Source organism: Patella vulgata, chromosome 8 (assembly GCF_932274485.2).
Source record: "Patella vulgata chromosome 8, xgPatVulg1.2, whole genome shotgun sequence".
In the NCBI taxonomy this organism is placed as follows: Eukaryota; Metazoa; Mollusca; class Gastropoda; family Patellidae; genus Patella; species Patella vulgata.
The window spans coordinates 45,983,462-46,098,501 of NC_065886.2; the positions used below are offsets into that span (position 1 = coordinate 45,983,462).

General features: G+C 34.4%; 9 protein-coding genes and 1 long non-coding RNA gene across 12 annotated transcripts; 6 read left to right on the forward strand and 4 right to left on the reverse strand.

Moving 5' to 3' along the window:
- Positions 1 to 200: 200 nt before the first annotated feature.
- On the forward strand, positions 201 to 18,915 carry LOC126829537 (bestrophin-4). The gene is made up of 12 exons (XM_050559482.1): positions 201 to 437; positions 2,423 to 2,557; positions 3,553 to 3,719; positions 5,191 to 5,345; positions 5,973 to 6,050; positions 6,451 to 6,603; positions 7,184 to 7,264; positions 7,955 to 8,109; positions 8,456 to 8,599; positions 9,060 to 9,392; positions 15,961 to 16,191; positions 17,512 to 18,915. The coding sequence occupies exons 1-12, from the start codon at positions 259 to 261 to the stop codon at positions 17,603 to 17,605; spliced, it is 1,905 nt and encodes a 634-aa protein (XP_050415439.1). The 5' UTR covers positions 201 to 258; the 3' UTR covers positions 17,606 to 18,915.
- Positions 18,916 to 18,919: 4 nt separating this feature from the next.
- Positions 18,920 to 37,115, reverse strand: LOC126829535 (activating signal cointegrator 1 complex subunit 2). The gene is made up of 17 exons (XM_050559476.1): positions 36,966 to 37,115; positions 35,721 to 35,882; positions 35,432 to 35,490; positions 34,620 to 34,731; positions 33,429 to 33,626; positions 32,473 to 32,699; positions 31,933 to 32,007; positions 31,325 to 31,432; positions 30,601 to 30,672; positions 29,444 to 29,518; positions 28,367 to 28,625; positions 26,870 to 26,974; positions 24,646 to 24,749; positions 23,157 to 23,279; positions 22,368 to 22,562; positions 19,820 to 19,901; positions 18,920 to 19,246 (listed from the first exon to the last, which is right to left on the reverse strand). The coding sequence occupies exons 1-17, from the start codon at positions 37,035 to 37,037 to the stop codon at positions 18,977 to 18,979; spliced, it is 2,298 nt and encodes a 765-aa protein (XP_050415433.1). The 5' UTR covers positions 37,038 to 37,115; the 3' UTR covers positions 18,920 to 18,976.
- Positions 37,116 to 37,310: 195 nt separating this feature from the next.
- On the forward strand, positions 37,311 to 46,243 carry LOC126829544 (BUD13 homolog). The gene is made up of 6 exons (XM_050559493.2): positions 37,311 to 37,438; positions 38,319 to 38,509; positions 41,765 to 42,372; positions 44,081 to 44,232; positions 44,549 to 44,730; positions 46,003 to 46,243. Exons 1-6 carry the CDS (start codon positions 37,314 to 37,316, stop codon positions 46,176 to 46,178), a joined length of 1,434 nt encoding a protein of 477 aa, XP_050415450.1. The 5' UTR covers positions 37,311 to 37,313; the 3' UTR covers positions 46,179 to 46,243.
- A 70-nt stretch (positions 46,244 to 46,313) lies between these two features.
- Positions 46,314 to 51,006, reverse strand: LOC126829538 (zinc finger protein 836). Its single transcript, XM_050559483.2, has 2 exons — positions 50,901 to 51,006; positions 46,314 to 49,750 (listed from the first exon to the last, which is right to left on the reverse strand). Exon 2 carries the CDS (start codon positions 49,740 to 49,742, stop codon positions 47,976 to 47,978), a length of 1,767 nt encoding a protein of 588 aa, XP_050415440.1. The 5' UTR covers positions 49,743 to 49,750; positions 50,901 to 51,006; the 3' UTR covers positions 46,314 to 47,975.
- Positions 51,007 to 53,625: 2,619 nt separating this feature from the next.
- Positions 53,626 to 58,481, forward strand: LOC126829549 (radial spoke head 1 homolog). The gene is made up of 7 exons (XM_050559498.2): positions 53,626 to 53,829; positions 54,436 to 54,560; positions 54,904 to 54,998; positions 55,154 to 55,380; positions 55,901 to 55,972; positions 56,351 to 56,552; positions 57,944 to 58,481. Exons 1-7 carry the CDS (start codon positions 53,773 to 53,775, stop codon positions 58,207 to 58,209), a joined length of 1,044 nt encoding a protein of 347 aa, XP_050415455.1. The 5' UTR covers positions 53,626 to 53,772; the 3' UTR covers positions 58,210 to 58,481.
- A 1,585-nt stretch (positions 58,482 to 60,066) lies between these two features.
- Positions 60,067 to 66,497, reverse strand: LOC126829556 (uncharacterized protein NKAPD1). The gene is made up of 5 exons (XM_050559505.2): positions 66,359 to 66,497; positions 64,549 to 64,644; positions 63,084 to 63,316; positions 60,995 to 61,111; positions 60,067 to 60,523 (listed from the first exon to the last, which is right to left on the reverse strand). Exons 2-5 carry the CDS (start codon positions 64,612 to 64,614, stop codon positions 60,199 to 60,201), a joined length of 741 nt encoding a protein of 246 aa, XP_050415462.1. The 5' UTR covers positions 64,615 to 64,644; positions 66,359 to 66,497; the 3' UTR covers positions 60,067 to 60,198.
- Positions 66,498 to 66,701: 204 nt separating this feature from the next.
- On the forward strand, positions 66,702 to 72,082 carry LOC126829550 (PIH1 domain-containing protein 2). The gene is made up of 5 exons (XM_050559499.2): positions 66,702 to 66,801; positions 67,733 to 67,934; positions 68,488 to 68,611; positions 69,870 to 70,453; positions 71,291 to 72,082. Exons 2-5 carry the CDS (start codon positions 67,749 to 67,751, stop codon positions 71,429 to 71,431), a joined length of 1,035 nt encoding a protein of 344 aa, XP_050415456.1. The 5' UTR covers positions 66,702 to 66,801; positions 67,733 to 67,748; the 3' UTR covers positions 71,432 to 72,082.
- Positions 72,083 to 72,148: 66 nt separating this feature from the next.
- Positions 72,149 to 76,543, reverse strand: LOC126829557 (ATP synthase-coupling factor 6, mitochondrial). Its single transcript, XM_050559506.2, has 4 exons — positions 76,415 to 76,543; positions 75,246 to 75,412; positions 74,685 to 74,818; positions 72,149 to 72,338 (listed from the first exon to the last, which is right to left on the reverse strand). Exons 2-4 carry the CDS (start codon positions 75,410 to 75,412, stop codon positions 72,301 to 72,303), a joined length of 339 nt encoding a protein of 112 aa, XP_050415463.1. The 5' UTR covers positions 76,415 to 76,543; the 3' UTR covers positions 72,149 to 72,300.
- LOC126829543 (GA-binding protein alpha chain) lies at positions 76,489 to 85,142 on the forward strand. 3 transcript variants are annotated; one of them, XM_050559490.1, is made up of 11 exons: positions 76,489 to 76,624; positions 77,505 to 77,637; positions 78,338 to 78,509; positions 79,245 to 79,329; positions 80,001 to 80,081; positions 80,222 to 80,389; positions 80,768 to 80,980; positions 81,352 to 81,417; positions 81,878 to 81,970; positions 82,385 to 82,608; positions 83,082 to 85,142. In XM_050559490.1, exons 2-11 carry the CDS (start codon positions 77,507 to 77,509, stop codon positions 83,289 to 83,291), a joined length of 1,443 nt encoding a protein of 480 aa, XP_050415447.1. In that variant the 5' UTR covers positions 76,489 to 76,624; positions 77,505 to 77,506; the 3' UTR covers positions 83,292 to 85,142. The 3 variants fall into 3 exon arrangements, with proteins under 3 accessions (XP_050415447.1, XP_050415449.1, XP_050415448.1); XM_050559492.1 differs by having other exon boundaries at positions 81,878 to 81,964; XM_050559491.2 differs by lacking the exon at positions 76,489 to 76,624 and adding an exon at positions 76,732 to 77,014.
- Positions 85,143 to 101,615: 16,473 nt separating this feature from the next.
- Positions 101,616 to 114,145, forward strand: LOC126829564 (uncharacterized). The gene is made up of 3 exons (XR_007683455.2): positions 101,616 to 101,747; positions 102,019 to 102,109; positions 113,933 to 114,145. It is a non-coding gene; the product is annotated as an uncharacterized LOC126829564 (long non-coding RNA).
- The last annotated feature ends 895 nt before the right edge of the window (positions 114,146 to 115,040 follow it).

Sequence of the window (115,040 nt, forward strand, 5' to 3'; positions counted from 1 at the left end):
CTACAAGATGTTCCTTGTCATACCCTGTTATACGCAATCATGTATACAAACTATGACATCCGGTGTTTTTTTTTATAGTTTTTTTTATAAACGATATCTATATGTATGCTGTGGTTTAGCTGGAGGGAGCAGTGGATACCAAAACATTCCAAGATGTAATCATACGAAACATTAATTTATTTTGTATATATTTCAGACATCCACAGCTACCTCCTTCATTACATTCCAATACAGAAACAGACGTGAAAAACAGACGACATGACCATTATCTATCAATACAAAGTGGCTACCACATCACTCGGAGGCTTTGCCAAACTATTGGCAGCCTGGAAGGGCAGTGTTTATAAACTTATGTTCAAAGAGATGTTAATTTTCGCGGGAGCGTACTTCCTGATCAGCATCACTTATAGATTAGCTTTAACACCGGATCAAAAACTGTAAGTTATCCCAAAACGCTTTCACATTCTATTTATAAGCACACCCATCCTATAATTTATAAAATAAAAATAGAATACGTTTTAAAATAGCTTACCAATACGTCCCTACCGCACAGACTCTTCTCACTATTGGCCGTATAAATATGTACCCGTTCATATATATACTGCAGATGGGATACCATTGGGTAATGTTGGAGAGTAATATCTTGATAGAAGGGGTCATTCGTTTACACCTGATAAATCTGTCCCCGAAACATGTTCTCGTAGACGTACAACGTGTTTTTGAGCATTTAAATTGCGAAAAAAATTCGTCTTTTATATCTTTAATTTGTAGTTTAACTACAACGTTTAATCTCCTTGCACCGATCACTGATGTGATTTGCTTATGGAAGATTATATTTGGATCATCTATCAGTTAGAGAAAAAAAAGTCAACAGGATGATACCCATATTATGGTCACAACGGGGACACGTTTTAAGGGGATTTATTTTGTTTAAATGTTACAGAAAACCGGTACCTACACCGGCTTTTGTCTATGAAGTAAAACTTTCAGCGGAGAGATATTGTCATAACACAAATCAAATCAACACATAAAACACGGTGTAATCGACATTATTTTTAGGAAACTAGTGTACCCTTGGGCGACTCTGATTACATTCCCGTTTTGTCAATTCATAAAATTGTCTTAAGAACACCTGTCTTAAAGATACAAGGATACATTTTTATATACTTAATATAAATAATGACAAGCGATACCGATAAAAAAAAATCCTCCAACCAAACCCCAATATGCCATATCATTCGGTGTGGAATTGGATGTAAAATCCCAGAAGAACACTAGTAGTAGAATATTGGAAGTGTTGCTTAAAAATGATAACAAAAATATTTTTTTAATATTCTTAAGTTCATAATATTTTGATTCTTGGTTATCTTCGCATCGGTGACAGATCTTAATGGAAATTATCATAGAAGTAGCATTATCTCTATGAAATAACAGCCCAGCATGCCGTTTATATAAACATAATATGACACCAAGATCTAAATCAAAATGAATCATGTTATTGCCTTCATACCTTGTTGTACTTACGTATCTTACATTCCTTCAGCTAATATACTCTTGTCTCTTGTAGCATTAATTGTTGTTTTCTTGCCCTGTAATGTCAAATATGGTTGTTTTTGGCATTATTTTTGTATTTTAATTGTTGCTTTATGTGCTCTTCATTAGAAATTGTTTGTTTTTGTTGCAATGCTTGTTGAAATAAATGCGATACCACGTTCTAAGAACGTCAACCAAGGACATCATTTAATTATTAGGATATAGATGCGAATTATAATTGAACTAATTGCCTTTTGATGATCGGGTCAAAAATGAAAAGTGGGGTAGGCCTACGACACTCTGTTTATTAACTGTTTGCGCTGAAATCTGCTTTAAGTAGCTAAGCCTCTAACTCAATACCATCCAACGTCTTCGACATTGAGAACACGAATTATTTGTCAATTTAAATCAACATTGATGTTATGATCTTACCGGGAAACGATGGGCTTCTGATATCCAATATTTAAGAAAAAATAAACATTTTACCATTGGTACACGAATCGTGCACCATAATGCGTTTCAGTGCAATTTGTAACAAAGGACGTGAAGAACATGAAAAAATAGCGGCACACCTGGCTAAATATATATGAAAAATATTTGAATTTTGCAAAATAAAAACATAGCAAGTCACAGACGGCATACAACCGTAGACACATAGAATGACTCAAACTAAATAAAGAAAAACACAGCTATGAACTTACTTTATTGCAGTGTTTCGAATTTACAGCGTTTCTGTAAAAATATTACATTATTATATGCGGTGAGACCCATTTGTGTCAATTTCTAGGTCCCAAAGGTGTGTCAAAAAAATTTTTTTTTGAGAACCACCCAGTTAGCGACCTACCTCAGTTAAACTGAGCTTAAATCATTTTGAACTTTTACCTTTCAGCCTTTTCGAAAAAATCGTAACTCATTGCAACACTTTCACAAGTTTAATACCAGTTTCTTTTGTGCTGGGTTTCTATGTATCTTTTGTTGTAAAAAGATGGTGGGAACAATTTATGAATGTTCCTTGGCCAGACAGGTAAACTCCTTTTTTTTATAAGTAACAGATGATATGTTACGAATGAATATTACTTATGGGGGGTCTGCTATAAATCATTATTATAAAGATAAACGTAAGACCCAGCGTCACGCTTGCAGACGACCAAAAAGTGAAGAAATCGGTACTAACCGTTACGTAAGAAACAAATGCCACAAAACAGAATTATCCAAGTGAATTATGTATAGGGGCAAAAGTCCTACCTGTAAATGTGTTTCGGAAAGGTTATAGAGTATACCCTGCCTAATGCAAGAAACCCAATTTGGATTCCAATTTAAAATCCAGTCATTAAAATAACCGTGAAACATTGTGATTAATTTAAATGTCCTCTACCGCTTGAGTCAAATGATATTAAAATAATCTGGGGGGAGTGGTGGGGGCAGCTTTTAGTTATTTTTGAATGTTAGGACCTGGGGTGGTTGAATGGTTTAATGTGTGAGCGTTATATATATGACCAGGTCTATCATTGAGGCAAGTGGCGTGGTTTCGAATTCAATGCCCTGCATGTACGTGACAAGGAGTAGGGTCGCCTGTCCAGCCTCGTGAGTTTTCTCCGGGTCTTCCGGTTTCCTCCCACAGCTAAAGACCCCTACGTGCAAGCGACTTATTGAAATAAAATTGAACCATATGCTAGTCCCGAAATAACACAGTTAAAGTGGACGGGCAATTCAGTGTTCCCAACACCCAGGTTCAGGTGCGTCTGCTCCCACAGAATTTATTTCTTGAAATTGCTCTTATCTATCAAAATATCACATTGCTTTTGTGGGAAACACGAGTCTTTGGTAGCTCCGCCATCCTAAAAGCTAAACAAAAAACTAGAAGCAGATGACTATTTAATTAATATGGAGACGGACAGGGCATAGGTGAAGTATACTACTAAAATAAGATTTGTGGGTTGGCAGTGAATCTCAGTCATAATATCAGATTTGAGATGACATTTAGACAGTTTAATGGCATCTTTGTTTTTTATTTTGCAGAACATTGTTTATAATGAATACCTATTTACACAGCGATGATGACAGAGCTAGAATAATGAGGAGAACAATAGCTAGATATATGTTACTTGGTCTTATTATAATATGTCGTTCTGTTAGTGTAGCTGTCATGAAAAGATTTCCTACTATGGACCATCTGATCGAGGCAGGTAAACACTAAATATGTACTGAGTCTTTAGATTTACTTTTAAAGCAGACGAATCAACCCTTTTTTATTCTAACAATATACATATAACAATGCAATATTTTCTTAGCTTCTTCTGGACACTAACGTTCAAATGTCGCACTAAATTAAACACTGCGTTCCTGACAAAGCTGGTGGAACCAGGACAAGCAATTGTCCTTTGGAAATGATGGAAACACCGCTAACCGTTAATTTCCTATTAACACATTTGACGTAGATCGCTGTATTTTAAGTCTGGGGACGACGTATTGAAAGATCATGATTGTAGTGTTTATGCTGAAGACACGTGTTTGTAGCTATCGACAACGATAGTGCCCTCCGGACCCAGATAGTGTCGAAGTCATCATCCATTTAATTCGAGATATATGGGAATCACGGTGGCTAAGTGGTAAGGCGCTGGCTCGCTAGCCTGGAGGTCGGGTGTTTGATCCTTGCATTGGACTAGAAAGTTCATCCAGATTTTCCGGCGTGGTTCCCCATTGTCAGTGATGCAGGACGGAGGGTCTGACAAGGACAGCTTTCTAGTCATTCGGACGTGCAATTAAAAGATCCCTTGACAGTTGGAATTTGATATAAGAGTAGGCCGTTGTGCCGCTGTCTGGGCAAAATTTCCCTCATAGCACATTGTATGGCGTATGCCCGTCTTCATTATCCCAGTTCGGAGCAGAACAGTAGAACGTTAAACCCCATTTCATTTCATTTCAATTCGAGATATGCGAACACATAACCACCGTCTGAATCATTATGTTGGCTTCTTAACAGTAAGCACTGGACAGTCGGGCCAGTAAGGGTCGAACGTGCGAGTCACAAAACTGTCCCAAATATTATAGTAAAGCTATAGTGCGAGACTGTTTTGCTAAGTTGTAGTATATATACTTGCCTTTAAAGTAGCTAAGTCTCTAACTCAATATCCTCCAAAGTCATACACGTTGAAAATACGAATTATTTGTCAATTCAAATCAACATTGATGTTGTGATTCTTACCTGGAAAAGATGGGCTTCTGATATCCAATATTTAAGACAGAATAAACATTTTACCATTGGTACACGAATCGTGTACCATAGTGCGTTTTAGCGTCATTTGCAACAAGTGACCAGAAAGAACGAGGCTAGACATATTCAACTGGAGAACCTGCTCAATAGACTGGATTAACCAGACGCTAGAAATTGCTATAGGGTTGAGACACAGGCCGCATTTCGCTGGACATAACTGATTTGAAATTAGAGTCAAAACGGAAACAATTGAATGTAAATCAGTTTATATACAATCAGATTACATTATTAAATGCGTTGCAGTCCATTTTGGTCAATTCCTAGGTCCCAAATATTAGCGATTTAGCTCCTTTAAGTTTATTCTCATGACTTACCTTTGACTATTTCTCTAAAAATAGTGTTTAAAAATAGAGAAGATTACTGAATGAGCTTTATATTTGTAGGTTTTGCAACCAAAGAAGAAATTGAGATGTTTGAAAATACTAAATGTAAATACAACAAATTTTGGGTACCCTTGATGTGGGCTAACAATATTTTAATTCAAGCCAGAAGGGAGAGAAAAATCGACAACGATTTTGGTCTTCGAATGATTATTGAGGTGGGTAATAACCATAAACTCTTAAAAGGTTTGAATTATTTCTCAGATCAAAGAACAAGAAAGATTAAGTATCACAATTTATATTCTGACAGGTGCTTTATTTGTAGCTTAGTCTAATCAGTCTAAATTTCATTGGGCCACTGTTCACTTTCATAAACTCTGGCCATCTCGGCCAATCGGATTTCAGATGGCCTATCTAACGTTTTTTGGCTTTTATGCAGCCTGGAAGAAGACCTACTCAATTACGACCTGGACTGCAGGGATATTACCATAGCATGGATCGAATTTTAATCTCATTTTACATGTCTTGGTCGCGGCCCTGTGCTGTGTACAGGATGTATTACCTGCCCTCGAAATAGATTGGAATCTCTTACCTTAATCATGTGAGGTCATTCTTAGGACACGGAATTCGTCGACCCGCTGAATTCGTGTTGGGCTCGATAACCAATACCATTCCCCATCCCATATAATTTTCATGTATGAATTGATAAAACAAAAGCCTATAATCGTAGCACCTTATCAATATGAAAAATTCAAGTATTAATAGGTATTCTGTTTTCGATAACGAGCTAAGATAAAAGAAACCTTAAAATCTGCATACATTTTACAGCTGTACCTTTGTTTCAGCAACTGGCGGCATTTAGAGATAGATGTTCTTTATGTTTTGTATATGATTGGATAACAATACCTTTAGTATATACACAAGTGAGTATATGATTAGATACACATTAAAAAATAAATCACCTAAACCTTTATCAATTTGAACCGTTTATCAATTCGGTGCATTAATGGTATTGTTAGATTGGATTTATTTTATTGTACAATGAAATTAACCATCCATAGCCTAAATAAAATCCGATGTTAAAAGGATGTCAGTCTCTTTATAATTATAAAGTTGGAATTATTGTATCTTCTAGAAACGGATGTCCTGTCTTGAAAATTGGCGGGAGTGGGTGGGGCCTGTGGGGATATTATGCTGAAGGGTCCATTTCTAGTTTGGTGGGTGTTAATAATAACCAGTTCTAACGTATTTTTTAAAAAAATAATTCTAATTGTATGAACTGTTAATAGATTTCTTTAATGAATATCAGATGGTCTGTTTCAGGTTGCTACTCTGTCTGTTTATATGTTTTTCGCTACCTGTTTATTAGGACGACAGTATCTAGATACTAGTAAAAAATATCCTGGTTATGATATTGATTTCTACTTTCCATTATTTACCTTATTACAGTTCTTCTTTTACATGGGTTGGTTAAAGGTACGTACCAGTTATTATAGGCACGTAACTGCAAACCAGTTGTTCTGAGACGGGACTTACAGAATCATTGTTGTTCTATAAATGGAACTGGATTTTTTAGCAAAGTTACCTAGGAAATGCCGCCTATAAGGTGTACACAATAATGGCACCGTAAATCCAACTATGGTGGCACCATAAATTTACTCCAATTTGTCTATTGTTGCAATTATCCATGATAGATAAAGAGCCTTGCTTAGCTCTAGTAGTCGAGTCCATTCACCTATATTTAGTTGACTGTGATCGGCGCCAGTTGTGTGAATAGTAATTGGCTGTTCCGATAATGACTTAAGGAAAATGGTATCTGTATCCACCAGTTAACAAATGGTTCTGTAGACATACGTGTCCTTCGATCACAAAATGAAAGCCATTTTTTCTCAACTAAGATTCGCTGCACGGGATAATTTCAGCTAGGACGACCGATATAGACTTAGTTTTAAAACTGCTCAATCTCTGTTAAATTTTGCATATTATATCGGCATTGAATCAAAATAAATATTGGTAGTTTCTCATTCTTTGACAATAGAACTTGATTATCTTCCAGGTTGCTGAACAACTAATCAACCCTTTTGGTGAAGACGATGATGATTTTGATATCAACTGGCTAATAGATAGGCACACGGAGGTATATTTGACTTTTTAATAATGGTTGGCCTACGATCATCTCTTATTTTGAATTCCAGCTGTCAAGAGTTCTTTAACGTGCACACCAGTGTTTATTTGGGACTTCGTTTTTTCGTCCCATCCGAACGACTGAACTATGTCCTTGCAAGGCTCTTCACTCTGCAACACTGCTAAGGGTAATAACGCTGGAAAATTACAGGGAAACTTTCTCGGCCAACCCCGGGATCGAACCCCCTACCCCCTAGATCTGAGCCGCCGGGGCTTAGGATTAGCCCTATGAAATACAAGTCGAAAATCTTACGATCTCGGCGAATGTTAAAATGACATGTTTACTTTTATCATAATAATAGTGGTTTGTCTTAGCTATGTAATAGTTAGTGCAGTAGGATCGCCCAACACACAAACCCCCTAAAAAGACAAATTCGCAGAGAAGACACACATACATTACGTCATGGAATAAACAAGGTATCAAATCAAATGACTGGGTCCTGGGGATCATCCATTACCGTCTACTGTACTACCCTCTATACAGTCCCGGGACTGTTGTGATACAGGTTTCGCTCAGAAAGAAATCAAAATAACAATGACGGAGATAATCCACGAAATGATCTTTCTTACATATAGGTTAATTAGAATTTGATATGGGAGTGTATACACATTTTATCAATATAATCCATTGTCATGTTTGTAGGTGGCGTTTTCTCTAGTAGATCAATGTTATGGTAAATATCCTAAGTTAGTTCAAGATAAATTCTGGAATGATGAAGTCGTGCCAGATTTACCATATACAGAGGCTTCCAAGAATTCCAAGAAACCAAATTACCTAGGATCTACATATAATTTATCGTAAGAATAACTTTTAAAAAGAATTTTTTTAATAAAGTTAGTGCCGCCAAACTCCTCAGCTCACAGATCCACACAATTTACATCCAAATTTAGTTGCATCTCCTCATCTGGTGAAAATGATTACTAAAAACGAAAGAAAATTTTTGTTCGTTAAGAGGTTGTAACCTAGTATTGATGATACAATAGTAGAAAGGGTGTTTAATTTCTTGAATTTAACATATAAATCAATATATCGTTTGTGAATTTCATAAAACAACTTTATTAATATATCATTGGAAAATGTCTCCCCAAAAGCTTATGGAGTCTATATATTCGAGTCTTATAGTTAATTAATTTTTTTTTACAGTAAACCCTCCCCGGACGATCAGCGTTTATTTGTTCCTCATCCCAATGTAAACGGCTTTGGTGTGAGAAACAGGAATAAGGACTCCCTTACCAGTAATATAGGAGATTCAGTCATAAGTTTATTTACTGGAAGAGGAAATGTCCCGTATGTATATTTAGTATTTACAAACGCCTTAGCATTATTAAGTATTTTCATTGTCTTAAATACACACCTTACTTGTAAATCCATCAAATAATAGTCGCAAAAAGCGTTTACGAAACGGTCGTATGCGCGGGTTTAATGATTTATTGAACTATATATATATATTTGGCACATATCTCAGATCTATTGTTATATTTTACGACGTGTTTATAAACCTTTAACAGTAAATCTTATCGTTGGGGTATAAAATGAAATGAAATGAAATGGGGTTTAACGTCCAACTGGTCTGCTCCGAACTGGGCTAATGAAGACGGACATACGCCATACAGTATTTCTTTTTGGGGGCTTAATTTCTTCAGTCTTTCTTTTCCCAGCATAACCACAGTCTCGTGCTTTATCTTACACTTAATACATAAATCTCTTGTTATTCTTTACTGTAAAATACCTTTGAATCTGATTTTAGGAAACAATACTATGATTCCAGAGAAACTCTATGTTCTGTTGCTGGTAGCGAGAAAATGTTTAATAATTTACATTCTAATGGCGGTCCTGGTTATACACAGCTACCGTCCATTGTCATCAGCGAGCCACGACTGCGTAGAGCGTCTGCAGATCTTCCTATAAACACAGAGGAACTAAATGAGTTAAGGCGAGAAAGGGCTAGTACAGATTGTGACGAAAGAGGTATGTTGAAGTCAGAAAGAGAAAGAAAGTTCAGTACACCATTTAACTTCCCTTTCTTTAGTCGTGAAGAAAAGAAAACTGAAGACACACTTCTGCCAAAACCACCTTCAAGGTATGCTTATCTTTGCCACTGGCCTATCTTCCTTCAACACCTCCAACATTTGAAATTTGCCGATGTACTTTGCATACCTCACATTTTATGCATTGTTGACGCCACTATGTGTCCGTACGTCTATATGTGCATCCACAGTCGTAGTTTTTGAGACAAAAAAAATATTGACCCAGTAACCGAAACCTTGGTAGCCTAAGCGACCTACGTAAAACTACCACTACCAGATCACAATAATTGTCATTGTGGAAGGGGTGGATTTAATAATGATTGCCATTTGGAGAAAAAAAAAGGTTGGGTTTATTAAAACTTGCTCAGTTGAATTTCTGTGTATAAGAAGTCCCACAACGAATCTATAGACTAGCCTGCATAGTTTTGTTCCTTGCTTGTTTTCGGAAAATGGGTGGCGGTGGGGTTATCCACCGTGTTATCAACTCGAAATACGTAAACTGAACAAAAATTGTCCAAAATAGTTATTTTTTAAAACAATGGACACAGTCGTTTTATAAAGATACCCAGATTCCGTTTCCATTTTAGCCTTTTATATAAATCTGGAAACACTAAAAAATGGCAGGGTCTAATAATAATTGTTGTAATGAAGGGATAGATGGAGAAAACATTATCTCATGCAAGTCTCACTATCCCGCATTTGTGTCAACTTCAAGGAAAGACAACCCCGTTTGACAGAATGAGAGAAAAATGACTAATAACGACGTCATAATGGAATCTGTGACGTCAGGCCATAACAACGTCACGGCCTAGCTACAAAATCCTAGGAGATATATGAAGTCAAGGAGATTTTAGCCATATTGGTGAACCTTTTTGATATTGTCTAAGAATTTCAACAAGTTAAAGATGATTGTGTCATCTGCGGTTCAAGCGTTTGATCACAATGTTAGTAGACCTGATGATAGCAACAGCATCGTCAACATCGTTCATGATCATCTGAATCATCGATCTGATTCCCAGAATGAGACTGAGACTAGTGAAAGTCAGACGAATAATTTTGCAACTGGAAGTAGGCCTAGGCCTAGTGGAAGACGATCATCATTCTTTTACAAAGTTTTTTCATCTGCTCTTGAGGTAAGTTCATCACTTCATACACCCAAAAATTTGTAGCCTACTGCTGTTAGCAATTTTTATAACAATAACACCGTGTAAAGTTGACTATGCGTATGACACTGAAGTGAATCTAGCTGGTCAACATAAAATCTTAGCCCTGCCCCTAGCAGTGCCACTGCTACTGTACTGACTGTAGCACTTTTGTTATTCCCTGTAAGATCGAGGCTACGGCCGTAGATTTTTGGTAAAGACCCGATTACGAAAAATAAAATAAAAGTGCGGCGTAGCCGTATTTCTTTTATGGTAATGTAATAGACCTACTAATAATAATATTAATAATAATAATGTTTTTTATTTATTTATTGCAGCTTTGTAAGCAGGAATTGCGGCTATTGTCATTGAACACTCAAAGAGTTTCACTGAAAATAGTTGGTCGTGATTTGCAAAGGTAAAATAGTAGTTTCTAAAATTGAAATTAACAACTCACAAGCCGTGACAAGGTCAAGGATAAATAAGATATCTTGTACAGGGATACTAATACCTTAATTAAGAGAGAGAAAGAGGGGGGGGGGGATTTTGTACAGATAATAATCAAGGGGGAGTTTTATGTTTTTATGTTCTTTAGTCATGGTATAATTATTTTAAATTTAATCCGGTAGAAATTCGGTCATCATTTTAGATGTAACATTGGATGTAGGCCCTATCAATAAAGCAAGATTTAAAATTGATAATAACTATTTAACGTATAGTTCAAATCAGAAGTTCACGAAAGAACTAGTAACTCAAACTGGTTTTTTTATCTTCCAGAAGTATCGTTGGTGGGTATGCTTTCACTGAAGAAGAATCATGGAAACAAGGGAATGGCGAAACTAATACCTTTAAACCTGTTTGGTTAAAAGGATGTGATCCCCAGCAAAAATTTTGCCTAATTCCTTTGAAAACTCACAAACCTACCAGTACCACAACATCCACACAGACCAGTGCTCAAGCTACTATCAATGATCTGGAAATACTGCTCTCAAAACTCGTCAATAACGACGACATTAAAATAGAAGTTCTGGTTACAAAGAAAAATGGAGATAAGTCAAAGATTAATATCAAGACGCTACTTGGAAATATTGGCGAGCACAAAGAAATCATTTATGGTTTGTCTCCACCATCCATGTCAACTCAAACTGTTGATCCAGTTAAACATCGAGATATTAGCTGTCAAACTGTTGATCTTGATCTAGTTAAACATCAAGATATTAGCAGTCAGACTGTTGATCTAGTTAAACATCAAGATATTAGCAGTCAGACTGTTGATCTAGTTAAACATCGGGGTATTAGCTGTCAAACTGAAAGTCGAAAAACTACTGCGGGGTGCCAAACTGCTACACCAGACAGCACAGATGCGTCAGCACAAGCCGCACCACTATCTAACAGTGTATCTGTTCAAGCTGTATCGGTATGCATCGAAGCCGTTGTTCAATCTGTACCGACGATTATTGCCCCTGCGACAGAGCATGCAGTCGTGTCTAAAACATCTCAAGTTCAAACAACACAGGTTCCAGATCCGACTGTTACCAACGATTTGTACATCCAAGGCGAACCTGGTCTTAAAGAAACTTATGCTAAAACATCAAAAGGTTCTGCTGCATCGACCATCAGCAACGTAGATACAGTGCAATGCAGCCATTTAAACTTACAAATATTACCAGATAGGGGGGCTTCTTCCGCAAACACGGCTGTAAGAGGTCGAACAAAACGGATCACCAATGCGGCTGCTGGTGAAGCACCGTCATTTTCTGGGGTCATGGATTTCAAAAGTGTCGTTAGGCGCAATTTATTGCAGTTTGAAAATCATTCGGCTAAGCTTATACTTCCTGGAAAAGCTCACGGCATACCAAAGAGGATACAATACAGCTGCCCAGTACCGATGATGGGTGTAGCTTTTCTAAACAAAACACGTAAACCAAGATTAGAGTTTATACTGGGAGATGAACCAACAGTTCAGCTAACTAGTTCAGCTGCTTTGCTGGATCCAACGTATTTTATTAAGAATGCAGAAAGTTGCCACCAAGAGGAAGATGGCGTCGTACAAGAAAGTCTTTTGAACGGCAGCGTGAAAGAAATGTTTGACATCGCCAGTCTGGTATACATTGACACCATAGGCGATTTCTGCATGAACCACAGTGTTATGATGGACATGTTCGGATATGATCCCAGAGATTCGCCCTTCTTACCATCAGGATATGAAGCTTCAAATGATCTACCCAAAGACCTGGAATCCGTTTCTGTGCCCTCCATTCGATCAAGGGACATTGTGTTTTTCAAGAACGAGGACGAATCGTTTAAAGAAATCGGACGAGGTAGCTATGGTGTGGTATATCTTGGACGCTTGCTCAAAACATCAAAGAAGGTAGTGGTAAAAGATTTCTTTAATGAAACATTATGTTGGGAATTTGTTGAACATGAAGCCCAGATTGTAGCCCTGCTGCAAGGACAAGACATAACCCCAACATTCCATGGACTCCTAACATCTACAATTAACGAGAATGACTATTCGCTGGTGCAGGACTTTTTCGGATCGGGCAGCATCGAAGCCATCTTGAAACACCATGGTGATTTGTCAGCTGCATCATGGATAACAATTTGCATAAATACCAGCAAAACGCTATTGAAAATCCACAGATGCCATGTTCTCCATAACGATGTAAAAGCTGACAACATCCTGGTGGATCTCGATGGTTTCGATGTTCGTTTCATTGATTTCGGGATGTCCACATTTAGGAAAGGCTTAGAGTTTACTGCCAGCCCCGACTACATGTCTCGGTACCAATTCTTGGCTCCCGAAGTCCGTGAAAACTGCCACTCGACTCCTCAGGCGGACGTCTTCAGCTTGGGTTTTTTATTTGGTCAAATTATGACCCAGGCTAAAGTCGTCCAATTAAGGCCCCTCTGGAAAGCCTGCACCCGCGTCCGAGCTCTGTCCAGACCAAGATTACCAGACATCATAGCTACTTTGGAAGAACTATCTATCAAATTTGCAGCCTAAATTATATTTAAGATATTTAAGTTAAAATATTTGTAAATTTATGTGTTTTAACATTGTCACTAAACCTTTAAATGCAGAAATGAAAATCCAAATTTTGGAGTAAAACAAACCAGTTCTACTAAGGGTTGAAATTGTCCTGATCGTTACTATACGTAAAGAAAAGTATTATTTCTATCTTTCTAAACTGCTGATGTGAAACATATATTATAAACTTGTGCTTTGTATTTATAAATATGTATATTGTATTAGCTGTGGATTAACCAAATAGTATGGTCTATACATTTTGTTTTGGATAATGGCTATCAGGTTGATGGTAATTAGAACAAACACTACTGTATTGTATACTTGTATCGAAAGTTAGGTCAGGAACTATAAACCATTTTAATCTATACTTACATGAATCTAGATAGTTTTTATCCGGTATTGTTAACTAAGCTTATATAATTTTCTATCATTTAAGTAATGTTAGCAGATATAGATATATACTAAGTCAGCTGCGGTAAAAAAAAAATGTTTCTTCACTTTGTCATGTCAAACACCGATGCACACATGGTAGATAATACCAACAGGACCGGCTTTGAGCCAAAAAGATCAACTGCTTGCAGGGCTTTTAAAATAGTTTTGTCAAATAAAACTACCCTCGAACGTATAATAAAGTCACCATTTTTGGTCATTTGTGATAAATCGTTTTACTAAAACAGACCATGGCTGTTTTTCTCCGCAGTCCCATAGGCCAACATCTTCATAAATGATCCCGCAATATATTTCGCCAGTATGAATAAATTATCGGAGTAATTTTGGCTGTGTAGTATTTGACCATTTTGAACAATTCAAGCAAGATTATAAGTCATTTTTGTTTTACTCAACCTTTAAAGATACCTTATGGGAGATTAGATAAAGAGCTGTCAGTTCTTACTATAATAGTTAGAATCTAGATAATGTAAAGGGAATTTGCTGAAAATTTCAGTCAAATTGGTCCACTCTGAACCGAGATTTTAGCGATTGAATTTTCGACCTAGCCTCGATCATCATTACTAAAGTCAGTATGATAAAAAAACATAGTTTCGATTATCCATTTCATGATTAAATTATGAATGGAAGTCGAACAGCAAATCAGAACCTAATCCAATAAACATTGCAGGCTAGCGATGCCATCGAGAGTTGATTATGGTCTGGATAAGTTAATTAATGTCTAATTAATAATTTAGATGACATTTCAGACCTAAAGAAAGACCTACAAATAGGCAGATTTAGCTCTTGCATAATGTATGTTTAAATATGTCAGTAGTGACACTGTTAGAAAAATCAACATTTGACTGATATATTAAAAATTTTATTAAATTGACACCCATGCATGTTGGTAAAAATGAATATCAATCTATGGTAACTATAAAATTATATTAAATTGTTACCCATACTTGTTGGTGAAAATCTATCATGTGGTAACTATAAAATTAGATCAAATTGTTACCCATACTTGTTGGTAAAAATGAATATGTATTCTATTGTACCTAGAAAATTATATTAAATATGACCCATACGTGTTGATAAAAATGAATATGTATTCTATGGTAACTATAAAAAAATACATTAAATATCTCTCATACCTGTTGGAAATATGTTTTCATAGGAACTAGAAAATTAAGATTAATATTCACTAGAACTAGAAACTTATAAACATTGTATTTATATGTATATACTTGTACGTTATATAATATTGTCTTTCTGTAAGAATATTTTGTTTTAAAACATGATATAAAGAAAGCATAAAAAAGGTTGTTTTATATAATTTTATTTATATATAGTATGAGAGCTAAATGTGATAGTACTGTGTATAGTTCGTCTTTTTACAAGACTTTTATTTCTATTTTGATATCACTTAGTATATACATTGTATTATAAAAATACTAGTATTTATTATTCACAGAATAATTTTGATTATATACATTATTGGTTTCTAGTATCACTAAATACAATATTGATTAATTAAAATAATCAACAATGAAAATGGTGGCTTCTTTTGTTTATTTGGAACTGGGAACATATTGGGAAAAGGTCTGACCATCTCTCTGCGAATCGTCTCTGTTCTGTGTAGGAAAAGACCTAACATAAACATAAACCCGACGAACGAAAGGGGTGTACGCCTCCACCATATACAGAGCCAAAAAATAACACCACCGGGTCCGATAAAACAGGAACCCTGAGAAAAGCAGAAGACAACGAATAAGTCCCTATCTAAAATTGACGGGATAGGTTAATATTCACAGAAAAAATCCCGATAAAAGTTTATCCATTTGCAACTGAATTATTCATACAAACACAATGTCTTCTTAGACCCCAATGTGGACAATGAATGACAAGTAACCCAAATCCTCTAATACATACAATGGATTATTTGGTCAAATGATGTAGAACTTATAATCAATATGTTTGGCCCGGCTTGCCTACAGTTTTAGAGGTGTTTCTTTTCAGATTTTCTGTTGAACCTGTTGTGAATGATCCAGAACAAGATTTCATAGCTCCTCGTACAAGACGTACAGGACAAATAATGTGCCAGCTAGATAAACATATGAAGCATAATAATGTTTCACGACCACCAGTATTATCAGCAATAGAAGAGGGTGGAACAGTGAACAGTATAAGGCAGTTATTACACAGATCAGATAGCGATACATCTGACCCCTTTAACGATTCCTCACCAAGGTAAGGTTTTTTTTCTCGCTTCCCATTAAGCCCGTAGCCACGGGGTGGTTAAGCCCCCCCCCCCCCAAAAAAAAATCAAATGAGCCCCCCTCCCCACCCCAAATATTTCGCCGGCAATAATGATTTTTTAGGAGTGTTCAAATTGGTAGGCGACCCATTGGCTCGTAGCATGGTCCACCGAGTTCTGCCAGTCATCATCACCTCCTGATCCCCTTGTCTTGATACCATACGTGCGTTGTACATAACTACTGTGAGACGTGTTGGTCTACTGTCACTGAACGCGTGTACTCGCTCATAACACTCTTGATAGTACCAGAGGCTGCATAATTTATCGCCATTTTCCTGGGACCTGCCCTTTTATACCCGGGTTACGGGTTTAAAAAAGGCCCTGGTTTATTTGTTCGCCTACAAGGCGCCGGTTCAAATGTTTGCATTTGCCTACACCCGATGTAGGGTGCCTACGGGCGCCTAAAGATGATATCGGTGGAATGAGTCGAAGAACGAAATTTCAGAAAATTCAGCCATAAAACCCTGCCTGAGGCACTTCAATTTGAGGCCCAGGAATGCACTCAGATGCAAGGAGAGAGCACCAAATTTTCAAAATTTCGCCACCTCCTCAGCCCCTTCAAAAAATTCCATAGCCCCACCAAATTTTACGAGCCGGCTACGGGTCCGCTTCCCATATCGATGATTAGTGGAGGACCTTAGACGTTCATGTATATGAAGTAGAGGGTAGTGGGCCCTGTCTTAATATGCGGCATTGGTTTGTCATGTTAGCATGATGTCTTCCTCATGCAGGGTCGTCAAATAAGCGTTAGCTATTCATGTGAGGAGCCAGCGTATGGCTAAGAAAGCGCTGACTCACTAGCCTTGAGACCTGGGTTCGATACCGGTGTTGGCTGAGGAAGTTCCTCGGGATTTTTGGGCATGGTTTCTCCTTTTGAGAGTGTTGCGTGACGGAGTGCCTGGCAAGGAAAGGCGTCATGTCGTTCTGATGGGATGAAAACCCGAGGTCCCATGTACACACTGACATACACATAAGGCAACCACTTACGTGGAATTCAATATAAACGTAGGCCACGTCACCGCTGTCCGGGAAAATGTTTGCTTGATAGCACACTGGCACTACATTATCACTCATTCGGGCGGATTTGCTCGTCTAATACCGATTTTCAGTTTGAAACACGTGTTTAGCGTTCATAACTCTTACCGTGTCAATTGATCGAGATTTATTTAATAACTATGTTATTGTCAAACTGTAAGTGAAAGAATGTCTATTCCTGTCCCAGTTTCTAATTATCCGTTTATTATTTCTTACAGATCTTCCAGCACACATTCTCTAGAGGTGAACAGCGAATCTGAAGAACATCCACATAATCAACTTATTCCTGAAATTATTATAGAGGAATACTGATCACAGAGTATACATAATGCTACAATACCTATTTATAAGTGACCGGGTCACTTAGAATATATGCTAGTGATTAATTTCAAAGAGAGGAACCATGTTTATCATATGTGGACATTAGATAATCGCGTACGATAATAATAAAGGAACATTGAAGCTTGATCTCTCTATGGACTATTTATGTGTGATTTTACTGTGGTGTTTATAATAAACTGGTATTGGTGTTTATAATAAACTGGTATTGGTGTTTCTTTGTATAAAATGTGTATAGTATAAAGTGTTCATGAAATTGTATATAAAGACAATATAGGGGATTGTATGTACTGGTAACCCCCAACATGAAATTGAATACACTTACATAATATAGTCTGTTACCTGTTCAAGCTACCATTGTACAAATCGTTGTTGTTTTAATGCGGATACCATAGTTTTAGTGAAGATTTTGGAACACATATTTTGTAGCTATGATTTTTTAAAGAGTGCAATAATAAGTGAATAGTAAATACAGTTATTTTCTGGGAGAACTAAGTACAAGCCTTCAAATTAAAACAATACCTATTTGATACTCAAGGAAAACCGCAACCAATTTCTTTTTTGTATTTTGCCTTATGCTTATAGATACATTATGTAAGATTTAGATAAAGAGCTAGCCATTTATATAATAATTCGAAAATAGATAGTGCAAAATTACTCTATTGTGAACGAAGATATTAGCCTTTGAAAGTTTGACAAGATGTATTTATTAATTGCAACCACCCTACTAATTTTTCGAAGTTATGCCTCGGTCTCTATTTTTAAATTAAATCAAAACATGGCTGAATCGTTCGAGAGTTGATTATGGTCTTGGCATGTTAATAAATGTCTAATTAATAGTTTATATAACATTTCAGGCATAAAGAAAGACCTGCAATAGGCAGATTTAGCTCTTGCATAATGTATGTTTAACATAATAGTTTGGTCAATAGCTTTACAGTCAGTATTCAATGCTAGGGTGGATAATTTTGCATGGAGAAATGGGTTTCCACAGTCTACAATTCATCAAATTCCGACTGTCAAGGTTTCTTTTCGTTGCAAAATGTAAACATGGGTGTTTTTCTTGTCCCAACGAAATTCATTGTATAGGTAACTTCTATTCCTCGAATTACGGCTGCCAAGGTTTCTTTTAATTGCAAAATGTGTACATGGGCCTCTATCCGCAGGCTTTCTGTTAGCCAAAAATTCTATAGAAATGTAAGGTGTGACATCTACATGTGTTATATATGTTCAGTTTATCCATAGTTCTCGGCCAGGATAATTTGAGTTATGGACAAACTAAAAAACTGATGAACTTTATAATTTATATTCAATATTTTGTATCAACAATAAATATAATTTGTTTTAAAATTTTCTTTTTCTATCGGACATATCCCGTCTGTTGTGGTTGGCACGTGAAGATTTGTGTTTGTCTTTATAAGTTCTATTACGATTTACATCATCAGATTGACCTTGACCTTTAGCCTGACCCTCCACATTATATTTACGTTGTGGCTGACCACCTCCTCGTTTTGCAAGTTTAGCAGCACGTCTTTGAGCAGCTGCCTCTCTAAGCTTAGCTGGGTCAGCAACAAACTGGTCTCTTTTTCTAGGTTCAGATTCATCTGATGGTTTCTAACAAAAAAAATAAAAGTTAACAAGACCTAAAGTAGAAATAGACTGAAAATGAATAGGGTTCATCCTCCCATGATCAGAATGCTTCATACCAAATTTGAAAAATATTCTTTACAAGGTGTTCAGCAAAGCTGGGGCAACTCCAGAACGGAAAGTCACAGAACGCTGATACTGATAGGGTTCATCCTCTCATGGAACAAATGGTTACTCCCAAAATTTAAACTATAGCCCCTATCATTTCACAGTATTTTTGGCAAGGGGTGTAAATTCAGAATGAAGGGTCGCAGAATGATGATTATCAATAGGATTTATCCTCTCATGACGTCAATGCTTCCCACTAATTTTGAAAAAGATCTTTTAAACACTATTGTGTTCACAAGGGGTTAACTCGTGCATGAACAATCACATAAAGCTGAATATCTATAGGGTTTGTCTTCGTCCTCTGAAGACAACAATGCTTCATATCGCGTTTACAAGCCAATTGTTGATGCTCTGATGGACGGACATGATTGATGGCATAAAACGCAGACACTGAAATGTGGGCTTATAAAAAATCCAATCTGATGTACTCACACTATCTGAATCTGATTCACTACTCTCTGATTCCTCGTTTCCATCATCTTTACCACGAAATACACAAGGTGTTGTAAATTGTCTGCAATATTTAAAATAAACACTCTATGCTTTCGTTGCAAACTAAAATATTGTGAAATTTGAATCTCAAAATGGTATATCAGTCCGAAAATGGTTGAATGAATTCTGTTCAATATATCTACAAAGTTATATTTCCACATTGGCAACCTTTGCAGCATATCAACAAGCCAGCATCACTTATAAGTGTAAAGTAAAATGTTTTGATGCGCTTCATCTTAATCTGATTGAATCTAAGCCATGAGATTATCTACTGTTTATATTTTGGTTTGGTTTCTTTAATTAATTTAATCTTAATACATTTTACTGTGAATTAAGATATTGTTCAAACAAGCCAACAGTGAGGCTGATGTCCCCCGCCGAAATAGGAAAATAATTAGAGGACACATATAAATTTATCACAAATTATCTTTTACAAAGTATTGAACAATCAAACAGTATATCTTAACTTATAGTCTAACAATCAAAGTAGGAGAGTTATTGTTTTCCAAAGTCTCGACCAATCAAATTGCGTATCGCTCTGCTTACCCTGAGCAGAAAATGCTCATTATCAAACTTAGTCAAGGTATTACTGTAATGAAACTATACACCAAGTTTCATCAATCTCACTTAATTAGAACTAAAGTTATCGTGTCCCAAAGCATCAACCAATCAAATTGCTTATCTCTGCTTACCCTAAGCGGAAAATGCTCATCTTCGAACTCCATCAAGGCATTGACCTAATCAACACATACACCAAGTTTGAACATTCTAGCTCAATTAGGAAGAGAGTTATCGTGCCCCAAAGTATCAACCAATCAAATTGCTTATCTCTGCTTACCCTAAGCGGAAAATGCTCATCTTCGAACTCCATCAAGGCATTGACCTAATAAACACATACACCAAGTTTGAACATTCTAGCTCAATTAAAAGTTATCGTGTCCCAAAGCATCAACCAATCAAATTGCTTATCTCTGCTTACCCTAAGCGGAAAATGCTCATCTTTGAACTCCATCAAGGCATTGACCTAATCAACACATACACCAAGTTTGAACATTCTAGCCCAATTAGGAAGAGAGTTATCGTGTCCCAAAGCATCAACCAATCAAATTGCTTATCTCTGCTTACCCTAAGCGGAAAATGCTCATCTTCGAACTCCATCAAGGCATTGACCTAATAAACACATACACCAAGTTTGAACATTCTAGCTCAATTAGGAAGAGAGTTATTGTGTCCCAAAAAGTGTGACGGACAGACAGACGGACGGACAGACGGACAGACAGACAGACGGACGAACCCATTTTAATAGTCCCCTGCTTTCTTCGAAAGGCGGGGGACAATAAAATCATTTCAGAAAAACAATTTATTATTTTGACATCAATTATAAAGAGGTTTAGTTCCTTTATGTCTTCTGTGAGGCACGGTGGCTAAATGAGCAAAATGCTGGCTCGCTGGCCTGGGCCCGATTCCTAGAAAATTCTTAAGCACGTTCTTGTGCTTAGATTTAAGTAGACTTTGCATTTAAGTAAACTTACCTTATTTTGTGTTCCCAGAAAATTCTTAAGAACGTTCTTATGCTTAGATTTTAAGTAGACTTCATCGTAACCACAAGAACGTTATTATGCGTTCCAAGAAAAAACTTAAGCACAACTTCGTTCTTGAACATGGTCAATCTAAGCACAAGTCCCAAGCACAAGTACCAACCTTAAGTCTGTTTCTGCTTCAAAAAGATGGCTGACCGTAGAGTTATTCGACGGCATTTCCGACACCTTTTGATACCAAAGAGACAATTACAAGACAGAGAAAATCCTTCTCGAGAAGAAATTTCAAATTGAGAATGTTATAGAAAATTTCACTTCTAGGCCTACCCTGAAACCATTTTATTTATTTGCCAATTAGTAAACAATAGGCTACAAACACACAGGCTACTTTAAGATCAGGCACTCTCACAATTATTCAGTTAGTTTGTATGTGTCTGCGTTTTTTATCTCGTGGCACATTTTATATGTGTATAGGGGACATGTCAAATGCATCTAAATCAACCATATATATATATGATGTCAATGAAGCAGACGACAAATTTATGACGTAATTCGCATACCAAAGTTGTTTTTATGACGTTAAAGAGCATCAAAGTCTCAGTTTATGGTAAACTTTACCAGTCACAATGTGCTTAGACTTATACTTGACTTGTGCTTACGTAATAATGGTCTTGAGAATTTTCTAGGGACGATATTTTTATAAGTTTCTTACGTAAGAAAAAGTGAAGCATGACTTTGTGTTTACTTTAAGAATTTTCTAGGAACCGGGCCCAGGAGGTTGTGGGTTCACTCACAGTGTTGGCTTAAGTATCTTTTCAAAGTTGAAATTATAACCTTTGATGACACATCATATCCAAATTACAGGAAAAATGGAGACATTATGGCAAATAAGTTATTTAGATGTTTGAAAGGACGTGAATAATAAATTATAATACAGATGTTTTACATACCGTCTACTTGTTAGTTCATCTGCAGAATCTGCATCATCAGCACCAACATTATTGATATCATATGTATCATCATATTCATCATCATATAATATTTTATCATACATACTATTCTCTACATCAGCTGAACCATATGCATCATATGTAGCTTTAAATTCTTTTATAAACTCTTTATCAGTTAATGCTACTTTCTCCTCCCTGATTTAGAAAAAAAAATAGAAGTTGCAAAAAATTTAAAAAATAAACATCACTTTGATTCATATAATATTATAAATTTAGGTGATACTCAAGTGGAATGTTTGGAATTTAACTGATGGGTTTAATGTCCTACTTTTCGGCTTCATCTGAGCTAATGAAAACGCACATACACCATGCAGTGTGCTTTGATTGAAATTTTGCCTGGACAACAGCGCTATATTGTATACTTATTCTGAATTCCAACTGTTAAGTGTTCTGTCAATGTTTAGGCTAAACAGGACCTCAGTTTTTCCAATTATCTAGATGGTGTTCCTTTGCAGGCTCTCTGTCCTGCACCACTAACAAGGGTAAACAATAATGGGTTCAAACATGGGATCACCAGGCTTCCGAGCCAGCATCTTACTCACTAAGCCACTGTGGCTCACAGTTACAATCAAGTAAATAGTAAAATATCTGGTGACAAAGCATGCTCCATCTCAATAAGTTCATATAATATATCCACCCGTTCTTGGGAGTGACTCACTGGAATTCTGTCAAGAACTAATCAAATATTCCCATAGATATTTTGTTAGTTATAATAATAACAATACTTACTTTTTGCCTTTATGAATACGTGACATATCAATATCATCTCTTCTAAAAACATCAAACTCATCTCCATCATATATATTACGTCTGGTTTCTACTAGTAGTTCAGGTTTAGATGGTGGTGGCTGTCTATGAAAAAAAAAATCCTAAAATTATGAGAGAAATTTTTGACAATCTGACTTCCATTGATCCTGTTCAGATTCTCCTTCAACAACATACAACAACCTGAAAACAAATCCAACAGATACAAAATTTTATCACTTTGATTGACATTGAAACAGGTACTGGGCTGTGGGCCACTTTCACCAAGCATAGATAAGACATACAACTGAACTGACTATTTTATTATATAACTCTCCTTAATTTCCATACACTCAAAATTACGTTAACATTTATCTCAGATGAAACACAATATTTTTTGAAAGAATATGATGATTTTCAGCACAACTTGATTTTTAAAACTACTTTCTGTTCGTGTATTCACACAAATCTAAGGTTATATTGTTTGAAACACCTAATTTAACGAGATGGCAGTTCTTGCTATAATAGTTAAAAACTAGATAGTGTAAAGGTAATTTGCTGAAAATTTCAGTCAAATTGATCCACTATGAGCTGAGAAAGAAGCGGGTGAAATTTTGGCATAGTCTCGGTCATCATTACTAAAATCATTAATATAAAAAGCTTAGTCTCGATTATCCACTTTTATTGATTTAATTAGGAATCTAATCCAGCCAACATCGAAGGCTAGCCTTGACATCGAGAGTTTATTATGGTCTGGATAAGTTAATTAATGTCTAATTGATAATTTAGATAACATTTCAGGCCTAAAGAAAGACTTGTAATAAGCAGATTTTGCTCTTGCATAATGCATGTTTAATGGTAGGCTATGGAAATTAACTGACAGCTAAATTCTTGAAAATGTTTTTAGTCTAAATATAACATCAAATCACCCAGTTTGTACATGGGAAGGCATCATTAACAAAAGAAGAGATAGGTTTAATATAAGCTATGCCTGTTCCATAATCCCTATTCAGATACAGAGAGAGAGAGAGAGTTTAATGTTCACTCACACAAACTAGGTCATTTCGGTACTAACACATGGTTCAAATTTATTTCAATAATTTGCTTGTGCATAGGGGTCTTGAGCAGTGGGAGGAAACTGGAGGACACAGAGAAACCCCACAAGGTTGGACAGGCGGCCCTACTCCTTGTCATGTACAACTGGGGAATCGAAACCACACTAGCTGACTCAATGACAGACCTTATGATACAGTGTCATGTCCTAACCATTCGGCCATCCAACAAAATAAAGACTTTGTTTGAACTTGCCTTTGAAATTCATTAGAAACTGAATATAAATCTAAAATGAAATTATTATTTACCTTTCATGTTTAAATTCATCATATAAAATATGAAGGTATGGCTGTCAAATTAAAATCGCTAATAGATAGACAAATCTTCTATTTCAAGATTTAAACAGTTGGCTAATACCTACCTTGGTAAAGTTGTATCTAGATCTTGTAAAGATGGCGGTACTTTATCTTCTAAAATACAGTTAATTACTCTTTCTACACTATAATTCAATTCTTCTAATGCTAACTATAATAATAACAATATAACAAAAATAACAAATGAAAAAAAAATAAAAATAAATAAATGAAAAATAATTAATATAATAAATGACAATAATATTATGTATTATATGTATGAAAATTTAAAAAGTCTTTTCATTTTAACTTAGTACACAATTTGCCGCTGACCATTTGTTTAATTCTTGCTATGTCTATGTTTTCTGTCTTGTCTGCATGTTCATCTTGTAGATTTTGTTTTGTGTGTAGTGCTGTCCTCCTGCACTTACTATTGAGTATACAATACATCTAGTTAAACATTTGCTATCAATTAAGTTCTAATATATTAAAGATTAATAAGAAAAAATATACAGGGAAACAACATATATATCTCAAAAATCAGAACACAAGATGGTATACCTTATAAATATTCTCATATATCAATCCATGTTTGAAAAAGAGCAAAGAAAACATAAATGGCGATGTAAAATATTATTTGGAGACAAATTATATTGTGACTTATGAATTTAAAGAGTGTCTGAACTCCAGTAAAGATTACTGCTAAGCGATGCTATTACATTTTATAAAATAAAAGATTCACAAATAAATTACAATAAAAAGTTTTTAACTAAATTAAAGATAGGTTGCCAGGAAACGAAATATGCGTTCATAGTGCGGACTGTCGTGTGGACAGTCAACAAGGGTTGTCACATATTGTTCTCTAGTCGGTAATGAAAGATTTACAAATACACTAAAATCTGATTAAGAGTAACAACTCATTAAGTAATTCTCAGAAACCAGTAGAATTTGTTTGGCATCTAGTTCTGCCCCGTGCTAACGTTTATTATACATAACATTTAATATCATAGATTTAGCTGTTTAAATTATCAAAAATCATTGAAAATCAATACGATTCTTCTTCTTTTCATAACCTTAAATACCATGTATAAAATCAAAGTCAATCGAATGATACCTTTGGCCTGTAGAGCATCCACATGATTTTTAGAGATAATCAAGGGCCATAACTCTGGCAGTAATTATCAGAAATCTTTGAAAAAAAACAGGCTTCTTTGTCGCAGGACCTTAACCCTTGTCAGTGCACATGGGGTCTCCGTGGACCCCATGCACATGTTTTATAGTGTTTTGTAATAACTACTGGGCACTGCTTTCTGAAATTTAGTGACTTTATCTCCTATACATTTTTAAACGTAGCGAAAGGTTCGGTATTCATCTGCTTCCCACATGCAGAGTTCTGTTACATGCAAATCAGGCCCAACGCTTGAAGGGAATTGGACCCCTAACTTATAACTCACAGTAGGGATTTTGCTAATGTGTTTGCTGCCTGATACCATATTGCGTACGCCAGAGTATTCTCTCTTTTAACACCTGCATGTTACAAATACCAAAAATTAAATGATGAATTCCAAATATTGAATGGTTTTTGTATCACGCGTGAATAGCCATTTAACTTCTTTATCACATAGTACAAAAAGTAGCAATTTTTGTGAGAATTATTAAATCTTTTCCAAATGTCACTAAAATGTTTTTGTATAATAATTTAGTTGTTTTTCAGTTGTCAAATATGAATGCAAATAAAAACTAAACTGCTGCCTTTTAATTCAGATATATCTGTACGTAAAATTTTTGAATTATAACTGGGGTCCATATGGACCCCTTGATACCTGATATGTGATTCTCACAACGTGAACCGACAAGGGTTAAACATCATGTATCAATTTAAAGTCAATCGGATATTAACTTTAGTCACTAGAGCGTCCACAAGCAATTGTGGACACCAAACCGACGAACTGGGGCGGCAACAATATGATATGCAACCACATTTCAATGTTGGCGTATAAAAACAATAAAATAATATGCTGTATACAAACATTTTTTAAACATGCTATTTAAGTCTTTTTATATTTTTATTGTTTTATATACCAGTATTTACAAAATAATTATTTAAAAAACATCTTACTAGTAGAGTTTTGCTATAAATAACATACTGAGAATATATCATTCAGTGAAAGACAAGATAAATATTTTAAAGCATAATGTAAAACCAGCAGGTCTCTGAAACCTAATGGGACAGAATAGTAGTTTAAATTAGTGTTAGCCTTAGACAGATAAGAACATATTTAAGCTGCATACCTCTATAAAGCCTTCACCTAAATCAGGTAATAAATCTTTTACAGCTGATATCATTGACTCAAATTCCACAGGGGATACATTTGGTGCACCAGGTACTTGTTCATCCTGTTGAAGAAAGCCAACAGTGAGGCTGATGTCCCCCGCTGATATCCCAAAATAAATAGATGACACGTAGTCATCAATTGCACATTTATCTTTCTGATAAGTATTGAGCAATCAAACTGATTATCTAATCTTAGTATAAGTTCACAATTGAACTCAGTCAAGGTTTTGAAGTACCCAGTATTGAAACTATACACTAAGTTTCATCACTCTCCATCAGTTAGAATCAAAGTTATCTTGTCCCAAAGCATCAACCAATGATATGGCTTAGCTCTGCTTAGCTTTAGAAGAAAATGTTAATCACTGAACTCAGTCAAGACATTCACTCAATGAACATCTACACCAAGGTTACAAATTATACTGCAATTAAAAGCAGATTTATAAACTATAAACATACTTATGGAAAACAGCTACTGATTTATTTAGGTGACGTTTCGAAGAGTATTCTCTCAACGTTTTCTATACTTGAATCTATACTTTGAGTTTCATCATGTTTAAACATTCTACCTCTATTAGAAGGAGAGTCATTGGGTTTCAAATTCTCGATCTATCAAATTGTTTATCTCTCTGATTACCCTGAGTAGAAAATGCTCATTCTCGAACTTAGTCAAGGTATTGATATAATAAAACTATACACCAAGTTTCATCACTCTCACTTAATTAAAACTAAAGTTATCGTGTACCAAAGCATCAACCAATCAAATTGCTTATTTCTGCTTACCCAAAGCAGAAAATGCTCACCTTTAAACTCCATCAAGGCTTTGACCTAATAAACACCTACACCAAGTGTGAACATTCTAGCACAATTAGAAGGAGAGTTATTGTGTTCCAAAATGTGTGAGGGACAGACAGACAGATGGACAGACAGATTTTAATAGTCCTGTGCTTTCTTCGAAAGGCAGAGGACAATAAATTAGCCAGTGAAATGTTTCGTTCAAAAGTAATAAAGAATAAGAACGTACAAAGTCATTTTTCAGCTATGAACCCCTAATGTATAAGAAGTGGTACCATGTGTTCCAGATTACAGAAGCATGCCCTACTTTGTTCATGACACATCAATAAAAAAAAAGTTACCTAAAGAACACCAGCAAGATAGTGCTGTGTAACCAAAATGGTGAAGGCTTTTAATAGTTTTCAGTATAAGTGATTATTATAATATGTCGTTAAAAATCAGTATTTCTACCGATTAAAAGTTTTAAAAATATGCTAAAAACTAAATACTACTGTTGTGAAGTTCCCCTTCTCAAAAAAATAATATCCATCTTCATTAGCCCAGTCGGAGCAGAACAGTAGGACGTTAAACCCCATTTCATTTCATTTAATTCCTCAAATAATAATACATAATTTAAACATTTCAAATAAGAGAAAATTGTCATAATATGTCTTCAAACTTACATAATCTTCAACTTGAAAAGCTTCATTGGTGTAATTAGCTGTTTCTGATTCTTCCCCAACTCCTGCACCACCCCAGCTAGCAGAAGCACCACCACCACAAGCTCCTCCTACAGCTCCTTGGTCATCAGGAGGTCCGGGTGATCCATCAGGACTAGTTCGACCACCAGTAGTTGTTGCACCAGATGGTTTCTTTCTCTTTCCATACGTAGCAAAAGCTGTATTAACAGCATTTCTAATATACTGCAGCTGTTCGTCATCTCTATTTTAACTAGGCTAAGGACTAATAATTCAGTCATCAATATTCAATTAATTTATAAAAAGATTAATATTCATTTCTTTTTTGGGGGTGGGGGGATAAATTAAAGTGCAGTTACAACTCTTATGGGTATAGATTGGGGTTTCTGTTTCAAAATTTTTGTGGGTGTAACAGAGGCCAGAACTGGGTCACTATAAGTGGTCAGCTTCAGGAATTAAGGTCAAAAGATTTCTTGACATAAATTTGTTATGTTGCATTTTGTATTCTGAATAATATTATTAACACAATAAAGCCCCAAAGTACACTGGCTCAATATTTTCCATATTTAATTCATGTACCAGTTTCAAGACCATATAAACAATATTCATTGAATACCATAATTACATGTCTAAACATTGTTTATCTTCTTTATAAAAGGGTATTTCAAAATTACAGTTACAGCTTAATCACTCAGCAAAAGGCATCAGGGACTCCACATATTATCAGGTGTTTTTGTTATTCATGTCCATGAAGCCTGTGCAATATTCACTCCAAATTTAACCCTAGTAATTACTACACCATGCAATACCTTATATGGCATGGAACCGTATAAAGCATTGTTGACTGCCACATATTATCAGGTCTAGTTGTTTATTGACTAAAGTTGTTCCTTATGGACTGCTTTTTATTAATAGATAATAACTAGGGAGCTCATTCGTATCAATATATTTTTCGTATGCATAGCATATTTTGTCACAAAGTGACATGAAAAAAAAATGATTAAAATATTGAGCGATAATGAATACCCTGAGTATTTTGTTTTCCTGTTTAAAAAAGGATACACAGTACATTCTGATTGACTAAATATATCCATTATATCTTGAAAACTATAATTACTTTCATAGTCAGCTAAAAACCTGAAATAACAGATAAAAACATCAGCCATTAATCATCAGAGACAAACTTAATAAACATGCATTATAATTTACATTATTGTTCCCTCACTCGAATAATAGCCACAAATTGCCTAATAAGTCCACAATAAATTAAACAAGTTGGTTATTACAGAATGTCAACCATTGCGGCAGAAGTTTTAGCACCCACTATATCATATTATACAGTTACATCACCTGAACATCCCTGGAAAATTCAGCTGTAGTTTTTAACTTGTGCTATTTTGATCAAATAAAAATTTATAGATTTTTTTCCCAAAAAGGGATAAATATTATCGAATACATAAGAAAGGTAGGTATTAATGTGGGTACAAAATGACACATTTACAGAATTCATATCACAAATTTTCTTTCCAATAGTGAGTTTCAGCTGTGGCCATATTTACCGATGTGAGTATCAATGTTAGCTTCAGAGAAAATTATTTACTTGATATCAGAACTAATGAACACTGTGATTTTATTAAGAGGTCACTCCTATTAAGAGGCGACGTGGTTTCCCCTTGTCAGTGGTGCAGAACGGAGGGACTGACAAGGACAGCTGTCTAGTCCTTCGGATGATACGGAAAACCAAGGTCCCGTGTGTATATTGGAATGCACGTAAAAGATCCCCTAGTCCTTCGGATGATACGAAAAACCGAGGTCCCGTGTATATATTGGAATGCACGTAAAAGATCCCCTGGCAGTTGGAATTCGATATAAGAGTAGGCGATAGTGCCGCTGCCCGGGCAAAATTTCACTCATAGCACACTGTATGGTGTATGCCCGTCTTCATTAGCCCAGTATAGGATCAGAACAGTAGGACGTTAAACCCCATTTTATTTCATTTCACTTCCTATTTAGAGGTTGAGTCATGAAAATTGCCTTAATGGCTGCTGAATGATTCTATTGTAGTGCTAATTGAAGATATAATGTTTTTGGTATAAAATCTTTTTTTCCTATTTGTTTTCTAATCAATAGTTATGTATTCAGGATTGTGATTGCCACTTATTATTAAGTCCCATTTGAGTGCATTGCATCATGTTTAATATAAGTGACAAACATTATACCTTCTTTCTCCAAGAATAGCTGACATTGTATGTAGAAAATCTTCAACACAAGATTCCATTTCATCTTCACTTCTAGAATAAAGCAATTAATTCATGAATAAAAATCTGAAAATCCATGACTTTAGAAGCATGTCAAAAGTGAGGCTGATGTCCCCCACTGAAATTCCAAAATAAAAAGATGACACATTAATTAATTGAACATTTGTCTTTATATTAAACTGCTTATCTATACCTATTTAAGCAGAAAATGTTCACAACCTAACTCAGTCAAGGTTTTAAAGTACCTGGTAGTAAACTTGTTTATCGTTCTGATTACCCTAAGTAGGAAATGCTCATTATCGAACTTAGTTAATGTATTGATGTAATGAAACTATACACCAAGTTTTACCATTCTCACTTAATTAGAACCAAAGATATCGTGTCTCAAAGCATCAAATAATCAAATTGCTTATCTGTGCTTAGACTAGGCAGAAAATGCTCATCTAAGAACTCACGCCAAGTTTGAACATTAGAGCTTATTATAGGAGAGTTATCATGTCCCAAAGGGTGTGACAGACAGACAGACCCATTTTAATAGTCTCTGCTTTCCTCGAGAAGTGGGGAACAATAAACATATAATGTCAGTTTATAGAAATCAGGATGTTCTGGGATGACAATCAATCACTGTCTAGTTGTTGTGGTAAAGAGAAATAACTCATATAAACGTTAATGCTTGTCTGTTTACCTGTTTTCTAATATAGGTTGTATACAGGTATGAGATATAATATTATTAAATATCTTCTGTAAAGAAATCTTTCCTTGATGTAACTTCTGCTTCATCAGATGTAGATGACTGAAAAAAAAAATACAATATTTACTGCCTATTTATATATTACTGCCTTTCGTGTAATTTTAAACCTTGTTGAAATTAATTTATAGATGCAGTTTTTATAATTCTCATTTCAATCGAGCCAACTGTGAAATTTATGTCTCTCTACCTTAATCACATAATACCTTAATTACTTGCACATTTATCTTTTAATAAATCATTAAATTACTTATCACTCTGCTTAACTCAAGCAGAAAATGCTCACTATCGAAAGTAGTCAAGGGATGTGAATCAGAGTCATCCAAATCATTAACAAATTGGTGATCTCTCCTTAGCCCAAACATGACCATCATTAACCTCTGTCAAGACAGTCACCAGATGAACATCTACACTCAGTTTGAACATTCTACCTCAATTAAAAGTGGCATTGTGTTCCAAAGGTACAAAACCATTCTAATGATCCCCTTTGTTTTCAGAAAGGTGGGGGAACAACTAGTTAAACAATATGAAAGTTTGTTGAATACCTGATACTGTCAAAGGTTCTTAACTTTACAGTCTGAACTAATTCTGGAATAACCAATTCATAGAATGTTGCCAATCTGAAAAATAGCATAAAAATCATTAAAACATTTCTATTGTTTCTTTTCTATATTCAGTACTAGGTTTTTCTCTGTTTTATAGAAATAAGGTCATATGCTCTACTTTGTATTTAATACACTTACATGTAATAAATAATTTAGATAACATTTCAGGCCTAAAGAAAGACCTGCAATAGGCATGACTAGTAATAGAATATGTTTGAGAAATATTGGTCTTTTTTGTATCTTTTTTGTTCTCATTTGGAGGGAAGTCTGTATGATTACAAGCCCAGGACTGTAGAGCGCAGTGGACGCCTTTGGCTTACGTTTGTTCATTATTGCTTGCATTGTCTGTGTATATTGTGAGTCTTATCAACCAAGCCTGCTTGTCTTTATCAGTTTTCTTTATTTGTGCAGTCCACTTAATATTTTGTGTCAAAAAATGATTGACATGTATTTCATGTATTAGCCATATAAAATAATTACCTTTGTTCAAAATGAAATTCATGCAGTATCTGACATCCTTTAGGGTAAATTTCTAAAAAACTTGACAATGTAATTCCTATATCAGCAATATAAAATAATACATCCTGAAAATCACTTGTAGAAATAGTTAAAAGAGTTTCACTAGAATGTACATTTCCTAGTTTCTTTGGTTCTGTGGCACTGTAATCTGTTTCCAGTTGACACTTGGCAACAACATTATCAAAAACCTACAACAAGCAAGGTAAGTATAGATTGTAAAGACAAATACTGTTAAAGCATGAATCTCTAGTAAATAACAAACTAACACATCCAAAAAGCATAAAAAAAAATCAACACAGACTGTTTAGATTACAGGCTAATGATGAATAAATAAACCAGGGTTTAACATCCTACTTTTTTGCACCAACCGGGCTACTGAAGACAGGCATATGACATACAGTGTACCATAAAGAGAAATTTGCCGGACAGCAATTGAATTTCAATGGTACATAGGATCTTGGTTTTTCATCCTATCTGAATAACTAGACACAGTTCCTTGCCAGGCCCCCTGTAATGCACCCCTGAAAATTAGAAGCCACGTTTGAAAATACAAGTGAACTTTCTTGACCAGCACCAGGAATGAACCAGAGACCCCCTTGTTAGTAATATGATAGTGACATAGAATGATAACTGGTTGTTACAACAGTTCAAGATAATTTCAATATGCACCTCATTACACACCTTTAATGCTGCATTCATTTATTGTAGTTAATTGCTTGGTCAGAAACTTAAGGCAACACAGCGTGGGTATTCCACATTATCTGAATATGATATTTGCATAGAAATATATAAATAGACATGCTTATGAAGATAAAACAATATGTTTCTTGAATACCGCACCCATTTACGTCAAAATATTCGTTAAATACTAGTAATATAAGATTAAGAACCTGTTCAGAATGATAGTGTATACCTACATGAAGAATAGTTGGTATAGTAGCTCGTAGATCTTCTTCATATTTAGGTTGCTGTGTAAATATATTCGACACCATCTTGGATAATAGTTGAGAATTTCCTTTTCCATACAAAACACACAGATCAAAGATTTTAGGAATATCAAACAAAAAATTCTCATATAAAATTTCGCCAAAAACCTTTGGTGTTATAAATTTATCCTGAAAATAAAAAAAAAAAATTACACGATTTTGAAATTTCATTACGAAAATTAGTTTTGACCGCTCCAGTGCAAATTGTGTCTGCTTTGTACATGGTAACTTGCTGTACAAGTGTTTGTATATACAGGTCACACAATGATTAATAGGAAATATTGTCTCAATCAACCAGTGAACAATGCATTCCACAATCTTGCAATGTAAGGTAGAGGTTACTATTTTTGAACTAACATACGATACAGCTATATTGAAATTTTTCATTTTATCTTATTAGCATTGAGAGAAAACCCTGTGAGAGCCCATGAGGTAGACAGGAGACCCTATTCGTGGTCACATACATCTACGGAATCGAAATAACAACTACTTGACTTAGATAACTTGGCTACTCCCACAACCTATTTCGAATCTAATTTGAGCAAGTGACTGACAGAGCGAGAGAGAGAAATGGGGATTAACGTCCACTCGACACAGAATAGGTCATTTCGGGACGAACATATGGTTTAATCTTATTTCAATAATTCACTTGTGCGTTGCGGTCTTTAGCAGTGGGAGGAAACCGGAGGACCTGGAGAAAACCCATGAGGTTGGACAGGCAACCCTACTCCTTGTCACATACAACCGGGGATTCAAAACCACGCCAGTTGACTCAATGACAGGCCTTATGATACAGCGCGCATGTGCTAACCATTCGGCCATCCAACCCCCTAGTGACCGACAGGATAGTTCAACCTTTGAACTTCAAAAGTCATGTGGATAGACCTTATGATCTAAATCACATGCATTAGAACACTCCACCAATCCAACCCATAGGAAATGGAAAAGAGTTTGACAACATTTCTGGTAAATGAAGTTGATTCTGTACTTTATAATTTTCAACGTTCGTCATTTGTTATGTGATCAGAAATAGCACAGGACTCAACTTCCATAGCTGAATTAAAAAAAAATAAAATCGGTGTTATTTATTACAGGTTTCCTCGAGGATTGAGTTTAATTTACCTTAGATTCTTTATGAGTTGCCATTCGTAATGATGTCATAAATACCAAACGATGTACCTCCTTCTGTTTCTCTCTACCTGCTTCTGGTAAATCATAAATAACATCATATGATCTGAAAAATAATAACGAAATACTTCAATATAATGAATATTAGATAAATAAAAAAACAAAAATATGAATGGTGCATTGACAAGATTCTATGATACAGTAATAAAGTGTTAATGGAAATAGTTTAACTCCAAGAGGCCTCTTTGTGTTACTAATCAAAACAATGCATACAACTAGGATGATTGCTTTTGCCATTATAGTGTGCACAAGATTTTACAAAGTGATCAACAGCAATTATAAAACTATATTCACTATTCTTGAATATGTCATCAAAATAGAATCTTTTTTCTTACATTTTCGCAGAAAGAACATATTTAAGTTTTTGTATTTTTTTCATGTTATTTTCCGAGAATACTACTTTAGGTTTCAGTTCAATTAACCAATCACAAAAATACATTTTGAAAGCAAAACTGGTTGAATAAATATTACTCAAGTTAGTCCTATTTTAAATCAATTAATATCATGGGTCATTTTTTTTTTCAACCATTGGGACAGTAATAGCATGGGCCTTATAATATGTAATAGACAGTGATTACACTTCTGGCACTCTTTACAAGATTGCCATTGAGTTTAATATCACTGCTCCAACTTAATTATTGATGGAAGTCTGAAAAATCGTAAAATACTACGAACGATTCAACTCATATAACATATACCCCAAATCAACTTACTATACCCGATAAAAATATGGTACATTAATTTACCTTGGTGCAAATCTCAAATATGAATCTAGAAGAGCATGAAGTTTCTCATCAAAGACAACCTGCAAAATAGTTAATAAAATAAAGTGATCCATTTCAAACTTTAGAGACTAAGGCCACAGGATACTTGATTGAACATTCTGGAACTCAATTATCTTCATCCCGAACTAGTCACAATTGAGTGAAAAGTGGGGATTTCGGGCTACAACAGAGCATTCCATAGAAACATAACAACAGTTTTTACTGTCACCAATAAATTTACTAGATATAAATTCTCCACCATATACCCTACCTGACACCAAAATTTATCATGAGGTTGTTGAAGTAGCCAATGAAGATCTTCTGCTATAAATTGTAATCGTTCAATCCATTCTTCAAATTCAGCCTTGTCCTGAGTATCTACAGGTGGAGCTTTGTAGGGGACAAAATACTTCTTCTCCATTCTGTTTGGGTGCTGAAAAAAAAATATGTTGTAATGTAATGTACTTGAAAACTTTTTTTTAGAGTAAATTGTTAAAGCTGTTATTTGGATAATTTAATTTAGAATAGCACATATTGCCTCTAGTGAGGTAAGCAAGGGCTAATTTTCTCAATGAAATGTTCATTTACATTGTACAGGGCACAGCCGGTCACAGGGACTGACACACAACCATTTAGCCGTATAACAAACTCCCAAGTAAAATGTCTCTGAAGGTACAGGTTGAGTGTGTAACTTTGTAAGGACAGAACAGATTGATAGTCGACAGGCTGCCACAGGACTGCCTACAATATTAGGTTGTGAATACCGCACAGAAGCTATGGTCTACCTTATTACCAGTTCCTTTAGGAACGGTCTCTGATCGAACATGTTCGCTGGGTGTTCCTATCCATCCCTTATACATGTAGCTGCAATATGAAAATACCTCTCTTCCCCACCTCTATTCTAAACCTTATGGCTATTTTGGAATCCCCACCTTCTATTTTTCACTGCCACACTTAACATAAATTTATAATATAGAGCAAAGCTCTAAAGCATTGCACGATGTGCAGTGCTCAAGCAAAGCTCTTTTCCGGTAACATAGGAGCGTAACTAAAACTGTCACCCACAGACTGTTGATATTCAGACCAGAACCGGATAGGCCTACACTGGGCATGCCAACTTAAAAATCTCGCCCGGTCTCATAGAAACATTTCTATGATGTGTCTAATCAATGATATCACATATTTTGGATGTCAATGAAAATAATTCTCACACTCTTTTGTTCTTTTTTTTTTTTAATTTTTTTTAAAACAAAATTAACCATACAATTTAGATCTAAATTAAAATCAATTCGGAAAAACGAAATCATTTAACATTATATGTATCACTTGAGAAACTTAATGTCTATTAAGAAGGTTTATAACAATCACATCAGCTTCACTCTACTCGGGCAATGCCTGATACATATTATTTCAACACTACTTTCAAGTAGAATTTTGCCTTTTTCTTGGGACGGATAAGAGCGGTCAGCGGACAGCGTCCGATCAGAGACCGTTCCTAAGGAAACTAAATTATTACCAGTGCAGGATTGGAACATTCTTTTCCCTTTTCATTGTCTGTGATTTGTTGCTGATCAAGTGGCACCGACATCAGTCAAGAAAATACGTAAAAGATATTTACAAAACTTATTTCTATCTAGCCTTTAGTAATATGGCCTTCACCTTTAACTTCAAGGGACCAATCATTATGTTATCAATTTCATAATCAGAATTTTACTGTAGGATCCAACCAAGCTCTAATATATAACATTTCATTTACCTTTATTTTGAAGAAATATGTTATCTGAATCCATATAAAGATGTATTTATCCATGTAGCAGAACAATTTATGTAAAGAAAATATATAATATTTAATTCTCCCTGAAAAATGGCAGCCCACATGAGTAAAGAAGAGTATCTAAAGCGTTATTTATCCGGAGACGATGCATCCAGTACTAAAATTAAGAAAAAAAGGAAGAAGAAAAAGCCAGAAAATGAGAAGATAGTTCCAAGGTATTCTCCCAATCCATAACACTGAAAATTAAAAATGATACAAAGTTTTAAAAAAAATGATACAAACAGCAGCACTACGTTAGTACGTAGTACGTTAGTACTAACGTAATACGTACGTGACTGCCACCGCCGAATAATAATGATAACTTTATTTGTCACAACGTTAACACAGAGAAGACTAGCTGCAATTTTGTAATTGTCTTGTCCGCTGCTACAATCATGGACCTTATAATAGTTAATACAATCGGTAAATGTACACTCTTGGCATTCTTGGCCTTGCGCAAGTAAAAGTAGCATCAAAATCAAATTCAAAATTCTCAACACATGCATGTATCATCACACAGTTTGCAAGGAAATAAGTAATACGGTTACAAGACTAATAATAGAGAGTGTAACTCTGAAATAGTTAGGACCGCACAGTTTCCCTACATTTTCAAAGTGACATTTAATCACGTGCGTGTTCTAATTCTGGTCTGGTGGCTATTTTAAAAACAACAGAAATATCATGCAGCCAATGGATTTCATCAAATCATATAATTATGCGGTATGATTTCACCTTTATTTTAATGGTAATATGTTTTATTGTTTATTTATTATATGTTAAGCAATGTGCAGCACAGTCTGGGGTCAGTTTAATTGGAAATTATAGTTATATAGGCCAGTAACTTTCTTGTCATCAAATGACGACAAAATTTGCTCAAAGGAAGTCCTTATACTTATAGAATGATTTTCACTACTAGCAAGACGGAAAACATCAGTAGTGGAACCAATTCTAAGAGTAGCCTACACATGTAACACAGTTATAAGGAATACAAGTTACTATATGGCTTACACTGTTGCATACTGGTAAATGTTATTTCTTGTATTTTCCTACTTTTAGGTCGAGAATTGTGGATGATGATGTTGATTTTCACTCATTACTACCAGAAAATATTGAAAATACTTTAGAAGAGGATGTAGGAGATAATGATCCGACTGTAGCCGAGTTTATTGATGAAAGACCTGAACATGTCAAGAGACTTGAAGATTATCGAAAGGATGACAGATGGAAAATCATGGGAGATTCTGATGGTTTGTAAAAATAATAAAATAGTAAATGCATCAAACCCTTGATCATGATGTTTTTTTTATATGCCCTCATTGGAATGTGGTTGTGTATTGTTGTCGCCCCCATACGTCAGTTTGTCTGTCATGTCCGACGCCAACAAGCACAATCTGATTAAAATACAGATCTATATTTCGTTTCGTTTTTTATACTTTCGATGGCCTACACTACATGAAGATCTGACAAGTTATAGCGATAGGTCACGTCAGGGGTCAAAAGACCAACTTATGATCCTATGACGTCAGACATTTGATTTATCAATCAGCATTGATGTTACTAGTGGATTACCCACAGTTCTGTGAAAAACATGCCTAAAGCTCGCCGTAACAGACCGTTTTATTGGCTTATCCCTGACACCATTCAGAACACGAGTTAAATGACAACTCTTCCAGATCCAAGTGTAGTAAAGACAAGTAAAACGAAATTTTGAACTATAAAAACGAAACAAAATAGGATCTGTGTTTTAATCAGATTGCCAACAAGCAAGGCTAAAGTTAATATTCCTCTTTATAACAAAAGTTGTCCGTTGTCCTTTTGTATTTGATGTTTGAAATTCTTAGAATGTAACTGTCGCCCTATGATGTCAACTGCTAAAAAATAATACTATTAGTAGCACTCGTAGTGGTACGGCAAAGTCATCGGACCTTGTTCTGACTTTTTCTATTGTTAATCCAATCCCATCCAAACGATGGGAAACAGAGTATTGTCTTGTAGATATTGAATTAAAAAATGGTTCACATGAACCAAGTTAACCAGGTAATCAAATAACTATTGCCTTAGATACAGTAGAATCTGTATGAGCAGCCACTCCTATTCAACAACATCCCCTTGTAAGCGGTCACGATAAATTCCCCCCGTAAAAATTCTGTTGTTTCATCTCTTTATTCAACGGTCACTCCTCTAATGTGGCCAGCGGTCACTATTTTACTAATAAATTCAACAAAACATCGCCTATTCAACGGCCATTGTTGAATGATACCATCTTGTTGTTCTTTGTAACACCCCCGCTAATCCTTTGAGTAGTAGTTAATTAACTGGACCCCCACTGAAATGTAAAAATAACAATCAACCCGAGATTATCTGTTAATTAATCTTTTGTTTTATTAAAAGACTAACCTGATCATTGTTTTGAAGCGTAACGACCCATTATTTGATACTGATTGAATAAAATAAAAGTACAGAGTTTTGTCACGATCATCTAGTATCTCTTTTCCATTGCCACTTTGTTGTTAAACAGATGTTTTAGTGCCTCCTATAATATTACATACAGTGTTACACCCCCTGTAAATAGGTGATAAAATCAGCGATGGTTTTTTGTTCATGTGCTTTTTTGATAAAATAAAATTAATTCATCAATTTTCTACACAAAAATGGATAAATATTATCGAATGCATCAGAATGGTAGACAGTAGTATCGAAGGTTGTTACAAAATGAAAAGTTTACAGAAGTTATGTCCGAGATTTGAGTAAAGAATTTTCGTTTGGCGCAAGATTCAGCAACGGTCAAATTTACCGATGCAAGTATTGATGTTCGCTTCCAATGCATCAAAGCGTAATATTTAATTTATGTCGGCACAAAAAGCACCAAGATTTTATTAAGAGGCCACTCCTGTTAAGCGGTCAGTTGTGAAAATTCCCTTGGGTGGCTGCTTAATGCAGATTCTACTGTAGTTTAAATTTTCATTAAAGAAATTGTACATTTCTATGAAAGGTTTCTTTTGTGCGAGTAAGGCCTTTTAAGACAAATATAGCTTGCACAAGAGTAATGACTCATACCTCCTGACAAGGTCTGTTTTATGTTGAAAATTGATACCAAATTGTTAGACAGTTACTAACCGGTTAATAGCTAGGGTTATTTGAATAACAAAAAGTCCTAACCGTAGGAGCACTAACTGCCAGAGTTATGGTCCATGATCACTTTGAAAAATCTTGTAGACTCTAGAGACTAAAGTTAATATCCAAACGACTTTAAATTTATGCACTGTGTTTAAGGTCATGAGACAATGAAGCCTATTGATTTTCAAAGAATTCTGATAGTTACTGCCAGAGTTATGGCCCTTGATCCCTTTGGAAAATCTTGTGTGCGCTCTAGGGACTTAAGTTAATATATTTTTGACTTTTGATTTTCAAGGATTTCCTATAATTGGTGCCAGAGTTATGGCCTTTGATAACTTCAAAAAATCTGGTAAATGTTCTACAGGCCAAGGTTATTATTCGATTGATTTTAAAAGTCATGTATATTGATTTTCAATAATTTGTGATAACTTGAACAGCTAAATCCATGATATTAAATGTTTTGTATATTAAACATTAGCATGAGGCAGAACTAGAAGCCAAACAAATTATACTAATTTTCTGGTAATTACTTAATGAGTTGTTACTCGGAATTAGATTTTAGAGTATTGTAAATATTTCATTACCAACAAAAGAAAAAATATGCGAGAACCTATGTTGACTGCTTAGACAACTTAGCTGCTGTGGACATATATTTCATTGCCTGGCAACCTATCTTTAATAAAGTTTGACATATTCTACAACCCATGTCAAATGGCGACGCCATAACTTATCTGGAGAGCATGCGCAAAAGTCTCGGAATAACCAGACGCTAGAAATTTCTATTCGGTTTAGACTCATGCCGTATTTCGCTGGATATAACTGATTTGAAATTAGAGTAAAAACGGAAGCAATTGAATGTAAATCAGTTCATATACAATCAGATTACATTATTATATACGGTGCAACCCATTTGGGTCAATTTCTAGGTCCCAAATATTAGCGATTTAGCTCCTTTAAGTACACATACATGTGTAGGTATTGAATACTATTAATAAATGTATGTCTTCATGGAGCAGTTCTAACATGATTCATGAGTTTAAGGGCACAACAAGCCAAATCATTCACATATAGCTCATCATAAGTCAAAAACATGTACCATTATAATGTAAAAAATGTTGAACACTGTTGTAATAAAACACATCCATCTATTGAAAAAAAACTGTATAAAAATGGAATGGCTTTTCCAAAAAAAGATAACAGAATTAAAAGTAGTTTATTTGCCTAAAGCACATACAGGTAATGGTTTGAAATCAATAAAACCAACTTTGATTAATTTTTTTTTTATTGTAAGTACTTTTGATTGTGTATATTCTTAACGTCAATATTTCACCTTTATTGTGGGATGTTGGGGCCGTAAGAAAATAAAAAATCTACATGTTTTTCAGATGATGATTTTGGAGTTATAAAGCAGAGTAATCAATATGATTCTAAACAAAGAGGACAGAGGAATGGTTCCGATTCTGATCAATCACCAATTAGAAGAATGGTAGATTGTGACTCACTTCCACGGAAAAACAAGAATGATTCCGATTCTGATCAATCCCTTCCCAGAAAAAATAGGAAAGATTCCGATTCTGATCAATCACCTCCAAGGAGAAAAAGGAAGGGTTCAGATTCTGACCAATCACCTCCAAGGAGAAAAAGGAATGGTTCAGATTCAGACCAATCACCTCCAAGGAGAAAAAGGAAGGGTTCAGATTCTGACCAATCACCTCCAAGGAGAAAAAGAAAACATTCAAACTCTGATAAATCACCCCAAAAGAAAAATTTAACAGATTTGTCAAATACATTAAAAAGAAAAAGTAGTGACAAAAATACAAACTCTGGTAATTCTGATCCAGATGTGTCCCGAAAGAAATCAAAAAGTGATAATAAAAGTGAAGCTAAACCTACAAAGACTTTAGGTGGTGCAAAAGCTGGATTATCAAGTGCTAAAGAAATGCGTGAAGAAGCTGAAAGAATGAAGAAAAAAGAAAACGAGGCATTTAAAAAGGTATGTTTACTTGAAACTGAGTTTGATATCATCCTTATTGGGCTCGTTTGCAGTTAATTATGTAGAACTAGAAGGTTTGAATTTTTGCCAGACTTCTGTGTGCTCTAAATAGTTTCATGCTTTCAGTACATTTATCAATAGCCAACAAGAATCCCTATACATGAATCACCCATTCCAAAAAAATGGCGTCTTGCTGTTGCATTGTGGGAGATCCGTGAGCAAACTCACGAGGAGGCCGCCATTGCTTTGCATGGGATTTCTCTGACCAAATTTCGAAAAACGCTGATTTTACGTTAATTTCATTGATGGGGGATATTTCATATGATGTGATAGAGACACAGATGGTTGATGCACGTAAAGAATACCTCAGAAAGCACATTCTGAAGTATACAGATTGCTAAAAGGTAAAATGAAAACTTCAAAACAAACAGCTGTCAAAACTTAACCTTCGTATCAATCAGCTGATCACTGTCACTTTTAGCAGGTCAATACTCAAACTGTGAGTGTACAGTGTTGCATAGAAATAAATAACACAGGGTACATTAAGAATGCTTAATAAAAAACATGTTTATTACGTTCAGTATTATTCATTTATATATTTTAAAATTAATTAACTATTATTAGTCTTGTTGTATGATCTATTCTATGCCTACCTGCATTTGTTTTGCTGAGTAGACCAGTGCTACCAACTCCTTTTTGCAGCTTGTACACTTAAGATTTCGCTTTCTCAGGTATTCTTTAAGTGCATCAACCTTCCAGGTCTCTATCACATCGTATGAAATATCCTCCATCCTTAAAATAACAGTAAAATCGGTGTTTTTCGCAATTTGGTCAGAGAAATCCCATGCAAAGCAATGGCGGCCTCCTCGTGAGTTTGCTCACAGATCTCCCACAATTTCCCACAGTGATTCATGTATTATGTAAAAGATATAGTTAATGAAAAGACATTACTTTTATAAATAGAACCTTGTAAATCTGGTTTGGGCAATGCACTTTAGTTTTGCAATTCGGAATGTACCAACATCCGATCATGATGATAACATGGACGCAAGCTAATGTTATCATTCGATTCTATGTTATCATTCGATTGACTCGAAATTTGTACATAGTGCTTAAGCCTATTGATTGTCATTGATTTCCTATGATGAATGTCAGATTAATGCCCTTTGATCAATGTGAAGTAATTTGGATTCTTTTGAAGCTGAAATTATTGTCTGATTGACTTGAAATTTATTCAGTGTTTATGTTCACGAGATGAGAACCCTATTGATTTTTAACGATTTCCGATAACTCAAACAGCTCAAGTTATCATCTGATTACCGGGTATAGGTTTTAATGATTATCCGATAACTCAAACAGCTTAAGTTATTATTTGATAACTGATATAGGTTTGATATAATAATATACACTTGGAAGAACTTAAAGCCAATAAAATTTTAATCATTTCTTGTAAATGCTCCCCATTTTTACCTAAAATGGATTTGACAACCTTTGATGATTGCTCGGATGACTTACTTTTGTAGCTGTTGTAGACTTGTATTTTGTTGCCTGACAACCTATTATTGCATGTTTTATACTTATGATAACTGCTTGGTATGTTGTTTCGTAATTCTGCTGATTCACTTTGTTAAGAATTTATATTATACATTAGTCTTTCTTTATATGTATATAATATATGTAGTTAATACAATTATTTTGCATTTTATAGATTGGTGATTCACGGCTAGGTAAAGATGCAAAAACTGTTTTCCGTGATAAATCGGGCAAACGCAGAAATTTACAAGAAGAACATGAAAAACAAGGCGAGGAAGATTCTAAAAAGGCTGAAGAAATAGAAAAATATAAAAAATGGGGACAGGGGTAAGAACTACATGTACTGTAAATGTATGTTTTTTAAATTTTTAAATTCTAAAATTTTCTGTTTTTTGTTGCTGTTATTTCTGGCTAAATATCTTGAACATTTCCTACGATAACTGCATATGTTACATAACAACTTAAAGATCTTTGAACACAGAATTTAAACTGATGCATTGTTTTGTTTTGATTATTTAGCCAGAGCTAGTCACAATCGAGAAACCCGACCGTCGTGATCACAAAATAAAAAGGTCTACCACAAAAGCTAAAGTGACATTAGAATGAAAGACAGTAATCATATCAATTATTGGTTTTTTTTTAGCTTAAAACAACGTCAAGAGCAAGAGAAATCTTTAACAGAAGCTGTTCATGAAGCTTCCAAGCCCATGGCTAGATATAAAAACGATCATGATCTAGATGATCATTTAAAAAATATGGAAAGAGCTGAAGATCCTATGTTAGCATTTATTAAAAAGAAAAAAGCAAAAGAAAAGACAAAACCAGGTATTGTAGTTGCATGGATCTTAATATAAATTATAAATTTAAATTGAATATTAAACATACATTATGCAAGAGCTAAATCTGCCTATTGTAGGTCTTTCTTTAGGCCTGAAATGTTATATAAACTATTAATTAGACATTAATTAATGTATCCAGACCATAATCTTCTCTAGATGTCAACGCTAGCCTGCGATATTAGTTGGATTAAGAACCAATTTGCTGCATAACTTTCCTTCTCGATTTAACGATTAAATGGATAATCGAGACTATCAATTTTGTTGTACCGACTTTAGTAATGATGAACGAGGCTATGCGGAACTTTCGATCGCTTATTTCTCGGTTCATAGTGGATCAATTTGAATGAAATTTTCAGCAAATTGCCTTTACATTATCTAGTTTTTAACTATTATATTGAGAACTGCCAACTGGTTATCGAATCTCCCATAATGTATCTTTAATTTCTCTAAGGTAATTTTTAGGGCTAAAGTTCAGTAAACAATTCCTTGTAATTTGTATAAAAACTGAGGACATTTTTTAGAGCTAAAAAACAGTAAAATTTTACTTGTATAAAAACTGAGGCATTGATTTCTGCAGAGATTTTTCTAAAGATTTTATGGAAGAAAAGGTGTATGAACTAATGAGAAGTGCAGGTATCATATTTTGATCACACCTTCCACCACATTCAAGGTGTTTTTAATATAGAAATTAAATGAAAGATGTTATTTACTATCAAAAGGTGTATTGTACATCTGAGTGCTTACCGTAACTTGCATATTTCAATGTGAATTCTGCATGATGCCAATTCTATGAAAAAGACCTGCAACCAGTTACTAGTTTTGATTATTCAGTCAATGATAATCCTTATAGACATGTTGAAAATTACAAATCGATCAAGTTATTGCCCCTGTCTGTCATGTTACATGTATATAGTATCTGATCTTTGTCGACACAGCTAATGGACTCTTATGACATCCATGGACCCTTATAGAAACATTAGGTACATTGTTTTACAGTATTTGAAATCACACATTTTACTGTAATTGTAAATAAACTTGCAGCATCCAGTCACAAGCATCTATTTAGTAAGTTACTGATCTGGACCATAATGTTTGTATGAATGTATTGAGTTGTCTATGTAATATTATATGTATTATTGAATGTATACGACTATGTCTAAGTGTATATGTATGATGCTGTCCTTCATGGACGTTTTGATGCAATAAACATCTTATCTTATCTTATCTTATCTACTAATGCATGAATTTTTGTTTTCAGAAAAACCAAAATACAAAGGACCAATGCCTCCACCAAACAGATTCAATATCATGCCAGGATATAGATGGGATGGGGTGAACAGGTCAAATGGTTTTGAAGCTCAAATATTTGCCAAAGCAGCAGAACAAAAAGCTACGAAATCTCTGGCTTATAAATGGAGTGTAGAAGAGATGTAGTGATTTAACTACCTTGTTTGTATATTTGTATATTATTAAACTTATATAAAAAAATTCAAAAGTCATGGTGTAAAATTATATATTGATTTTGGGTTTAATTCAAATTAAATTAAGTATTTTATTTGGAAAAAATAATACAACAAAAAACAAGCAGAAATAATAATATAATAAAGAAAACAAAACAACAGCTATTAGTGTATATTATATATACTAACATCTTAAACAAGCTTAAATATAGTCTTAAGACTCTTAAACAATACCGAGATACAGATCTATTGTCAAGCCTGGAAATCAGTCATCTTTCACAGACACTACTCCTCTGATGGCTTGTCATTTTGTCTGTCACAAATTTGTCTATTTCTGATTTTTGCACTGCACAAATTTCTTCTGCAATTTTACATTTTTTTTTTTTTAAACAAAGAAAGCTCATAAATTTAACAATAATACAAATCAGCGACTGCCAGGCAGGATACGCCCACATTTTCGAGAGTTGGATAGAGAACAAGCTAACAAGAAAGTGATTTTTCCTACAATCAAGGGCCATAATTCAGGAAATTACAATTCGATATGCGCAAATATCGAAAGAAACTGAGATCTTTGTGTTATATAATAATACGGTTTTTTAAATCGGATAAAAATTATGACCTCTATAGGGTCCACAAGCTAAAAACGCGATTTTTCGTACAATCAGAGGCCATAATTCAGGAAGTTACGGTCCGATATGCGCAAATATCGAAAGGAACTGAAATCTTTGGGTTATAAACTTACATTTCAAGTTTAAAAAAAATCGGATAAAAATTGTGACCTCTATAAAAACGTGATTTTTCGTACAATCAGGGGCCATAATCCATGAAGTTTCGATCCGATACATGCCAATATCGAAAGCAGAAAAGATATTTTGGGGATAAACCTATATTTCAAGTTTCGTCAAAATCGGATAAGAATTGTGACCTGTAGAGAGTCCACAAACAATTCTGGACGTCCGGACGGACAGGGGTGACGGCATAATACGTCCACATGAAAATGTGGGCGTATAAAAAGTTTAAAACAAGTTAAAGATTGTTAAATATCAACAAAATATATTTTTAGAAAACTAAATAACAATTTTACATGAGCCAGTAGCAAAGCTGATAAAAGTGTTACTATATAAATGTGACGTCATCTGTCTGGTGCCATCCATATTTTAGGTAAAAATTTTACAGTATGGTTAAATATCGGTTGACTTTTATGTTATCCCAATGAAACCAGTGAAGTCTATAAATATATGTATACTGGTAAACATATACATGGACATACATAATCCATATTTATGTAGCCTATTCCATATGGATGTAGCCTGTTAAACATGGATGTAGCCTATTCAACATGGATATAGTCTATTCCACATGGATGAGTAAGTTAAAACAGTATCATAAAAAGTTATGGCAAATAGAAGCCTCTGTTAATTGAATCAGTTTGGAGCTTTACTACATGAAAATAGAATTTTGACCATGTCTTGACATGATTAAAATAGATTATATTTTATTTCACAGTCTGTATATTTAATGGTGGTCCATCTTCAAAACATAACCGGATAACAAACAGTAATTTAGTCCCAAAATACACCAAATCTTTTGTGTCAGAATGCAACAATATACTGTAGAATGGGCTCTAAGATTTAAAAGGTTTCATGTACCGGTATATATATATAAATGTATTAGACATTAGAGTTCGTGTATAGCAAGATGTGCAATATGGTTTATACCTTTTGGGTTTGCCTAAGGGGTTATTTAATAAATAATATAATGTTTTTGAATTTTACTGCCCTACTATACCCAAGTCATGACAAATTGTTTTACTAGTTGAAGTGACATCTATTTCTCCGGAGGGACTTGTACAGGCTATTTGGGGTACATCATTAGGCACTAGTGAATTAGAATTAATTGAGTTCTGCAGGATTAACTCCCCTGTTGCATTCATTGTTAACATTGTTTCTGATTGTAAATTGTTTATGATCATTTTCTTATTTTGAACTTGATCATAATTTTTACCAGTATGTCTTTTCATATGATCTTTTAAGGAATTAGAATGGCGGAAGCGATTTCCACATATTTCACAACAAAAGGGAAAGGCATTTTCATGAATTAGTTTATGTCGTTTTAGATTTCTAGGATCTGAGAATTTTGTTCCGCACTCGTTACACTGAAATGGCTTCTCTCCGAAATGCATGGACTGACGATGTAAAACCATACCGCTGTACTGATTAAAAGCTTTTCCACAAACGTCACACAAATACTCGCGCAGTTTATAACATGCTCGATGATGACTCTGTAATCCATTTACTTGAGAGAAAGTTTTACCACAATTTTCACAAGTGTAATCATAAACTTCTTGATGTGTCTGTTTATGTCTACGAAGAAATTCATGCCTTTTCCCTTTGTACTCACATCCAGGATGATTACATTTAAACGGTCTTGTTTCATTGTGTTCACTTTGACAATGCTTCCGTAACAATGTTTCTGCTTGCATTTTGATTCCGCAAAAACGACAAATAAGGTGCTCCAAATGCAAATGTTTGACTCTTTTATGATGTGTTAAATGTGACTTCATTTTATAGCCCTTACCACATATGTCACAAGCATATGGAGATCCATGTGTGTTTTGATGTAATATTAGCTCCTCAACGCAGCCAAAGAAGGAATCGCAAATTTCACAAGAATATTCTGATGACTCATCTATTTCTGGAACATCTTCCACTTCTTGTTTGACGATTATTTGACTGAGATCTATTTTTATTGGGCTTGATTTTCTCGATCTTGTTCTTTTTAGTCTAATCTTGATGGGTAGATCCACAATGTCTGCACTATCGCTGGCGTCTGCATTTGTTTCTTCTGTGTCCGGTCTTTTTAACTTTTCCTCAAGAGAGACTAGGCTTGAAGTTGTACACTTAGATTCTTGTTTCATAATTTTCTCTGCGACTTCAGAAGATTTTGTTTTTATTGGTTTTTTAACGGTGCATTTTTGTCTGATTTTTATTGGCCCCCATTTGTTATTTTTTCTTTTACTTTTTCTTCTAGGTCTTACTACTTGGTAAGAACTTTGTTTATTTACTTCATAAGTTGCTGTATCCTCCTCCAAATCTGTATCATTGGTCTTTACTAGTTCATTTGTTTCCTGGCATTTTGTTAAATACTTTTGACATCTATCTTCAATGGTTTTAAGTTTCATGAAATGTGCCACATCCTTAATGTTTATTACGTTATCTCTTGATTCCTGTTCTAGATCTAGAATACCAGTATAAATAAATCTAATCACAGGATCAAATGCACTTTTGGAAAACTGTTCCAGATTCAAAATATAGCTTCCAAAATTTCCACTTTGAATTTCCAGTATTCCTTGTAAGCTTGGGCAAATTCCAAACACAAGCCAAGCATGAACTTTAAGTGATGTATCTCTTAGATTAATGGAAAGATCACAGAAAATTTCATTTTGCCACTGCTTGATTAGCATCTGGTTTATTAATTTTTTGTGGTCTGAATCATCTTGATTTTCATCAGGATCATCAGTAAGTTCAAACTCTTCCATTTCGAAACCTGAAAGTAGAAAGTAAAGATATGTAATGGACAAGGACGAAATGGTGTATGGATTGTTCAGTATTTACAATTGGAATATGTTCATAAACTTTTACTCCATCTCAAATTCAGCATAGACTATGGATGTGAAGGCAATCCACTTATTTTTTAGATCCCACTTTCGACAGTGTGTATTTGGGGTAGGGATGGAGCTATCCTGGTTACTTACATTGATATTAAAGGTTGGGGCATAACTTTACTGCCAGCCCAATATTTTTTTTTTTTTTTTTTGGAATTAAAAAGAAATGGTCATTTTGAGACTTTCATTTCAATAATTTGCTTGCGCATGGGGGTCTGGAGGCCTGTCAGGTTGGACAGGCAACCCTACTCCTTGTCACGTACAAGATATGGGAATCAAATTAATCAGACCTGGCGATCTAAAGGGTATGTGTTTGATCATTCAGACCCCCACCCAACTGTGGAAAGTCTTTGATTATTGGTGATTTATTTCTTATTTAGAACATCTCATACCCCGTCTCATTTTTGGGAAAAATCCAGGACCATGTGATGTACCCAGTTGAGCACAGTGAAAGCATCAATTGTGTAAATATTTGTTGCCCGCATGGAATCAATTTTATGATGTTGCTTCACTTTTCTTTACATAATTGTCTTTATGAAACCCTTCTACGACCCAACTGTTCATTATTGTATAAATCTTTCAATTGTTGCTAACTTTCATTTTTTGACTTATTATTATTAGGACTTCCATTCTTTCAAAAATGTCATGGCTAAGGTCGCTTTTTGAAGCTAAAAAATAAAAAGGTACCAAGCCAAACCGGGTACCTAGTCAAACTGCCAGGCTATAATATTTTATAATTTTCCTGTTCTTGATAAATTATACCATTTTTCTATTCTTGCAAAAATATATTATTAAAACCTTTTGTTTGCTTTTTCAAATTCTTCTTGCTACATCAACTGACATGAAAAAATAATTAGTAATGGTTTTATTATAAGTTGGCCAGTATTTCACGGTAAACTGTACGAGTGGACCTTTCAGGCTAACCAAATAATTAACACTTTGGACACCACAGGATGATATTTTCTGCTTCAGTTATCAAAAGGTTATAAGTGAGTTTCAAGTATGGATTCACGTTCTAAACATAAAACTTACCACAAGACAGAACAACAGCTCGTCCCTTATTGTTTTATTTGATTACAATTACTTAAAATTTTTTCACAAAATATGGCGGATCTAGGGTTTATCCTTAGAAAGTAGGTCACGTTGAATAAGTATAAGGAGTTATCTCCCATTATTCTCTTTGGAAAGAATAATTTTTTTTAAGTTCACGATGTTGCAAATGAAACTACATGAAATGCAGCTGCAAATGAAATGGAAGTGGACGTTAAGTGCCACTAACGAATGAAATGAATAGGGTCCATGGTTTTACTTTTCTGCACGAACTATGTTAATATTGAAATGAAAAGGGGTTACGTCCTATATTCTGCACCATGGCAACCGGGCTAATGAAGACGGACATACTCTATGTATTGTGCTATGATGAGGGAATTTTTCTCGGACAGCGGCGCAACGACCTACTCTTATTTCAAATTCCAATTGTAAAGGATTCTTTTACGTGCACGCCATCGTGTACGTACGGGACCTCGATTTTGTCTTCCCATCCGAAAGACTAGACGGTGCGCTGTGAAGGCGGTATTATAATGTTCAAGCTAAGAGGCGTGCGGTAGGGTACAATTTCAATAGTGCCTGTACTTTTCTACAGTCTGTCGCCCCCGACGCCCGCACTATACTGGGCGGTTCACTATTATAAAATTTAGATGGAAGTTACAAACATTATTGGTCCGTGTTATTCTGGTTATAATTATATAATTCTGTCGGGGAGTGAGGGTAGCCTGGGGTCGTTTCTACATACTACATGTACACTATCTCAGGGCCGTAACTAGCTCAGAGCGACGAGTGGGGTGGGAAGTGTTCTCAGTGGTGCTGTAAAATTGACGGACAATGTATGTCAATTGTTTTTATGGTCGATAATTTTTTCACAGGGGGTTACCCCCCCCCCCCTCAGTTGCGGGCCTGTACTATCTACATAATAAGATAATGTGGTAATTAGTATAAAATAGTCTCACAAGGATAGAAAGAAATCATAATCCTGACGCAAAATATTCTGATTTGTAACCCTTTTGGTGGTCTTGAAGTACATATCACCTATAGCCCTTCCTAGCTCGCTCCGATCGTCGACATGTGCTGTTTTGTCACATACTCTTAAAAAAAAGTAGGGGGTATTGAAATGCAAATACCTATGCAGGTTGCGATATTATAAATAGACATTTGACATGCTTTGAGAGTATGTTCACATGCGACACGCAATAGCGCCATACACGTGGGAGGGGTTCATTGTCAAATTTGACAATTTGCTGGTTTATCTATCCATGTTTGCTTTCCTATCGGTTCTTGTATAAGATTTACTGTTTAGCATATCTCTGCTTTAGTGTGTTACGTTTAATTTGATCGGGTGGCGTGTTCGTTGACGTCAACGTCAACCGACCAGACGCGGATCCAGAGGGGGGTCGGGTCCAGGGGGTCCGGACCCCCCCCCCCCCCTGCTCAGGCTTGAAAATTTGAAGGGTTAGGGAAACTTAAATCTAAAAGCCCGAATCTGACCCAAAAATTGCGAGTTTGTATACATTGAGTTGAGTCATGACTTTCATTCCATTGTGGGCAAAAACAAATAGTCACATACAGCTCTGGCAATTAGCCAAAAACGTCGACAGCATAAATTGCCGTCGGGACCAATTGATCCCACGGCAAATCGCCTATTGACGACGGCAATTTTTTAATACCGTACTGTATGAAAATATAAGTTTATTGAAATTTAAAGAGTTTTATTAACGCTGCTCGCCTGTTGACGTTGAATATTGTGTTTGCTTTTTAATTTTATCGGCAGCGTTGATAAGAGAACTCCTCTAGTCATTTATGTGTGAAAATTCCCTGTAACCCTCTACATTTATGATTAAGCCTGTGTAACTATTGCAAGCTATATTATTTATTTTTATGCGCTGAAAGTAAAAACAGTAAACCAAGTCTATACACTTTTCGTCTGCGAAAAGTTTGTGCTCTGGAAAACCCCGACCAACTTTCCTATACTTAAATGGACTGGTTACTCTAATAGTAAATTGATACTGCTAATAAAGCTTGTTAAGAACAACCATAATATGGTATCTGAAGATATTTTGTTCCTCACCTGTGAAGGGAGCATCCCCCATCAACATTTTAAGGACATTTGATGCGATTTTATTGGCGATTTTTAGACCTGTAAATTTGGAAAATACCTTCCGGAAATACGTCAGAATGCACCAAATTGAATCTAATTTACCAAATTTTTCAGGGGGAGGGCCCCCAGACCCCCCGTTAAGCAATTAACCAACCTAGACCCCCCCCCCCCCAAAAAAAAAAAAATCCTGGACCCGCGCCTGCCGACAACACTGCAAGAATTGGCCGTGGCACTGCAAGAGGAGTGGGGCAGATTCCCCCAATGATCGTGATTGGGCGGTTGATTAGGAGCATGCCACGACGAGTTGCTGAATGTCTGAGGATTGGTGGAGCAATTTACTCATTATTAAGACAAAAAACAAAAACGTCCATTTTCACTTTTGACGAATGAAATGGGGCCGTGAGATAAGCCGCCCATATGAACTGTTTATGTTAATGTGTAGGCAATTGGGTTGTTATTAACATACACTGGTTACCTCAAATATATATCATTTATTTCCATAGAAACTTTTTAAGTATTTTATAATTGTCCACTTGAAAATCAAGTCTACACACATTTTTATGGCAGAGTTATCCTTCACAACCGAGGCTAAAAACCGGATATGAAGGTAACATAGCAACCTTTGTTGACATTGTCGACCATTTCAACAACAGCATTGTAAATAAAGTGAAGACGTGTTCAGTGGCACAAACAGTATTCCATCAACTGATTTTATCGGACACAGGTAACGGTTTATAACAAATAACAGTCAAGATGTCTAACATTGGATCTGAAGAAATGGAAGAAGAAGAACAGGGGCCATATTTGGGGGTATGCAGTTCATTATCATTAAACTAAACTTGTATTCTTTAGCTAAATCTCTAACTAACTCAGTAATATCATCCAAAGTCTTCGACGTTGAAAACACGAATTATTTGTCAATTTAAATTAACATTGATATTGTGATCTTACCGGGAAATGATGGGCTTCTGATATCCAATATTTAAGGCAAAATAAACATTTTACCATTGGTACCGTACACGAATCGTGTAATGCGTTTCAGCTCCACTAGTAGTAGTAACAAGGATCTTAGAGAACGAGGCTACGCATATTCCACATATTATGTCGAATGTGGGCTGTCAGGGACGCCATATTCTTATCTGGATAGCATGCGCAATAAATACTATCGGTGTAGGCTGGAATAACCACAACCGCTCCGTTGCGTTCAAAGGCAATAACCTTATTTACCGGTAATGAGGTTCACCTAGTCTGTTGTGCCTATGCTATAGGCCTAGTGATTCATCATTTAAATACAAGCCTTGGCCCAGACCTGCATGTTCAATTGACTTTGACATTTGAATTTGATAATATAGATATTGTTAACAAATTAGATCTAATTCGGTTAGCGTAGCTTTTATTTAATTTGTATAATTCTAGGAGTATGAAGGTGATCGAAATGAACGTGATGAAAGACATGGTCATGGTAAAGCAACACTACCAAATGGTGATACATATGAAGGAATGTATGAACATGGTAAAAGGCATGGAACCGGTGTATACAGGTATTACTAATTTGTCAAAATGATGCACAACACATAAATGTGCCTGAAAAATCTCAATCTAATAAATGTTGACCGTGATAAGATTGCCTTGCAAGGTGACTTGGAGTAAACAGAAGAGATATTGTTGGTGTAAATTTAATGTAGCGATAGACTGAAAAAATATGTAACAATGTTGATATAGGTATGACATAAAATTATTTGATCAATGCCCTTGACTTGGCTAGGTGAAACATGTTAAGGATATTAAAGTGTACTACCGGTACATGCCTAGAAAGAATCAAAATATTATGTGGAGTTGTCATTTTGTGTTGAGATATTAATAAGACAAAATTTCTTCTTTCAGATTCAAAAATAGAGCTAGATATATAGGTGAATATAGTAAAAATAAAAAACATGGCCAGGGAACATTTATATATCCAGATGGTTCCAAATACGAAGGTATGATTCTTAAAGTTAAACTTCTTTCTTAGTTTATTGGACATACTACAAGTATCACTGTATTAAGCACTAAATGTGGTGTTTGATAATTGATTGTGTATTACAGTATAGAATAAGAAATGAGACTAATAATATCACGTGCGTTGTTATTTCAGGTAGCTGGGTTGATGATCAGAGATGTGGTCAAGGAAAATATTATTATGTTAATGGCGATTTTTATGATGGTGAATGGCAAGGTCACTTACGACATGGCCAGGGTGTATACACATATGCAGCAACTAATACAAAGTATGTTGGTACATGGGTTAATGGAAAACGAGAGAGCCATGGTGAATTGATTCATGCTAATCATAAATATGTAGGAACATTTAAAGATGATAGAGTAAGTACAAATACTTACAGAATAATAATAAATTAAGTGATTGTATCCATACTAAGTGTGCTAATATTATAATTACATATTATTTACATTTCTTTGGTGCACACTTTATCAATAGTAACTTTTGTGTGACAGATCAGAAAAAGACTAGCCAGTCATTTAGTATCAATATTATGGAATGAATTGTCATTTTGTGACAAAATATTGTAATTTTATTAGAGATTGGAGAAACTCAGGCCAGATATTTCTGCTTTTCTCAAACTGTTCCAACTATTGGACCAAATCCTTGTCAACCAGGAGGCATTTTTGTACAGTCCTAAGTCATCTCCACTGATCTCTCCTAAAATTCAGTGTCAGAATTACTTTTTTCAAAAAAGTACCAAAATAATTGTGAAAAGCAAATTTATAACATTTGAGATTGTATGAAATATGATGTTGTAGCATTAATTATGTAATATTGTACATGGTGACATAAATATTTAGTTGAGAAAAGATTGTAAAATATATTTAATAATTATTTTAGATGGAGGGTAAAGGAAAATATGTATTTGATATCGGATGTGAACAACATGGGGAATATATACCAATAGAACAGGTATGGATGACTTTCTAATTAGATACCGAGCTACATTATTTAGACTAGAAAAATTAAAATGTCCAATTATTTGTCAGATCTCTACTAATTCAGCTATCCAGACTATTATTCATTCAAGCTTCTCTTCTTTTGGTGCGTTTGGGTGATCCAGTGATCTACTGCATGTGCTTTAGGTCATAAGGTCTGGCATGGTTTCGACCCCAAGTTTGTACAGGTTATCTGTCCAACCTTGTGGATTTCCACCCACACACACCTGAATTATTGAAGTAAAATGTGTTAGTTCCAAAATAAATGGAGTGGATGGTAAATCCTGATTCTCTCTCTTCACTTTAGCAATATTCTGCTTTCCTTATTTCTTGAAATGATTTTATTTTGAAGGAAAAAGAGGATAAAGGAGATGATGAGGAGCCTCAGGCTAATATTATACCAAAATGGAAAGCTGGACTTGTCACTGCCATTCATTTAAAAACAGAAGAAGAAGAAGCAGAAGAAGCCAGACAGGCTGAATTAGAAAAAGAAAAGGCTGCTGCAGCTGCAGAGGGAGAGAAAGCAGAAGAAACTACTGAACAAACAGAAACTGGTAAGTACCTCAATATATTAATAATAAGGTTACATTACTTTCACTATATACTAATATGTATAATTAAACTTGATTCTAATACATGCATACAATAGTACCACATACTGTTTAAAATTAAACCATATAAATAAATTTCTAGTTCTCAGATACTTCTGTGTCACTTAAAATAAGTCATGTGACCTGTTTTTATAATATACAAATTAAAAATAGTAATATTAATTACTACACATAAATATTTTGCACCTGTTGTTACAGGAATTAATTCTATATCAAAATTATTCCTCAAATATTCTGTATGTTCAATTATCAAATGTGCAACCCTGATAAATATTATTGTCAATCACAAATGAAACTGGGTAATCATACATTAAACAGCATGGTGAGATATAATGATGTTTTTAAGAAGTCAGTAGTGAGTCATTTAACCCAGTAGTGATCATTTGACAAAATACAAAAATAAAAACCTCCCTTCTGCATCAGATTATTAGGAGGCAAGAATATTTTCTGTGTATGACCTTATTTGTATGTAAAACTCTGCTAATAAATATAGCCCACAACTAAACTATATATTTGAAAATTGATCATATTATTGTCTTTACTAATAGATCACTGTACTTTTTTTTAGAAGACACGTTATGGCATTGAAACAACATATTTTGTTTTTCTAAACACTTTTCACTTCTTTATACTATATAATATGTTCTTCTCTGTCTTTCTTTCCTTTATTTTTCACGCTCACAACAGCCTAAATCTAATAAGGTATGATTACAATAATGTTGCATATTTTACCCTCTGTCCACCATTTTTATTGACCAAAGCTTACCTAGAGTTATTTTCCTTTGCCCCAAAACTTTTCAATATATTACAGATAAGCTTTTCTGTCAGATCTCATTGGAATATGTCATGTACTGGTATTTGGATGATCTCTCTTAAGGAGATTGCATACATTTTTGCCTTTCTGTCACTACAGTTAAAAATTAATATGATTACGCAATGTCTTTGTAATATGTCATGTACTTGAATGAACCTCTCCATTAATTTTGTGTCATTGTGCTTGCCTCAATGTGTTGTCATGTTTCTTCATTCCTATCATCGAGAGAGCATCATTTTGTAATGTGACTGATTTTTATGCTTGATGTTGTCATGTTTGTATTTTGTTTGTCCCAAGTAACATTTTGGTGCATGTGAAAAATGCAACTAAAATCTTTCAAATCATGATTCATGTTGCAGGATTTTGTTTAAAGGAGAATGAATTCTAATACACTCAATGCATTCAAAATTTTTATATTTTCACATTTTAATTTTGAAACTAAAATAATTGTTGTGGTATATATTATATACTTAACTGCGGTTCATAAAAATCTGTATTAACTTTTTTTTCTTTTCTATAGGTGCTGAAAATACTGAACAAACGGCTGAAACACAAGAAGAGACGTCTGCTCCTGCTACAACTGAAGAAACTACAGAACAACCCGAAGAAACTACAGAACAACCCGAAGAACAATCTGGAGAACAACCTTCAGAACAACCTTCAGAACAACCTGCAGAACAAGCGACTGAAGAACAAACTGAACAAGAAGAGAAGAAAGAAACAACTGAAGATAACAGCGAAGAAACAACTCAGGAAACTCAAGAAGAGGAAGAAAAAACTGATTAATATATTTTAGGAATCTATTTATAAACTTTCATTTAAATCTTTCTTCCAAAAACAGTTGAAACAGAATTGTACTCTTCAGCATTAAAAGTTTTAAAATAAATCAAAGTTAAATAGCCGATTTGAAGTAGACAGTAGCCAGAAAAAAGAGCAGGCGTCACTTCTCGAGTTTCACAGCATTTGTCATGTTTTTAATTGTATCATATTTATCATAATAAATTATAGTTTATGTATTATAGTATAAATATTAAATGTTGAATTTATATTGAAAAAAATAGTTTGTTCTCCATACATGTGTAGGGTGGGTAGCCAAGTGTACCTTACATTAAAAGATCTGGATTTGTCCCCCCCCCCCCTCCTTCCCCTGATGCTTAAGACCCAATTTCAGCTAAAAATTAAGCAATTTGTTGGAGATCAGAATAGACCTAGAAAACCCCCAGCAAATGTCTATTTCAGCTGTTGGATTGGGGTGCAAGGTAATTGTCCTTGTTTATAGTTTAAAATAGTCTTGCTCTGGTTAAGATTTACCACCATTACAAGATTGTATCCTTCGCACAGATGACCTCTATGGCAAATGATATCAAGTTATGTCATCCAAAACTACTAAGCCTACACTCTCTCATGCATGACACCTGTCAATATTTGAGGCCAAATCTCGTCAGAATTAAATCGTCAGGCAACAAATCTTGATTCGTGGCAATTATGTTTGGATAACATGTTCGTGATATTATCTAATGACACTATATAACAGCTGAATAACGTATAGTTAAACGTGCATTATGCAAGAGCGAAATCTGCTTATTACAAGTCCTTCTTTAGGCCTGAAATGTTATCTAAATTATCAATTAGACATTAATTAACTTATCCAGACCATAATAAACTCTCGATGTCAAGGCTAGCCTTCGATGTTGGCTGGATTAGATTCCTATATGCCGCTAACGGCCATTGATAATTAAATAAAATAAAGTGGATAATCGAGACTATGCTGTTCATATTAATGATTTTAGTAATGATGACCGGGACTATGCAAAAATTTCATCCACTTCTTTCTCGGCTCATAGTGGATCAATTTGTCTGAAATTTTCAGGAAATTACCTGTACACTATCTAGTTTTTAATTATTATAGCGAGAACTGCCATCTCTTTATCTTATCTCCCATAATGTATCTTTAATATCTGAATATTGGTACATAAATCAACCCGATTGCCAGTATATAAAACTGAATTAGTGTATAGATTCCGCTATAAATGCTTATCATTGGATGGTTGGGAATGGACTATTTCAAGCAAAGTCAAAAGTAGCAAAGAAAATAAATGAAATGGGTTTAATGTCCTACTTTTCTGCACTGACTGGGATACTATTCTGCTCTGACTGGGTCAGAGAAGACAGGCATATACCATACAGTGGGATATAAAGGACATTTTGCCCGGACAGCTCCGCAACAAGATACTCTTATTTTGAATTCCAACTGTCAAGGGTTCATTTACGTCAGTTTTTTGGTGCCTTACAAACAACTAGACACTGACCTTGTCAGGCCCTTCGTCCTGCACCACTGACAAGGGGAATCTTTTCGGCCTAGACAAGCGTTAGCGAGCGTCTTACTCACTGAGCAAAGACAATAAACACAATTTCATCTAACTATTCCAATCTCATAATTGACCCTCAATGCACAAGGATTATTGAGTCCCAAATTTGAACGGAAAATAACCTCTTCTACTTGCATGATGTCCGAGTATAATTTCAAATACAGTATGACATAAATTACTGGAATTTATTGGGGAATGCCAATAGAAGATACTGCTTACAGATTTACAGATCAGCTGCATTCAGTGAGAACTGCAGAGGCATCAAAATGTCAGGTTAACAGAGTACATAAAATAATTTTAATTTCTAAAAAAAAAATTCATTGACTACAATTGCACATGATCATGCTCTCTCAACATCCATTCAGTCCTGAGATTACTATGTTTAAGTGCGAATGGTGTATATTAATCACCCACTATCAGAATAATCTTGTCTCTTGGTCTTATGCTTATGTTTAGATTTTTTATTATGACGCCTTTCCTCATTTTCCTGTCTGCCTTTTATAAATGTCTTTGCATGTTTTCTGGAACTGTTGTCCTGACTTTCTGAGCTGTCACTCTCAGGTTTTCGTTTGGCTGATTTTTTTTTATCACTTTTCTTTTTCCTATGTTTCTTACTTTTGTCACTACTTTCATGTTTGTGTTTTTTATGCTTTGATTTCTTTTTCTTGGCTTTTTCTTCCTCCAAAATTTCTCTTTTCTTTTTCTCTTTTTTTCTTTTCATTTTTTTTCTCCTGAAATTTAAACAGGCATTATCACTTCTATCAAGAAAATGAATGTACTTCATTTTGAACCCAATCATATCTAAAATACTGTATTGAAAATACAAGCACACAAAAGTATTTAGAGCAAGATATTTTGTGCATTGAAGTTTCAACATTGGTGTTATATGTTAGTTTGATATCTGATCCGTCCAAACAATTACAACCTTTGACCCGATCCGATATTGTGTTCAGATAGAGTTTGGCGTATCAAGAAATTATGGAATGATATATCTGATCTTACATATTTTGATTGATATTGCAAACCGAACAATAAAATATAACACAGACTTTTCTCTCTAATTCCTTTAGAGGGGATGACTTTGTGTGTTTCACACCACACTAAAACCAGTTTTCTGAAATCTGACTGGAGTCTTTTAAAGAAGATAGGCCTACTATTAAAACAGAGAGATAAGAAATTTGATTAAAAGTATTTGAGTTTACCTTTTCCGTCGTTCTTTAGAACTAGTTGATGTGGTAGAACTAGAGGAAGATTCATCGTTTGATCTGCTACTATCAAAATCTTTAGGATATAATTCTTTGTAACCACTATGACCCCATCTGTAATCATAGCAATCAATATGGTTATGTGAAGTGGTATCACAGGTTTTGAGCATAATAATCCTAATGCATGAACTCAACATTTGCAAACCATGTTGCTATTTACAATGATGTAAATAACACTTATCCAGAAATTTTTTTATGGAAAATACTTTTGGAAAAGTTATAGGACTTTGAACGTCACTTGAGGGATTGTTAATCACTTGCAAATCACTAGAAGGAATGTCATTTCAAAAATGATTCAATTCCACATTTACAAAGAGATGATGAAATGAAAATTTCATAACATTCGAGCTGGGCATTCTCTGCAGATGATAAACGATGGTCAAATCAGACACAATCTGATTAAAATACAGATCTATATTTCGTTTCGGTTTTTTATACTTTCGATGGCCTATTTGGCTGTATCAGGGGTCATATGAGCGGCTTTTGACCCTATGAAGTCAGACATTGATTAATCAATCAGTGTTGGCGTTTCAAGTGGTTTACCCACGAAATAGGATCTGTGTTTTAATCAGATTGATAAAAAACAAAACAGGATCTGTGTTTTAATCAGATTAAAACAGACATCAACCAAAATGAAAAAAATTGTATGGTCGTTTTGACTAAAAATTATAACTGTTTTGACAAACTTTTTGTCCATCTTATACAGACTGCAATCTGAACGACAGACTCACCCTACCTGCAGAGAAGTGACTCTGACACAGTGAATAGCCATGATTATCTAAACGTCACAGGTCATGAGGTCACATCAACAAACAAATGTAAACACCATCATTATGATCATTATCAACATTACAAGACACAATGTTAGATTGTAATGTAAACAATAGCCTTCTTGCAGCCTTTAGGACTGTATAATCCGTACAGAACGTCTTTCGGAAGTTCTGCATTCATTTGCTGCCGTATAAATGAAGACACGTAATTCTAAAGGAATATTATGGTTGTGAATTTGATGCCGAAGCAGGATCGGCAAGCTTTCATTCAACATATCACGAAAATGCTTAATTTTGTAGAACATTTACTGACATAAATTTGAATGCCGTACGGGAATTAAGTGTGAAAAATAGCGAGGTCACCAATTTTTATTACGTACGGGATTTGAATATTTTGTTGACATGTGGTTTTTAATTGTGGTATGAATTGAATACTGTACGGGAATTAAATATGAAAAATAGCGAGGTTCACCTATTTTTAATACGTACGGGATTTGAATATTTTGACATGTGACTTTTATTTGTGGTACGAATTCGTCTGCTTAAATAACGATAAGAGTTATGCCCCTTTATTTTCGGTAATATGCCCGACAAGTAAAATTTTGAAATCCCATCACTGTTGTAAACAATAGCCTTCTTGCAGCCTTTAGGACTGTATAATCCGTACAGAACGTCTTATCGCTTCATCCAATGATTTTTCACAAAAATAACATCATCTACAACTCTAGATTTGACGTCGGCATATTGGCACTATTTTGTGCTTCGGTCGTGTCTATTTCAGATATACACAATCAATTCTGTTATTGTTTTTAGCGTGGGGATTGACTAAAAGTTAATTTATTTCGGTTCTAAACAAAAATTTAAAACTTTAACGCAATTTAAAAAAAATAGCCAAATTCTGGCTGGGATTACTGAGCAAAATGGCCATTCACTGTATACGTGCGAAAAAACAACATATTTGATGGGCCTTTTTTTTTAAAATCTGATTGAATCCAAACCAGGAGATATCTTGGATGATTTATGACTTACACTGACTTAAAACCGGAACAGAAGGATGGACAGAGCCCATTTCAATATCCCTCCCTTCAAGAACATCTTAATACCGGTAATGAGTTTGGTGCTGCAAACACATTTCTTCAGAAAAATGCTTTTGATTGTTTATGGTCTTAAACTCTATTTTAACCTTTATTCTGCCATGTTGTGCTATTTTAAATATTGATCAATTATATAATTTGTGATATAAGTTGAATGTTTACCTATCTGAATCTGCCTCTTCTGTTTTCTGTAGCTGTCTCACCCAATAGGTGCTGGTATCTTTACTTTCATCCATGTGAGCTGATCTACTCTTCATATTATATCTACAATCATTCATATCATCTCGTTTATCTTCTAGAAAAGATTCTCCAGTTTTCGGTTTATACATGTATTCTTTCTTGTCCGTTTCTTTCATCTTTGCATGTTGCCTCCACATATCTGTTTCTTCAACAATCTGTAATAAAAGTAAGTTGTAGCTAATTTTTAAATAACTCTATCAACATACGTATGGTTACAAAATAAAAAGACTTATTATAATCATGCCACATAGGGAAAAATCATTGAAATATTACCTAAAATTTGCCGAAATTCTTTTGCTATTCTGATATAATGGGTTTCAATTAAATAAGTGGGGTCACTCATATCAATAATCGATAGTCATGCATCCAGGTCAGTGCTATTGGGATTTTAAAATAAAGGCTATATTGCTATAGCATCCGAGCAGGCCGTCAAATATTTATGATTTTGTAGGTTATAGGAGCATTTACAACTAAATTATCAAGTGCACCACCCCTAAACTAATTATCAGAAATACTTAAAATTTGACAGCACTAACATAAACAAAACATGTATGATAATTAGATGATATCTTTTATTGTATGAGCATTTGCAATCTGATTAAAACACAGATCCAATTCCATTTTGTTTTTATAGTTCAAAATTTCGATTTTACTTGTCTTTACTACACTTGGATCTGGAAGCGTTGTTATTTAACTCGTATTCTGCTTGAAATGAGGGGTCAGCCAATCAAATGGTCTGTCGAATCGAGCATTTGATCTTTTTTGCACGGAACTGTGGGTAGACATTAGCGGCAATAGAAATCAAACAAAGCAAAAGTAGATAAAAAATACATGGCGGTCGCTAATTGAATAATCGAATGACTGACGTAATCGGGTCAAATGTCGCTTGCTTGTTACCTGACTTCATAAAACGTGAACTCCCACTATAACTTCTTAGATCTACATGTAGTTTAGGCCATAGAAAGTATAAAAAACGAAACGAAATATAGATCTATATTTTAATTAGATTGGAGCATTTGTCTCCTAAATTTTAGCATAAATTTGATGGTAACTGGATAACTAGACCATCGCCCAAATTTTTCAAAAGCAATAATTCTCTTTAGCTTTGTCATTTGAGGACCAATACATGGTACATATTTATTTCAATAATTCATTTGTGCCCTGGTGTCTTTGTAAGGAGTACCCTTGAGGTTAGACAGACAACTCTACTCCTTGCTACATTAAAGGATGGATCGAACCCATACTTGACAATGTTCATCTCCTGCATGCATTAGACCACTTGGTCTCACAACCCAAGATGAATTTTGAATTAATGTGTACCCTTACATACATGTGAGACCATTAATTAAGAATAACACACACAGTGCATTGAGAGAAAATGACTTACTCTGTTATGTGTGTCTGTGTGAAGTATATAGTTTTTTAACAAACGCTTTGTTCCAGTAGAAAACATTTTACTAGATAAGTTCAACTGTCAACAGGTCTGAAAAGAAAGTTTATAAAGATAATATTTAGTTTTCTATTTCTTAAAAGATAGGTTGCCAGGCAACAAAACATGCCCACAGCAGCTAAATCGTCCAAGCAGTTGACAAGGGTTGTCACATATTCATTCTTTTGTAGGTTATGCAAGCATTTACAAGACACTGATATCAACTGCATACAGATCGATTGATAATTACTTTTGTCAATAGGTTTCTTTGTTTTACTAATCTACATAATGCATACAAATTTAATACAGACTGGTGGATAACATTTGTTGTTAGAGCGTTCACAAGGGGTTCAACAAAGAGAAACTAGGGCCATAACTTTACAAGTAATTAACAGAAATTGCTGAAATTCAATAAAGTTCTTCGTTTTACTAATCTAAATGATGTATATAATTTTAATACAGATCAGGTGATAAGTTAGTCATCAAAGTGTTCACAATGTAGGTTGTAGGGTGTTTACAAAAAAATGTGGTCGACGGACAGAGGCAATATACAACCACATTTCGATGTGGGCATAAGGAAATATTATTAAAAGATTTGCTTGATAAAGACGAGTGTATCATTTTCAAAATCTTTCAGTGTCATTCTTCAATTACTAAATGCCATTCAAAGAATATGTTTAAGATGATGCCCAGACATCTTTAAGACAGTGTCTGATTTTTGTTTAGATTTATTGTATTGCAGTATTTTTCATTACGACTAGTATATGGGAATTTGTTTAAAATATAAATCTGAATTTCAATAGGTTTCTTTAAACTTTTGTAGCTTTCCATCCATATAGGACTGACCATTCTGATTCACAGTTGTCCGAACAGGTGGTTTAGTCTTTCTTTATGGCGCCTGTATTCAGCTTTCCACTTTCAAGAAAGGATATGGTTACCTTCCTTGATTAATGATAGCATTTGCACCCTTTTTATTTTTAGCCTTAACCTTGGGTCGGCGGTAATATAAGGATTATGCTCCGTTGCATTGCATCTAGGTGTTTCCGTTTCGGAAGTTTAAAGGAGCTAAATCGCTAATATTTGGGACTTAGAAATTGACAAAAATGGGTCACAACGCATATAATAATGTAATATGAATGTATATAAACTGATTTACATTGTTTCTTTTTTTACTGTAATTTCTAATCAGTTATGTTCGGCGAAATACGCTAGAAGTCTCATGTGAATGGCAATCTTTAGCGTCTGGTTTTTCAAGTCTACACCGATGGTATTTATTGCGCATGCTTTCCAGATAAGAATATAGCGTCACCATTTGACGTGACTTGTGGAATATGTCTAGCCCTGTTCTTTGAGTGCCTTGTTCCATATGGCGCTGAAACGCATTATGGTACACGATTTGTGTACCAATTGTAAAATGTTTATTTTGTCTTGAATATTGGATATCAGAAGCCCATCTTTTCCCTGTAAGAATACTAAGATCACAAGACCAATGTTGATTTGAATTGACAAATAATTTGTGTTTTCAATGTCGAAGATTTTTGATTATCAATCGTCATGTTACAGAAAAATGTGAATGTGATAGTTGATCATCAACAACGTTGGTATTCTATTAGTACTTCTTCTCTGAACGGAGGTCTCACAGGGCCAGTGTAATGAGACCTACGTAGTGACGTACACGTAGTACGTTCAGAGCTGAAATACTTTGAAATAGGCCTATCGGCGAACGGTAATATCATTTCTACAAAGTCTGTCATAAGAATAAGCTTACTAGAGATCTTTGTTTTATGCCTACTGATGAATAGTCAAAGAACACTTCAAGATAAAGAAATGACTTTTATAAGAAAACGTTTAGACACGATTCTATAATTTCTAAAAAATAAATTTTTGAGGTAAACGACTGAGAGTTATCTCCCATTAAAATTTGGATTACAAATAAAAGCGAACTACGAATGAAAACCAACTCTTAGAAAATGAAAACAAGCATAAAACCCCCAAAAAGACCGTTAATTCTATATGTTTAAAAGCTAAAATTTATGATTTTAATTATGTGATCTAATATTTCTAACAACTTGATATAAAATATTGCAAACAATTAATTTTTATTTCGGAAAATTAGGTTTGTGATCCGTAATTTGGAACAACCCGGTACTAAGGACGCCAAATTTCTCGGTAACACAGAATAACTAATGGAATTATTTATCGTCTGTTGTTGTAAGTATGGTTACACAAAAGTATATCGATAAACCTTTATGCCGTTCAGTCCAATGACAATGTTCAAGAAAACAAAATAAAACCATCCGTTATTTTCTCACACAACAGTAACAACTAACATTTCCAATCATGCAAATTTAATTTTTTTTTGCCATGTCGGCCTGTCCTGTTCAATGATGACAAGTTTTGTGTTTTAGTAGTTTTTTCTATTTCATTGCACATTACTATGGCATGGGCTGTGTGATCCATGGACCTAATAACAGAGTTCATTGTATTACTAAGGAATTATTGCGCTTTGAAGATATTTGCAAGTTGTTACCGTTTTTGATTTGACATGACAAACAAAAGCATTGGATAGAGTATAGAAATGGTTTCACTACTGATGTCTTCCGCCTTACTCCAGCCACATTAGTGGCTCATCCTACGGAGTTCCTTTGCGCAAGTTTTTTAGTCAAATGACTACAAAAAGGTTACTGGCCTATCGCTCCCTTAATTTACACATAAACTGATCCAAAACTGTACTGCACATAGCTTAACATAATATAATAAACCAATTCTCATTGAAATAAAGGTGAAGCCTTACCGCACAATGATATGAAACCCAACAGCTATGCGAAATTTCTCGCCTACCGAACTTATTTCAACTGGCCTGTGTCATGGCGGCTTTCACATTATAAGAAACATGGCTTTGAAAATGTAGAACGCATTACCACAAAGAAAAACTATTTTATAACTATTTTAGTGTTCCAGTCTTCACTATTTGTGATAGAATTACTTATTTCAATACAAATGGTAATGATATGTGTTGACAATTGTGCGTTTGAACCTATTTGAACTTGCGTAAGGAGTCTTAAAAAATAAGATTCTAAAACATTTTTATTTTAACATGCCAAATAGATGGAAAATTTATTATGATTTTATTTCCACCCAGAAACAAATAACTTACCATGGCTGCATCCAGTTTTGATCAGAAATCAATGATAAACCAAGCTCAGCACATATGGACAATGTTGGATGAAATGGCAGCAAATGATCCAACATCTTATAAAAAGTTTATCGAAAGACATATCAAGGAAGGTAAAGAAGAAATGGCACCACCTAAACCTCACATGTGTATTCGGACAGTTATAAAGGTAATTATAACATTTTATTTTCTTATTTAAAAGCATTAAGGATAACAAAATCGAAAGAATATTGTAATACCTGTAGGCTGTAGCCCTAGTAATTGTACATGACTTGGGCTTATAAACATTTTATGTAAAAAATGCCATTTTCTCTCATAAATAAGATGGGGTTAACTTTTCTACACCCATCAGTCGTATACTATGAGATCAATTTTCACCTACTCTTAATCCAATTCCAACTGTCAAGGGGTGTTTTATATGTGCACACTGACCAATGATTCCATGGGTGGACATCTGCTATTTGTCCATCCAAACTACTAAGTGCTCTTTTTGTCAGAAACATTCTTGACCAACACAGGGATAAAACCAAGGACCTTGTGGTTTGTGCCACACTCACTGATGTCTCTGAACCTACATGGATCTCCTCTTTAATAAACTTGCATGAATAAAGCAAATCTGAATTCCAAGATACAACAATCTGATTGGAGATTGCATGATTCAATATAATTGGAATTCCATTTTAGTTTATAGATATTACTCTTTGTTCTTTTTGTTCTATCAGGCTCCTCAAAAAGAGACACTGTATGTGAACTTTTTTGGTTGGCATCGAATACCTGTACCTAAAACACCAGATGACTCTGTACCAGCCATGGGCAGTTGTATAGAAAAGGAAAAAGATGATAACGGTAAATGCACAAAATTAGTTTTTATTTATCACTGCATGTTTTCGATTCCCTGGTTGTACGTGACAAGGAGTTGGGTCGCCTGTCCAGCCTTGTGGGTTTCTCCGGGTCCTCCCGCTGCTAAAGACCCCTATGCGCAACACACTTGCAATTCAGATCATAACGCTGTCATAGAGTCAAGTGGCTTGGTTATATCACAAGTTTGTATGCGACAAGCGAATTATTGAAATAAATTTGTACCAGTGTTAGTCCCAAAATTACATAGTTTTTGTGTCCAGTGGATGTTAAATCCCATCTCCATCCTGTAGCTCTTTCATGTAAGTTGTCTGATATATTGACAATATACTATGTGTGCATTTGTTTATAGACGATTACATTACCGCAGTATTTAAGAAACGGTGTAACCGGGGGCCTGTTTCACGAAATTTTAACTAAGATAAAATCCAAATTTTAGAAATTTAATTGGATAATATTAGATTGATTTTAGTGCTTAGCCAATCAAAATTGAAGTATCTACTAAAATTTGGATTTTATCTTTAGTTAAAATTTCGTGAAACAGGGCCCAGAAATATAACTCTGGGTTCTAAATTAGCATTAGTCCATTGGTCTTTTTACTGTTTTGAGACTGGAGCTAAGTGGGTAAGATGCTGGCTTGCTAGCCTGGAGGTCACTTGTTCAATCCCTGCATTGGCCGAGATTGATATTCATATTAGCGAGGGAGCCTAATTGAGTAAGACTCATTAGTCTAGGGTTCGCGGTCGGTTTTGCCCGAGAAAGTTCATTGACATTTTCCAGAGTTGTTTCTCCTTGTCAGTGGTGCAGAACAGAGGGCCTGACAAGGACAGCTGTCTAGTCATTCGGATGGGATTAAAAACCAAGAACCCATGTATCTATTGGCGTGATCGTGAAAGATCTCTTGGCAGTTGAAATTTGATATAAGAGTAGGCTATAGTGCCACTGCCTGGGCAAAATTTCCCTCATAGCACACTGTATGGTGTATGTCCATCTTCATTAGCCAAGTAGGAGCTGAACAGTAGGGTGTTAAACCCCATTTCATTTCATTTTTCATTTCAGTTTTGAGACTAATGATTTTCTTGCAAACTAACGAAATATTATGCAATTAGTCTGCTGGACCATCTGTCAATAAAATTAATTTCCAATTGTTATAATATATAATACAATTTTTATTTGGTTATTAATTTTTGGATGCTACGGTTTTATCGTTTTTAAAAGATTTTAATTTTTATCTTGTGATTTACAGGAGTGCATGCCATATTTTCTGTTGCTTTTAATCCTAAAGTATTGGAAGAATTTGGCAGAGAAGCGAAGAACTTAGCAGATCAGGACATACTTGTAAACTTGGCTCTAGATTATATTGAGGATTTAAACACGGTCAAATGTTCAAGAAGTTACATAATTTTACCTAAAGACAACCTATACAAAGGGTCTCTACCAAAATTACAAAAAAGTTTCACCAAAAAGACATCTGATAGTGATAAAAAACTTAATGAGGATTTTGATGAGATGATAAAAACGTTTGGACCATTAGGCGGGTCTTCCGATTCTAAGGGATCTTTACTTGAACAATTAGCTACGATAGCAGTAGAAGACGTTACACCTACAGCATCGTCCCCCGAAAAGGAACCCAAAATTATTCTTCCAGATGCTATAAAGTCAAAACCAGGCCTGATAAAAGAAATTGGCGGAGATGACAAAGGCGGTATTGAAACACCGAAGTATGAAATAGAAAAGTCTTGGAATGACAAAAATCATGGAATGTGTTGTGTAAAAATCTTTTTACCCAAGGTGACTAGTGTTAGTGAATGTGAATTGGATATTTCAGAGGTACATGTACATCCAGTTATTTTTTATTTGTATTTAAGACAAATTTACTGTGGATATTCTCACATGGGTCTGTCAACAATGTCTTCTAAACACACTACTTATTACTTTGTGAGATTTTCCATGATAGGCTTTACTATTGCAATTGTCTTTGTTTCCAGATTTAGCAGTTATGATAAGAGTTTTTAAAATCTTGGCAAAACCTTTTCATTGGGTTGATTTATAAGGAAGCACACTATTTAAAATTAAGGACTAGCTCTAAAATTATTCTGTCAACAAGTCCCACTGGGCAAGTTAACTCTATCTCAAGGTTAGATCTATTTGATGAGGCCAATTTCAAGTTTGGTCAAAGGTCACAAGATGTAAACAGGACTAATCCTAACCCTGGACGTAGTCCTAATGCTTACATCCAATCTCTAACCCTTACCTTATTTACATCGCAGCGACCTTGACGAAAATTGAGGTGTCCTTAACAAATAGATCTAGCCCTATCCCAATCAAAATGTGAATGGAGAGATAACTCTGCAATAGATGTTTGAAATTACTTTATATTTCACTTTTATTCTTGTATATTAGGGACTTAAGAATCAAGTGGGTAGGTACTGGAATCTGGACTAATACGTTTTTGGTTTCAGTGTAGAGAACCCTGAGCAGTTGACAGGAAAAATGTGCCTAGTCCTTCTGATGGTACACGTTTGTTAGCTTAAAATAACCATTGCCATGTGAGATTTGAAAAACTTGCGAGAAACGCAAATGTCTGACAAAATTTTCCTTCCTACCATGTGAATACTACATTTCCCAAGCAGTTATCATTATATTAAGATATATTGTATATTTCAGGATGATTTATCACTAACGGTACCAGAGAAATACAGTTTCAAGTTAAAGTTGGTAGATCCCATAGATGATGAAAAGTCAAAAGCAAAATTCATCAAAAAAAGTCATTGTTTAATGGTAACAATGCCAATAATAAAGAAATAAAAATTATTGTTTTTTTAAACTGTCTTGAATTATTAATGAATGAGCAACTACCGTGGCAGATACACCCACTGGGAGTAGTCAAACAATGACCATTTTGGGATGTTGGTTTGTTAAGCAGTGGACACATTAGCCAAATAAAATTCGGCCGCATGGGTGGACACACTAGCCGAATGCCTTGCCCGATTCACCAGTCGATTGCATCACCTTTCACATCACATGATTAAACATGGTGGAGTCTATGGCTTCAAACAACCACATGACTTCTCGATATGGATGGATGGATGATGAGTGGTGATTGGCTAATAAATTCTACATTTGACAAAGCGGACACACCAGGCGAATATAATGTTTGATTTGTCCGAAAGACAGTGGACACACTAGGCAAATTTAGACGCCAATGATTTGGCCGAATCATTCAGCTAGTGTGTCCACCGCTTAAAAGCAACCATTTGAATAGAGTGAATTGAATTTATGAGTAGGTCGTAGTGCTGCTGCCATGGCCAAATTTTCCTCATAGCACACTGTATGGTCTATGCCCGTCTTCATTAGCCCAGTCAGTGCAAAATTGGAAAAACATTTCAAATGAACAATCCCTGTGAAGTTAAAAATAATCAGACAATAACTGGCTTGTGTAGAGCACAAAAAGAGTTGGACGTACAGACAGTTGCAAGTGATGACAATATACATACAGATTGTAGGAGTATAAACAAAAGCATGTTAAGATTTGTCACGCATTTACTTCAGAAATCTATATTTACAAGAGCAATTTGTTGATGACACGAAAACAATTGTTTAATAAATGTTTAAATTAATCTAGACGTATGTTATTTAAAATATGGTTTATAATTTTCTTATTCTAAAGTCATAGGTTATTCCTTGGACATACCAATTGGATCCAATTCAGGGTCTGCAATAAAAATAAATATAAAGGAATAAATTTATGCTAAACAATACTGTATGTCAAAATTCAGGTTTTTTCTCTACTTTTAAATACAGTAAACTTGGCATAAGTCGGAGCTAAGTGGACTGACCAATTTTATCCGAGTTAAGCGAAGATCCGAGTTAGCCGAAGACCGAAATTCAATCTTAGCCCGATTAGAAATAAACTGCAAGAGCCGGATAATAACTGATTCAAAGTAGTGCCGATTAATCGGATGCCGGATAAAATTCTATAATGTCAATGTCTGTACTGCGTTCCGAGGTTTTTTTCTTGTGATTGTTTGTTGTTTGTTAAGTAAATTATAAAATGATGCGTGAACACAGAATAGCTGATTGTATATTATTGACATTCCCGTGTTCTGACATACCCCTACAGTTTTAACTGCTAATTAAAAATCCATTGTCCGGCAATAGATTACAATTCACTAGTACAACAATTCCCGTGCATAATATTTTAACATATATAGCGATAATCATATTGACGAAAAACACAGAATAGCTGATTGTATATTATTGACATTCCCGTGTTCTGACATACCCCTACAGCTTTAATTGCTAATTAAAAATCCATTGTCCGGCAATAGATTACAATTCACTAGTACAACAATTTCCGTGCATAATATTTTAACATATAGCGATAATCATATTGACGAAAAACAACAACAGAAGACGGTACATATAGAAAAAAACCACTTGACATTTAAAAGGGCGGCAACATATTCCGAGGGGGGGGGCGAATAAAAGATCCTCCTGACTGCTACGGCACATTCTGATTGTGAATTCAATAATAAATTACAACTGGATTTAAAATTAATTTATACTGGAGGAATTTCTAAAGTGGGGAACAGACGAGCGTATTTTTTCGCCAGATCGCGGCGATTTTTAAAATCGCTCGAAAAATACGCCCGTGTGCCCCTTCTGGGCGACGACGATTCTGCTCGGCGAACCATTCGCCCGATCAATCGCTCGTATCTAGCATGTTAGATATTTTTAGCCGAATATTTTTCGCCGGCGATTAAATTCGCTCGTGTGCCCGTGTCGAGCGTATATTGTCGGGCAATTCATTCTTATAAGCAAATCATCGAGATCGTTGATATCACATGATCTCAAAATGGCTGCCATTTTGTACAAGTCATGTGATCGACATAATTACTCACAGAGTGGCGTACGCTCTTGAGACAATCGCTACGTGTGCCTGTTCAGGCAGAAAAATACGCTCGTCTGTCCATAGCATAAGGGAATCTTTTGATTATATTGTTGGAGCATTGTTTTCTTCTTTATAAAACGGTATTTTATTAAAATTACATTGACAGTTTAACACTAGTAAAAAGGCACAGCCAACTTCCCCGTCTCGTACAGCATGCATTCAATCCATGTACATGGATTATAATGCCCATGAAATTATCATGTCTCTTATTGTCTGTTGTTGACATGGAAAATTCTATTATTGCATCGCGTCAAATAGGATTCGAGGCAAAATGACAGAGAAAAGTATTTTGGGGCTCTGTGCAGGGAATACCTAACCGCATTTTAGCCATCGGTAGGAAACTGACGTAGTCAAATTCTGAACATACTGCCGATCCGACTTAGGCGAAGGAAAAAAGCCCGAATTAGATCAAATGGACCGAACATTTGGATCCGAGTTGAGCAAAGATCTAACATAGGAAATCCGAGTTACATGCAGACATTTAATAATAAAAACGTGCAGGATCAAAGGGTCCAAACGATTTTATCCGAGTTGAGCGAAGATCCGACTTATACGAATCCGACTTATGCAAGGTTTACTGTACAAACATTAAAGTAAGTAAGAGAAATAACTTCTTTCAGGGGCAAAGATATGCTTCACATACATATCCTTATCTTAAACAGTTGTCAACATGCATCTTATTAATGGTTTTACATTTGGGTGATTTTTGTTCCTATCAGTCAATTGAATCGTACACTGGAATGGTTATTGGTATGGTTATAAATTAGGAGAGAACAAAATTACTAAGGAAGTCTTAAAACACACTTTATATGAGTTCAATTTCATTGTCCCGAAAGTCCTGATTTTAGTCAATCCTATTAAGCAACATTTTTCAATTCCCAAAGAGCTGCCAGGCAACAAAACATTAGTCCACTGCTAAAACTGATATAGCATGACCAATTTTAATAAAAAAAATTCTGGGAAATAACTCCCTGTTATTGAAATAATTAAAGTATTCCTTCAGTTTCTAATAACAATGACAAAGGATTGGATGGTATTTGAATGGATAAATTATCCTGTTCGTTTTCAAACAACTTTGACAGACCCGTCCATTAAATGAACACATACCTGTAAAGTTAAAAGCAGGGAATTTGGTCATATCTTGTCCTTTAGCATTATAAACTGTCTCCAACTTTGCTAAACTTTCTTTTAGGGCTTGTTCAGATTCTGGTGTAGCGTCTACTAATTTTCCACCACTTGCTCTGTAAATAAAATTATAAAATTGTGTCGAAAAGAAGTGAGTGTCCAGTGATATAAAGAAATTCCATATTAGCATATTTAGTTGCTCTTTCACTAATGTCTTGCACTCAATTATTTCATAAACTTGGTCTTTTGTATTGATGTTCACAGCGACATACATAATGTATGAATAAAAGGTGTCATGCAATGAGAGGAGAGAGAAGTGGGGTTCAATACCCAATCAACAGAAGATACAACTTTATTTCAATAATTCGCTTATGTGTAGGAGTCTTTAGCAGTGTGAGGAAACAAGACCTGGCGAAAATCAACGAGATTAGACAGACAGGCAACCCTCTCTCCTTGTCACATAGGTATGTGATCAAAACCATGTGGCTTGACTCAATGACAGACCTTATGATCTGTGATACTTTTGATCTGTTTTCTACTTACTTGCTTTTCTGTGCATATTCCCTAATTTTATCAACAAACATTTGCTGAATTGGGTCTAACTTTGCTTTCTGTAACGCTACTGCAGAAACTCCAATGTTTCGCTTGGCTTGTTGAATAAGAACATGTCTAGATGTACCTACTGATGACAAAACCCTTGTTAGTACCATCTGAAACAAACATTGTACATTTGATGCAAATTGGTATGATCATTAAGCTGTATGACTAAATCCAAAATCAGTTTCTCATTTTTGGTCCTGGTTTCTTTAATTTACATGCATCTCCTGCCAAATTTGTCAGCCTTTTATTTATTTATTACACCTATTTGGCTATTTGACCCATTGCATTTATGCTCATATAGGCTATTAGAAGCGTTTGATAAAGAAAATGTCTTGGTCAGGCCCTCCATCCTGCATCACTGACAAGGGGAAACCACGCTGGAAATTCACAATGAACTTTCTCGGCCAACCTCTACCAGTTGTTGTGGCACACTGATATTACAGTAGCTTGGAACGTCAGCGGTAATTTAGTTTTGGTAGTTCCAAAACCTTTTTTGCTAGTGGACTTCGCTTTGGGAAACTTAACAAATCCCTCGAGGATCCCCACATCTGTATTGACTTTGACTGTTCAGATTTCCCATATTACAATTACATGTAGCACTTATGGCGAGTGTCCAATTTTCACATTACAATATTAAGCTCCCCGTCCCTCTGCCACCTATCCACGGACTTTAGCAGACCTCTACTGAGAGTCTACTCTAGTATATTGGTTACCGGTAGTACTATTTTAATTTAAATTCGTGACTTGCTGTTGTGTTCAGAGAAACGCTGCATGGTCTGTCAGAATCAAGCTTATAGACATCATAATTTCATGCCATTCCCTCATATTTCACGTTGATTAAGCTCACTGACTGAAATTGGGAATTTTTGGAGCTACCGATTATGACATGCAGACATGTGCCATTATGGCATTATGATGCATTTTTTATCGGCCTACCGATCCGAAAATTTTATTACAAAAGAAACAAAAATGGAAACAACATTAGATCATCATCATGGCAGCTTGAAAGCTGACAATAGACATTTGCTGACATTTAAGCCCTCAATCTATCTAGAATATACAGTTAGTAATAGTGTCTAATAAATTATATTTGAGTAAAATGAAATAACAACCTTGATGTTCTGCTTTAATGCACTAACTCTCGAGGACGAGACTTAAGACGTGATAAAACGAGAACGAGTATTTTGCTAAGTTATTCATCACGTGATATCATCTTATTCTTGGTATTTTTGCGCCGTACGGCCGATTTCCGTTTTAACAGGTTTCCGGTTGAAAATAGACTAAAAACATTTCATTTTGCGTCTAAAATACACATTAATTAGGTACGTATATGTATTTAATAGGTAAAGGGTTATATATTTTATCGGTTCCGTACAGTTAAAATGGTGACCAAAGAGAAAATTTGAAGAACTGGGTCAGAATGTTTCGTTTGATTGAACAGGATGTTGAACGTGGGTCTGGCGCCGGAAGTTTTCTTGTAAACATATCTCTGAGCAGACATCTATTTCCTTTTCCTTATTAGAGTCTGGCACATCCGTTTTGATTCCACAATAACATTTATGCCAATACCCCTACTTTTCAGATATGAAATTTCAAAGATTGAATATGGCCCCATTCGCCACCAGTTCTTTATTTCTCCACAGCCGCCATTTTATACCTGACCTTATTTTATCAACTTCTTTTTGTTGTACTTGTAGGCTTGTCGACATTAGGTAATTCCTTTAAACTCATAATATCAACCAAGAATTGTTGAACGTATTGAACATAGCTAGTTGGTAGTATGATATTAATAAGAATGTGATTGATTGTTTACTTATCTAGGCCTAGAAACACAAATTACATTATCTTTTAATACTAATAATAGGCCTATTTCATCTATTTGTGTTGTGTACTGTCTGTAGTGTACTAGTCCTAATATAAGTACTGTAAGCTACTAGCCTATCCTACACCACTGTATGTATAGTCTGTTAGTGAATATGATTTGCCCAGAAAAGATATCTAAAAGAAAATAATGAAAACGAATGCATAACGTAAATATTCTTGATCATTTTCTGTATAATAATATTCTATTAATCACAGTACATGATACATGACCTCACTACCAGGAAAAGTCATACATTACATGTTCAAATCCTGTGAGGTTATTTGCCTGGTTGCTCAACCATATCCAGCATACCATTTATTATATATATTTTTTTGTAGAAATGAAGCGGGCGGCTTCACCAGCGGTGCATGAGGAAGACACTTCAGATCAAATTGACACTTTAGAAGGTCAATTAGAAATTGTTCAGGATGAAAAGCGGCCAAGAACTGAGGAAGTTTGTCTTGAGGAAGGGTAAGAATAATATTTTGCTCTTTTTTAAAAAAAAAAAAAAATTGGAAATATGCTTTCAATTTGATTATTATTATTAAACTCAAGGTTTTGGGGTTTTTGGGGGTTTTTTTTTAATGATACATAATTACATGTATGCTTGAACATCTATAAAAATTAAATTTAAAGGAGCTAAGTCTCTAACTCAATATTATCCAAAATCTTCAACATTGAAAACACGATTTATTTGTCAAATTAAATCAACATTCATGTTGTGATCTTACCGGAAAAAGATGGGCTTTTGATATCCAATATTTAAGACAAAATAAACATTTCAGCCCCAGATGTATCAAGAGACTCGAGGGACGAGGCTAAACACATTGCACCAAATCAAACGGCGTATGTAGACTGGAATAACCAGACTCTAGAAATTTGCACTCGCTTGAGACTGCTGGCTTATTTCGCCAAACATAACTGATTTGAAACTGGAGTAAAAACGGAAACCATTGAATGTAAATCAGTTTATATACATTCATATTACAGTATTATATGCGTTGCGACCCACTTTTGTCAATTTCTAGGTCCCAAATGTTAGCGATTTAGCTTCTTTAAATGTTAATTTCAGAAGAAGTTTTTGATTGTCCTGATAAAATACAGGACTTTGGTCTTCAATGGTTAGGATACTTCACACAGGGTCACTTATTTTTCTTTTGATTTTTTACAGAGTTGTTTATGCTGAAGAGGTCATCCATCAGCAGCCCGCACCAAGCTATCAAAACCTCATCATTCAACATATGGACATAGCTGAACCATTAATGACATTAAAGAGATTATTAGAAGTTAGACTTCAGTGTTCACTAGCAGACCATGAATTTTATTTACAAGATTCTGTACCTGTAAGTCCATCATAATTTATAACAATAAAATATTATTTGTTTGAAGGACATGGGAAATTGTTATTTTTTCAGCTTCTGCTCAGTATAGTATTATTACTTTACTTTTTTGTAAACCCTGCTCTTCTTTCTATATATGTTCCCCAGGCTCATTTTGCAGATATATATGTATTCTTCATTTCCACAGTTTTGAAAAGACCAGGTTCTACTTAATTGATTAACAGCACAATGTTTTTTGGGAAAAGTATGTTAAGTTCTCTGTAGAACTAAGATATATCAAATCCATTTACTTTTGAAAAAATTAGAAATTATGCCAAAAATTAAATACTTGTTGTACTAAAAGTGATTACATTACAAATTTAACTATTACTTAAAAATAAAATTCAACAAAGATAAGTATTTAATTTGGTTGATTTGATGGTATTTTGATTTATAGTACAATGTAGTGGCATGTCAATCTACATATTGTATGTCTTTAAATTGATGTTTTGAAAAATTAAACGGAAGATGATTTGTTTACTAATTTTAAATTTGACTTTTGGCTTATTACCATCTCTCAAAACATAATAACACATAAAGATTTGATTAAACTTAAGATTTTACCAGGTGAAATAGGTCTAGGCCTAGGTGTTTTTTTTATATTTATTTAGAAGATATAATATTTTTAGGACAGAACAGTAGGACGGTAAACCCCATTTCATGTTATTTCATTTCATTTTGATATATTTGTTTTTGTAGTTGGATCAAGATAAGAGTTTAGTAGAACAATGTGTACAGGGAGAAGGAATGGTACAGATTAATTTAGAGGTTAAATCTCAGCCAGGTATAATATGACTTTCTTCATTTGCATGGCATAATAGGATCTAAATGATTGATTTGTCATTTCAGTACTCCGGGAATGATTAAGATAGTCATCTTTATGTAATGCATGAAAGATACATTCTCATGGAAGTATTTATTGGGTGTTATTTTGAATAAAAGTATGTCAATTTTGGTATATATATATGGAAAGTAGAGACACCCAATTCAATTAGAAAAATACTGGATTCCCTAAAAAAACACCCATACAAGACAAAATTGAAGGGTGTCCTTAACTGACATCATGTCTTCTCAAGTGTTGATCTAATGGTTAGTGGTTGTGAGAACATTGGGAGAATTTAACGTCCAGTAGACTCTGCCAAGTTGACATATGATACTTCAAGAATTTACTTAGCTTTTGATATTTAGGGTATATACAGCGACTGCCGACTAATGACTAATACAAGCCAAAAGTAGATTGTCCCCCAGTCATATCATGTACCAAACAAGATTGCTTAAAATAGATTTGAGTACTTTCCTTCCAATTAAAATGTTTTGAGAGGGATTAAAAACACACTTTTAAATCAAAAGATACCAAATCACACGGTTTGTACACAGGAAGGCATCTTTGTGCATGACCAATTTTGTGATCTTTTTTTTTTACAACCTAACATTGATTGTGTGCCTCGTTTTCAGGAGTAAGTCCGAAGATTAATATCGTTGATATTTTGAAAACAGCAGATGAAGTTGAAGAGCAAATTGAAGAGGCACCTGCCAGTGAGTGTATTTTGTTTTATACTTTTATTGAGATGTTATAATGGAGTTACCTCCCTTTGAGATAGACTACCATACCCGAACAAAATATAAGTTGTAAGTGTTGTTTGGAGATTAAATTATATATTTTTTTTTAATTTCAGCTACACTTGCTACCACATTACAACAAGCTATTCAACAAGCACCCGTTCCAGCGGTGCCTAATTCCACTAAGGTTGTTATTCCTTTACCTGAAGAGAGTGAGAATGTTACAAGGTGGATTGTAGATCAAAATTTCAGAAAAGAACAAGAAAGACTGAAGATACCATTTGGTTAGTAGTAGTGTAATAAATACTATTTTTGTCAGAGTCTACACCAGTGTTTAAAATTTGGCAAGATAATCTAGACCTGTAAATCAGTATTTTCATCTGAATCAGTTTAATACACTTGAATTGATATACATGTATGATGCGTGTAGCCAGATGCAGCATATTTCTTTTATGACTTGTGTATCGATTTAAAGTGCCAAAGTGGAAAATTCTGAGGAACTTTCTCGGCCAACACCAGGAACAAATCTGATTCATCTTGGTTAGCGAAATCTCTCCTTAATATTTTCAATAAATCAATAAATCAAGCCCACAAAACACAATATAGTTCAAACTATTTGTTCATGTAGGCATGATTTAAACAAGAAATTTTTGTTTTTCTAGACCCAATGCAATGGAATGAAGTTCATGTTAAACATTGGATACAATGGGCTCTTAAAGAATTTGGATTACACGACGTCAATCCAGACACATTTAATATGACAGGAAAACAATTGGCTGAAATGACTCATGCAGATTTTGTAAAATATGTGCCTTCTGATCCAAACGATGTCTTCTGGACTCATTTAGAATTATTGAGAAAATGTAAATTTGTTGGTAAGTGAAGCAAATATACTTTTTTCGTATTTTGAAATTATTTAACTAAAAATTTCACAAGATTAGACTGGGTAACAATAAACCTTAATATAAACAAAGCCTCTTATAAAATATGTCACTATCAAGGTAAACGGGTGGGGGGCTAAATGTCTTTTTATATGCCCACATTTAAATGGTGTAGTTTCCCCTAGCAAGTCCATCCATTCTTGTCTACATTGTTTCAATTTGTAGCATCATATGAATGGCTCTAAAGACAAAAATTGTTATCATCCATTCTGTGAAACGCTTATTTCCCCTAGCACAATTTAATTATACAAGTTGCCATTGGATATGCATTCAATTTATAACAAATAGTTTGTATTCTTCTTCAGCTGTAATGCAACAACCAACACCACATGCTATAACAACAATAACAGTATCTACCACTGATAATGAAGGTAAATAAAATATTTACATGTTTATTGCTTCTTCTTATGACCTGGGTCGTACCTGTGAGGCTGAACAGAAAATTGCGTTATTCCATTCTTATATTTGTTATATTTGTCATTCTTTGTCTTGAAAATGATTTTTTTTTAAAAAATATATGCCAATATTGTCCATATCTTGAATTAAAGATTTGATTTGAGGATAGAAAGAGCACATAGTTAAAGGGGGGTAATCAGGCTTTCTAAGTCTTTAGCAACTGTTAGTGTGGAATTAATTGCTTATTAATATTAATGTCCACTTTAAATGTCCTCATTAATAATTGTTAATTAAAATTTTTATCTATATGCATTGATTACAAACTTATTTACAAGAGATATAAAACGAACAAACAAATTTAAAAGATCAGTTCAGTTAGATTGGAGTTAAAAACTTTATAGTCGTTTAGTTTAGCAATCATGCTTTAATTTTTAGGCAGGATAAAGAGTGTTACTAAGCATCAGAGATCTCGTTCGCCTCGTATAACCGGAGATGAGAGGTTATCTCCGGGCAACAGAACAGGTAGGGGTATGTTTCATTTTCTACATGTATATATATAGATACAATTAGTATGTTATTATATACGTGAAAAGACAGATTAAGGATGTTCTCAGTTATTGCAGCATTTAGCAATTAAATACCATAACTTACGATAGAATAGCTGATCGGGGCTATTCTATTTTAAATTACCTGGGGGGCACAAATGAGCACTTTTTCAATACACTCTCAACAATTTTTCTTTTCCCCGCCAGATTGTTGGAAAAAGTGGTGTTCCCACCTCCCAAGTACTTTTAAAGTACTTTTAAGTGGAAACTGATTTTTCTAGACCACCCAAGATCATTTTGAGAGGGGTTACCCTTCCTCCCCAGGTTATTTGATATTTTGTAGCCCTCTGTTACTTTATACTGTTTTTTCATTGTAATAAATTTTTAATTCTTTTAGGAAATAATGGGCAGATACAATTGTGGCAGTTTCTACTTGAACAATTAACAGATAAAGATTGTAGAAGTATTATTTCATGGGTCGGGGACGAAGGGGAATTTAAACTCATCAACCCAGAAATGGTAGCTCAGATGTGGGGTAAACGTAAAAATAAACCAACAATGAATTATGAAAAATTAAGCCGAGCTTTGAGATATTACTATGATGGAGATATGATAGCAAAAGTAAGTCCGAATTTGTATTGTAGGATGTTAATCTATTGTTGTTGATGATTTTAAGAGTATAGAAAGCCAGTGTTGATATTAGTAAATCTTTGATACAACCTCGGATGTTAGTTTATTGTTGTATAGATAAAGCCAGTAGTATTGAGATATAAACCACTTCGTCTTTGAAATAACCTTTTAAACCTATGGAGCTTGAGCCATCACTAATCGAAATAACACTTCAACCAAATTCAATATTTTATTCTAAGTCTAAGTCAAAGAGGTTTTGCTTGTTTAAAACTGGCATACAAATAATTAATATAAACAAGAAATTAATACTTTAATTTAAATAAATGAGTTTGTGACCTATCACCAGTCTCATTATTTTCATAACACGTTTTTTTCTGTAACATTAAGTGTATGTAGTTAGTACCATTATCCTGTAATTTACTGGTATTATTGAAATAACAGTTCTTTATTTGTTTCTTCTTCAGGTACATGGGAAAAGATTTGTGTATAAGTTTGTTTGTGACCTGAAAATGTTGTTAGGTTATAATGCTGAAGAACTAAATAATCTCGTCAATGAATGTGTTTCTAAAAAATATATCGAAATGCCTCTTCATCAGTTACACCAAATAGCACCTGGAAAATATAAGACATTATGTATTAAACGCGGAATTGACCAAAAAACCCAAACCATGTGAAATCCTGATTCCTGTAAATTCCTTCATCCAAGAGCCTTGAAATAATTCCAATCTCCTTAAATAATTCTTTATCAGTGAAATATGCCCAGAGTTTGAACAGATAATAGATAGTTGGTTCTCTTACAAAAAGGATTATGTTTCAAGGGAGAAAATTTCAGGTACAAATGAAAATATTCTTTGATAATAATTAAAGCTACCATGACATGACATTATTATTGAGTTTTAGAATGCTCTGTTTATTTTTATAAGTGTAGATTCTTTAACCGTAACATATTACTGTTGACCCTTTATTTACCTCTTTACATTTTATTAGCACATTCCTGATTTAGGAAAAAAAAAATTCTCTCAGACCAAAAATATTGATAGCATATTGTTATTGTACTATTGAGTTTACTAAAATAATGTTAAGTGTTTTGACCTGTGACAAGTTTGTAATAAATGTTCTAATATATACTGGGTATATAGCAATACACTGTGGTAAATATATCATACTGGTACTGCCGTATGATTGATTCAGCAGTTCTTGTAAAATGGGAGATAACTCCACCATTTTAAGAACCGCAGCTCACAGTTTTGTCCAATTGATGATTGTTAAGTTACAATCAATTGAAATGGATTGGTAGTTCTCAGGAATAAGGCCCTTAAAATGACTGAAATAGATTTTAAGATTATGTAACCTCTGGTAATTTTCATTTTTATGTATTTGAACCATGAGCATTCTAGTTGATAGTCCAGTGCCCAGACGGATCAACCATCCACGGCCCCGAGCACCTCAGAGAATACAATTAGTTTAAATATACTTGATTTAGTTGTTTGTATTTAAAGTATTATAACATAATAGTGTCTTCAAATGGTAAATTTAACAATCTATGAAAACAAGTGCTGGAATATTTGTTACTGGCTTGCGCAAGTATTTTATAAATCAAAACAAACTATGTTATAGTGTGTTGGGTTTTTTTTAAAACACCAGCACTCCAGACTGTTCTGCTCTGACTGGGCTAATGAAGACGGGAGCTTGAATATAGATATCAGTTTAAAGATTAATCGTTGTACAAAAAGCCGAAAGATTAATCTTTGTTATTAAATCATGTTGCCTTATCATTCAATGCATTTATTGTGTACATATTGTTTATAAATATATTTTCATCATATCTTACATAAATATCATCCTCATCATCATTTATTTCATAGCATCCTTACAAGGTTTTCTTCATTTCTATCAAATATGTAAAAAAAAAAACTGTTCTTTAAGAGATTTATCATGTACATAAAAATGTACTCTTTTTTTTTTCTTTTTTTTTACCTTTAAGACGTTTATTTTTCTTACGATAAATCATTTAGACATCCTTACTAAATGTGAAGATCACAAAGATTTTGTTTTCAGTTTACAAACTGAAGCCTGAAAATTTAGACTAAATGGTAAATACATACTTTTAAAACCATAAACATTTAAAAAAATTAAATTTAAATCTGTTTTGTAATTGAATATCATCAAGTTTTCTGTAATAAATTAGCCCATTTTTGGTGTTCCAAAACAGCTCCTGATCTATTTCTTAGAACTTACAAAATACACCATACATTACTGTAATGCTTGTCTTTGAATTTATTAAATATTATAACAGGAGGTTATTTGGATTTCCAACATTTATCAGAATTTTCATAATTATGCCAAATTGATCTCTCTGTATATAATTAGATTGGGATTCATGTAAAAACTATTTATTTCCTAATAGAAATAGTATTAGAATTGATAAAGTGGTGCTTTATAAATACTGGTAATAATACAGATGTTCAGTATCTAGTTGTTATAGTTTCTCTCATTGTAAATAAATCATATTATTATAAGTATAACTTTCTGGTTGTTGTCAGTTGCCCCCTACCCTACCGTGTTTTTGTCAGTTTGCCGAAACATCGATAGTTATGAGTTTTAAAGACATTTTACATATATTTTATTCTTGAAACTCCTTGAAAGGAGGCAAGTCTATTACACAATATCATCTACAGTCTTCACATTGCAAACACGACTTATTGGTCAATTTAAAGAAACTTTCCCAGAAAAGTATTTACCAGGTGGTTCTATCCAATAAAAGTATGTCAAATTTGGTATATATGGAAAGTATAGACACCCAATCTTACTAGATAAATACTGGATTACCCGAAAAACGCCAATGGGGCAAGCACTGGGCAAAATTGTCGGGGTAACTCGACTGTTATCTGCCAGCTTATTGTGTGCCACCTTAAGTGAGGAAGCGGTTGTTATTGCTTGATAAAATGGTTAGGCGGTTTGGGGAACATTGTGGGGTGTCGACGTACAAACGACTCTGCAAATAAACGGCAGAAAAAGAAGTTGACAGAAATAATTAAGAATTTACTTAGGCCTCAATATGTATGGTAAATCATGGAATAAGGTCCATGGGTAAATGTACAGTAAGTAATGATAATACATTCTGAAAAATGGACCCTCCAACAATGAAGCTAAATTGACAGACATTGCGTCTAACAACAGCTTACTTATTGATATAGGTATTGAGAGGGAATTGGGGCAAATTTTTGATAGATTGGTTACTTTGAATATGGTTTTAGTCCAAATATATCAAATCACAAAGTTTGTATGCGGGAATGTACCTTTAAATCAATACTGATGTTGTTAAATTGCCCTGTAAAGATAGACTTCTGATATCCCATATTTAAGACAAAATGGAAATTTTAAAACTGGCACACGAATCGGGCGCCAGAATGCTTTTATGCGCCATTTGTAATGAAGCGACTTGATGAACGAGGCTAAACATACCCCACAGGAGAATACTATCGATGTAGATTGGAATAACCAGACGCCAAAGACTGCCATTCAATTCAGACTCTTCGTGTATTAGAAATTAAGTGAAAACAGAAACGATTGAATGTAAATCAGTTTATATACATTCATATTATATTATTATATGCGTTGCGACCCATTTGTATCAATTTCTATGTGTAAAAGAATAGAGATTTAGCTCCTTTAATATATGGCATATTAAGAATACGAGTCCAGATCATACCAGCCGGCTTATAAGAAGCTGTCAGATGCATTGCCGTTGATGGAACCAAAAGAGTTTATACGCAAATAAACAAATAACCAACAACGTATCTACACTGATTCTACCCCACATTCTCAAAATATGTTATTGTCTTTAACGATATTAAAGAGAGCTACAATATAGGTTAAGCTAATACACAAATACCTTAAATCATTACTAACATAACAACATAAAATTTACCGCTTTCTTGCTTCTGATTAGCCTACAGCAAAAATATCAATGAAATTTAATATTTGGTTTTAGTTGCATAAACTAAATTGTAAATTATCACACCATATGGAGAGCTGTCACATTGTCTTGAAGAAATGTGTCCGGTGTGCTTGTTGTGGGATCAAGGCGTATCATCCTCTCAAGGGAAACACAAAATCACCCGTCATTTCGTAAAAATGCCTCACGGCCGTCCGGCATCCCATTATCATAGTTGATAACTTTTGTATAGAAAACGTCGCTCAACGAAGCGGTCGCCTTTAGCGCCGAATGCTGGTCGTAAGTTTCCGCCAACAAATTAAGTCTCTTCGGACCCTTTCCTCAAGCACTGGCCATTAGTTGGTGGAAGTACCCGTATAAAGTAGGTCTAGCTAATTAACATCTGACATAGCACACTTCAAGTCTCAAAAACACCTTCTCTTTTCTTTAACCACCTAAAAATTATTTTGTAGAGTTTTTTTGTTTTTTTTGCTTTTTCTTTATACAAAAATAAATTATTCTTATGATTGTAGACTGGCAACGCATGTACACATTATTGAACATCTTAATAACAAAGCTTTCTTTTCTTACTTTCTATAGTCCCGTTTTGTATATATACGATGATCAGTATCTAATAAAATCGATGAATAGAGTCAGTTTGTTCTTTGCGAATCCAAAATACGAAAATAAATGGGTATCTAATTTGATTCGCCAGAAAACCACGCTTATCCGGAACTGTCTTCACACTTCACAATACAAAACATACATGTTTCTAAAATCTCCAATATTATATAAAAGAGTCATCCGTTGTTACTTTAAACGTGAAGCGGTCCGATTCTTTGGATATCTGAAACTACGATATAATATAATAGGTTGTTTCGACATAAGTTATTCTGACATTGTTCTAGAAAGCGCCAAAGTAATAAGAATTGTTTATCTTCTTTTTTTTTTAACATACAGAAATTTTCTGCAATTTCAATGTTTCTATGACACTTTTTCTTTTTTAATAGTTTCTTCTTAAGAGAAACACAATTAAATCGCCAAGATTTCTTTTACAGACTTGGGGAGATTGGATCGTGATATTACAATTTTCTAAAAATGTATTAGCATGCCATTAAGGCGCATTAGGAATACATCTGAGGATTTATTTTTATATTGATGAAAGACAATTATACCCATTAAAATCTTGCAATAATTTCTACAACTCAATTAAATCATAATTAATTGATATTCTTTTAATTCCTAAAATATTCGACACATATGTGTAAAATATGCACGCGAGCTTTATTTTCGTCTTTTAACAAATAAAACGCTCTAGGGGGGAGTAACGCACGGGAATTAGACTCGTCTTCGATTAAAGGGTAGTCGAATATCATGTGGCGACCTCGTATAAACATCATGAAGGAGTAAATATTGAATCAATAATTTTGCTTTTACGAATAAATAAAAGAAGTTTATACGAGAATTTAATGTGACACCGCAGTGATCTCCGCTATGTGAATATTTGTTTTTTAGCACGGCGAATCTCCAAAACTCATTCATCTGGAAAATGAAATTGCACACCGAGTAATTTCGTTTTTATACCGCTCCTAAGGTGGTTTACTTAACCGTAGATTTATGAACTAAGTAAGCCTCTTTACAAGTGAAGATTATCATTTAAGCACAAAATGATTACACGCTATACGCCACTCGAAAATTAATTTAAAACCGCGGGTCGTGCACGTGTGCTTCCAAAGAGACAAAGTTTTTTCCAATCTCTTAATCTTGAAATGAGACCAAAATTAGCACTTATGCGAAACCAATGTTTTTGAAACACACTTAATTGCAGTTGTATAATTAGTCATTCTATTGTGATGTTTTAGAAGCTAGTAGCTTACTCTGAGATATATATTAGGCTTAAAAAGTCATAATAGGGTAATAAAACTAAAGAAAAAAATTGATCTTGGGTTCCAAATTATGATATTTGTAATGATATTTATAGACTAAATAGAAAGTCAATAATAAATGAAAGTTTATTACAGATCGACATACATGCATAGAATTAGGCATATTAGCATACGCATTACAAGGTTAGAAGTTAGAATTATGGGGGAAATTCCGCTCCATACTGCTGTAGCCTCCATCGTCATCTTGCAGATATATGTAAAATCTCTAAGGACATAATGTTTAAGGAAACAAATATATATTCCTTGTAGTTTGGCAGAAACTATGGAATCTATAAAGGGTTAACACCAGCTTTTATCATTTTAACAGATACGCTATAGTTTTTGACAGGAAAACTGTATGGCTGTTGGAGCAACCAATTACCCCACAGAAATTATTTTCTGCAATATGCATGTTGGCAGCGGGGAGGTCCACGGTGGTGACAACGTCAAGCTTGGCGTTAGGACTGGGGTAACTACCTACAAATTTGATAAAATCAGAAGCTTTGAGACAATATTTCTGCTCATTTAGGTACATACATGTATAGAATTAAAGTGTAGTGAGCCAATACGGCGTTATTTCCATGGTTGTTGGAGAGTGTGGGGTGTGTGATTGCGTCATACTTTTGAGTGCTCGATTTATTTGATGATGGAAATATAAGAAAGCTTACCTCGACAACCATTTATTTTATCTTAATAAGATTTAATTAGACTGCAGGGAACAGATGTATTTTCCTTGCTTCACTGGCAATACCCTATAGTTCGTTCGTCATCTCCGCGAAAAAATTAGCTTTACTCGGCTTGCCCCAACCCTATTAATTACGACATTATTGGTTTGATGTGAATATCAGATATCATACCTTTTTTTTAAAAAAAAAATCCAAACACTGACTTTAAAGAGGTATTATCTCTTTCAACAAAAAATTAACTGTAATTCATTCATATAATATTTTTTAAAAAACTAAACATATAATTAACTTGATTATTGATAATTCACGGAAAGATCTAGCAATTTGCACAAGCCTCCACTGAACACTGAATTTAGATCATAATCGTGCTACCCATAGGCGTAGGAGCCGGGCGGGCGGGTGTGTGTGTGTGTGTGTGTGCGGGTGCGCGCGCGCGCGTGTGTGTGTGTGTTTGAGGGGGGGGGGGGCTGCAGATTCGTTGGACCGTCCATTTTTCGGACGCAAAATTCAGAGAACCATATATTATAGAAATATATAGAGGATATTTGTCGTTTTAGAGCGAATAACATATTTTATTTCATCGAGAAGCAAGAAAACTTATATTTTCACGAATGCGTAGCATGAGTGAAAATATAAACGTTTTCTTGCTTAGAGATGAAATAAAATATGTTATTCACGACAAAACGACAAATGTTCTATTTATTTTATGTTTTTACAATCATTTTAGGTAAAAACAACATGGACTACTTGCTAGCCAGTGGAATAACACTTTTATTTCACTGATAAAACGCGGTATTCCACTACTGATCATAAAATAAAATTGTATATTTGTAAAATATAATCACTCGCAGTTTACGTTTTGAATACTATAATACTTAAAGGAGGCAAGCCTATAACACAATATCATTTATTGGTCAATTTCAATCAATATTGATGTAGTTATCTTACCCTGAAAAGTTGGGCTTCTGATATCCAATATTTAAGACAAAATCATCAAAATGAAAATTTTAAAATTGGCACAGGAATCGTGTGTCCGAATTCTTTCGAGTGCCAGTTGTATGAAGCGACTCGATGAACGAGGCTAAACATATCCACATGGAAGAATACTACCGGTGTAGACTGGAATTATCAGGCGCCAAAGACTGCCATTCAATTTAAACTCTTCACGCATTTCGCCAAACATAACTGATTAGAACTTACAGTAAAAACGGAACCGATTGAATGTAAATCAGTTTATATACATTCATATTACATTAAGCGTTGCGAACCATTTGTGTGTCCATTTCTAGTTGTCAAAGAATAGCGATTTAGCTCCTTTAAGACGTCGCGCAATAACATGTGTGCAAAACTCGTTTTAGTATATCATTGATTCATTCTGATAAAGAAAATTTTCGGGATAATAGCCGAATCCGTACTAAAGGAAATGCAGCTTTATTCAACAACCCATGCAGATTTAAGTTTAGTTAAGACTATCATATCGAAATATACAAACTCACACACATAATATGTACCTATTTTATTTTCTTCTCTCACTGATTTCATCGAAGGATTTTATAATATTTTTCTAGCTCATTAATACCATTAACTTCAGAACTAGCTTTCTTGCTTCAAAAATAGTCCAATTCCCTAGTGACGCCCGCCAAGAGAATATAGTTTTCCCCACTCTCTAATTAGTCAAAACTAACTTCTGCTCCAAACATCTCGTCTGCAAAATTATTAATTAGTGGCTTTTAAGCTAACAGGAATCTTACTTCAAATGTTGAAAAAATACACAGGACACAAGTGAGCGATTTCGTTTCTGCTTCTTCTTGACAGACGTATCCGGAATCGATGCCAAATAAGGAAAGATGTGCTCATGGACGGCGAACGCAGGTGCTAATTGCAAGATAATTGGCTAGGAAATGGCGCTAGGGCAAGGCAACAGACGTTTTCAATACGTTCAAGTATAGTACGTCAACTATTCAAAGAAAGTAATATATATTGAATTTCAATAACCATGATAATTGGAGAATAAACGAATTCTATAGAGAATTGCAAAAGAAAAATCACGCTTTTCGCCGAAGTTGACGACAAGCCGAGCAATTATTTTTACTGATTAATAGATCCCAATAATAATATATGTTTACTAGTCATTTTTGTCATGAATCAGGGAGAAAAATATCCTTGTAATCTTAGAACATGACGTCTTGCATTATGATCGCTCAAATGAAAAGACACAAGGAAAATGAGAATCATTTTAGTTTTCATAAGAGAATACAATTAATGAATGGGTTTAATTTTTTCCCTCGATAAAATGACAGAATGTAATTACGAAGGCATCGGCATTTCGTAGTACGAAAATTATGAAGGAGAAATACGATTGTTGCAAGGACAAAAAATTTCTTAAGAGAGGTAAGAACACCATGGTAGGTAAACCGTGAAAATAAAATGTTAATGATGGGGTTACCCCCACGGGATTATTTAATTCCCTTGACAATAACTAGTTCTTTTTGTGACGAATGTACGATGTATTTTTATTTGAATAATTCGCTTTAGGGAGTGGAAGGAAATCAGGGACAACAGAGAAAATGCACGAATTGAGATGAAATTGGGTTTAAGGTCCACTGCTCTGTATCAACCGGGACAATGAGGACGTCCTATTCTTTTATCGAATTAAAACTGTTAAGGATTATTTTACGAGGATGCCAAACGCGGGATCTCGGTTTTCTTACCATTCAAACGACTAGACACTGTTCCTCGTCAGCACCCCCCACCCCCCCCCCCCCTTACACTAGAGGAAGCAATGCTAAAAAAGTCCGAGGTACTTTCTCGGCAAACAATAGCAACGAAAGTATGACCCCTAATAGTAAGTGCCGGGGGACTGCTTCACACAAAATTTACACAAAAAAAAATACACGGACAAGACATCATACCCAAGAAAACACAAACGGACAGACAATTAAAAAAAAGTGAATGGATCCGGGGGGTATCCGTAAGCATCCACTGCACTGTACAGTCCCGGGTCTGTAGTGACACAGACTTCACTCAAATTTTGAAAACAACCAGGAATACAACCCAAAGAAACCATTGTGCAATTCCAGCATGAGTCATGATCTGCTATATGCTACACGAAATACGAATGTAAGCATATGTAGTAAAATTCAACTATAGCCACATCGGTGAAATGTATAAAATAGTAGTCTAAACCTAAATGCTCTAAAAACAATCAAGAAACGTTTAAGTATTCAATACATATAGGGCACATGTTCCATCCGTCACAAAAACAAAAACTGAATACACCGAAGCAAATAGGAAATGTAGACTGTCTCGAGAGAGACAGCCGTCTGCTGGCCAGCCACCGTGGAACCCACAAACCCCTCATGTCCAGACAGGGGATTATATTCTGTGTAATATATAAATGTTAGATCACAAGGGGGGTCTCGAGGCGGGGGGGGGGGGGTCTCCCCACAGGAAAATTTTGAAAATTGACAACCGCAAACCCATTTTCCAAGCATTTCAGACCAAAGCAGTCTTGTAGTTCACTTCTTTTTTTGTGTTGTTTGTCAATCACTTTTTTTCCTTTCTTTTCTTTCTCCTGTTCTGTCCTGTCCCTCCTTCTTTCTCCCCCCCCTCTCCTTTCTTTTTTCTTTATAGGCTTAGGCCCACGTTTTTTAATGAGCTTAGGCCCACCTGTCACCAACAGGTGGACAGGTGGGCCCAGTCTGGCACTAGTGACCATGGTTCAAACCCGGCATATCCGCCAGTATCGGTTTTGCAAAATGTGAAATCCAAGGCTGGAGTGGTACGGGCGTTGTAGAATACTACGTTCCCACCTGATTTTCGTGCAGTTGCTAAAGTGATCTTTTACATGTGATACCAATTTGTCTACCGGACCTCGTTATTGTTTGACCATCAGAACGACAAGGTAGGTTGCGAGGACTGGTTCTTGACTTAGCCCACGCCCATAACGGGGATACAAATCGCCCCATCCCCTTGTTACACCGGACTTGGTTAAAATACTCCTTCGGGAATCTGGGTGAAATCTTTCAAAGAAAATAAATATTTTGAAAAGTGTTATTTGAACGGATTTAAAACTCTGGACGAGGTCTGATGTTCACGACCCGACTAACCGGTACAGATTTATTAATATGCTATCTTAAAATTAGCACTATACAAACATCGGTCTATATTATGACAACCAGCATTTACCCGGCTAATTAAGTAACAAATACTAAGCCCCCATTGCTACATCATTAGCCAACTATATCAGAGCTCGCGTTATGATGTATAATAATCAAGTTCACAACGGAAATCGATAGCGAGCAAGGAAACATATGAAAATAAACGACCAACAGTACGATTCCAGGTAGAAGATATTATATCAATACTCTTAATGCAGTTAATCAGTTGTCGACTCCTATAGTAAAACAATGATCTAAGTGCCGAATAAACACATCATTAGAAAATCTATACAGTCAAAGATTTCATCAGCGCCTTGTCATTTTCCTAATTTCTCTATATTCTTACAGCAGCGCTTCATTGATTTCAGGTTCAACATTTCCATCTGTTCGTCTCCAAAGCGGCTATTATGTCCCCTATATAGCATTCAAATATTGCCCTGAGTGATTGGTGAATTGAATACACGTGTACACGGTCTTGCAATCTGTCCATCTTCTGATGATAGGCTTAAACATAGATCTACGATAGTGATGAATACACAGAAGAAAATAATTAATACATATTATTTACTCACCATGACAAGCTCGCGGATTAAGGAATCAGACCATACAGTGGACAAGGATAATCCAATTATCATTTACGGTACAATGTTAATAGCTTTATTAACTCCCGTGATTTGAACATTTTTGCTTTGGAAAGCGCACTTATCTGAACCTAAAAAAGACTTTATATAACGCGTTACTTTTACGGCTTGTGTAAAAATATATACATGTTATATATTAAATGATCATTTTATAGATATATATTTCTTAATCATCATTCGATAATTATTATTTTCTAAAATATAATCATTTTATATTCAAATTTGAATAAACTATAGGCTTACCCATATATTTAGTTATTCTTCTCGAAAATCTCTTTCTACGAATCATAAATCGAAAAATTAAAACGTCTGCATCTTCAGCGATTGCTCGTCACAAATTCAAATTTTGCATATGATCTAATTTGAACACTCGCAGTTACTGTATATATAGCCATGTGGCAAAGCGCTGTCTTTTCGGTATTTCGAACGTCACCTTTACAAGCAGGAAGAAATCACCCACATAAGCGTGTGTTACATTTTACTGTCTCGTGTCAAAGTTTGAATTACAGCTGTTTTAGGTTTAGCTACCATATAAACCATGATGCCATTTTTTCACATAAATGCTGGATATACATACCATAAGGAAGTAATAAGTAAAGTAAATGAAAAGGGTTTAATGTCCTATTTTTCTGCACCAATCGGGCAAATGATGAAGTGCTACCACCTCTTCTTTTTCGTCAACGTCTACACGACTACACGGGGCTTTTCTTTTCAGTCCCATCCAAACGACTAGATGCCGTTACATACCATCTCGGGGACCTTAAACGACCAACACCTATAAATAATTCAAGAAAAAAGAAATGAAAGTAAATATAAAAATACAAAAAATCATTGGTTTATGCTAATGATAATACATAGTCGAAACGACCGTAGATACGGTGGGTCAAGAGTGGATGTGTCACTTTTGATCTACAACTTTGGAAACAATTTGTTTTTCAGTCGGGTAAGCAGAACTCGACACTATTGTATTTTTCAACGAAAACACTACTTAAAGTAGCTAAGTCTCTAACTCGATATCATCCAAAATCTTCAACATTGAAAACACGATTTATTTGTCAAATTAAATCAACATTCATGTTGTGATCTTGCCGGAAAAAGATGGGCTTTTGATATCCAATATTTAAGACAAAATAAACATTTTACCATTGGTACACGAATCGTGTACCATAATGCGCTTCAGCCCCAGTTGTATCAAGAGACTCGAGGGACGAGGCTAGACACATTGCACCAAATCAAACGGCGTATGTAGACTGGAATAACCAGACGCTAGAAATTTGCACTCGCTTGAGACTGCTGGCTTATTTAGCCGAACATAACTGATTTGAAATTGGAGTAAAAACGGAAACCATTGAATGTAAATCAGTTTATATACATTCATATTACAGTATTATATGCGTTGCGACCCACTTTTGTCAATTTCTAGGTCCCAAATGTTAGCGATTTAGCTCCTGTAAAGCGAGAATTTCAAATTTTCTAAGAAAGTCAAAACATAATTATTTCTATGTCTTTTGCTTAATAGGTTATCAAATCACTAATATACGATCATGGGCATTACTTCCCACCCTTAAAAATCTATGACACAGGAAATAACAACACAATTACCTCCCCTGTTTTGCTATTGACCACATGGGGCGGCCATTTTCCAACGTTGGAATTTGAAGTTAAAAATGATATTTTTGCCAATTTCTCAGCTGGCAATAGCAAATTATAGGATTAATAGGATTATTCTTTAACAAAGTAGGACTGTTTATGGATACCATCTATTTTAAGGCTTTATTTTAATACATTTTAAAAATATAACTTAAAAATTTGCAATTGCAACTTTAAAGGAGCTAAATTTTGTTATCTTGCCTTGAAAATGTGTGTTCCTAATATCTAATATTTAAGACATAATGAACATTTTAAAATAAGTACATGGGTCGTGTATTCTATGATTTCGGTCCTACAAGACAATTCAGGCGTAATTAGTAATGGCTAATTCAATGGACTAAGCAGGCATAAACTTGGGTTAAATACGTTCATATACGTTCAATTGATTAGAAATTACAATAAAAAAATTTAAAAATTGAATATAAATCAGTTTATATAGATTCATATCATTTTAAGGTTCCGAAGAATAGAGACATACGCCTTTTAAGTATGTTTGATCTGTATTATTTTTGGGAGGACATTGGGGTTGAGGTGGTTGGGGGACAAACGAAACAGTCGCCCCGGGCCCCAAAAAACTCTAGCTATATTACTGGTTGTTGGAAAGCTGTAAGTGAAGCAACATGATAGTATAGGTTTCATTATCAAAATCAAGGAACCAAAAAGTTTCAATGACTGATGTTTTTCACGTACATAAGGTCTTGATCCAAACCGAATACCAATTAAAAACATTCTACCATGGGGCTGAATTCCCTAAATAAACAAGAAGGGGTATCAGGGTACTGGATATGGTAAGCACGTACTGTACTGATATCTAATATTGCCAGGGCTGCCAGTTTTTCGGATACGCGTCCGAATTAAATATGAAGCCTCCCAACTTCCTAGAACCAATCTCCTTCTAACATCTGGTCCCCTATCCGTATGAACACATTAACTATGATAAAATAAACAATACTTCGATCATTTTGAGACCAATTTCACAAATTGTCTTTCTTCGAAAGATAATAACGATGTCACTGCCCTGATATCTAATATTGCCAGGGCTGCCAGTTTTTCGGATACGCGTCCGAATTAAATATGAAGCCTCCCAACTTCCTAGAGCCAATCTCCTTCTAACATCTAGTCCCCTATCCGTATGACCACATTAACTATGATAAAATAAACAATACTTCGATCATTTTTAGACCAAAATGTATTCAAGGGCGATTTAAGTCATATTTCGATACCGTAAAGGGGTGTTCAAATTCCAGAATAAACAAGATAATTTTCGCTTACTATATACATGTACAAAATGCATATGGACACGGTTTAACTTTAGAATTCTCCAGAATGCAGGAAATGGATTAACATTACTTTAACAATCATAAAAGGTATCCAAAATCAGAAATTTAAATTCATCTCTATATGTCGTTTATGATTTCGTCTTCTATGATCAGTCTAATGCTTCATCGAATTTAAACTGTAAAAAGTTGCTCGGTATTTCGTTCCATCCGAACGACTAGTCACAATTTTCATATCAACTCCACAGACGCTGTTCTGGACAGATGAAAATAGCCGAGGTTCTTCTTGACGCACTCTAGGAACATTCTAGTTGCTGGTCAATTCCTTAAATTACAGCTCAACTATCGAGTCACCCAACATTTGATAAATCAGCAACCGTTTGAAGACTTGAAATTCAGTTTTAGGTTTGGGCTTCGGCTATCGAAGATAAACTCTGGTTATTATTAGCATATGATAATTTTGAACAGTGAATTTCAGTTCTCTTTTTTTGGGTAGTGGGAATGGCAGTGTGAAGTAATCTTAATTTGGAATTTGGCCCGGGCAGTGACATCGTTATTATCTTTCGAAGAAAGACAATTTGTGAAATAAGACTGTCATGGTGTTTTAGTCTCCAAAGTTTTAAAATTTCTTTTCATATTGTGAAGTAATCTTAATTTGGAATTTAGTCCGGGCAGTGAAATCGTTATTATCTTTCGAAGAAAGACAATTTGTGAAATTAGACTTGTCATGGTGTTTTAGTCTCCGAAGTTTTAAATTTCTTTTCATATTGATTCCAATGAAAAATTACCGTTTTCGTTAATCTATCTTTCGTTTTTAAAATTAAATTCATGTAGCGTTCGTTCCAGTTTTTCTTAGCTTATCAACGTGGACTTTAATTGAAAACATCAAAATGAAAACATTCATAGAGACAGACCCCTTTTATGTTTTTTTTCCATGACAGACGACCCTCTCGTTTAAAAGAATGAACAGATTATGATAACATTTCGTGATTATAACTTTTTAAAAACAGAATGTCGTAAGTGTATTGTTAGATATCTGGCCTTTCAAATGGTTCGTCTATCCGTAAGCACTGACAGTATATAATTTGAGCGTGCACGCGACCTTTCGATAATAGTGTTATAATGATGATGTATTACATAGATAATTTTATAATCCCTTATCATAATCTTAAATTACCCCATCTCATGATAATAAGCCACTCTTCTCTTTATTTCTCACTTTAAAAATCATATCGTCTCATCCCAAACATGGCTTGGCACGTGACCTATACAAATATCACATGGTCCGAAACAATAACATCACGCTGACTAAAAACTGGTTGGGATAAAGAATAACCTGAATGGACAATGTGGTGACCACCAAGGGCTAATCTAATGGTTCAAGGTGGTTCTTTTGTTACATTTAATTTTCAACGCCATTTGCTTTTTTGCTTGATATTTGCCCTCCCGGAGCGCGCTTACTACGTCACCGCACGCGCGAACCCTATCTATTGTTGAACTCGGTGCCGTATCTGAAACGAATTAGATGAACTCTCATTAGCGACATCATTTACGTTTTACACCTGTTAGTAAGAAGAGCTAACGGTCACTAGAAACTGACCACTGTCCACCAATAGATTAAAGAAACTTTACCCGGGACTGGCCACTCATTAATTAGCAACAGTGAAGAAAATTGCCAGGCGTCATTGTAATTTTGTCGGAACGAATGGTTAAAGTCTTTCATCATTAATAAATTCTTTGTTTTCAGTTGATAAAGAGACTGTATTTATCATAATTTAATTATATTGTATCTATAGACAGCTGCACAGTTAAAGTATGATGTCAATATGTTTCGCTAAATTTAAAGTAATTTTATTAAAAATTCCAACCGTTTCTAAAGTTTCCATTTTTAGATTAATAAAGCACACCTGGGCCCGATTCCTAGAAAATTCTTAAAGTAAGCGCAAAGTCATGCTTCACTTTTTCTTACGTAAGAAACTTATAAAAATACCGTCCCTAGAAAATTCTCAAGACCATTCTTACGTAAGCACAAGTCAAGTATAAGTCTAAGCACATTGTGATTGGTAAAGTTTACCATAAACTGAGACTACGATGCTCTTTAACGTCATAAAAATTGACGTTATAGGCCTATGGTTGATTTAGATGCATTTGACATGTCCCCAATAGGCCTACACATATAAAATGTGCCACAAGATAAAAAACGCAGACACATACAAACTAACTGAATAATTGTGAGAGTGCCTGATCTTAAAGTAGCCTGTGTGTTTGTAACCTATTGTTTACTAATTGGCAAATAAATAAAAGCGTTTAAGGGTAGGCCTTGAAGCGAAATTTTCTATAGGCCTAGCATTCTTAATTTGAAATTTCTTCTGGAGAAGGATTTTCTCTGTCTTGTAATTGTCTCTTTGGTATCAAAAGGTGTCGGAAATGCCGTCGAATAACTCTACGGTCAGCCATCTTTTTGAAGCAGAAACAGACTTAAGGTTGGTAAGCAAGCCGTATAGCCTACCTTGCTTGGGACTTGTGCTTATATTGACTATGTTTAAGAACGAAGTTGTGCTCAAGTTCAAGTTTTTTCTTGGAACGCATAATAACGTTCTTGTGCTTACAATGAAGTCTACTTTTAAGATCTAAGCACAAGAACGTTCTTAAGAATTTTCTGTGAACACAAAATAAAGTAAATTTACTTAAATGCAAATTCTTCTTAAATCTAAGCACAAGAACGTGCTTAAGAATTTTCTAGGAATCGGGCCCTGGAGGTCACTAAGGCTGGAATATTTCTTATAACGTGTTCAAATGGCGATTGAATTTATTCTCGATATAATGTACTAATTTAAGGTATAAACTTCAATTTAATCTTATTTTATGACACATTATCAGTTCATATACATAAACTTTCCTTTTTTGGGACGAATTATTGAAAGCCGAAGGTAACTATATATAAAGCTCTAATATTTAATGAAAAATGTTACAAAACGCGTTGATTTTACATTCTTATACAAAACACTGCCTTTAAGTATTAATTTTTACTTGTTTTTTTTACTCCTTCAAAAGTTTAGGAAGTCCATTTAACGTTTAATTCAAATAACGTATCTAATATACTGTTTTATACTAGAACGAAAAAAAAACCTCCCAGAACTTAAACCTGCTTGAATGGGCAGTCAGTTGAACAATGTAAGTCAGTTGAACAATAATCAGTTTATTAGGATGGTTTTGTTGATTTGGCCAATCAACTTTATTTCCCATTATCGTATTACTTATATCCCCAAAATATCCACCAAAATTACTATTTATTATACTGATACAAATGAGTATGATCTATTTTCTAATCTTAAAGATCAAAACTAAAATGTAAGCGAGGTAGTCTCGATGTTTAGAAATTCCAGGTAATAATAAACACAATCTAGAACGACGCTGAACCGTTAAAACTTTGGTTTAGATCGGAAGGGTTTGACTTTTTCTTTTCAACATATTTTTGAATATTGTCTTTAACTTCATTATATTTATTTAGCGTATATTATTTTGATGAAAAAATTATTTTGATGAAAAAATTATTTTGATGAAAAAATTATTTTGATGAAAAAATTCCGAGACTTTTGTGGTGTCTTAAAGAGTCGAATATCTCACCTTACGTTTAAAAAGACACCAGAATAAAGGACTATTATTTATATAATTTATAATGTAATGGAACTTTTTATGTAAATTAATTTCTTTTACTCCTTTGTTAATCTATTAATATCATAAAAAAGTTAGATTATACTAAGAAAATTCTGGCCAGTTATTGTTGTGAGATTTGTAATTTCCTGTTAATTTCCTAAATGGTTTTAAATATTCAGCACAAACTGTTATAGTACATGAACTAAAGTAATTTGTGTTACGATCGAGTAGTTTGTAATACCTGGAAACACATATTTTTTTAAAATTTAGACAACTTGTGGGAGTGTGTGTTTGATGAACAATTTCTTGACAGATCTGTTTTTAGTTACAGTTATATTAAAGTTAAAATAAATCTTAGTTTGTTTTTGTAAAATTTATTGCATTGTTTTGTCAATTTTACGATCCAATATAGCGCTGGAAAAGAACAAAAGGTTTTCATTTCTGGAGTTTATATTTCGGCAGGCAATTTGGATATCCTAGCAAAATTCTATTGTTATATACGTGACAACCTAGAGAACGAAATTACCGCATATATGCTAAAAAATAATAGTGTTGATGTTAAGAATTTTTTTTAAATTCTTTGAAATTTGGTGAAAGATTTGAATCGTTACTTCATGCTATTGTCATAATATTCAATTTTAGAAATAAATTTATCTCCTTTTTATACCGTTTTATTATTTCAATATAATCTTTTTTATTTGAAGCTTTTATTCCTTTAATGCTGGTCACATTTGAGTATCTTTGTTTCTTTTACATAATTTGTCAATAAACACTGTTTCATTGTCAATGAATCTCAGTTTTATTGAACCATGATGCAGACGAGTAAGCAGAGCCGAGAGGGATTATTGTAACGGTACACGTCGATTTCCGAGTCAAACTGGGATTTCCGGAAAAATCGATCAGAAATTAAATCACAATCGGCACGCGCCGACATCAACCAATCAAACAGAAGAAAACGCTAATTAATATCAACAACTAAGATCATGGAGGGTTACCAAATATTGTCGATCGTTTTGTATCTAGGTTTGCCACCCGGGGAAACCGTCTATTTAAATCTGGCCGTGTCGTCTGCCATCTCACAATGCTCATATAACGGAAATCCTCTGCAAGTCGGCACGAGCAGAAACAGCAAGTGGATATCACTTAAGAGCACTAATCTCAACATACGAGCGACACTGGAACGGCACTACTTGTTTCGTAAGTTATTTAAAACATTTAAAAATTGCTTTATTGCAAATATATTATATTCTATATGTTTTATTACGAGTTTAACGTTTTGGTTCTTGGAAGTGTCAGATATCATTGACAAATTTTGTTAATTCTATCATCAATGGCGATCTTGAAATTTCAATGGCTTGGACATAACATATTAGGAACTGTAACAATAAAATTAAAGACTTAAATTAGTGATTATTGTTTTATTTAAATCTTATTTAAATTAATTTTGATATTTTCTTCTTTTACTTAGAAAACAGCCGCTCAGAGTTGTCATTTATCATCCACCCCTAAACGCCGAAAAAAAATATAATCACCAAAATGGATAATGATTCTTCTTAAAGGTATGGATTATCATTTAATGTAACTCGAATGACCAACTATTTATTTACATTTAGTCTTTAAGTTGTCGATGCAGGACTCCTAGTGTTCAGTTGATTCCCGTATTGGTTTGATTGAACCTTTTTTGTTTTGGGGATATTTTGGTTGTCAGCATCTGTATGAACATGCCGGTTCTGAACATAAAAGCGGATAGTTGGTTATATTTTCATCCGATATTTTGAATACAGAAATAACATTTTGTCTTTGAGTCCCACGCTAATGGAATGAATGGTAATATCATATTAAAACTAATATTGTTTTTACTATGACTAATCCCATTAGTCTGTCCAGAACAAAAGAACATTTACAGACGATAACCTCCATAAGATGGTAACATTAATATATATCAGAAACTACAATAATTCAATGGGTCATGCTAACATGGTAACATAGACATGTAAATAATAATAACACAGAGCTATCAATTCCAAAATAACAACGATTTTGGTTTACTAGTTTAAACAGTTGCTTATACTTTATATCTGAATTCCTTGTAATAGATTGATGAAAACCTTTCCCGCAATTGTATAATAAAATAATTATAATATTCATGAGATGGTGGATCCAATAATATTTACTAACTAAACTTTACTAAATATTTTATACCTGTGCATAGTTTTTAAAGACACTACTGTTCTTAATGTGTTTAAACTTTAATCATCCCTAAATAGGTTGCTTTTTCTCCAGAATTCTCTGTCAATATTCGATCTGAAACAAAATGTCTCTGCAAGTCTGATTTTACTGAACAATTCATGGTCTTAAATATTTAATACTCATCTTAAATTTAAATTTTGGCAGATTTTGAGTCAGCATGTCCTTTCATATGCTTTGTCTAACCGTTTCTTACAGCTTGATTACAACATTATTCAAACTCGTAACGCCTTACTCTTTCTCGAGCGTCATATACCACTACTTATTTAGGTCTAATAGGACATAACGTGCTTAGACATTTTCTTTTTATTGTGGGATAACAATATTTCATGTTATTGAAACAATTACTGCTTTATGAAATAAGGAAAATGGAAAATAAACACTACATACAGAGGATTAGGTTCCAAAATGTCTATCTAATTATATCCCAATTTTGTTTCGATTTATTTCCTGACATCAGAACTTAAACGAAACGAAAATTGACATTTGACCAGATTGATGTAATGGTAGTATGATATAAAGAGAAACATTAACAATGATGTAAGCTATCCATATGTCTATAATGATATTATGGCACCAATATTCTATCCATACCATTATAATAATATAGCACCAATATTCTAAACTTTCCATACCATTATAATTATATTATGGTACCAATGTTGTAAACTATCCATATGTTTGTAAGGATATTATGACATCTATTTTCTAAACTATTCAGTTGATTATAATGATATTATGACATCAATGTTCTAAACTATTCAGTTGATTATAATGATAATATAACATGAATGTTTTAAACTATTCAGTAAATCATTTGGATGTTATGATATTATATCAACAACATTTTAAACTACCCAGTTGAATATTATGACATTTTGTCGTGACGAAAAGCACATCAACTATATTCTAAATCATGTATTCAATATAAAAATATTTTGACATGCAGTAAAAAAAAAACTGAACAGTATCTTAAACTATTCTGCATTTGAATAAACCGACGCAAAAACGAAATGACGATGTTTTAAATCATTCAGCTGAATATCACACTTATTTACCAAACTATCGCTGAATGAATGAATAACAGCATGAGTAATTCACGGTTCCTAATAAACTATAGTAACTTCATGACAATAACGTCTTCGGTATGATTCCTTAATTTGCCATGAATTAGGACTGATAACTAGCCTAATGAATAATTTTCTCACAAAATTAGTCAAACAAACATGCAATAGCTATTGTTGTGTCGTCTCGTTAATATTCATAATCGATAGGCCAAAGGTTGCTGTTTGCGCTGCTGGTCAAATGACAAAATATGACAATGTGATGGATTTCAGTCAACATCTGGCACGTGGGGTCAACTCATGCACACACTAGAGCAACAGAAGTGGTAGCATTGAGCAAAACTATGACTTAGTCTGTTAGAGCGGCTTAGGGAGACGTTGTAAAAAGCAGTAAATTATTTAACTACTGGTTTGTCATATTTTTCAACTTGAACAACCGGAGACATCTTAGCATTCCTGCTGTTATCATATTTTTTTGGAATATATTAACACTTCTAAAGAGAATTAGGTATGCACTCGCTAAAGAATGATAAAATGTTGTAGAATATTAAAAATAAATTTGATAGAATTATGAAATTTCTCAGAATGTTACACAAAAAGAGAATTGTGGAGAAAAGAAATTTGATTGGAAAACGGAAGTCGCACAAAATAATTAAAAATAGTAAAAAATGTCTAGCCTAGCTAAAAAGTATTAGTTGAAGAGAAAAGAAATAATATTTTTCAATTAGAATTTTCTTTAGGTATGATATGCATTGTATGGGTTGTCATATCTCGATGAAGAGTTATATATAAATGCTGAGTTAACAAAAGTGATGTCGTGTATGAATGATTATAATTATAATGTTTGTTCTTTCCTACGTTTCATTTATTTGAAAAGTTCACATTGAATGCTTTGTTGTTATTTTACAAGCATCAAGAGATATGTATAAGAACAATACGATGAACAATGGATGTTATTATGTCCCTTGTAAATCACCATGATCAATATCACACTGAATATAAATTGAAAGATTAATTACTCTTCAAATCTCCAGACGAACTTGTTCCTGATATAAGAACATTATTCGCTCCATGTTGGTTCCAAGCTTCCATATTGTGGTAATCCCATGTCGTGTATTATATTACTCTACAGTTATTATTTCTTCAATAGATTTTGATGAACTGCCTTTATTAAAGAAACTGATTATAGGGAGGGAGATCATTGACGCGATTATTATGGGTATTATTGCATATATATACAAGATGGGCATTAAAAGGCTTTATATACAAGACTACATGATTTTTTTTAACAGTGATCTGTTTAATTAAAGAGGCGTTAGCACTTAAGCAGTCTTCTTTGGCTAATAAAATATAAAAAAAAATGTTTTGTGTGATTTGACAATATACCGGAGATTTTAATTAGATCGTATTGGAAATTTGAGACAAAATTCCATCTGCCAAGCTATGTCCGAGAAATAGACGACTTAACAAATATTTTAGTTGCTTTCAAAGGATTATTAACCATTGGTCGTGAAAAATAAAAGTAAGAACTTCGTCTATACTTCATTTTAAACCTTTTGCCGCGGTTCACGGAAATTCTGAAATATTTTACCATTAATGAAAAATAAACTACTAATTATCTATACGTATAGCTATTATTACAGTATTTTTTATTCTTAGCGTCTTGATATCAATTTTCTAATATTATTATTAAAAAATTTTGGATATATTTTGGATGTAACATGAATACAGGTTTGGATTTTTACGCCTGTGGTCTAATTTTTGCCTGTACTGTAAATTGGAATTTGGTTCGAGATCATTTTAAAAGATTAGCATTTTTATGATAAGAAGAATCGGAGGGATGAAATGGAGACGGGCTCGCAAACTCGTCTTCAATACAATATCATTTTTCTCATCAGAGAGGAAGAAATCCTGTAACTAAATTTGACAGATTCGTTATTTGCAGAAACATGGTGACAGATTGCGTTATGGAAAGAGGTCACACGCCAATGCGTGTCTCGTGCATATTAAGGCGACCCCTGGGGAATAACGGTTTATTCTCTGTCAAATTATTCCGTGCCTGCAAAACGATTCCTTTTTGGAAATAAAGTAACCATTTCTTGGCATTAAGCGAATATCTCATGCCATGGATTATTTGCCAAGATAGTTGTATTAAAAAAAAGACAAAAAAAAAAAAAAAAAGATCCCTGAACACGGATTGTCTGTTACTATTAGAAACAGAAATTAAATTACGACTTTCTCAAATTATATTAGCCTCTTTCACTCTATAAATAGATTTATTCCTTATTGAATTGATCTAAAGAATAGACACTGTTTGTATGCTATTATTGGATTTATTTGTTGAACAATTCATTTAATTGTCCACTTCTTCTTCCTCTTATTGGTATTTTTTTTTAGGAATCTTTTGATTTTAGACGTACACACAATGAGCTTTTATGGTCTTTATTTAATCCGTAATATTATGAAATTGGAAATTGTATATCTTTCAAAAAGGGTTGAAGACACAAAAAGCCACATCGTTCACATTTATTTTTAGAAAAATTCGAAAAAAAAAGAAGAAGAAAAAATGAAATGAAATAAAGTGGGCTTTTACATTCTACTGTCCTACTCCGACTTGGGCTAATGAAGACGGGCATAATGTCATACAGTGAATGTGCTAAGATGGAAATATTGCTCGGACAACGGCGCTGCGGCCTACACTTGTATCAAATTCCAACTGTCAAGATTTTTTTATAGGTACACGCCTATGTGTACATGGGATCTCGGGTTTTCGTTCCACCCGAACGACTATACGGACCCTCTGTCCTGCACCACTGAGAAGGGGCGGGGGGGGGGGGGATTCCGGAAATCCTGATGAACTTTCTTGACAAGCACCGGGATCGAACACGGGACCCCCAGGTTAGCCAGCCAACGTCTTACTGGGCCACCGCGGCTCCCTAAAAATTCGAGAAAAAAAATCAGTAGTAGCATATATGTTACTGTAATGACTTGTTATTATGTAATTAAACACATCTATAGGAAATTGTCTAATAGAATTAAAGATGGTGGTGTGAAACCAACAGAAACCATTATAAACTTAAAATAGCCATAACTTAAAGCCGCTAATCGCCATTGAGGGAGTTTGATTCCCTTGCAAACGACAATATTGTTATAAACTATTTATTTTTAGCGACTTTTCTAAGAGTATATTATCAACATTATCAATACTGAATCTTTGAAAGGGATATCAGTCCAAAATGAAAATTTCACAACAATCGACATCGTCTGCAGATCATATAAAGAAGCAAGTACCACCATTAAGTTTTGGGTAAACTCGTCTTTATTCGCTTGAATTCCTTGAATTCAAACCGGGAGATTTTCTACCGTAGATAATCCATTTGAGCACATTTGAGTAGGCCGTGAAAAATTTTAGATATGCAAATGACGATAAACGGTTTTAAGTTGGAATTGATTGATTTGAATTATGTCTGGAGCCAAATATATATTTTTAAAATAGAAGTACTTTTGATTGTGTATAATCTTTCTCACTATATAACCTGACATCTAGGGAGTTTTAACATAATAAATTGTAAAATAAAATGTCATGATCATGATTTTAAAATTAAAAACGACATTTATGTATTATTTGTAACACATTTAGGTGAGTATATTATCTGGTATATCTCAGCTTTCTGTATCATATTATTGTTTACATTGTGCTTGATAACAACAAATGAATATGAGTTGTAACGTCGCACTATTAAAGTTGCTAGGTGATTGTTATCCATAAAGTTGTGTTTGTATTATTTTAATGTTTTCCTATCACCAAATGCCATGCAAACAGAATGATATACATTAATTGTCAAAGCCCTTTACTCTAAAATAATTTAAAGCTTAAACTAAAGATTAATATAAAACGACACAGGACAATGTTTGGGGGAGGGTGGGATGTATTTAATCTGGATTTGTTGTCTATATATAATTTTGATAAAGAAATTTAAGGCAATTCTAAGACAGTCTTTCATTGTTGAAAATAGAGATGTATAAGTTTCCATGGATGAATCAAAAATATACCGGAGAAATAAATAATCTCGGGGTCAAAAATACCCGTTTCATTATACGGTTTAAATACGTGTAATGAATATTCAGTATACTTATCAAACTTATGTCATTTGATGACACTTATTCTTTCTTCTTTCTAAGTTGGAAATTTAATTAGTTTTTCGTTTCGTTTTGTTTAATGTACTGTTTTTATACAACAGTTAAAATTGGGTATAAAGAAAAAAAAAGGTAAACATAATTTATATCTGATTTTAAGCAGAATGGTGGTTAGACCACAGCACTAAAATTAGTTTTTTAAACTACAGATTTAAAAGATATATTACGACTAGCCTCCGGATGCATTTACTTAATCTGATATGTACGTTTGTTTGTGATTCAGATTTGTTTTGTGTAATTATGTGTGGTGCAATCCCCCTGCACTTACTATTATTATAATTTTTGTAACAGAAAATTTTAGACAACTTTAGCTATTTTACTAACAATAACATGTTAAATATTCATCTTATCGCTCATTCTGACTTTTCTTCCTTCGTAGTAATCAAGATAAACCTAAAATACAATTGCTTTGTTTCTCAGCGATTTCCTCAAATTAATAAAAAAATCTTCATGCACGTGCACAATTCTAATCCTCACATCAGTTACTCGCGTGCAACCACCAGATTTGACAAATTTTAGCCTTGGGGCAAGAAAATGTCATAAAAGATTACCGCTACTTCAAGTTTTGTTCCGTATTAAAACTACAAATAAACACAATTTGACCACAGTCGGGTCTGATGCCGAGATGAAACAAAACAGCGGGAATTCCGCAAACATCAGAAACTCCTGGCTTAAAACCCCTTTGTAATACCAATATAAGCGGATTATATACGGAATAGGCGGATTGATAAGTCAACGGTGTCCATCGCGGATGTATTGTGTGCACGAAGGCCAGCATCGTCATGTTGTGCACTTTACGTCATCAGATACCGTGTGGCTGGATTAATAGATATGGCGCTGACTGATCGAGAGATGTACTTTAAAGCCGGATATTAATTTGTTGCTATAATCAGTGATTAGCCTGCCAATCATAACTATGAATAAAATATTGTTTGCCCAACGTGGATCAGATCCGCTCAAGTCGTAATAGATCTATTAATATCTGGTTGCAAATATGATCTTGAAGCAATTACCAAATAACTCTTTATTTGATGCTGCATGGGTTCTCGAACTTAAAACACAGTTCTAGTCCAAAATTTACAAACTGTCTTGGAATTTAATAAAAGAAATGTTACCTATATGATTTTCCCGGATAAATAAGAACTTATAGAATTTCGCGCACGAGACTGTTATGTTTAATCTTTTACCGGTTTCCATTTTATGGAAAGTTCACACTCATAACCAGTTATATTGTACTTTGTATATTCTGTATATATTTCTATTATACATTTGTATACAATTTCTGTAAATAGGTACTTTAGTATATAGTTTCTAAAAAAGGAACCATTTTCTTTAGTATATAATTTCTTTAAATAGGAAATTTTCTATTATACAGTTGTATACAATTTCTGTAAATGGGAAGTCTTTTTTTATTACACTTTATATTGTCTGAAAAAAAATGAACTATTTCCATTATACTTTATATAATGTTTGAAGGAAGGAAATATTTCTATTATACTTGAATACATTTTATATAATTTCTGTAAATAGGAAATATTTCTATTATACTTGAGTATATAATTTTTGTAAATACGAAATATTTCTATCATACTTGAGTATATAATTTCTGTAAATAGGAATAGAGTAAACATATTTCGTAGGATAGGCTAATAACAAAAACAATGTTTTATTTTAGGCAGACAAGCGAAGTATTATTTTACATCTTAAACAACGTTTTTAAAATCAGAACTAACATTCTGAAAATAAGAATGACAGCCAACTAAATTAATTTTCGTTTTCATTAGCATCAGTTAATTTGTTGCTTAACTTTAATGTCAAAATATTCAAATCCATGTCCCCTTTTTTTTACGCCATGACACATTAGTCACGTGCCACGATTTTTTATATCACGTGAGCATGCAAATAAGTCAATGATAGGCACGCGTTGTTTAATTGATTCTCTGTAAATATTCACAGCACACACAGTTGCGGCAATCGCCTCTTTTTAAAGCTTCTCTGTCCAAGAACACTCGAGAACTGTCTGAATTAACCCCAAAGTAAATAATGGGAGAAAAGTTTTCTTTTTAAAGTACCTTATCTCCAATTGATAAATAATGTCAGTAAAATTGTCATCTATACATCGCTAATAGCAGTATAAATACTGCCAGATTGATGCCACGTGATCACTATTAGTAGAACCTTGAAGGCAAATTCTGATTGATTTTTTTCCGCTTTTAGAAATAGAAATGCACATGCGTTTATTTAGTTACTGGTTCAAGATTGCTTTGGTTATTCAGTTTCATCCGGAGTGGTCTTCATGGCATTACTATTTGTTTTTAAACGTCACTTGATTCTCCGTGTTGTTCTGAATTAGAGAAAATGTAGCCCCGTTTCTGGTTGCTAATGTGTATTCGTTATGTAGGACAGTGTACAATCAGACTTGACTTTAGTGTAGGCCTACTATTTAGCTCATATTTGTTTTTTGTCATTTTGTTTCATAAATTGGACCCAGAAAGCAAAAAAATCAAATCTTCTAAATTATTTCCCACGATTGTCACAAAAGACAATAATATGCTGTTTAGTGACATTGTTACATTTTGTTAGCATGTGCAGCATAAGGAACACACACTATACATATCGAACAAAAAAGAAATGTTTTCCATATTCTTAATATATTACAATGACATAATTAAACCGTAATTGAATAGAGGTGACAAGTAGAGTATGCCTAGTGGTTCGGAAGAGACGAAAGGCCGCGACCCATTCGTGTAAACATTGGCGTGCACGTATAGGAATATAAAGCAGAATGCTCTACAAGTCGATGACTCAATTTTCATGATTTCATTTGATATCCGAGTTTGGCAAGGGTAAAACTAACATGAGCTTTGAATTACCCGAGTATGATATAAAAATAGCAGTACGTGATGACTGGACCTTATAAGGCAATAAACGACGATTTGGCAAATAAAAAATTAATAACATGATTGTCATAGTTCCCCCCCTCTCTCTCTCTCTCTCTCTCTCTCTCTCTCTCTGTTGTTCAGTACAACAGCATTGCTCATTTTTAATCGACCTGTTAGCAATTAGGTTTTTGACCGTAACTTTACTCGAGGATAACATAATTGTGCATTCCAGAGCTATGGTCAAACTGTATGAGACTTCGTCACGCAAACTCACAACTAAACAAATTACGACAATTATAGGAAATAGGTCTCGTGGGTGTCGTGAAAGAAGTGTAACTAGCTAGTATATTTTACCACTAATGTCGTTTGGGAAATGGATGTCAAGTAAATTTACTCTTTTCTGTAATTTCGAGAATTACGACAAATGTTCTTCATTACCAACTTACTGGAGACCAAATTTCCACCTCATTTCCACACACCATTCGTCTACCAGCCGCCATATTAGATACTCCGGGAGCAGACGAGAAATGTAATCCAATTTGGGTGACTGCCACCTGCTCTTGAGATTCATACAAAGTGGATCACCGACAGACAATTCTGTTTGTCTGCCGAATTTACGTTGTACAGGACCTTGTTACAGGGGTTAATTGTGAATTAGGAAATCGAAAATTTGTTAGTAGTAGTAATACAACACGCCTGGCGTAGTAATAAATTTCGATGAATACTGACTTTATTTTCTGTGTTGGAAGATTGTAAAACAACAATAAAATTTAATGGCATTATACGCCTAATCCCCAGGAGATAAAAGTTCTAAACAATATAGCTGAACCGTGTTCTTTTTATTGGTTTTGTTCTTCATCTTAAGAAGATAAGCCTACTATACTTTTTATTTTGTTGGAGAAGCCAAAGCAACAAGTTTTATCCACTGCAACTTTGCTAAAACTCAAGTCTATTCATCTTTTGGACCAGGACCCACCTTGTTGTTCTTCGTTTTAAACATGCATTATGCAAGAGCAAAATCTGTCTATTGCAGGTCTTTCTTTAAACCTGAAATGTTATCTAAATTATTAATTAGGCATTAATTAACTTATCCAGACCATCACTAGTCTGTAATATTTAGTGGATTTGAATACGTTTTGTGATGGATAATTTAACGTATAAATGGATAATCGAGACATTGTTTATTATCGTACCAACGTTAGTAATGACGATCGAGGAAAGGCTAAAATTGAATCTCTAAAATATCTTGGTGCAGAGTGTAGCAAATTGACTAAAATTTTCAGCATATTCTGTTTTCGTTATCAGTTTTTGAACTATTATAGCACAAACTGTCAGCTCTTTATCTTATCTTACCTAATGCCCCTTTAAGGCAAACGCTCTTCAAAAAAGCCCAAGGCTCCGCCATTTCATGTACAGCCGATATGAAACTTGGCCTTCTTGGTTCTTGGACAATTGCGCATCGATTTTTGATACGACTCCAAAATTCCAAGATGGCTGCGATGACTATATAGCCAGTTCCTGGTCCATAGCGCGGTTATACTTGTTCAGGAAATAATAATACAATTATTTGAGACCATGAGTCATTATAGTCAGCAAATAATACTCATCTCTGGAACATTTGGAACGTTTTCGTAATATTTATACCAAATTTGGCCAAACATAACCTAGATTTGATGTGTTCTGTATAATTCGGGTAATACTACTTGTGGGCGTGTCTAGACAAAAATGTCACCCCCATTGAATTAGATTTATAGATTTAAATGATCGAAATTGATATCCCATTTGTTGTAGTTTGGACATGCGCCCCATTTTAGCCTTGCTAAAAAATTCCACGCGTCGGCTCGTTTGTACAAAACAAAGGTTAATATATGAAAAATAATCACATGTATTATTTTTATGGAATACAATTTCTATTGTTTTTTTTAAAAAAAAAAAATCTTCTGGTCTTCCATTTGCATAGTTTACCCGGAGCTTTTGACTTGAACTGAATGCTGGGGACAATCACTAAAGTTTTGAAATAATCTGCATTCGACCAAATTTGTCCAATTTTTTGGTGAATTGTTTCTTTGAAGCTTTGCTGCATTTCAGTTCATTATGAAACGGGTTGTTGGAAGAAAATGGCGTCACAAATTACATTCCGTTATACTTTAAGCACGTGACCATGAAGAGGAGACCAAACTTGTCTCATTAATTAGAGAGTGAGCAAATCAAATAAACCCCCCAGTGGAGTGAAAAGATATCGATTTGGTTTAAAAGGAAGCGCGGAAAGACTTTCAGTCTAAATCTAACGGTTTGATTCCCGGCACTTTGTTTCAGATCAATTGGAATTGTCTTCTTAAGCGATCAGGATACTCATTTAGTTAGTACCGATTTCCGAAATGTGAAGCCGAAGAAGCTGAATAAATTGATGGAGGCTTTTATCAGTGGCAAATGACTTGAGTCTATAATGGGCCTATGACAATCAATCAATATGTTTATATAAGAGTAAAATTCAAGGCACCACTTTAAGAAAACTGCCAATTTTCGTAGATTTTCAACAAATAACTATCAAATATACCTTTGAGAAACATATAATCCACGAAGTCACTATATAAATATCCCCTCGAGAGGGATCAGAAAAAAAGCCTTGTTTTAGCTATACTGTAATATCAATATTTACAAAAATATGCAAATTTGACGAACAGTTATATACCAACGACACACAATACTCGGTTAATCGTAGCAATCTCAACCCGAATTAATCGGGGGAGACGAAAAATAATATAAGATCAGTTTTACATGCAGTATCATTGATCACCAAGGTATTCAAAATACTGACCAATTATATTTTTAATAGAAAAATTAGATATCACACTAAAATCTGACACGTATTTTTGACATAAAATTTGATTTGATGTTATCGACATTGGGAAAGATGAACGGGGTATTTATCTTCAAACATATTATAGGCTTTAGTTCATGTCATTTTAATATTTTTTTCTTTCTTTTTAAGGAATCAAGAGACATCGTTGATTGTTGGCCCTTTGATCAAATAACATGAAGATGCACACAGAAGTTTCTCAAATGACATTCACGTGTCTGGATAATGCGATCGAGAATGATCTTCCAGACTCTCCGGAATCCAAAGATACAGATGACGAATTTAAATCACATGGCCGAACGCGACGTGGGGGTGATCAGGAAAACTTGAGTAGGGAGGAAAGACGTCGACGACGACGAGCCACACAAAAATATCGAACTGCTCATGCTACTCGTGAACGAGTACGTGTCGAGGCCTTCAACGTTGCCTTTTCAGAATTGAGAAAACTTTTACCAACATTACCCCCAGACAAGAAGTTATCAAAAATAGAAATTCTTCGCCTTGCTATTTGCTATATATCGTACTTAAATCATGTGTTAGAACTTAATTAAAGTGCCTGTGCAGTTTGATCTCGAGTTCTGTGATTTCACTGGTTCAACTTGTTTAGGTTGTAACGGTTCCTCATCTTTATTCTAGTCATACTTTAATGAAAGGAAAATTAATTTGTGATGCCTAACAAAATAACAATATCGAAAACTTTGCAAGGTTGTGAACAAAATGTGTTATATTTTTTATGAATATTCATAAATCATTTTATGTTATTTAATCACGGACGTGTACATTTATTTATATATTTAACTTTGTTTATTTATTCATTTAGCTTACTGGACGTGCACTACGAGTATAATTCTATATTCCGTTCTTTTGGGAAATCTAGTCTAGCAACTCTGAATCGGCCATGACAGTTTTAAGCTAGTTTGTTAAATTGTAACAAAAGTCCGCTTGAATAGCTGTGCACCCGTAATCAAATAAGTTGATTTAAAGCTTAAGTTGTTAATCTCATTTCTCCCGGGCCTTAAATGAATTATTCATTGCCTTACATAGACAGAGAAACAAGTGAACGTTATATTTTTAAATAAATTCTTCTTACAATTTGGCCATAGCGCGACGAACTCCTTCTCGGTGCTAGACTTTCAATGCACTCGTGTCAATAAATAAGAGTCGAGTCAGTGACTTTGGTTCCAGATATCGAGTTTGAAGAATTCCAGGCCATTTCCTACAAAATCAGGAATCGTTGTGG

Excerpts from the sequence above, each read along its gene's own strand:
- LOC126829537 (XM_050559482.1), top strand. The coding sequence starts at position 259 with ATGACCATTATCTATCAATACAAAGTGGCTACCACATCACTCGGAGGC. Across the intron at positions 6,604-7,183 it reads TTTACATGGGTTGGTTAAAG|GTTGCTGAACAACTAATCAA; the intron begins GTACGTACCAGT and ends ATTATCTTCCAG. Across the intron at positions 16,192-17,511 it reads TTTAACGATTCCTCACCAAG|ATCTTCCAGCACACATTCTC; the intron begins GTAAGGTTTTTT and ends TATTTCTTACAG.
- LOC126829535 (XM_050559476.1), bottom strand. The coding sequence starts at position 37,037 with ATGTCGGTGCCACTTGATCAGCAACAAATCACAGACAATGAAAAGGGA. Across the intron at positions 35,883-36,965 it reads AATGTTCCAATCCTGCACTG|CACCCAAACAGAATGGAGAA; the intron begins GTAATAATTTAG and ends TTTTTTTTTCAG. Across the intron at positions 19,247-19,819 it reads GTGAATCAGATTCAGATAGT|AAACCATCAGATGAATCTGA; the intron begins GTGAGTACATCA and ends TTTTTTTGTTAG.
- LOC126829544 (XM_050559493.2), top strand. The coding sequence starts at position 37,314 with ATGGCAGCCCACATGAGTAAAGAAGAGTATCTAAAGCGTTATTTATCC. Across the intron at positions 42,373-44,080 it reads AAAACGAGGCATTTAAAAAG|ATTGGTGATTCACGGCTAGG; the intron begins GTATGTTTACTT and ends TGCATTTTATAG. Across the intron at positions 44,731-46,002 it reads AAAAGAAAAGACAAAACCAG|AAAAACCAAAATACAAAGGA; the intron begins GTATTGTAGTTG and ends TTTTGTTTTCAG.
- LOC126829538 (XM_050559483.2), bottom strand. The coding sequence starts at position 49,742 with ATGGAAGAGTTTGAACTTACTGATGATCCTGATGAAAATCAAGATGAT.
- LOC126829549 (XM_050559498.2), top strand. The coding sequence starts at position 53,773 with ATGTCTAACATTGGATCTGAAGAAATGGAAGAAGAAGAACAGGGGCCA. Across the intron at positions 53,830-54,435 it reads AACAGGGGCCATATTTGGGG|GAGTATGAAGGTGATCGAAA; the intron begins GTATGCAGTTCA and ends GTATAATTCTAG. Across the intron at positions 54,999-55,153 it reads AGATGGTTCCAAATACGAAG|GTAGCTGGGTTGATGATCAG; the intron begins GTATGATTCTTA and ends TTGTTATTTCAG.
- LOC126829556 (XM_050559505.2), bottom strand. The coding sequence starts at position 64,614 with ATGTTTTCTACTGGAACAAAGCGTTTGTTAAAAAACTATATACTTCAC. Across the intron at positions 63,317-64,548 it reads ACACAGACACACATAACAGA|ATTGTTGAAGAAACAGATAT; the intron begins GTAAGTCATTTT and ends CTTTTATTACAG. Across the intron at positions 60,524-60,994 it reads TCTAAAGAACGACGGAAAAG|GAGAAAAAAAATGAAAAGAA; the intron begins GTAAACTCAAAT and ends TTTAAATTTCAG.
- LOC126829550 (XM_050559499.2), top strand. The coding sequence starts at position 67,749 with ATGGCTGCATCCAGTTTTGATCAGAAATCAATGATAAACCAAGCTCAG. Across the intron at positions 67,935-68,487 it reads GTATTCGGACAGTTATAAAG|GCTCCTCAAAAAGAGACACT; the intron begins GTAATTATAACA and ends TTGTTCTATCAG. Across the intron at positions 68,612-69,869 it reads AAAGGAAAAAGATGATAACG|GAGTGCATGCCATATTTTCT; the intron begins GTAAATGCACAA and ends TGTGATTTACAG.
- LOC126829557 (XM_050559506.2), bottom strand. The coding sequence starts at position 75,412 with ATGGTACTAACAAGGGTTTTGTCATCAGTAGGTACATCTAGACATGTT. Across the intron at positions 74,819-75,245 it reads GAATATGCACAGAAAAGCAA|AGCAAGTGGTGGAAAATTAG; the intron begins GTAAGTAGAAAA and ends TTTTATTTACAG. Across the intron at positions 72,339-74,684 it reads CCCTGCTTTTAACTTTACAG|ACCCTGAATTGGATCCAATT; the intron begins GTATGTGTTCAT and ends TTTTTATTGCAG.
- LOC126829543 (XM_050559490.1), top strand. The coding sequence starts at position 77,507 with ATGAAGCGGGCGGCTTCACCAGCGGTGCATGAGGAAGACACTTCAGAT. Across the intron at positions 78,510-79,244 it reads ATTTACAAGATTCTGTACCT|TTGGATCAAGATAAGAGTTT; the intron begins GTAAGTCCATCA and ends TTGTTTTTGTAG. Across the intron at positions 82,609-83,081 it reads ATGGAGATATGATAGCAAAA|GTACATGGGAAAAGATTTGT; the intron begins GTAAGTCCGAAT and ends TTTCTTCTTCAG.